This window comes from Ranitomeya imitator, chromosome 7, assembly GCF_032444005.1.
Source record: "Ranitomeya imitator isolate aRanImi1 chromosome 7, aRanImi1.pri, whole genome shotgun sequence".
NCBI lineage: Eukaryota > Metazoa > Chordata > Amphibia > Anura > Dendrobatidae > Ranitomeya > Ranitomeya imitator.
In genome coordinates, this window is record NC_091288.1 from 36,308,391 (window position 1) to 36,430,286 (window position 121,896).

Here is a 121,896-nt window from a genome sequence, read left to right on the forward strand (position 1 = left end):
TGCAACCATCATGTTAAACAGTTGGGATGATGTTTTCATGGTGATGTGCAGTGTAAGTTTTCCACCACACATGCTTTTTTCATTTAGCCAAAAATGTTCTACTTTGGTCTCATCTGACTAGAGCACCTTCTTCCACATACTAGCTGTGTCCCGTACAGATCATATGGAAAGGTGCTCTGGCCATATCAGAGTAAAGTAGAACTTTTTTTACTAAATGCAAAACATTATGTGTGGTGGAAAATTAACACTGCACATCACACTGAAGACACCATCGCCATAATTAAACATGTTAGTGGCAGTGTCATGCTGTGGGGATATTTTTCTTCAGCTGGGATAGGGAATATTGTCAGAGTTGATGGAAAGATGGACAAAGCTAAATATTATTATTATTTTTTATCATAGCGCTATTTGTTTCATGGCGCTTTACATGTAAAAAGGCATACATAATAATATACAAGTACAATAATGCTGAACTAAACAAGTCACGGATTGGTACAAGAGGAGAGAGTACCCTGGTCACGAGGGTTCCCAATCTACAAGGGATGAGTAAGGATACAGTAGGTGAGGGTAGAGCTGGTCGTGCAGCAGTATGGTGGAGTGAGAATTATTGCAAGTTGTAGGCTTGTTGGAAGAGGTAGGCCTTCAGGTTCCTTTTGAAAGTGTCCACAGTAGGCGGTCTGATATGTTAGGGTAGAGAGATGTATGGCAATCCTGGAGGAAAACCTGTTAGAAGCTGCAAATGCTGGAGACTGGTGAATAGGTTTACCCTGCAGTTCATACTGCCAGATATACAATGGAATGGTTTAGATTAAAGTATATTCATGTGTATGAATGGCCCAGTTACAGTCCAGACCTAATTCCCATTGAGAATTAGTGTCAAGACTTGAAAATTGCTGTTCTCAGACGCCTCCATCCAATCTACCTGAGCTACAGTGAGTTTGCAAAGAAGAATGGGCAAATATTTTATCCTCTAGATGTGCTAAGCTGGTAGAGACAGACCCCAAAGAAAGAACACTAAGACACTGCAGTTAAGGCTACACCAGATGAGCAGCCATTCATTGACTACAGTCAACATGTGACACAACAAGTCATGTCACGCTCCGGGAACAGAGCAGAAGATGAGTATATACTGTTTTGATTTTATATCGATTGATTAAATTGGGGTTCTCCAATAGCGGAAAACACTTTGAATTTTAAAAAGTTTGATTTGGAGTTACTATATTCCAAAAGTGAATATGAGCCAAAGTAGAATTGATTTATTTACCAGGCAGCTTATTAACAAAGATTTAGGAGCAGAACTTCTCTGCAGTCTGGCCTCCAACTCCAATGATAAATGAACTTGCCAAGTATAATATAAATGTAAAAATATAAGGCGTAGAGATTAACCCATCTTATCCAGCAGCAGATATTACCAGATGTGACAGTAATCTAAATTCCTAGCAGACACTTTTAGCACTACTTCTGCTTAACATGCTTGTGTTTTGATTTCGGATTAGCACAAACCTCTCACGATTAAATACATGTAGATGAAAAACACATTTCAAGAAGTCAAATATAATGAGAATAGGGAAGCTGGAAATGCTCTCTTAAGAATTTCCTTCCTTTCCTTTTTCCTTGTCAGCATGTACAAAACTGCTTTAAATCTGTTATGGAATAGTTTTGTTGTGGAACATAAAAGGAAGATCAAAATGACTGTTCGAACCATGCTTAGTGTACCGTTGGCGTGGTGGGACAGTTCAGTACGCCTTCCTATCTACTTGTTTTCTATCTATGTCCTCCTTTGCCTCTTATAAATCTAGACCTATCAAAAAGGAAGAGGAATGTGGAGATAGATGCAAAACATGTAGCAGGGAAGGTGGAGTGAGTGTCTGTGCTTTGCTTCAACAGTCGTTTTGTTCCAACAGACTCTTTGTAATGATGTTGTCCACTTTGGAGCTAATTTACCAAGCCTGGAGTTTTGTATGCAATTTGATGCCGAGTTCTTTCGAGGAAGATGCGACATGAATTAAGGGACCTGCAGCATAAATTTAGCCCATTTTTCTGTTGTCTTGTGGCAAAGACAGAAATGTTCTACACTCATGGACTCGAGTTTGAATGCATAATCTTTAATTAATTTATCAAGTTGTACTGGGTTACACCTTTCAACTAAGCTCTGTCCACTTTTCAAAAAGTTTGGGGAGCTGGAGTGAAAATGTCAAAAATTCTCAAAATACATGCGGCGCACTATTTTTGTGAAATTCCCAAGTTTTACACCAGTTTTCTGATGCAAACGGTTTGATGAATCAGATCCATTAACCACCGACTCATCAAGACCGTTGTTGTTCACACTCCTCCTAAAGAGAGAGCATGATGGAGTCAGAGGCGCTGGATTCTTATGTATGTCTCTTAATGAATCAGGCGGGTCCTAAAAATTATGTGTGTCTTTGTAAACTGTGCAACAACTTGTCAAGCGGGTGTTGCCATGCCCCATCTATTGCGCAACCTCCCATTGTGCAAAATTTTGAATATTTTGAAAAATTTTAACACCTTTATCTTTAATTTAACAAATGTGCTTGGGGCACAATTTTGTGGCACTGACTGATATATGTATTTGTATCACAGGTTTTCCCCCTAAAACTTTTTACTGTTGACTTCCTCCCAGAGCAGCATTACACAGTGTACAGATCAGTGCTGTTCCAGTGCCATTCACTAAATGCATCTGACTTCTGCCAGTAGTGCAAACAGCTAAAAGGTGAAGGTTCCGGGTGTTACCCCCACCAATCTTGTTTACTGAATCAAGATATTAGTGGAAGAAGGGGGGGTGGATTGAAGCAGTGTGAGTGACAGCTGCCCCACTGCACAGATTCTCTCACCTTCCTAAAACAGATTGTGATCAGTGGGCTGCATTGTGGTGAAAGAAGTTGTGTGGTGAGGCAGCCATCACTCACCCTGCTTCTATTACCGCACCCTGAAAACTATCCATTTCAGGGCTGAGACAGAAGCTGATCATCCCCCTGTAATGTTCTATTTGAGACTCCCCTTGAACGCAACGCCACTGGAGGTACAGTAAAAAAATAAAACAGATGTAGGGGATAGCTATAGGGAGAAGTAGTTAGGGCTTAAAAATAGATATTTATAAAGGGCATTAAATGTATCAGACAATCCCTTTAAGGAAATGAATCTCCACCCCAACTTCCAGCCCTTGGCTAATGTCAGCTAATTCCTTTAACTCTGAATGCCCTAATAGGGGATTTAAAATGGGTTGCCTAAACCAGACAATTTCTTTAATGCCAATTATGGATTGATGTATTAAAAAATGGGTAAAGCTGCATAAATCTAGAATGTGCCTACAGCATGTATATATATTACATTATATACCTTTATAAGATGTATGGTATGTAAAAGCAACCAGTCATTATATCAGTCATGATATAACAAAGAAGCGCTGAAGCATAACATCCTCCAAAATGTCAGCAATTTTCACCTTCATTTACATGATATGGCATTAATATCTTTCGACAGCGCACAATCCACGGAGGTTTCCTCATTAAGATTTTTGCTCAACAGAAAGATGTTAAAAAGTGTCTTGTCAAGTATGAAGATATTGCTGCATTTGTTCTAGCTAGGTGCACATATTATAGAAAGATCTATGATTCGCAGGAAAAAAAGACAAGGTGACAGGTGTAAGAATTAGAAGAGTACAGAATCATTAATATGTGAAAATGCAATTACAACCCAACATAAACATAGTGATGGCTGCCTGTAGCCCGAGCCGGGCCAATCTAATCAGCGACAATGAATGATGACACAAGACACTGATTAATTATTATTAATAGTCATTTATTACCAGTTGTTAATTGAGGAGAAGGATTTAGTTCACTTTAATTGTGTCCCTAACTAATATGAAATTACAGTAAAGTAGGTGACAAAAGGTTTGGGTAACCACTCAATGAGTTGGTGAAAATGGAATAAATGGTAACACACAAATGAAAATAGTGCAGATTGTATTCAAAATAATGTGTTTAGTGCAACAACTCACTAATTAGTGGATATATTTTTCCTAATGTAAACCATATTTATACATTAGTATATTGCATGGTTAAACCTACAAATAAATTTGCCACATGTTGCAAGTCTTCTTAGTCACCCTTCTTTTTCTAGACTCCTTTTGAAAGTGTAAGGCTAGGTTCACACTGCGTTGTGTGAACCCGTTTAATGGACTACGTTACACCACGGCATAACGTGGTGTAATGTAATCTGTTAATGCCGCCATTGCTTGTAATGGCGAACGCATCGCTAGCGCACGCCCACATTGGGCATGCGCTAGCGATGTGCCATCATTTGAGTGACTCGGTAGCGCAAATTGGGCATCTGCGCTAGCGGGATCGGCAAATGCGATCCCTTTTGGGACATTGCGTTAGCGCAGTCCATAGCACTATGCGCTAAACAGACTGCCCTAACGCAATGTGAACCTAGCCTTAACGTAGGTGTTTACCATCTCAGTTTACCACCCTACCCATACCCATGCCCTCCATTCTGCTAATGATCTAAGGTGAACATCCTTACAATCAGATCCTCCCACTCCTGTCACCAAAACTTTTCTCATGCTGCACCTGTTTCTTGGAATACACTACCCTAGACAATATGGAAAAGGGACTCTGTCACCCCAAAAATCGTATCTGAGCAAAGCCCCCCGGCATCAGGGGCTTATCTACAGCATTCTGTAATGGTGTAGATAATCCCCCAATATAACCTGAAAGATGAGAAATAAAGATTAGATTATACTCACCCAGGGGCGGTCCCAGTGCGGTACGGTCCGATGGGCATCACAATCCGGGTCCAGCGCCTCCCTTCTTCTTATGATGACGTCCTCTTCTTGTCTTCTTGCCGCGGCTCTGGTGCAGGCATACTTTGTCTGCCCTGTTGAGGGCAGAGCAAAGTACTGCAGTGCGCAGAAAGGTCAGAGAGGCCCGGCGCCTGCGCACTGCAGTACTTTGCTCTGCCCTCAACAGAGCAGACAAAGTATGCCTGCACCAGAGCCGCGGCAAGAAGACAAGAAGAGGACGTCATCGAATGAAGATAGGAGACGCTGGACCCGGATTGCGACGCCCATCGGACCGGACCGCAGCGGGACTGCCCTTGGGTGAGTGTAATATAACCTGTTTTTCTTATCTTTCAGGTTACATCGGGGGCTTATCTACAGCATTACAGAAAGCTGTAGATAAGCCCCTGATGCCGGTGGGCCTAGCTCAGATACGATTTTTGGGAGATACAGGTTCCCTTTAATTACCAGTCTCCACAGCTGTAATCCCTTTCTGAAGTCGGACAGGATAGTACGTCCGATGTCAGAAGCTCCGTTTTGAGGTGGGCTCCGGTGGTGAGCCCATCTCAAAGCAACAACATGCCAGTTGTTCTCAACAGCTGACATGTGCCCGCAATAGGCGCAGCTGGAATCACGATCAGCCCGCACCTATTAACTAGTTAAATGCCGCTGCCAAACTCTGACAGTGGCATTTAACGCGCACTTCCGGCCATTGGGCTCGAAATACGCACACCGCTGACCCCGTGATCGGGGGTCAGCAGTGGATCGGCATGACAACCAGAGGTCTCCTTAAGACCTCTATGGTTGCTAATGGCGAATTGCTTTGAGCGCCACCCTGTGGTCGGCGCTCACAGCAATGCAGTAATTCTACTACATAGAGGCAATCTGAGCATCGCCTCTATGTAGCAGAGCCAATCAAGTTGTGGCAAAAGTTAAAAAAAATGTTTTTAAAAACATGAAAAAAAATATAAAAGTTCAAATCACCCCCCTTTCGCCCCATTCAAAACAAAACAATTAAAAAAAAATCAAACCTACACACATATTTGGTATTGCCACGTTCAGAATCGCCCGGTCTATCAATAAAAAAAGGATTAACCTGATCGCTAAACGTCGTAGTGAGAAAAAAATCAAAATGCCAGAATTATGTTTTTTGGTCGCCGCGACGTTGCATTAAAATACAATAACCGGAGATCAAAAGGTCTTATCTGCATAAAAATGGTATCATTAAAAATGTGATCTCGGCACGCAAAAAATAAGCCCTCAGTCAACCTGAGATCACGAAAAATGGAGACGCTACGGGTATCGGAAAATGGCGCAATGTTTTTTTCAGCAAATTTTGGACTTTTTTTCACCACTTAGATAAAAAAGAACCTAGTCATGTTTGGTATCTATGAACTCATAATGACCTGGAGAATAATAATGGCAGGTCAGATTTAGCATACAGGGAACCTAGCAAAAAAAAACAAGAAAAAACCAGTGTGGGATTGCATTTTTTTGCAATTTCACCGCACTTGGAATTTTTTTCCCATTTTCGAGTACATGACATGCTAAAACCAATGGTATCATTCAAAAGTACAACTCGTCCTGCAAAAAATAAGCCCTCATATGGCCATATTGACGGAAAAATAAAAAAGTTATGGCTTTGGGAAGGAGGGGAGCGAAAAACGAAAAAGCAAAACCGAAAAAAGCTCTGTCATGAAGGGGTTAAACATGCTTTAAAAACACATGTTTGTAGGCAGGACTAGCACATCACTTCACTAATTCATGAAAAGACTACACTTCCCAATCTGATGCCTGTATCTCATACCATCAGAGTTACGTCAGGCGACTATAGCCTGAGTAACATTAGGGGTACCCTCTAAAATGTGTTATTTCACAAAAATGTTGTAGAAAATGGTAATTGCCAGTTTAATTTATAGAAACACTGATTAACATGTTCAGCAAAATGTTATCCACTCTTTTTGGACGGGCGCTTCCTGTTCATAAACAATCTATCGGCACACTAGGTATCAAAATAACCCTTTACAATGATTCCAGAAAGCATTACTTCTACCTATATTCAATCACTTGCCTATCCTGAAAGTAAAAACCTCCTTTCTGCTGTGCCTATATGCAGACAGAAGAGCAGGATCAAAGAATAAGATACCCACAACGGCTTCTCGTAATCTGCCTTGGTTTCTCTGCTGTTGAAGATGGATTGCGCTTGACAGCAGGCAGTGAACAGCAAGTTATATGGAAGGGTTACACCTAAATGCTGCCATTTCGCAGTTACTTTTCAGGGTTACGGCACCATCATTTTTAAACAAAATAATTTCAGATTGTCAATCGCCTTCTTTATAGAACGGAATCAAGTTGTCTGAAAGTAAAGAGACAATTTCAGTCCATGGATATAGATGACTCTGCCACTAAACAGATCTTATGCAGAAAGCACAGCTACTGTATATTTTACCATAGATTTTGGTCACCGACACAAAAAGAGGATTTAAAAATCCTCCAAAAAATTCAAAAAAGTCACAGAGAAAAAAGCAGAGATGTTTACCTGCAGAAGCTTCCAACCAAATGCACTAGCAGGGCGCAGCGGACCCGATAAATGATGGCAAACACACAGGTGCAAAAAATACCGATGAAACAACCACTTTCAATCCAGTGTTGGTTGTTTTGCATTAGTGCACAAAAAGATAAGAGATAATAGTCTGTATGTGGCAAAATTCACACAAGCAATGCAGAGCATCTGGTTTACAGCCTATTAGTAACGCACATACAGGCGGGCTGCCCAGTGCTACAAAATGCATGCTGTGCGAACAGAGGCCAATAGGTTACAGAGCCATCTTGGTCCGACTGCGCCCTGCAAGATAAAGTGCAAAAAGAAAACCACATATCAATGTATGTAAGGTATTAGTTTATATTGGGGCCTCAATATGTAAGCTGGCAACCCACGTCAAGGGTCCTTACAATTTGCCAGTCCTAACGCTAAACATTGAGTAAAAGCTCACCGACACAAAAAGAGGATTTGAAAATCCTCCAAAAAATTCAAAAAAGTCACAGAGAAAAAAGCAGAGATGGCGCAGTCGGACCAAGATGGCTCTGTAACCTATTGGCCTCTGTTCGCACAGCATGCATTTTGTAGCACTGGGCAGCCCGCCTGTATGTGCGTTACTAATAGGCTGTAAACCAGATGCTCTGCATTGCTTGTGTGAATTATGCCATATACAGACTAGTATCTTTTATCTTTTTGTGCACTAATGCCAAACAACCAACACTGGATTGAAAGTGGTTGTTTCATCGGTATTTTTTGCACCTGTGTGCTTGCCATCATTTATCGGGTCCGCTGCGCCCTGCTAGTGCATTTGGTTGGAGGCTTCAGCAGATAAACATCTCTGCTTTTTTCTCTGTGACAATAGATTTTGGGCATTGAAATTTGTAAAATTCTTTATCGAAATGGAGGTGCATTGATAAATAACAGGATCCATGACAATGAAATAATTAAATTGCAGGATATATTCTTTTTTTTTATCATGGATTTGATTGCTTTCTTTCAAAACTGCTAGTGATGACAAGCCGCACATTGATGCTCAATTATTCTAATTAATTGTCTCTTGTTTCCGACCAATTATGTCAGAGTGAAATTCAGATACAATTCCCAGTGCATAGATCATATATTTAGTCTCATACATAACAAGGGCTCTATTTCATTATTCATAAGATCCTATAACACCGTCATGCTCTTCATATAAGTGTCTCAGTCCATATATCAGAAATTCAAAAGAAATGAAAAAAAAAAAAATCACACGGTCCTAATTATATTCAAAAATAGAACATTTTTCTTATTGCTACATAGACTTGTTCCGTCGTTTTGAGATTTAATAGCTCTCTCGTGGTTTAATGGAGAATTACTTTCAGTAATTGATTATTAAAATTTAAAATTGCTAACCATCTTCATTATTAGTTGAGCGAACATGTTATGCTTGTAATTAAAGTAACTTGAGGCTCATGCCGTTGACAGAATACTCAGATGGTCTTGGCACTTGATAGCTTCAAGGTTTGTGTGCAAAATAAAAATAATAGCTATCGAGTCATTTGATATCAATCTCTAACATCCAGAGAGAAAGAACAGAAAGAGCCTAATGAGGACAGATAAAATAATACCTGGGCTACATACTAATCAGAGACGAATCATTATGGCATGATATTTAAGAATGATTTGTTAATCCTGTTTATTCTAATTAGGAATACATGTCAAACTGTGGTGGAGTCATGTCCTCCAGGCAAATCATCTTTCGTACAGAAATATCAGGCAATAAATAAGCAAAGAGGATATTTTGGCTGTCAGCGCTTCACCGCACGAATAGATCTATGTTGAGGTAGAAAATAAAAAGTTTAAGCCCTGGAGACACTTAGATTTTACAATAGAAGGTCCTGTCAATGTTCCTGTTTTTTCCAACCAGGGGGCCAATTTTTTTGTAAATTCATAAAAAGGAAATTTGTGATCTAAGAAATGGCCCCAAATTGAAGATTTCCAGTGGATGGTTGGGATTAGGCAATCCTGTGCTTGATACATATGCCTTAAACAAAGGGGTGATGAAGTATGAGTTAAAAGAGCAGTCTGTGCAAAATGTATACATTACATTATAACTGTAGTAGGAAATTAGAAGATGGTGGGCCATTTCCTCAGCTGGTGGTCTCAACAAAAAGACACGGTACACTCCTAGATCCATGATTAAAGGGAACCTGTCACCTGAATTTGGCGGGACCAGTTTTCAGTCATATGGGCGGAGTTTTCGGGGTTTGATTCACCCTTTCCTTACCCGCTGGCTGCATGCTGGCCGCAATATTGGATTGAAGTTCATTCTCTGTCATCCGTAGTACACGCCAGCACAAGGCCATCTTGCCTTGCGCACGCGCAGTATGCTTTGCCCAACTGCGGGAAAAGCCAAAAAGCATTAGTGCGCATGCGCCGGCGCACTATGTCCCAGAAGTATTTCGCTGTGTTCCGGGACATAGTGCACTAGTGCAAACAAATAATCTGCAGCAGTGTTAACACAGTATGCCTCCTGGATATACATCTAGAAAGTCTTCTCTTCCTTCTTACTACTCTTCATGGCAGCCAATCACAAAGCTAGAACTCATTCCCTTTCCTCCTCATTAATGCATGTTGGGGACAAAACATAAGTGAGTATCAGGGATGTCAGACAGCAGCAAAGACAGTAAGTAAGTATAGTTTCGTGGTGATATGATTGAGGAGGGGAGAAGTTATTTCCACCCTTACCATTTCTTGAATTTGGTCAAGTACTACAATTTCTTCAAACAAAACTTCAATGCAATATTGTAACATGCTAGCAAAACCCATTCTGCATACTATATTACAACTGCAGGACGCACACACATAAAACAGAAATCTCAAGAAAGTATCATTGAATCAAGGTTCTTCTTTTATGCCTTTCTAGTGCAGATTGTATCAGAAATAATAGAATGAATATGGCACGAACCGTAAGCGGACAATATTCTATTCCATAAAAGTGGTGTGACTGAATAGGTCAGTAATGTATAGGTAAAATGTGCACGTTTTTCCCAGATCTAACAAACCCACTTTAAATGACTAATGTATTTATTTTCCAATACATTATGTATAAATATATAATGTATGTAGATATCTGTGGAACGACTCTAGGCTTTTACTAATAGGCTATAATCCAGTTGTTGTGCATACTCTGCTGCAGATTATTTATTTGCACTGGTGTGCCAAGCGGCCAATCCCTGATTGTAGGCTGGCTGTCTCATTTGGTGTTACCGCAACTGTGTAGTCGCCATCTTTACTTGGGCCCGCTGCACCATGATAGTACATTTGATTTGAGGCCTAGACAGGTAAGAAGTACCTTTGCCTGTTTTTCTGTGGTGCTTTTTCTAGAATAGGGGAGGTTTTTTCCATCCTTTTTTTCCTCCTGTTTTGGTTTTAGCCATTAAATATAGTAGTATGTTTTAGGAGTGATGGAAGATGTGTACGGCCTCGGTCTCCTGCCCAATTGTGACCCACAGAAGCATGTAATGGACTTAAATACTTTTTGCATGCATGAAGCTTCTCAGTTGGATTCCAACCAAAGACCACAAGGCTGCATTCAAACTATGAGCATCAACAGGGTTAATAGCATAACTCAACGTATACAAAATTTCTCTCGCGCATCACCCCTACTCTGGAACCCTCTACCCCAACACATCAGACTCTCACCTACCATCGAAACCTTCAAAAAGAACCTGAAGACCCACCTCTTCTGACAAGCCTACAACCTGCAGTAACCACCAATCGACCAACCACTGCACAACCAGCTCTATCCTCACCTACTGTATCCTCACCCATCCCTTGTAGATTGTGAGCCCTCGCGGGCAGGGTCCTCTCTCCTTCTGTACCAGTTATGACTTGTATTGTTTAAGATTATTGTACTTGTTATTATTATGTATACCCCTCCTCACATGTAAAGCGCCATGGAATAAATGGCGCTATAACAGTAAATAATAATAATAATAATAACTCACAGAAAAGATTGTTGCACATTTTTAAATAAAGCCTGTTTCTGAGAAAATGTAATTACAAAACGGCTTCACCAAAAATCAAATGTGAGAAAAATGAAGACAAAATCCAATGTTTAGACCCATTCCATTGGGAGGATCCGTTCTGTAGAATTACAGAAGTGCTAATGAGTGTTGGACATGAAGTGTTAAAGGGTTTGTCCAGTACTTGAACATTGATGGCTTATGCTTAGGATAGGTCATCAATGTCTGATTGGTGAGGGTGCGACACTCGTCATCCTCACCAATCACTTAGGTATGGTGTCGGTAACACTCAGCACCCCCGCCGATCAGCTATTTCTGGTATCAGTGGTAGCTGGAATTGCTCAGTTACGGAATGGCACAGCATAGCTCCATCGATGGAATAGCGGCCGGGTACTGCACAGTCACCCCTATTGATTTGAATAGGGGGCAGATGTGCAGAACCAAGCCATGGACACTATATAGTTGACACAGCTGTGCTTCTTCATGACTTAATAGTTCCAGCCACCACTAACACCAGGATCAACTGATCAGCAGGGGGTGCTCACCCCACCGGCCAGACATTGATGAACTATCCTAAGGATGGCCCATCAATGTTAAAGCCCCAGAAAACCACTTTATTAGAAGTTGTATGTGCATTATTTGTTAATTTAGCATTTCAAAGAATACATAATATAAAATGTCATAATATTAAACACAATGCTCATATATGTATAGACTGGAAAACCCAGCAATCATGAAAAAGCAACTTCCCAAGAGTCAATATATCAACCCCCGGAGCAATATGCCACTACTGATTTCTAGAAGGTGAGTGTATTAGAATCAAATAAAGAATGAAGGAGAAGGGAAAGACTTTCTCAAAGAAATTGAAGGCTACAATGCGCAACTTAATTCAAAGTTACATTTCATGTAATGCTCTGAACTTAAGCTGATAATACCGGCTTCACATCTAAGAAAGTTTCTTAAAGTTAGAAATCTATTGGAAGGAAAGATTACTACATATTTAGGTCAGTGAAAATCCTGAGTTATTAGTGTAAGTTATTTCCAGATACCTAGAGACATGGTAGTAATTTATGAAAAATATCCAACTTTTCTATTTAGTGAAATGTAGTGTTACTAGTACATGGATTTGTTTTCTATAATTCTATCAACATTTTAACATTTCATCTAATTTATCATATATTATGTTATATTTAAAGCCTGCAGGATGTCCCTGTTGGAAATTTTCTCCAACGTAAAATGGACAGACTGAACACAGTATTTCACTTCATTTTTTAACGACATTTTTGCAATATTTGTGAGAAAACCAGTATAAAAGCTGAGGCAAGCAATGCAGCAGCTATTTTGTGGTGAATCTGGATAGTGAGAGGACGTCAAAAATCACAGCTCAGCAATAAAGATTGGGAGAGAAAACCATATAAACTGAACAAACTGTAAAGATCGTATGTAACAGCAAAGCAGCGAAGAATGATTACCAAATGTTTCATCATAACCATATATATTCAAGTCACTTTGACATTACTAAAGCTGTGCTTGCATTAAACAGCTTATAATAATGATAATTTTATTTATATAGTGCCAACATGTTCTGTAGCACTTTTCTATTGAGCTGGGACATGTACAGACAGTAAACACAATATAAATTAGCAGATAGTTCAACAGTTACAGGAGAAGTGAGGGCCCTGCTGGCAAGGTACAAATCTATAAGGAGATGGGGGGAACAACGTGCTTGTCTTGTATGGTCCAGCCATCATTTTAATAAATCAGAGTTATGCTATAAAGATGTATGAGCCTGCCATCAGACAGTATCTGTCCAAGTATAGTTACCAAGTGGTATTCTGTGCAAGGAGGATATGGAGACAGATGAATAAAAGGGGCCACATTGTGAGGAATAATAAGAAGGGGGAACAGGGTAGGCTTAGATTAGGAATGTGAGGTGATAGACCTGTCTAATCAGCTGAGGTTTTAAAGCTCGCCTAAAAAAATGTGAGGGCTAGGTATTAATCGGATTGCCTTGGGTAGAGCATTCCAGAAAACTGGCACCACATCTGAGAAGTCTTGAACATGGAAATGGGTGGTCCAGATTATGGAGGATGATAGTCTTAGATCAGTTGCAGAATGGTGAGCATGGGTAGTGTGATAGACAGAAGTGAGGAGGATATATGGTTGTGAAGAGCTTTGTGAATGAGAATGATAAGTTTACATTGTACTCTGTAGCGGATGGGTAAACAGTGCAATGACGGCGCAAGGTGGAGGAATCAGTGTAGTGGCTGGACAGAGATATGATCCTGGTTGCCCCATTCAGGATGGATTGGAGAGGATATACGTTCATAACAGGGAGACCAATAAGTAGAGAGTTGCAGTAGTCCAGACGAGAGTGAATAAGAGCAACAGTAAGGCCATGTTCACACTTTGCGGCGTCCCTCTGCGGGTTCTCCCGCAGCAGATTTGATAAATCTGCAGGGCAAAACCGCTGCGGTTCTCCCTGCAGATTTATCGCGGTTTGTTCCACGGTTTCCGCTGTGGGTTTCTGCCTATACTATTGATGCTGCACATGCAGCAATATGCAGCATCAATAGTAATGTTAAAAATAATAAAAATTGGTTATACTTGTGAAGGAACAAATTATGAAAGATTCTCCATTTTGTGCTTTGACTCCATTTTGTTGTTGGTTAAAGATAAATTCTGTTATTTACTTAGGTAGAAGGTTACTGCTGCTATGAAATAATTCTGTCCTGTTTCTCACGAAGATAATATTTTGTTATTCAGCTAGTCTATGGTTCATAATTGGTATAAAGACCTTGAGTGTTCTAATTGGAGCCGAGCCAGATAAGAGACTTGTGGGGGTATCGCTATACAAGACTGAGGCATCTGTTAATCTGTTTTTCTATGCCAAAAAGACATGACCATATCTGTAGTTCCCATTATTCCTGTATCCTCATGGGTTAAGTTTTTCCTGTATTCTTATAGGTTAAGAACTGTGAACGTGTTCTTATGCTGATTGGTTGAAGTATAATTTCTATGACTATGAAAAGTCAGACAATAAAACGGGGGCCCAGAGATCTGCTCGATCCCCCACACAGAGGCACGAGTCTCCGTCTGGTCATTTTCAGTTGCCGGCAACGCCCTGTAAATTAATCTGGAAATCACTGAGTCAACCGTGAAGGATCACTTTAGATCCTCCCTCAACATACTCACCCTCTGATGTCCGGATCTCCTCGGCGCTGCACCCGGCGGTCCGGTTCCAAAGATGCTATGCGAGAAGGACCCTTCGTGACGTCACGGTCATGTGACCGCGACGTCACCGCAGGTCCTGTTCGCACAGCAACTCTGACCAGACGGCCGCGTGCAGCGCTGAGAGGTGAGTATAACATGAATTTTTATTTTTATTCTTTTTTTTACCCCAAATATGGTTCCCAGGGCCTGGAGGAGAGTCTCCTCTCCTCCACCCCGGGTAGGAACCGCACATTAGCCGCTTACTTCCCGCAACGTGGGCACAGCCCCATGCGGGAAGTAAGCGGTTCAATGCATTCCTATGGGTGCAGAATCGCAGCGATTCTGCACAAAGAAGTGACATGCTGCGGGTTTTAAACTGCTGCATTTCTGCGCGTTTTTTCCCGCAGCATGTGCACAGCGGTTTGCGGTTTCTATATGGTTTACATGTAAATGGAAACGCTATGGAAACTGCTGCGGACCCGCAGCATCAAAATCGCGGCCGTTCCGCGGTAAAAACCGCAAAGTGTGAACCCAGCCTAAGAGTTTTTGCAGTGTGATAAGGGAATGGATACAGTCCTAGGAGACCTCCGAGTGTTATATATTTTTGCAGGGCAATTGAAGGCTTTGAAATACATTTGATTCATAGAAAATTGATTCATTTCTAATAATTTCCTAGCAAATTTCCACTAAGCTAACAAATTCACATGTCCAACGATTTGGTCATCTCTATAGGCAAAGATGGGATTGATACCCAGCACATGATACTATTTCTCTTTTTTAAGTTAGTTTGATAGTTTAAACTCCCAAGAAACCTGAATTGGCTTGGATGAGTCTTTCTTGAAGCATTTCCTATCCACTTACTCAAGTGAATGTCTGCTTCTGTTACATCACATCTATTTTGGAAAGTACCATAATGTCATTAACAAGGTAGCGAGCTTCTAACTACATTTCTTTCATTTTTCCAGACTGATCAATAGTAAGAATATTAGAAAATGTAACATCTTGCCTCACACGTAAAGATAATGCTACACAGATGGCTGCTATGATATGATATGGTTGCTACAAATGAAATTTAACATGAAATGTTTTATGTCTAATTCATTCTTTAGATTTTTATTGTGACCTTGTTTCAGTCACGTGAAGATATCGACTTTTCAAGTGAAGTTTTTAAAATATCTGTAATTATACACAGTAAAATGTTGTATCAACCATGGGTTGTTCATATGGATCGTAAAGAAATCTCATGCTTTAGATTTTATTTTATCGACTATATCACTAGTTATTATATTTCAGGTTTCATATCCAGGACTGTGCTAAATTTTCGGTAGGTATGGAAAATGCTGAAAAGTAAGAATGCTCTCAAAAATAAAAAAGTTAATTGTTTAATTTTTATCAATTAACAAAATGCAAAGTGAAGAAATATAAGAGAAATCTATGTCAAATCAATATTTGCTGACCACCCTATGCCTTCAAAACAGCATCAAATCTTCTAGATACACTTCTATGCAGTTTTTGAAGAAACTGGGCAACGAGGAAGTTCTTGGAGAGCTAAACATAGATTTTCTGTTGAACTCGCTGGCATGAATCCTTCTGTTTCATCATTGAATCTCAGACAGACTTGATGATGTTGAGATTAGGGCCCTGTGGGAGTCATATCATCACATCCAAGTTCTTTCTAATGCTAATGATGGTCATTAATGACATCAGCTGAATGTTTGGTGTCGACATCCTGCTGCAGAATAAGTTTTAAGCCAGTCAGATGCCTGATGAATAAGTATCTGCCTGTATTTCTAGGCATTGAGGACATAATCAATTGTGACCAAATCCTCAACCCCATTTACTGAAATGCAGCTACAAACTTGCAGGGAACCTCCACCATGGTTCACTGTTGCACGCCGTTAGGGCTGGTGGAACGCACCAAATAATATACAAGAAGCTATAAGGTGTGTTTGCAGCCCGGGGTCCGCTGTGGAGAAATGTTACCTGCTGGTCAGTAATGGTGGACAGTATATAGCGGTATAATAAGAAGACACAAGGGTTAGACGTCACCCGGTATGTATAGATACAGGCCATGTTGTGTCACAGAGCTGCAATACCGCAGAATGTACTGTAGTGTTCGGTCACAGGACTCTGTCCCAAGGACACATGGTTAGAGTCCCTCTAGACCCACTAGCGACGGTGCTGCACCTGTGGTGCCAAGAAAAAAGAAATAAAGATTTAGAGCACTGAGTGTGTGCAGCACCACTTTGGCGAATGCCACTAACCGCCCTAACTAGGGTAGGAAAGCGCACGGCATCGCACTGGTGAATGCTGCTTAATTGACGCTGTAGATTCATGTACGCTGCTGGATGGCACTCACTGGCGCTAGTCAGCTCCAATCACCCACACTCAGACAACAACGCTAGGGAAAGGGATCAATTAGGAGCTTTCACCAGAACAAACATGCATCCATACACACCACGAGTTAAGGTTATACTAGCGCATGGCCGAGCGGCCATGCGAACCTTTTATAGTTGCAGCCTTCCGGGACCTTGTCAGTTGTCCAATCAGAGCCGCTTGAGGTCCTGAGCGTGTGATCTCCAACCTCCAATGAGAGTTCGACCCATGGGCATGCTCAGTAGACAAAAAGCAGAACTTAGTCCCAGGAGGATCTGCTCACTGCTGATTAATGCTGGTAACAGTAGCTGGGCCTAGGACACCAGCAGTAACCAGACATACAGCATCAGCTTGAGCAAGATGCTGAGCAGGCTTCTCTACGGCTGGGGAAGAATGGGGGACCAGAGAGGACATGTTCTAGATTCCCCCTGTGCAGCGGTGGGAACTCGATACCCAGCACACACAGACACTCATTATTGTTAAGCTCTCCAGGCCCTTGGAGAACAGTTTCCTGTTACAGTCAAATAATTCACATTTTAACTCATCAGTCCACAACTACCATTTTGTTCACACGAGCTCTTATGTTTTCGTGCATAGTTGAGTCACCTGTCAAAACTGTGGTTTTTTTGGTGGCAATTCTTCAATGAAGACCTCTTCTGGGCAGACCTCCAAATAGTAGATGGGTATGCCTCGGTCACACTGTTTATTGCCAGTACTGAGCTGATGACAATGCTGAACATCTTCCAATTTCAAAGAGAAATAGCATATTGTGTATTTCATCTGTTGTTCTAAGTTTCCTTGGCCTTGGCTGACCATTTTGTCTACAGAGCTCAACATCAAACATTTTTTGATGCCTATTAAAAAAAAGATTGAACAACAATTTTTAAAACCCAAGTCTGCTGTAAAATCTTTACATAGGGAAGGCCTTGGAATTGCAGTATTACTACCTGATATCATGTTGCTTTGCTCAGTCTTGCCATTGTGTATGAACTGTGACCTGAAACTGTATTCCCCAATTTTTCGGCATGCAGAAATGGAAACCATGGATGTAGTTGCTGCACTGCTGGGTGAATGAAGAATCACAAACAAAATGAAGAGATGAATTTGTGCAGTTTATTATAAACATGTTTCTGAGTCAGACAGACTCCTTCCTCAGGACAAAACCATATTTGATAACTTTTTAGCAGGGTTTGGCTGCTACACAGCTGTTGCTGTTTCAGATAATAACTGTATTTCAACCACTCTTTGGAAAAGTGGCCTGAATATTGGTTACATGACCAAATCAAGGTGATGATGAGCTGTTACGAGTACCTGAAATGAAGTTTACAGGGGTAAGGCTGTCGTACATTTTTTATTATACTAAATCCAAGATTCCGAGCCACCAGAGAAAAAAGAGGATAAATCATAACCTTTATTCCATTATTCCTTTCATTAAAAATTACAACCATGGCTGTAATTTTTATTGTACTTCTGGCTTGAAAAAGATCGTTTTGGGTTGAAATGTTGCTTTACTCATCTACCTCAATTGTATTTCTCCATATCATTTTTAACCACTTAACCCCCTGAGGTATTTTCCTTTTTGCGGTTTCATTTTTTGCTCCCCTTCTTCCCAGAGCCATAACTTTTTAATTTTTTGGTCAATATGGCCATGTAAGGGCTTGTTTTTTGTGCATGACAGTGTGGCAAGCACTGCTTTTGATCAGCAATAAAATCATTACCACCAGTCAGACAGCCGCTGGTCCCATGCTGTCAAATGAAAGCATAAGCCCGCAGCTATGCTCGGAGGTAAAAAGTTTACCTACGGTCACTGACATCAGATGATGGGACTTCTTTTCCCATCAGCCTACACCTGCTGCCACCAATAACAGTGAGCACAGGTGATTGATGGGAGTATTCATCAGCTGGAATCTGCGGTCTAAATAGATAATTTAAAAAAAACAGGCATGGGTTCCCCTGTATTTTTTATAACCAGCAAGGCAAAACTGACAGCCGTCAGTGATAGCAAGGCTGGTTATCAAGAATAGAATGGTCCCAACTAGGGTTGAGCGAAACGGGTCGAAATTGTTCAAAAGTCGCCGACTTTTGGCAAGGTCGGGTTTCATGAAACCCGACCCGACCCCAGTGGGGGGTCGGCCATGAAGTCGGCGATCTTTTGAATCTGGAATCGGAATTCCGATCCCGATTCCCGATATGTTTAAGATATCGGGAATTGGTATCGGAATTCAGATTAAAGTGTAAAATATAGAATTAAAATAAAAAATATCGCAATACTTACCCTCTGACGCGCCCTGGTACTAACCGGCAGCCTTCCTCCTTCGAATCCGCGCTTCTAGGACCTTGCCGTGACGTCGCGGTGATAGGAATATACTCACCCTCGGAAGCGCCCTGCTTCTTTCCGACAGCCTTCCTTCCTAAGAATCAGCCCTTCCAGGACCTTCGGTGACGTCGCGGGTGACGTCGCGGCTTGTGATTGGCCGCGCGAGCGGTCACATGGGCGGCCGCGCGGCCAATCACAAGCCGCGACGTCACCCGCGACGTCACCGAAGGTCCTGGAAGGCTGATTCTAAGGAAGGAAGGTTCCCGGTTAGTACCAGGGCGCGTCAGAGGGTAAGTATAAGGATATTTTTTATTTTAATTCTATATTTTACACTTAAATATGGATCCCAGGGCCTGAAGGAGAGTTTCCGCTCCTTCAGACCCTGGGAACCATGGAAACCCAATGCACTGCATTGGGTTTTGAGTTTCGGCCGACCCCGACCCCGACTTTTTTATAGGATCGGCCGATTTCACTCGACCCGACTTTTCCAAAAGTCGGGTTTCGTGAAACCCGACCCGATCCTATAAAAGTGAAGGTCGCTCAACCCTAGTCCCAACCATGTTTTTTTTTTAATTAATTAAGTAAATAATTTTAAAAAATGGTGCGGCAGCCCCCCTCATTTTTGAGAACCAGCCTTGCTAAAGCTAAGGGTTGCAGCACCCCAGCTGTCAGTTTTGCCTGGCTGGTTATCAAAAATATAGGGGAACCCACGCCAATTTTTTTATTATTATTTATTTAGAACATAGGCGATGGCTGATGAATAATCCCATCAGCCTCCACCTGCTCTCGCTGTTATTAGTGGCAGCAGGCATAGGCTGATAGGAGCTGTAGTCCCATCAACTAATGCCAGTGACTGGAGGTACATTTTCACAGCTGCGGGCTCACACTGTTACACGCCAAGGGAACTGCGGCTATCTGATCGGCGGTAATGATTTAACTGTCGATCAGAGGTATTGTTTGCTTTGTTGTTATGACAGTGAGGCAAACACCCAGTGTTCAGGGGGCCAAACCAGAATAGTAACACTGACTTCCTGGTAGGTGTTCAGTATGGACCCCGAACTTTACTATTCAGGTTCGCCCATCTCTACTCATGACGTCATTTTGAACTCGGTCCTGACATTACTGACTAAGCCTCATGCAAAGTTATGATGTCAAGGCTACATGCCTTATCACATCACAGTGTGACATCATGACATTTTGAGGCACAGCCAGAGCAAAGGGGTTGGAGATGCCGGGACACTCCAGAAAAAGTTGCTTTCAGACCTGACTAGAAGGGCTGGGAAGTTGCATAGATGAGGGCTGGGTGAGTTGTGAAAAGCTTTATTATTTTAAAACCTTTTCTATTTCTTTAGAATTAAGGAAAATGCCAAACGTGGAAATTCATGCAAAGGGACTCATCTAAAATTCAGTTAAATTGTTAATGAGTTTGATTAGCTTGGAATCAATTTACCAATCTCTGTTTCAATTTTTTTTGTGGAACAAAAACATGTAGAAATAACATATCTAGTAGAGCTGAGTTAGATTTAAATTTCCTGAAATTTGAAAAAAATTTGAGATTTGATTTATAGTTCTTAAGAAAAGACCTGCGCCTTTTCTCATGCTGCTGAAGCAGTACAGAGCAGGCAAACATGATTTTGCATTGCCATTCAGTCACCCCATATTGCACTGCAGTTATAACATCTAGCGGATTATCATACTGTAAGGGGTGTACCGGGACTCTGTAATACTCCACTCCTTTCTCTTGTGTTGATACAGTTGTAATTATTGTAAAGTATGTGCTTGTTGCTTTTCCCTACTGTGAATATTCAATAATGCTGCTATATGTATAATATAATGTATATATTTGTTATAGTGTGTACTTGTGTACTTGCTAATAGGGAAAGCATAGTACTCGTTTCTGCCCACTAGATGGAGTACTTTAGAATAGTGTACATAGTACTAGATAGGAGTTTCACATAGTTAGGAACTAGTTAATGTAGGAGGGGTCAGCTGCAGCTAAGAGAGGAAGAAGTTCCTCATTTCAGTGAGAAGAGCCAGGGTGCCCAGACACTCCACACGGGCTTAAGTGCCCAGGATGATAGCAGTGACCACGCAAGGTTCATTAAGGGAGAAGCCCAGCCATCCACAGCATCAGGCCTAAATAGTAGAAGGCCTGTACAACAGCAAGCAAGGAGACTAAAGACAGAAACAGTGACAGGACGAGGACGCAGGTAGCTCCAGTATGTGGCAGCTTGTAGCATGGGCAGATGCCATCAGATCCGGGGTGAAGCGGCTGAGGGAGCTCTAATATGCAGTGAGCTTGGGCAAGGAGTATGCTGGGTCATCACAAAGTACAGTACAGATGTATGCTCACCAAGTGGCCACAGACTGGGGAGGCTGATAATCTCTTGTCTGGGGTCACAAGCTAACTATTTAGCTAGTGAATTTGAGAATTCATTTGATTTAAATTAGAAAATATTCTTCAATATTAAGAAGTCTATGTTTTTATTAAAAGTAATGCTTTTATATTTTAACATTTCTATCACCAATGAGAACTTTTCTATTTTTTGTCTTTTTTTACTGTAACTTGTTTTAAATAGTCAGTATACGGCGCATTGTACACTAAACTAATATAAAAAATTTGCATAAGGCATGATTATTATTAGCATTGAAGCATCCAGAATATTCAAGGCTACATTGTTTCCATTTTAATGATGCATCCTGTGTTGCAGCGCCTTACTTCTAAATTGCTATTCATTACCTTCGGCAAAGGTTCAAGCTGAAATGTTTTCTTTCCCCTTAAATTTTGACTGTTAATGTATGCTTGTTTCATTAGTGACCACATTTCTACAAAGAATGATTGTCTCTTTGTTTGTAATTATGTCACCTAGATAATCCTTTCCTAGGTTCCATTATCTTGTAGAATCTCTGCAAAATTATACATAAGTGAAAAAACGAAAGAAAGAAAGCCTAGATGGAGTTGTCTTTTTTGACCCACAAAATAATGGTAATAATGAAATGTTTTTAGCAAAATTAAAAGCATAAATTGTACCTTTGGCAGAGCACTTCAGTGACGCAATTTCACTTATTATTCCCTAAAGGTAAAGTCATTTTTTTCCTTTCATACAGTATTTTTTTTATATACATTTCTGGAACTGCTGATGCCAGATGTGTCTTAACTCTTTAGATCCGAGTAGGTCTAAGACTTTTGTTTGTTGAGTTTAATATTTGCATGTATTAAGTTGTTGCATTTCATCGTTTGCATGCAAAAACAGGTGCACATTCAGTAAGGACATCGATAAGATGCTCAAAAGAGGTAACCTAAGGCTATGTTCACAAGCAGCATTTTTTTTGCATTTTTTAATGTAATTAAAAGATGCCTTTTACAGTATCAAAGCATAAGTTGGTATAAGTGTAATGTGTCAGAACTAGTGATGAGCGAATATACTCGTTACTCGAGATTTCCCGAGCACGCTCGAGGGTCCTCCGAGAATTTTTTAGTGCTCGGAGATTTAGTTTTCATTGCCTCAGCTGAATGATTTACAGCTATTAGCCAGCATAAGTACATGTGGGGGTTGCCTGGTTGCTAGGGAATACCCACATGTAATCAAGCAGGCTAGTAGCTGTAAATCTGTTGTGAATTCTGTGGCTGAATTCACTCCTGTGGTCACAAGTGGTACTGCAGCTTCTGAGCTTCCTCCCTCAGGTGTTCTGGTGAGCTCGTTAACTGCTTCATTACTTAACTCCGCCTGATGCTGCTATCCTGGCTCCTTGTCAATGTTTCAGTGTTGGATCTGAGCTTCTCCTGATTGTTCCTGTGACCTGCTGCTCTGTATAGCTAAGTGCTTTTTGCTTTTTTGTTGCTTTTTTTCTGTCCAGCTTGTCTTTTGTTTTGCTGGAAGCTCTGAGACGCAAAGGGTGTACCGCCGTGCCGTTAGTTCGGCACGGTGGGTTTTTTTTGCCCCCTTTGCGTGGGTTTGCTTTAGGGTTTTTTGTAGACTGCAAAGTTCGCTTTACTGTCCTCGCTCTGTCCTAGAATATCGGGCTCCACTTTGCTGAATCTATTTCATCCCTACGTTTTGTCTTTTCATCTTACTCACAGTCATTATATGTGGGGGGCTGCCTTTTCCTTTGGGGAATTTCTCTGGGGCAAGTCAGGCCTATTTTTCTATCTTCAGGCTAGCTAGTTTCTTAGGCTGTGCCGAGTTGCCTAGGTAGTTGTTAGGCGCAATCCACAGCCGCTTTTAGTTGTGTTTAGGATAGGATCAGGTGTGCAGTCTACAGAGTTTCCACGTCTCAGAGCTCGTTCTTGTATTTTTGGGTATTTGTCAGATCACTGTGTGCGCTCTGATCGCTAAGCACACTGTGTTCTGGATTGCCTTCATAACACCTGTCATTAGCAAACATAACAGTACAAGGAGCCTAACTAATGATTCTCAATAGAGGGAAAGAAAAAGTTCTGACATCATTTTTTTTTTTTTTTCTGCTCTGTGTTCACTTTTTTTTTTTTTCCCCTAGACATTTGGGTGATTCTGGACACAGGTGTGGACATGGATATTCAGGGTCTGTGCTCTTCAATGGATAATCTCGTTATAAATGTACAAAAAATTCAAGATACTATTGATCAGAAATCTATGTTAGAACCAAGAATTCCTATTCCTGATTTGTTTTTTGGAGATAGAACTAAGTTTCTGAGTTTCAAAAATAATTGTAAGCTATTTCTGGCCTTGAAACCTCATTCTTCTGGTAAGCCTATTCAACAGGTTTTGATTATTATTTCTTTTTTGCGCGGTGACCCTCAAGACTGGGCATTTTCTCTTGCGCCAGGAGACCCTGCATTGAGTAGTGTCGATGCGTTTTTCCTGGCGCTCGGATTGCTGTACGATGAGCCTAATTCAGTGGATCAGGCTGAGAAAAATTTGCTGGCTTTGTGCCAGGGTCAGGATGATATAGAAGTATATTGTCAGAAATTTAGGAAACGGTCAGTACTCACTCAGTGGAATGAATCTGCGCTGGCAGCTTTGTTCAGAAAGGGTCTCTCTGAGGCTCTTAAGGATGTCATGGTGGGATTTCCTATGCCTGCTGGTTTGAATGAGTCTTTGTCTTTGGCCATTCAGATCGGTCGACGCTTGCGCGAGCGTAAATCTGTGCACCATTTGGCAGTACTGCCTGAGGTTAAACCTGAGCCTATGCAGTGCGATAGGACTATGACTAGAGTTGAACGGCAGGAATACAGACGTCTGAATGGTCTGTGTTTCTACTGTGGTGATTCCACTCATGCTATTTCTGATTGTCCTAAGCGCACTAAGCGGTCCGCTAGGTCTGCCGTCATTGGTACTGTACAGTCCAAATTCCTTCTGTCCATTACCTTGATATGCTCTTTGTCGTCGTTTTCTGTCATGGCGTTTGTGGATTCGGGCGCTGCCCTGAATCTGATGGATTTGGATTATGCTAAACGTTGTGGGTTTTTCTTGGAGCCTTTGCGGTGTCCTATTCCATTGAGAGGAATTGATGCTACACCTTTGGCCAAGCATAAACCTCAATACTGGGCCCAGCTGACCATGTGCATGGCTCCTGCACATCAGGAAGTTATTCGCTTTCTGGTGTTGCATAATCTGCATGATGTGGTCGTGTTGGGGTTGCCATGGCTACAAACCCATAATCCAGTATTGGATTGGAATTCCATGTCGGTATCCAGCTGGGGTTGTCAGGGGGTACATGGTGATGTTCCATTTTTGTCGATTTCGTCATCCACCCCTTCTGAGGTCCCAGAGTTCTTGTCTGATTATCAGGATGTATTTGAAGAGCCCAAGTCCGATGCTCTACCTCCGCATAGGGATTGTGATTGTGCTATCAATTTGATTCCTGGTAGTAAATTCCCTAAAGGTCGATTATTTAATTTATCCGTGCCCGAACACGCCGCTATGCGCAGTTATGTGAAGGAATCCCTGGAGAAGGGACATATTCGCCCATCGTCATCACCACTGGGAGCAGGGTTCTTCTTTGTAGCCAAGAAGGATGGTTCGCTGAGACCGTGTATTGATTACCGCCTTCTTAATAAGATCACTGTTAAATTTCAGTATCCCTTGCCATTGTTATCTGACTTGTTTGCTCGGATTAAGGGGGCTAGTTGGTTCACTAAGATAGATCTTCGTGGTGCGTATAATCTGGTGAGAATCAGGCAAGGAGATGAATGGAAAACTGCATTCAATACGCCCGAGGGTCATTTTGAGTATCTAGTGATGCCGTTCGGACTTGCCAATGCTCCATCTGTGTTTCAGTCTTTTATGCATGACATCTTCCGTGAGTATCTGGATAAATTCCTGATTGTTTACTTGGATGACATTTTGATCTTCTCAGATGATTGGGAGTCTCATGTGAAGCAGGTCAGAATGGTTTTTCAGGTCCTGCGTGCTAACTCTTTGTTTGTGAAGGGATCAAAGTGTCTCTTCGGTGTGCAGAAAGTTTCATTTTTGGGGTTCATCTTTTCTCCTTCTACTATCGAGATGGATCCAGTTAAGGTCCAAGCCATCCAGGATTGGATTCAGCCGACATCTCTGAAAAGTCTGCAAAAGTTCCTGGGCTTTGCTAATTTTTATCGTCGCTTCATCTGTAATTTTTCTAGCATTGCCAAACCATTGACCGATTTGACCAAGAAGGGTGCTGATTTGGTTAATTGGTCTTCTGCTTCTGTGGAAGCTTTTCAGGAGTTGAAGCGTCGTTTTTGTTCTGCCCCTGTGTTGTGTCAGCCAGATGTTTCTCTTTTGTTCCAGGTCGAGGTTGATGCTTCTGAGATTGGAGCAGGGGCGGTTTTGTCACAGAGAGGTTCTGATTGCTCAGTGATGAAACCATGTGCTTTCTTTTCCAGGAAGTTTTCGCCCGCTGAGCGTAATTATGATGTGGGCAATCGAGAGTTGCTGGCCATGAAGTGGGCATTCGAGGAGTGGCGTCATTGGCTTGAAGGAGCTAAGCATCGCGTGGTGGTATTGACTGATCATAAGAACTTGACTTATCTCGAGTCTGCCAAGCACTTGAATCCTAGACAGGCCCGTTGGTCGTTATTTTTTGCCCGCTTCGACTTTGTGATTTCGTACCTTCCGGGCTCTAAAAATGTGAAGGCGGATGCTCTGTCTAGGAGTTTTGTGCCCGACTCTCCGGGTTTATCTGAGCCAGCGGGTATCCTCAAGGAAGGAGTCATTGTGTCTGCCATCTCCCCTGATTTGCGGCGGGTGCTGCAAAAATTTCAGGCGAATAAACCTGATCGTTGTCCAGCAGAGAAACTGTTCGTCCCTGATAGGTGGACTAATAAACTTATCTCTGAACTTCATTGTTCGGTGTTGGCTGGTCATCCTGGAATCTTTGGTACCAGAGAGTTAGTGGCTAGATCCTTCTGGTGGCCATCTCTGTCACGGGATGTACGTACTTTTGTGCAGTCCTGTGGGATTTGTGCTAGGGCTAAGCCCTGCTGTTCTCGTGCCAGTGGGTTGCTTTTGCCCTTGCCGGTCCCAAAGAGGCCTTGGACACATATTTCGATGGATTTCATTTCTGACCTTCCCGTTTCTCAAAAGATGTCAGTCATTTGGGTGGTCTGTGATCACTTTTCTAAAATGGTCCATCTGGTGCCCTTGGCTAAATTGCCTTCCTCCTCTGATTTGGTACCTTTGTTCTTTCAGCATGTGGTTCGGTTGCATGGCATTCCTGAGAATATTGTTTCTGACAGAGGTTCCCAGTTTGTTTCAAGGTTTTGGCGAGCCTTTTGTGGTAGGATGGGCATTGACCTATCCTTTTCCTCGGCTTTCCATCCTCAGACTAATGGCCAGACCGAACGAACCAATCAGACCTTGGAAACATATCTGAGATGTTTTGTTTCTGCAGACCAGGATGATTGGGTGTCCTTTTTGCCGTTGGCTGAGTTCGCCCTTAATAATCGGGCCAGCTCGGCTACCTTGGTTTCTCCATTTTTTTGCAATTCTGGGTTCCATCCTCGTTTCTCTTCAGGACAGGTTGAGTCTTCGGACTGTCCTGGTGTGGATTCTGTGGTGGATAGGTTGCAGCAGATCTGGACTCAGGTAGTGGACAATTTGATCTTGTCCCAGGAGAAAGCTCAACTTTTCGCTAATCGCAGACGCCGTGTGGGTCCCCGACTTTGTGTTGGGGATCTGGTTTGGTTATCTTCTCGTCATATTCCTATGAAGGTTTCCTCTCCTAAATTTAAACCTCGTTTTATTGGTCCGTATAGGATTTCTGAGGTTCTCAATCCTGTGTCTTTTCGTTTGACCCTCCCAGACTCCTTTTCCATACATAATGTATTCCATAGGTCGTTGTTGCGGAGATACGTGGCACCTATGGTTCCATCTGTTGAGCCTCCTGCCCCGGTTTTGGTGGAGGGGGAATTGGAGTATATTGTGGAGAAGATTTTGGATTCTCGTGTTTCTAGACGGAAACTCCAGTATCTGGTTAAATGGAAGGGTTATGCTCAGGAAGATAATTCCTGGGTTTTTGCCTCTGATGTTCATGCTTCCGATCTTGTTCGTGCCTTTCATGCGGCTCATCCTGGTCGGCCTGGGGGCTCTGGTGAGGGTTCGGTGACCCCTCCTCAAGGGGGGGGTACTGTTGTGAATTCTGTGGCTGAATTCACTCCTGTGGTCACAAGTGGTACTGCAGCTTCTGAGCTTCCTCCCTCAGGTGTTCTGGTGAGCTCGTTAACTGCTTCATTACTTAACTCCGCCTGATGCTGCTATCCTGGCTCCTTGTCAATGTTTCAGTGTTGGATCTGAGCTTCTCCTGATTGTTCCTGTGACCTGCTGCTCTGTATAGCTAAGTGCTTTTTGCTTTTTTGTTGCTTTTTTTCTGTCCAGCTTGTCTTTTGTTTTGCTGTAAGCTCTGAGACGCAAAGGGTGTACCACCGTGCAGTTAGTTCGGCACGGTGGTTTTTTTTTGCCTCCTTTGCGTGGGTTTGCTTTAGGGTTTTTTGTAGACTGCAAAGTTCGCTTTACTGTCCTCGCTCTGTCCTAGAATATCGGGCCCCACTTTGCTGAATCTATTTCATCCCTACGTTTTGTCTTTTCATCTTACTCACAGTCATTATATGTGGGGGGCTGCCTTTTCCTTTGAGGAATTTCTCTGGGGCAAGTCAGGCCTATTTTTCTATCTTCAGGCTAGCTAGTTTCTTAGGCTGTGCCGAGTTACCTAGGTAGTTGTTAGGCGCAATCCACAGCCGCTTTTAGTTGTGTTTAGGATAGGATCAGGTGTGCAGTCTACAGAGTTTCCACGTCTCAGAGCTCGTTCTTGTATTTTTGGGTATTTGTCAGATCACTGTGTGCGCTCTGATCGCTAAGCACACTGTGTTCTGGATTGCCTTCATAACACCTGTCATTAGCAAACATAACAAAATCATCCAGCTGCGGCGAAGAAAACTAAATCTCCAAGCACTAAAAAATACTCGGAGGACCCTCGAGCGTGCTCGGGAAATCTCGAGTAACGAGTATATTTGCTCATCACTAGTCAGAACATGTTCACACTGTGGCCTTTTCACAGAGAAAACCCAAGAAAAAAAATAAAAAGAGCATATATCCTGAAATAAGAAAATAGTATTAGTACATGTCAATAACATAGGGGACTTAGTTAACGCTATTTTGATCAAAAAAGTATAAAAACCAACCCACCGCGATAAGGTGTACCCAATCGCAACGAGCCTATCTCTAATATTAAAATCTCACCTTGTGTCAGACCATCCCAATGTAGAAAATGGAAGAGGAGGGTCCAGGTCTGACTGTTCAGACACTTGTTCAGTCTGAATTTGAATTTTATTTTCACCCATAGAAAGCAATGACAAAGTGAAAAACAGCTGCAATAAACACTACAAACATTTTAGCTCCATTTTTACAGCACTTTTCTTTGCATTTTGTAAGCTTTTTTGGTGAATAAAACTGGCCTTGTTAAATATTTACTGCAGACAGAGCACCAATGTAATCCGCACACAAAAAAGCTGCAAAAACCCCATAACAAAAACATCACAAAAAATGCACCACAAATCTCGCAAAATTTACATTTTAAGCGCAGTATTTTTTACTGCCAAGAGAGCAGGATTTGGCTGCAGTAAAAAAATGCAGAAAAAACAATGTGTGCCATGGCATAAAGGGTTCACTGCTGCCTCTATACAGCAAGACAGCTGGCGCACTGCACCGAACTGCAATAATTTGCTCTGCCCTCAATAGGACATATAAGTATGCCTGCACAGCAGTGCGATTCAGGGGAGCCTGTATGGATGATGCAGGGATGTGTCATCCACAGAAAGTTTTGGTCTGATGAGTCCAAATTTGAGATCTTTGGTTCCAACCACCGTGTCTTTGTGCGATGCAGAAAAGGTGAACGGATGGACTCTACATGCCTGGTTCCCACCGTGAAGCATGGAGGAGGAGGTGTGATGGTGTGTGGGTGCTTTGCTGGTGACACTGTTGGGGATTTATTCAAAATCAAAGGCATACTGAACCAGCATGGCTACCACAGCATCTTGCAGCAGCATGCTATTCCATCTGGTTTGCGTTTAGTTGGACCATCATTTATTTTTCAACAGGACAATGACCCCAAACACACCTCCAGGCTGTGTAAGGGCTATTTGACCAAGAAGGAGAGTGATGGGGTGCTACGCCAGATGACCTGGCCTCCACAGTCACCAGACCTAAACCCAATCGAGATGTTTGGGGTGAGCTGGACCACAGAGTGAAGGCAAAAGGGCCAACAAGTGCTAAGCATCTCTGGGAACTCCTTCAAGATTGTTGGGAGACCATTCCCGATGACTACCTATTGAAGCTCATCAAGAGAATGCCAAGAGGGTGCAAAGCAGTCATTAAAGCAAAAGGTGGATACTTTGAAGAACCTAGAATATAAGACATATTTTCAGTTGTTTCACACTTTTTTGTTAAGTATATAGTGTGAATGTACAATTTTCATAGTCATGAAAATACAGAACAATCTTTAAATGAGAAGGTGTGTCCAAACTTTTGGTCTGTACTGTATTTATATATACATAATACACATAATGTAGGTGTATAAATATTCATAGATATTCTGATTTTATATATGACAATTTCCAAAGCCATATTTTAACGGTCAGCCCAGTGAAAGTAGAGGTTTCAGTGTTATCTTTCCTTTGGTTCAAGATGTTCCAATACTTTTTAACTACACTTGTAACTACTTTGGTTTTGTGATATATTGTGTCCATAATTTATTTTGCCCCTGTATTTTATTATAGTGTGACCAAGACCTCGCAAGACATCTTGTCTCGGATAAGATATATTTGAGCCTGCTATAAATAAATAACTTAATAAACATTTCCATAAGGTTACAAATGTCAAGCTATGTCAAGCAAAGTCAGGCATGTTTTCTCTACTTCTCATCAAACAACCGACTCGAAACTGCATAATACAAGAAAGACAATGGAAATGCTTTGTTTTCCGATTAACATTATTACAAGTTAACATTTCCCAATTTTAAAGTTACAAATAGCCAGCTGTACAAAAAGCTCATTTTTTCTCATTCTAATTTTTAGTAAAATACTTAGCCTCTAATTAAACTTCTATTTAACAAACTATTTTACTTTACACTTGATTTTATAGACCCCAAACTGTATTTTTCGTGGTCAAAATTTCAGACCATTATTTCTTTTGTGGGGAATGGCTAGATTCAAAATGTCTGATTTCCACCCAAAATAATTTATTATGTTATTCCCAATATTTTACATCATTTTATGAAAGAGTGAAAAATTGAACACATTAGGCTCTTTCATTTTATAGCTACTTTTATAGCTTCCGTCAAATAAAGTTGATGGAGTGTGATGTAAAATTTGTACTATAATCTGGCTAAAATGTTTTCACTGATTTGCCATGAATAGTTTTTCAGATCGAACAGTGTCCAATTTCCAAATGTACAAGTAGGTAAGAATAAGTGAATTGCTCGAAATTTAATTTAGACAGATTCACAGATTCGATCTGTATACATTCATTCCAGATCAAAACAGCCCCGATTGCAGGGATGAAGGGGTTAAAATTAAAGTATCTTAACAAAAAAAGTTATGCTCATCTTTCCTTACCTGTCCTTACACAGCCTGCTACATATCTCCCCAGGTCTTCTGTTCTTTTGGTCTTCAGGTCAATCTGGGTACCATGGTGCACAATTTTATTTCGGTTAAACTGTAAAAAAAACATACTCAGACAGGGAGGGAAAAATCACTTAATTTTAAAAAGGTCAATTTTCCCAGGTTGAAGACTTCAAAACATAAAATGGGAGCAGTTACTGTCAGATAGTGATAGTGACATAAATGATAAATGGAAGCACTTTAAGTCTATGCTGGTCAATCAGACTGCAAAATATATTCCTATAGGTAACAATTAAAAATGAAAAAATTACAATTATTACAATGTTGTGGTGACTGTTGAGGTGGATCCTCTAAGCCTCAGATATGGGTGGGCTTATGGACCCTGGAGGTTAATGCAGCCATCAGGAAGGCACATGAACAGTGAGGACTTGGCACACTCAGGAATCTTAGGAGCAGCGGGATGGAAGAAGGGGAAGAGCATTCACAACATCTGGAGAAAAAAATGTTCAATTTCCAAGTGAAACAATCCTTTCTTTACCATGAGGGCTATTAATCTGGGGACTAGGAGCTGGCCACAGTGGGAACCATCAAAGTATTTAAAAAAGGCTTAGATGCTTTTTTAAAAGAAACTAACATAACTAATTTCAGAATATGAATTTCTTGTTCTGAATGTTGATAAACAGTTCAGATTAGGAGGCAAAATAATCTCTTTAGGATAGCCTCAATCATGTACTATGGATGTGCCTGTACTAGACATGAGCAAATATATTCAAGTGAAATTGATCATTGTTACAAAAATCTGCATTCTCCAAAATGCACAAGGTCACATCTCACATTGAGATGACACCACCTTAAATGCACATGCCCATAAATACTCCAGGTCTTATCATAGCTTGAAGTCATGGCCTAGCGAGAAGAGTCTCAAGGATTCACAGTTCGGTGGCTGTGAGAAGAAGATTCGCCTAGGATGGAACAGGTGATGGTGAGGAGCAGTTGGCACAATCCAAAATTTTGGGAAAATTTGTAGTGACAATAATTAGTTTGAAAGTGATTTACTCCTCTCTAGTGGTAGGTCCTGCTAATGCTGGGCACTTTAGAACCACTGACAAGATTCAGAAGAACCACAGGAACCTTGGCTGTAGAAGTTTTTTGCTTTTCCTATTAAATAATTGTAGAGCACTTTTACAAGGTCCTCCTAGAAATTTCTGAATAAATTGACAACTTGGTGTTAACATTTCCTTGTCAAAGTTGTGTGTCTCTTCACACTTTGTCACTGGCTGCTGTGATTGGACAATTTCAGACTATGTGAGGAGGACACATCCACAATAAATAACCCAAGTTGCAACTATTGTCGTAAAATTCTAAAAGGAATTATAGAGGAAAAACACAATGCAAGTTTCTATCAAAATATGCTAGAAAATGTACTTAACAGAGCACTCTATGTTATTATGTTTTAATGATGATCCTAACACAAGAGTTGTTCCCATTCTTTCACTTGTGGGCGTCAGCTGTAATATACAGATAGCACCTTCTCTGAAGGCTCATACACACATATATCACATATCAGACGAGTGCTATCCATGGTTTTCACAGATAGATTCATACCCATGATATTTTATGGGCCTGTACACGCGTCCGACCGATATTTTTCCTTGAACCACTAAAAAATCAGGGACATGATCAAATCAGCAATGCAAGTCTATTGGTTTGTGAAAAACATTGGACAGCCCTCAGATGACATCCGAGCATGGTCTGATTTTCATTAATTGACAGAATGGAAAGGGTAGAGGAACTTTTTTTCTTTCCATCTCAGAGAAAAACAAACTATGATCAAATTCCAATCAGAATACTAGGATCGCTTTTCTCGAATGGAGAGAAAACAATCATGTGCATCTACAATATCCGATAGGATTGGTGATAGCTTAAATTCGAGTGAACACTTTGAACGTCATGGAATTTAAGCGGTTTTATAGAGGACAGTTTAGTGACAAAAGCCTTTTCCCTTTCTAATTTACCATATCAATGCAAAAAAATCCCACTCTTTCTCTCTCTTGATCTCTCAGTGACAGAGCAAAGAAGTGAATCAAGAAGTTCTTGGACGCACGAGAAAGTGGGCCAAAATTTCCGCCACAGGAGAAACAATAGGTAGCAGACAAAGATGTAATGTTCAACAAAACCATACATTATTTTTAATGGCTGTACGTTGCAAATAAACATCACATCCTACTCTCAAGGACATTTTGAAAAACACTTTTCATGGTACAACCCTTTAAAACTTTTTATTAAATGTTCTCAAACATGTCCAAAATGCAATACAGCTCCAACTGGGTTGTGTCTGTGTCACAAATGATCGTTACGTGATTTCAGCCACTTAACAAATTCTTTATGATTGCCAGTCTTTATTAAAACAAAATATATAGATAAACAAATAAATCTTCCAATGCAAAAAATGATCTTTAGAGAGGAATATATTTTAAGTCACTTTTAAAACATTAAAAAGTCACAAATATTGATGCACAAATTGCAACTTTGTGCTTTTTTACACATTTCTCATTGCTTTTCCAAAGTAAAGCAGGCGAGGTTTAGTTGGAAGGAGCAGAAGCTCTGTGTACTGGCATATTTACTGTAATTTGCAAGAGAAATTGGCGTAAATTAAAGTAGAAATGTACACCTACTCATAGCAGGCATAGTTTTCAATTTCAGACACAAAGGTAAAGAAGTACCAAGAGGATAACATCTTTATAAATTTGTCACAACTTACTCCTGCGCTTTCCAGTTTAACAAAGACATGTGAAGCACTAATCTTTTTTAATCCCCAGAATGTTTATGTTATCCAAACAATACATGTATAAAAATGAATCACCGTGCCCATCATTTAAGAGCAATCTAAGGTCACATCAATCGAGGATAATGTATTAATTATGAAGATTTTACTACGATAGGCTCAGAGCAACACGTTTCTTTATTTGGTTGGGAATGTTCAGTTGTTTTTATTACAATAAAAAACAATTTACTTGTCTATGTGTTAAAAACCATACCAGATTCAGACCTCAACATTTCAAATGCATCTTTCAAGCATTTCACCTACCTACAACATAATGTTAAAGTTTAAAAGGTAGATAATATTTGCAACAGCTTATTAATCTAATTGTTTAAAAAAAAATATATTTTTTTCATTTTATGCAACTATTCATACAAATAAATTACAGAAAACATTTTCACATTGGTCCCTAAAATATTCTGTAAATCTGGAATTTCCTTCCGGTTTCTTCAGTTTTTTATTTCAGCTTTGCTGTGTAGACTGGGACTGAGTCTGCAGTCAACGTATAATCATTATAATTATTGGGGATTGAATGACATTAGTAATGAGCAATTAGGCCATAATTTTAATTCCAAAGATTGCTCGAATTTGGCCAGGAAATTTATTTAAATCAAAGTTATTTTACAGTATGTGAGTTGAATGCTCCTTATTATGCTCTGGGATCTCCGCAGATGTCAAAGCATAATAAACACGGGGTAAAAAAAATACTTAGCTGCTCACCTGCCCCACCACCACAACCTTGCGTTCCATCTTCTACATATCTTCTTTGACTTGTTGACCAAGGAACACGTCACCCAAGACCAAGTTAGCGTCTTGGGCAACAAGTGATTTAATGTATAAAGACTACTAGGTATTGGAATCTACTGAGTGAAGATCATGGAGGAAATAAAGAGCATACTCATAGCACTGGAGAGCGAGCTTTGGAAGTGGGACAGTTGAGCAGCAAGGTGAGTTTTTTCTTTTCTTGCAGTCTTCTGTGATTTAGTAATTCACACAAAGCAAATTCCAAAAAAAATGCGCTCAAGAGAATCCAAATTGTTTGCAAAATGAAAAAAAACATTCATTTCACCTCAAACAGATTTGCTCATCTCTAAATACCAGTACAAATGGAGGCTTAATTATATTATCCACATCTTATATGGAAATACATATTAGATGACTGTCAGATGAAAGACGCTTTGGCCAACAGCCATCTCAGCCAACACTTCTATACACTGGTGCGCTCTCTAAGCTGAGCGCTCTTGTGTTCTCTATGAGAAAACCGCTGGTTGGCACATTGACCATCACCTTATCTCTGAGAGAACAATGTGATCGGAAGTCCGAAATCAGATATCTCTCCCAACAATGAATCATCTGGTGCCCCCATACACATTAGACCATTGGCCGAACCCGATGATATCGGCGGATTCTGACAACATTAATCTAATGTGAATGGGAGTCTATGCAAACAGATAAGATTTTTCAACTCATTCTTCTCTGCAGAGGGGGCTTAAAAGCGTTGTCTACCACCAGACAACCCCATTAATGCTAAAGTTCCTAAGCAAGAAAAAAACACATACCACTTGTACGTGAACTGTTCCAGCCATATCATTGCAATTGATATGGAACAGCAGATAGGCAAAATATGATAAACATAGTCTCTTGTGAAAAGGTGCCACAAAAGACACAAAGAAGGGAAGTACAGCAAAAGAAATTCTAATTTAAAATAATACTTTTTATTTATACAAGGTAAAAAAGTTCAATAATAAAACAGACAGGGGTATGGGACCTCCAAAAAAAGGGGGGAGGATAACCAGCATCATATATAACACTCAATAACTAAAGAACAGTCTATTATTAAAAGAGGTAATGAACCCAAACAAGGTGCACAAGTTATTGCCAGTCTATTAGAATTTCAATATCCTATTTTTCTTAACCATCATGGTTTTAAGTAAAAATTACTAACATATAGGGCAAAATCACCCGGGGCAATTATTTTGCTAACCGTGCTGAGTAGTGGGAATTGCACTATTTGCACAAGTTATAGCCATGAAAAGGGAAAGAAAAGGGGTTAGTAGAGATTCAAAATTAGACAAAAAAATAGAATGAAAGTACCTGTTTAGGTTGATGTTATGAAGGTACAAGCAAGTGCTAGGAGGCAGTGCACAGGAGTGGATGCTGGTGATGCTTCCCCTCGCCCGAAGAGCGCCGTTTCGCAATAAGCTTCTTCTGGGGGCGAGCAAAATAGTAAGAAATTTTGTAATAAAGCTAATTACAAAAGTGGTCAGTAGATATTTATAAACGGAATTATAGGTACTGGACATACCCCTTTAAGAATGGGTTGCCAAGTAGTGGACATCCTTTTTAATGAAATTAAAAGTATATATATGTGAAGTTCCTTTTACTATAATCTGGTCACAAATATTAGACAAATATTTGTAGCACTTTTACGTTCATCTAAAAAATATATTTACTATTCTTTATTATTAGTTTATTTTATCGACAAAGTCTTATGAAGTAAAGAGAATCAGTAAACTAACTAAAATAACATTGCGCCATGATTTTGTAAGATTTCAATAAGTCACAAATTGTGAGTTAGGATAAAACATCTGAGTAACCAAAACCACAGCCACATTGTTGAACAGAAGAAAAAACATGGATGAAATCAAGAAAAGTTTAAATTATATTATGAATAAGGTATAATCATAAAAGTCACTATCAGATTAGTTTTTCAATTAGCCGTCCAATATTAGAATGCATTTTTTTAATCGTTATTATTATTGTTGTATTATTTTAATACTGTTAGCACAATATAATAGTAGTATGAGGTGGAGGAGTAGTGCTATCTAAATGCAGTTCTTTAATAAATATAATATGCAGATTCAAGTTGAATCTTCTCTTTCTGCCTTGTTGAGATTCACCGTGAGAAAAAATGGATGAAAGCAGGAAATGTACGCTTTATTGCATTCTACACTCTATTTAGATGTAAAAAGTTCTTGCCATTATTTGTGCTGTACAGAAAACTGCAGCAGTAATTAAGACTGAAGTTTTATGAAAGCCATATTGCAGAGTATTAAACGCAATGACAGCTGTAATAAACTGATTGCATGTTCAATCTTAACAGTACTAAGTAATCAACACAGAGTCCGTTCTAATTGCAATTTTTCCTGTGGCTTTTTCTATTGCAAAGATTATGCTGAAAATGATTCTGGTGATATGAAAATGGTCTGTCTTCTTGGAGGAGGTTGTAATTTTCAAGCGGTAAGTAATTATATTATCTAGAGAAGCATGTGTGCATCTTGAATACCCATAGATGATAAGCAGAATACAATGTAAAGAGAATAATGAGATGAATGGGACAATTTGCAAAGATATATGATCAAATATTTGACATAATTCAAGCATACACATAGAAACCTTTAGAGCTTCATAGTGTCTAAATGGTACTTAAAGCGGAGGCTCACCTTCAGGGTGGAATCTGTGCTTCATATACAGTGGGGCAAAAAAGTATTTAGTCAGTCAGCAATAGTGCAAGTTCCACCACTTAAAAAGATGAGAGGCGTCTGTAATTTACATCATAGGTAGACCTCAACTATGGGAGACAAACTGAGAAAAAAAAATCCAGAAAATCACATTGTCTGTTTTTTTAACATTTTATTTGCATATTATGGTGGAAAATAAGTATTTGGTCAGAAACAAAATTTCATCTCAATACTTTGTAATTTATCCTTTGTTGGCAATGACAGAGGTCAAACGTTTTCTGTAAGTCTTCACAAGGTTGCCACACACTGTTGTTGGTATGTTGGCCCATTCCTCCATGCAGATCTCCTCTAGAGCAGTGATGTTTTTGGCTTTTCGCTTGGCAACACGGACTTTCAACTCCCTCCAAAGGTTTTCTATAGGGTTGAGATCTGGAAACTGGCTAGGCCACTCCAGGACCTTGAAATGCTTCTTAGGAAGCCACTCCTTCGTTGCCCTGGCGGTGTGCTTTGGATCATTGTCATGTTGAAAGACCCAGCCACTTTTCATCTTCAATGCCCTTGCTGATGGAAGGAGGTTTGCACTCAAAATCTCACGATACATGGCCCCATTCATTCTTTCATGTACCCGGATCAGTCGTCCTGGCCCCTTTGCAGAGAAACAGCCCCAAAGCATGATGTTTCCACCACCATGCTTTACAGTAGGTATGGTGTTTGATGGATGCAACTCAGTATTCTTTTTCCTCCAAACATGACAAGTTGTGTTTCTACCAAACAGTTCCAGTTTGGTTTCATCAGACCATAGGACATTCTCCCAAAACTTCTCTGGATCATCCAAATGCTCTCTAGCAAACTTCAGACGGGCCCGGACATGTACTGGCTTAAGCAGTGGGACACGTCTGGCACTGCAGGATCTGAGTCCATGGTGGCGTAGTGTGTTACTTATGGTAGGCCTTGTTACATTGGTCCCAGCTCTCTGCAGTTCATTCACTAGGTCTTCCCACGTGGTTCTGGGATTTTTGCTCACCGTTCTTGTGATCATTCTGACCCCACGGGGTGGGATTTTGCGTGGAGCCCCAGATCGAGGGAGATTATCAGTGGTCTTGTATGTCTTCCATTTTCTAATTATTGCTCCCACTGTTGATTTCTCCACTCCAAGCTGGTTGGCTATTGCAGATTCAGTCTTCCCAGCCTGGTGCAGGGCTACAATTTTGTTTCTGGTGTCCTTTGACAGCTCTTTGGTCTTCACCATAGTGGAGTTTGGAGTCAGACTGTTTGAGGGTGTGCACAGGTGTCTTTTTATACTGATAACAAGTTTAAACAGGTGCCATTACTACAGGTAATGAGTGGAGGAAAGAGGAGACTCTTAAAGAAGAAGTTAAAGGTCTGTGAGAGCCAGAAATCTTGATTGTTTGTTTCTGACCAAATACTTATTTTCCACCATAATATGCAAAAAAAAAAATGATAAAAAAACAGACAATGTGATTTTCTGCATTTTTTTTCTCAGTTTGTCTCCCATAGTTGAGGTCTACCTATGATGTAAATTACAGACGCCTCTCATCTTTTTAAGTGGTGGAACTTGCACTATTGCTGACTGACTAAATACTTTTTTGCCCCACTGTATACAGGGAGGAAACTATAGTGGTTGCATTGTGATTGTGGGATGAGTGCGATGTGCTTGTGTAATGTGTGTGATGTGTTGTGTGTTGTGCTTGTGCGACGTGTGCTACGCTTGTGCGACGTGCGCTGCGCATGTGCGACGTGTGCAATGTGTGCACTGTGGTTGTGTGAAGTGTGCACTGTGGTTGTGTGATATGTGCGCTATAATTTTCTGCATGTACTGTGTTGTTCATATGTGCGTACAACATATTTTGTTGTATGACGTGTTACATAAAGCGAACCTGTCACCTGAATTTGGCGGGACAGGTTTGCGGTCATATGGGTGGGGTTTTCGGGTGTTTGATTCACCCTTTCCTTACCCGCTGGCTGCATGCTGGCCGCAATATTGGGTTGAAGTTCATGCTGTGTCCTCCGAAGTACACGCCTGTGTAAGGCAATCTTGCACCTTGCGCAGGTGTGTACATCGGAGGACACAGCATGAACTTCAACCCAATATTGCAGCCAGCATGCAGCCAACGGGTAAGGAAAGGGTGAATCAAACACCCAAAAACCCCGCCCATATGACCGCAAACCTGTCCCGCCAAATTCAGGTGACAGGTTCCCTTTAAGGGAAGGGGACCTATACACAGTTCTTTCAAAGGAGCCCTTTGATCTCAGAGTCCTCCTGTATACAATATGCATACGCTGTGCGCAGAATTATTAGGCAGTTTTTATTTTTGATGATCAATTTTGTTACTGAACTATGGTGCTGTCCATCCAAAAGGTTAATAAAACTGAGATCTAAATATTTAAGAAAGTAAAAGTGAGGTTTTGTCTTTGTTAGGAGAATATCTATGTCTGGTGGTTTATTACGGAACTAAATGAAAAGCGAAAATTTTCCATCTCAATTGTTTATTTTCCTGTTAAAATGAGAATAATAACAAAACCACTCAAAGTGAACAAATACATTTTTGACTATTCAAAAAATATCAGTCACCAATATTGCCCCCTTTTTTCAGTAAGTCATAAACGATCAATTTTTTCGACAGCACCAACCACAGTCCGCTAGACGCTGATCAGAAAGGTAACTGTGTTCCTTCACCATTAATCTCCAGATTAGTAAGGGACTAGAAGTTCTCAGTAGGGGTTAGGCCCGGTGAGTAAGGGGCCATGTCATTATTCTTTTATATTTAAGACTTTTACTGGCATGAGAGCAGTGGAGACTTTGATACTGCAATGGAGCATTGTCCTGCATTTAAATCATGGCTTTCTTGAAAGATGCAGACTTTACCCTGTACCAATGCTTGAAGAAAGTGTCTTCTAAAAAACTGGCAGTAGGTTTTGGAGTTGACTTTGAGTTCATCTTCAACTCAAAAAGGTCTGACTAGCTCATGTTTAATAATTACAGCACATAGTTGTTCCCCGCCTCCACCTTGCTGGGATCTGTGTGGAAGTGGAGGTGTGTGCCCGTTACTGATCCAGCCACGGGTCCATCCATCTGGTCCATCAAGAGTCACTGTCCTCTCATCAATCCATAAAATCTTTGCGGCAGATATATCTTAGCCCAATCTTGATTTTTCCACTTCTGTGTCTTATTCAGTAATGGTTGGGTTTCAATCTTCCTTACTTCGGCCATGCACTGAACACCTTGTGCTTCTGGGCCCTCCAGGGAGGTTGCAGTTCTGGAATATGAGAGCACTGGAGGATAATGGTTTCCCCCGGTCACTCCACGTTTAAATTGTCTCAAATCTTTAGCAGTTACTGTGTATTTTTTTTCTCAACATATTTTTGTTGGGACCCTGTTGACTATTTGCAACAAAACATTTGATGGATATCAAATATCAATATATTAGAATTTCAAGAGTGCTGCATCCCTTTCTAAAACTTGCAACAATTTTTGACTTTTCAGAATCTGTTAAATCTCTTTTTTGGCCATTTTTCTGCATGAAAAAAGCTGCCCAGTAATTTTGCATACCTTGATGAAGGGTGCTGTATCCATAGGCCTCAACCTTCTCATTACACAGATACACATACAGTTATATAAAAAAGTTTGGGCACCCCTATTAATCTTAAGCTTAATGTTTTATAAAAATTGTTTTTTTTTTGCAACAGCTATTTCAGTTTCATATATCTAATAACTGTTGGACACAGCAATGTTTCTGCCTTGAAATGAGGTTTATTGTACTAACAGAAAATGTGCAATGTGCATTCAAACAAAATTTGACAGGTGCATAAGTATGGGCACCCTTATCATTTTCTTGTTTTAAATACTCCTACCTACTTTTTACTGACTTACTAAAGCACTTTTTTTGGTTTTCCAACCTCATTGAGCTTTGAACTTCATAGCCAGGTGTATGCAATCATGAAAAAAAAGCTATTTAAAGTGGCCACTTGCAAGTTGTTCTCCTGTTTGAATCTCATCTGAAGAGTGGCATCATGGGCTCCTCAAAACATCTGTCTAATGATCTGAAAACAAAGATTATTCAACATAGTTGCTCAGGGGAAGGATACAAAAAGCTGTCTCAGAGATTTAACCTGTCAATTTTCACTGTGAGGAACATAGTAAGGAAATGGAAGAACACAGGTACAGTTCTTGTTAAGGCCAGAAGTGGCAGGCCAAGAAAAACATCAGAAAGGCAGAGAAGAAAAATGGTGAGATCAGTCAAGGACAATCCTCAGACCACCTCCAGAGAGCTGCAGCATCAACTTGCTTCAGATGGTGTCAGTGTGCATCGGTCAACTATACAACGCACTTTGCACAAGGAGAAGCTGTATGGGAGAGTGATGCGAAAGAAGCCGTTTCTGCAAGCAAGCCACAAACAGAGTCGGCTGAGGTATGCAAAAGCACATATCGAGAAGCCAATTTCTTTTTGGAAGAAGGTCCTGTGGACTGATGAAACCAAGATTGAGTTGTTTGGTCATACAATATGGCGATATGCATGGCGGCCAAAAAACACCGCATTCCAAGAAAGACACTTGCTACCCACAGTAAAATTTGGTGGAGGTTCCATCATGCTTTGGGGCTGTGTGGCCAATGCCGCCACCGGGAATCTTGTTAAAGTTGAGGGACGCATGGATTCCTCTCAGTATCAGCAGATTCTTGACAATAATGTTCATGAATCAGTGACAAAGTTGAAGTTTGCAGGGGATGGATCTTTCAGCAAGACAATGATCCAAAACACCGCTCCAAATCTACTCAGGCATTCATGCAGAGGAACAATTACACTGTTCTGGAATGGCCATCCCAGTCCCCAGACCTGAATATCATTGAACATCTGTGGGATCATTTGAAGAGGGCTGTCCATGCTCTGCGACCATCAAACATAACTGAAATGGAATTGTATTGTTAAGAGGAATGGTCAAAAATACCTTCATCCAGGATCCAGGAACTCATTAAAAGCTACAGGAAGCGACTAGAGGCTGTTATTTTTGCAAAAGGAGGATCTACCGTATTTTTTGGACTGCAAGACGCACTTTTTCCCCCCCAAAAAAGGGGGGAAAATGGGGGGTGCATCTAATAGTCGCAATGCAGGCTTACCGTGGTGGCAGAGGTGCGGTGGCAGAGGTGCGGCGGCAGAGGTGTGGCGGCAGAGGAGGCGCAGTAAGCGGGGTCCCTTTCTCCGGTGAGGTGATGCAGCAGCCCAGTAAGCAGCAGAGCCGGGTGAATCCTGTTGTTATTGATGGTGGTGGCCATTTTCCTGAGGCCGCGCGTGCACAGATGGAGCGCTCTACTTCCCGGGGCTTCAGGAAAATGGCCGCCGCAATCTCCATCTGTGCACGCGCGGCCTCCCGCGGCCATTTTCCTGAAGCCCCGGGAAGCAGAGCGCTTCATCTGCACACGTGCGGTCTCAGGAAGATGACCGCCCCCACCGATAACAACAGGATTCACCCGACTCTGCTGCTTACCGGGCTGCTGCATCACCTCACCGGAGAAAGGGACCCCGCTTACTGCGCCTCCTCTGCCGCCACACCTCTGCCACCGTAGGATTCAACCGGCTCTGCTGCTTACCGGGCTGCTGCATCACCATACCAGGGAAAGGGACCCCTTTCACGCCATACCTCTTACTGCGCCTCCTCATCCCAGCACCTCCTCATCCCAGCACCTCCCCACCTCTACCGACACCATGCCTCCTGTGACCCTGCTCTGCCACCGCCAGCCCTCAGGTAAGATACTGTAAATTCGGACTATAAGACGGATCCCATCTTATAAAAAATCTTTTTTTTCTGCAATTTTCATCCCAAATTTGGGGTGCGCCTTATGGTCCGGTGCGTCTTATAGTCCGAAAAATACGGTACTAAATATTAATATCACTTTTCAGGTGAGGTGCTCATATTTATGCACCTGTCAAATTTTGTTTGAATGCAGATTGCATATTTTCTGTTAGTGCAATAAACCTCATTTCAAGGCAGAAACATTACTGTGTCCAACAGTTATTAGATATATGAAACTGAAATAGCTGTTGCAAAAAAAAAACAATTTTTATAAAACATTAAGCTTAAGATTAACTGTAACCTGATGTGCTTCATCCAATAAGCATTCAGGTTTATACAGCATGGAGTTGAAGATCTGTATAAAAATTATGATATGGTCAAAATACTTACTTAGCTAATTAGAATCACAAGACTAGATAAGGTATTATTTATGGTGATTTAACTATGTTTTTGCTTTGCCAAATATACTGCAGACAGATGTTTTGTTAATTTTTTTTTAGGTTTAAATGATTTTAAGAGATAAGCGAATTCATTCAAATGAACTTGAATTCTCAAATTTTACTAAAATTTCTATTCTGCAAAACGCAGAATACATTTTTTTTTCAATTCACATGAATTCAACAAAACGGTGGCCAGAAAAGGTCAGGAGAATAGTTAAAAAATAAATAATACTCATCTCACCTCTTAATTGTCCTGCCCTTCCAGCAGTCCACCATCCTGTATGTTTTTGGTGGGATTGGTCAACGTCTTAATTTATATAATAATCTAACAACTCTCCAGCTACAGATGACATTTGGTGGAGAGAAGGATCTAACCTGTTGGATTTCCAATGGTTGAACCTTTTCTACTCCAGGAGAAAAGTCCCCATCAGAGAAATCTACTTGGAGAAGTCTCACAGAAGCTCTTTCATATAGAACATAGGAGCACTTGGCTAAGCCAAGTGTTCCCTTGTGAAGTGGAGCAGGCAGAGATAGATATATCGGTATTTAATGTGTACGGTACATTACCTATTCATGATCGCTAATCCTAGTGATTGACAGCAGCAGTCACGTGTGCTGTAGTCATGACACAACTACTGCTGCCTGTCAACAAAGAAGGGAGCAGCATCCGAGAGGTGGAACAACCCGTTTAAGGGAGTGTTGATGGTCATTACCAAGTAAAGCAACATTCGCTGTACCTTGCATTATATGCTACTATTTGTACTTGATGGTTGGTTGAGGGAGTGTTAGAATATTTGGGCTGGTGTACTTTGTATGCCAGATATGCTTTTTTGTCTAAGTCTTGCCCTGATGGTGGTAAACGCCTTTAAATATCGTAAGTACTTGAATAAGACCAATGTTACTCTTGTATAGCTTCTACTTTCCTGTTCTCCTATAAATCCCATTGTTTCCCAGTCTATTTATTCTAGTGGAGTCATAGAGTCATGCTCGCTGACCTGAGCTAAGGCTAGAGGTCAGTAGTTCCATGATAATGGCTCTCACTGTTGTTCCACAGTCCTAGAAATTGCCTTGTACCCCTTTAAAGACTATTTTATTTCAGTTTTTGTCTCATCTCATTTGGACTTGAAATGAGAAGTCTGCAGATCATTGAGGTTAATTTACAGCAGATCTGGTAAACTTCTTCAACAGCTATAATAAAAAATTAGCTAAAAGCAACTTGTTTAAATCAGTTTAAAATGCTAAACCCTATAATTTATTAATGTCATCCCTGATGTCCAGAAATTGGTTGTGCTGCCATGAGGTTCCTGTCTGTCTTTGCATCGACATAAGACTTGTACTGTAAGATATATAAGGGGCTAGCTGCAAAGCAAATTTCAATAGCAAAGCCAGATTCCATCCCTGTGAGATTTCAATTTTATACTGTATATATATATATATTTTTTTTTTTTTACAAAATGCTTTATATTAATTAATAAAACAACCCAAATTGAAAAGGATTCTACAAGTGTTGATAACATACAATTTTTTAAATATTTTTTCAACAGCACTCATTAGTTTTTCTAGGGATTTTCTAGGAAAAACATTCAGTGGGTCTAAACTTCTAATGAACATAAGGGAATATTGAGCAAAAGGAATATACTTATCTTACCAATTACTCAATATTTCTGCTTCACCTGCCCCTGTTAAGTTTTCAATATGATGATGTGATATTAATATGGACGAATCATAATGACCCAAGCAATCAAAGAAGCACTCCTCTTCCCATCAAAGTTTTTATCCTCTTTATATATTGCAGTCATCATATTATATAGCAATGTGTACTTGTAAGCAGGTTGCGGGATGCAGTGATGGGCAGGAGGCAGAGCAAGGGTTAACAATTTTAATTAACACTGGATTACTCCTCGCAGGGAGATAAACGGTTAACGGGGGTAGACAGTTCAAAATGTGAATAGTATGCAGGGTTAAAGAACAGTAGAAAAGGTATTACAGTTCTTATTGGGTCAACTTATCCGGTCATTTGTTTCCTAGGATGTGGTGGACCATAGAGCAGGTGACGGCGCCCACAATGGCTGGAGCGGTGTTTGTCCGATGAAGTCTTGAAGACAACGATGATCTGTCTTCTGGTGGCAGCGGTTGGTCTCCGGTACCTTCCGCTGAGCCCCTAGTCCACATACTGCTGTGGCCAGTGAAGCGTGGGCCACTGCACTGTCTGAGTTCACCGTGGTCTGGCAGATGCACATTGAGGAATCGAGGCACAGATGACACTACTGCACCCGGTCTCTCTTAGGTGGCACGCCCACAGTATTCACGGGCCTGGAGTGTTTGACACCTAGCTTCATGGTGACCAAGGGGCACACTGTATGCCTCACCTCACAGTCTCTGTCAGAGGTGATGGCAATGCTCGGGCATGGGCCTGTGCTGTGCCGATACTCGCGGGCCGGAGCATTCACTTCTCCCTCCTGCGCGCTGTCTGTTCCCACCAAATCTGCCTGTTTCCATGCATGCTGAGGCTGTGTACCCTTAGCCACACTCCCTGCTTCAGCCTGCAAGGATTGGTCCGGTCCCTTAAGCTTTCCCTTGGCCAACAGAGGAGACAGCCCCGGCAGTTCCAGAACCGATAAAGAACTGGTATCCGCGGCACTGTCCCTTTTCTTACATAATTATATTTGCTAATTTTGCCTTTCTACCCAGTAAATTCTTCTCTTTTCTCTGCTCTATAAAAAAAACATGAAGTCTCTTTTCCCTGCATTTATCTTCCCCCTCTTCAACTCCTGACCCAGCTGGTCCTCCTTCCCCTCATGACTCGTGCAGGGAAAATTAACCTCCTGTTTCTACATAGAGCTTAGAAGGACTCAATGAGTCAGTTTTTAATCATGTGATGTTATAGACGTAATGGAAAAGAGAAGAATTTACTGGGTAGAAAAGCAAAATGAGCAATTGTAAGTACACAGTGCCATATTGTATGATGACTGCAATATATTGAGGATAGAATCTTTGATGGAAGTGCTAATTTAACTAATATAAGCAATAAAAATTAAATCAATACCATTTATAGCAAGCTGGACCATATCTTTACCATTTGGCCATGAATTCTATAACACTGATTCTCATATTCAGCGTTGATGGGAGTGCTAGTTTAACTAAACATTGTAGAGAGAGCAATCATTCCTATTTTCTAGCAGATAACACATTTGCCATGCAAAAAGACAACAATGGTGTCAGCCATACTGTAAACCTTTCCTATGTACCGCAGTGGAGTGTCGAAGAGGGGCAAAGACATAGAATACTTTCTCTACCTTTTTTTTTTTTCAATTGTCTAGGGTAAGGGCCAGTATGTCAGAGGTGGCCTTCTGAGTTCTTTAGGCTTCATAGTAATTGCAATGACCTCTCCCCTCGTAGCCCACACAATTACAATGCTAAATCGAGTGATAATATTTCTTCAACAATGTTGTGGAAGGCCTAACCTTGTATCTGCATTTGCATTCAGTGCTTCACCTATAAAAGAATAATTAATGTATACTACACTGTATTCTTAAGTGTAGAGGATAATATAAGTAATGGAAGCAATTCGTAAAAGCAGTAGGGTTGCTTATGAGAATTTGCATCTTCTACTGGTTCCTTGCAAATCATAAGCACCAGGCTTACTACAATATGTTATTTACGTCTTATATATAAACTATGCAATGATGTAAAGAGCTGTCTAGAATCTTCTGATAACCCAAACAAAGACAAAAACCTCAAGGCTAGCTCAAGCACATCAGTCATAAAAATATATAATAAAATTACTATTTAAATATAAATGTACATAAAGCAGATGTACATGCGGATCCACCTTCTTTTACAACAAATCACCCACATTGGGACTGTTCCCACTCAACCTTAGATTGATGTCTACTTCTCCATTTGTTAATACGTTGCCTATGAAGTGGGTGGGTCACATACACATGTAGATGGGGTCAATGTGATCTGGGACTATTCCCATTCAGATTGGTGTCTACTTCTTCATTTGCTAAATCAGTGTCTGTGAAGTGATTGGGTAAGGTACAGGTGTAGATGGGGTCAACTTGATCTGGAACCCTTAATGTCCAAGGAAATTACATAACTTCAAATTGTGGTGAAACTTAAAGCTGGGGAGAGGGGAAATACAAAAGGAGAGTATAATAATCTGTCAGCTTAAAGAGTACTTCAAAAGTCAGGCTTTGTGCTGGCTACTCTGCTTCACAAAGTCTAAGGGGCTGCTTGGTTTTCATTAGTTAACCTTTCTACAGGAATCTGGTCTTTGCAGGAGTGGACCTGTGGACAGAGAAAAAGAAAAACCCTACTCGATGGGGACAAAATCAGACAATCAAAGGGCCAAGTCAAAGCAAAAAAAAAAATTTGATTAAGAATAGCCAGGTCAGATTTCAGGAGACCATGCAGAAAAAAACAAACAGAGAGGGTAGTGAGAAAGTTCGATGTGAAACCAGAATGGAAAATGGAGTGATAAATTCAGAAGAATTGTCAGGAGTAAAACTTGTTTAGAAAAATAGAATCAAGGACAATAATAAATCAAAGGTCCCCAATCTGTGGTTCGGGAACCACATGTGGTTTGCGAGTCCAAGATGTGTGGATTTCGGTTGTCTGCCAGCTTGGTGGATTAACACCAGGTCAAACAACCAGTTTAAAGAGAAGATCTTCAGATGTTGACTTTTGTGAGTAGCCCCATACAGAAGAAGGGATCTAGATGTGCTTATACTGGCTTTTTGGATGGAGAGATAAATATGGTAAGCTGGAGAAAGGCTGATACTGCTTGTCAAGCCAGATACTAGAATCTTGATGAAATAGTGAGGTGAGTGTGTATGATCCAGGAATATCAATTGGGCATAAAATGGAAACTCTTGGATGTAAGTATACTGCCTACATGGGATGAGGGCAAAAGGTCTCAGTTTGTTATCTATGGGTAAGTCTTGACTATCGTCACACAGGTCATTGTGGGTTCTGAGTGTCACTACTGTAAGGGTAATGGGGTGCTGGATGTGGCTCGCGACCATCTCTTAGAGTTGAATATGGCTCTTGAGGTAAAAAATGTTGGGAACAGATGGTATATATTATACAACAGCTGTCACAGGGATGGTCAATGGAAAAAATGAAATAAGGTGCCAGGAATCTCCTGATGTGCTATTGAACCCACCGTTCGATTGGCCCATAGGTTCTTTGATTGGTCAATCAACATGTAAGAAGTATATTTGGTAAACAGCAGTCATGCTCGCCGGGTGACCAGGTGCATTTTGCATGCGCTACATAACTCAACATCTATTCATGACAAAGAGACTGAAGCAGCAGTACTTGGCAGAGAGAATTGGCCCTGGAATATGGACTGGTAAGTTTGTGACAACATCATTATTTCCACCTTATGATATGAAAAAATGATGTCTTTGATATACTTTAATTTAGGAGAGCAGAAAATAGTAGATGTAATAATAATAACAATAATAAACCATATTATTAATAGCACAAGAAAATAGATCATAAAATAATTGTCTCACAATAATAGGGCAGATGAATATCATAAAAGATATCTACTGCTTGTGGCTACTCGACCAGAAAGGGAGAGGTACAGTGGGAGAGCAGTTCCCGCCCATGAGGACCTAGTTCACCTATTCATTATATAGTAGACCATTTATGGTTTATTTCTATACTATCTGGAAATAGAAGCACACATATTCCTATACAGTGTCCCTTTAAAACTCCATCATCTCAGTGATATTCAAACATTTTACCAAGGACATGAGTGTAAATACTTAAATGGAACATGACCCGGAGATAGACAGAGAGGCAACCTGGATACTAATTAAACTATTATCTTCGTCACCCCATCCCTGATTAGAAAAAATACTTACAAATTAAAGCATTGGTCTGATTAATACCTGGATGGTCCCCTTCTCATGGTTTGGGAATTAAGTTCCCAGGTGGATTCGGCGTCAGGTCTCCAGTACACTTCAGTGTCGTCTCATTAAGTCGAGTGAACACATTACACCGTTCCATATTAAAGATCGAAAATTACAACTGGAAGAAAACTGAGGCCAGTAGAAATGTCACAAGTCCGGCAGGATAAAGTATGTTAGGGAGGAGAGGGTGGTCAGCTGTGTCGACTTTAATTTAAATGGGGTTTCTCTGCAATAACTTAGCTGCCTTATTTGCATCTCGCCCCTTTTGAAAATTCTCATTACGCTTTCGAAAGTCTTTTCAAGCTCCTTTATATTAATTATAGAAATCATTAGAATAAAAAGTTAACATAATGGTTTTAAGAACAAGCTTCACAAGCGGAATATGTGCATATTTAATCCTCTGAGCTGATGAATTTTTAATCATTGTTCAAGTCCAGGTTTTTTTTATCTTAAAGCCTAACTTGATAACAAACCTAGCAATTGGTAGAACTAATTGGTACAGAATAAGTAAATAATTTATACAATTAGAAAAAAGCATGGCTGCTTAAAAGGTGTGCATAGAGTGTGCGTTTAATGATGGCATTACGAGCCTAGACCGGTGTACGGACGCCGCTTTATGGTACGCTGCTGACATCCAGAGGCCAGTGCTGAACATGCTCCTCTCATATTATTTACAGAAGGAAACAAGCCAGAAGAAATTCTGAAAATCACTTCCCTTAAATTAGCATTAATTGTAATCCTTTTGCATTCGCTCTATGCATCTGTAATAAGGGACAAAGGCTCCGGAACATGCTAATATTTCCTAGTTTGCATGGTAGTACAATGGGGATTAAACGGCATGACAGCAGTACAGTAATGACACCACTAGTCAGACCTTATTATGGGAATGATAGCAAATGCATGCAAAAGGCATAGGACTGCACTGTAAAAATTCCTTTAATCTGGTCATTTTTGATAATCTGTCTCTTTTTCACAAGAATTTTAAAATAATCTAAAATCCCCGAAGCACAAAATGAAGACATTTTATTTAACATACGTTTCTGGAAGATATGATTATGAATCTATTTTCTATTTTTCTATGGTTGTCCTATATAATTAAAGCACCACTCCAGAGTTTTTTTTCTTCTTGCTACACTAGAGCGGTGCCACTAATGTACGTTCCTTACCCCTAGTCTTATATTTACAAGCCGCCATCTTCATCTTTTATCGGCACCGCTCCACATGGTCATCAGAAGTTTGTGACCTACCAGATCGTTCCGGAGTTTGCTCAAAAAAAAATCACAACTCAGTAGAAGGCCACATTCACACGTTCAGTATTTGGTCAGTATTTTACATTAGTATTTGTAAGCCAAAATCAGGAGTGGAACAATCAGAGGAAAAGTATAATAGAAACATATGCACCACTTCTGTATTTATCACCCACTCCTGGTTTTGGCTTACAAATACTGATGTAAAACACTGACCAAATACTGATAGTGTGAATGTGGCTTAAGTCTATGAGAACCAGAAAAAGGACAGAACAAGGCTCTCATAGACTTACATTGAGACAGGGGCGGACATATCGTTGGTGCAACCATGGGCCCAAGGGGTAAGGAGGCCCGCTACAACCTTGAAATCAGTAAGCAGCTTCTGTCACAGACACAAACAGGGGTCCAATCATTGTTCTTGCACAGGGGCCCTCTTCCATCTGTGTCCGACCATTGCATTGACAGCTTGTAACCCCGTTACTGCTGACTTACAGACGCTCAGGAGTTGTGGTCAAAAGATGACTGCTCAGGACCGGAGCGGCCATCAGAAGAGCTGAAGATGGCGGATGGTAAGTATCAGACCAAGGTCAGGGAACTCAGATTAGTAGCATTACTCCAGCACTGACATTAAAAAAATGTAATGGTGCTTAAAGAATATTTAATACTCAGTAACAGGCACGTACTATTCATACTATAGAGACGGATCATGTGTCTGATAATTAAAACGGGATCAAATGAATTTTACTGTTCTGCAGAAAATGACGTTGCCCCTATTTCTGACAAGATGAAACTGCTTTTGCTGCCCTTACCCGATTTTCATGCCTTGTAACTGGCTGTCCACTCTTTATGAATGGCTGTGACTGTTGATGAAAACCAAATAAATAAAATACAAGTATATACATGGTGAAAACAATAAGCTTACAAGATTACGAGAAACAGAATGATTCAAAGCATAGTTGCAGTCATGTATAGATCTGGAAAAGTCACAGATAGGTCTGGAATAAACCATAGAAGCCATCAAATAACATCCCAAGGCCAAAAATGGCAATCCTTTAGAGGAAAAAGTGGGTACAGGAGACAATATCAGGATAAATATGACTGGATATGTTTGAATATAGGGGAATTAGCTCCAATTGACAGTGCCAAAAATAAATGGTAGGGTGTATACCCTTATGCTAAGATGTACCCATTAAATATGAAGTTGATGCTGAGTATGAAAAGATATAGCCCATACCTGTTGGCAAAATTCACTTAACGGTGTAAAGGATATCTCGCTTGCAAAAGGACACCTGTTGTAGGAAAGGGGATTTAGTACTAATGGGGAAAATAAACAGAGTAATAAGTGTCAAGAGTTATGGTGTAATGTGCTGCTGCAGTGCAGTATAGAGCAACCTCCACCAGGGGGTGCTGGTTAAGGAAAGGAGGTTGTACACACAGCGCAGCAACACTGAACAACAACACAGGTGTCGCAGGTAAAGAAAGAGACGTGAGACAAGCCAAGGTCATACACAGAGATAGCAGCGCGGTACAGAAGGGACGAGCAGAGAGTAGTCGGGGACAAGCAAGACGTCAGAGCCTACCGGGAACGTGGTAACCAAAACATGAGACGTAAGACAGAGTCAGGGTACAGGCCAAAGGTCGGAACAAGTCATAAACAGGTGCAGGCAGTCAGAGGCAAAGAGGAACACTAGTACAGGGATCCAAGTCAGGTGCTCAAACCATGCAGCATGAACTATAGCTGACACTGGCCCACAGGCTGCAGAGGACTTAAATAGCTCAGCCAGCTTCAAAGTGAGGCAGAGGGGATTAACTCCCACAAGACCAGTCCAGAGATAAAACAGCTGAACATAAACTCTGAACTGGATCATGACACATGGGGCCGTGGATTACCTGGGTCCTGGGTAGGTCCGGAGCACCTGCGCCTTGGATTGTAGGCTGCAATGTGAAGTATGGAGGCATTGGTGGCTATAAATAGTGTGCTGAAGCGGCCACCTGACAAGCAGGTGAGTACACACCCCTGGAAATTTTGTCGCTGCTGGGCGGTTTATTGACCAAAATGAGGCTTGGAACACAATGACAAGAATGAGGCTTGGAGCACATTGCTTGTCAGGTGGCCACTTCAGCACACTATTTTGTTTCTCGTAATCTTGTAAGCTTACTGTTTTTACCATGTACCATATTTTTCGGACTATAAAAGGCACTTTTTCCCCAAAAAAATTGAGAGGAAAATGGTGGGTGCGCCTTATAGTTCGAATGCAGGCTTACCGGTTGGTTGCGGCAGTGGTGTGGCGGTGGCTGAAGTGCGGGGATGCTGAGGCGCAGTGGGCGGTAGGGCATGCACCTGAGCAGGGTCCCTTCCACAGGTGAGGTGACACCGTGGCCCGGTATCCAAGGCGAGCAGCAGAGTTGGGTGAATCACAGCTTTCTCAGAGGCGGCAGCCATCTTCCTGAGGCCACACGTGCGCAGATTGAGTTCTCTGCTTCCCGGGGCTTCAGGAAAATGGCTGCGTGAGGCTGCGCATGTGCAGATTGAGATTGTGGTGGCCATTTTCTTCAAGCCGAGTTCGCAGATTGAGATCTTGGCTTTAGGAAAATGGCAGCCGCGATCTCCATCTGCGCATGCACTGCTTCCAGCGGCCATTTTCCTGAAGCCCCAGGAAGCAGCATACTCAATCTGCTCACGCGCAGCCTCAGGAAGATGGCTGCCGCCACCGAGAAACCAGTGATTAACCTGGCTCTGCTGCTCGCCTTGGATAGCGGGCTGCGGCGTCACCTCACCTGAGGAGGTGACCGCACCTCTGCCGCCGCCACACCACTGCCACAACCCTCCCGGGCACACAAGACTGCAGCATCGCCCACCTAAGCAAGAAGGGACCCTGCTCAGGTGCACGCCGTACCGCCCACGGCGCCTAAGCATCACTACACCTCTGCCGCGACCATGTCTCCTGTGACCCTGCTCTGCCACCACCAGCCCTCAGGTAAGATACCTAAAAATTCGGACAATAAGACGGACCCCCATTTTATAAAAAATCTTTTTTTCTGCTATTTTCAACCTAAATTTGGGGTGCATCTTATAGTCTGAAAAATACGGTATATATTTTATTTATTTGTTTTTTTGTTTGTAATTGTATTATGGAATTGATCTCTCATACCTTGTCTTTTCTTCTACAGCGACTATATGAAAAAGACCCTACAAGGGTTGAAACGTTATGTTCTTGTCGCCTCACCATCTTCTCTATCCCTGCACCAACTCCTTATTCATGAATTGTGTTATCGCTGCATCAACAACTGTATAATAAAGTCTTCACAAGCATCTATTAAGAGTGTGCAGTGATTGAACATTACAGTCTTTATGAATGAGCAGTTCTTACAGAGTAAACACATTTTAAATGTTTATTTCATAATTCAATAGTACATAAGAAAATAAGCAACTTTGTAATATATCTTAGCAGAGAAATTTGCTTCTTTCTCCTCCATGATTTATTTTTCATTCTTAGTTCCTTGATAAAATCTCTGTATTGAGTGAAGACAGATTTTCCCATTACTGAGATTGGTGATGACAGTTGGTGCATTTAAAATTCTATGGAGGGGAGGAGCTAGCGGAACACAGACATTCTACAGCGAGTTCTCCTGATACAACAGTTACAGTTCTCCATTATTCTTATTTTGCTTATATAGCGCCATCACATTCCGCAGTGCTTTACATCCGTTATCATCACTGTCCCCGATGGGGTTCACAATCTAGAATCCCTATCACTATGTCTTTGGAGTGTGGGAGGAAACCAAGGAACCTGGAGGAAACCCACAGAGACGGAGAACATACAAACTCCTTGCAGATGTTGTCCTTGGTGGGAATCGCGCAAACCAAATGAAAAATTGATTGAATTAGTTGGGCTCAGCAAATTCTTAAAAATTCAACACAAATTTGATTCGCATCAAATCAATTTGCTCATATGTAATAGTAGCCATAAGGAGACATAACTAATTTTACTAACCTAGCAAGTCAGTTTATCAGTCCATGTGCAGAATTTTAATCCATTTTGCGCATTAACTGGTGAGTGCTTACATTTGATAGAATTATTCACAAACATCCCATAATGTTTTTTTTTTCAAAATATCTACATCTAAAATTAAAGGGAATCTGTCATCAAGATTTCATCCCCCAAATCTATTTGTAGGCAAATGCAGCTTTCCGCCCAACCCTACCTCTCCCTGCTCGACTGATAGTCCCTATGTTGTGTGACCTCAGACAAAGGCGCCGTCAGTCAAGCAGCAGGAATAGGAAGCGCGCCAGTGGATGGGAACAGAGCTGGAGTGACAGAGGCTTCAGAGATACAAAAAGTCCTTCAGCCTCATTTGCATCAACTCAAATGCTGATTTCTCAGTAATGGAGGAACAGACTGACCATGTAAGCTTGTCCTTGAAAGAGCTACATCTGCATATATATATATATATATATATATATATACAGTGGGGCAAAAAAGTATTTAGTCAGTCAGCAATAGTGCAAGTTCCACCACTTAAAAAGATGAGAGGCGTCTGTAATTTACATCATAGGTAGACCTCAACTATGGGAGACAAACTGAGAAAAAAAAATCCAGAAAATCACATTGTCTGTTTTTTTTAACATTTTATTTGCATATTATGGTGGAAAATAAGTATTTGGTCAGAAACAAAATTTCATCTCAATACTTTGTAATATATCCTTTGTTGGCAATGACAGAGGTCAAACGTTTTCTGTAAGTCTTCACAAGGTTGCCACACACTGTTGTTGGTATGTTGGCCCATTCCTCCATGCAGATCTCCTCTAGAGCAGTGATGTTTTTGGCTTTTCGCTTGGCAACACGGACTTTCAACTCCCTCCAAAGGTTTTCTATAGGGTTGAGATCTGGAGACTGGCTAGGCCACTCCAGGACCTTGAAATGCTTCTTACGAAGCCACTCCTTCATTGCCCTGGCGGTGTGCTTTGGATCATTGTCATGTTGAAAGACCCAGCCACGTTTCATCTTCAATGCCCTTGCTGATGGAAGGAGGTTTGCACTCAAAATCTCACGATACATGGCCCCATTCATTCTTTCATGTACCCGGATCAGTCGTCCTGGCCCCTTTGCAGAGAAACAGCCCCAAAGCATGATGTTTCCACCACCATGCTTTACAGTAGGTATGGTGTTTGATGGATGCAACTCAGTATTCTTTTTCCTCCAAACACGACAAGTTGTGTTTCTACCAAACAGTTCCAGTTTGGTTTCATCAGACCATAGGACATTCTCCCAAAACTCCTCTGGATCATCCAAATGCTCTCTAGCAAACTTCAGACGGGCCCGGACATGTACTGGCTTAAGCAGTGGGACACGTCTGGCACTGCAGGATCTGAGTCCATGGTGGCGTAGTGTGTTACTTATGGTAGGCCTTGTTACATTGGTCCCAGCTCTCTGCAGTTCATTCACTAGGTCCCCCCGCGTGGTTCTGGGATTTTTGCTCACCGTTCTTGTGATCATTCTGACCCCACGGGGTGGGATTTTGCGTGGAGCCCCAGATCGAGGGAGATTATCAGTGGTCTTGTATGTCTTCCATTTTCTAATTATTGCTCCCACTGTTGATTTCTTCACTCCAAGCTGGTTGGCTATTGCAGATTCAGTCTTCCCAGCCTGGTGCAGGGCTACAATTTTGTTTCTGGTGTCCTTTGACAGCTCTTTGGTCTTCACCATAGTGGAGTTTGGAGTCAGACTGTTTGAGGGTGTGCACAGGTGTCTTTTTATACTGATAACAAGTTTAAACAGGTGCCATTACTACAGGTAATGAGTGGAGGAAAGAGGAGACTCTTAAAGAAGAAGTTACAGGTCTGTGAGAGCCAGAAATCTTGATTGTTTGTTTCTGACCAAATACTTATTTTCCACCATAATATGCAAATAAAATGTTAAAAAAACAGACAATGTAATTTTCAGGATTTTTTTTTCTCAGTTTGTCTCCCATAGTTGAGGTCTACCTATGATGTAAATTACAGACGCCTCTCATCTTTTTAAGTGGTGGAACTTGCACTATTGCTGACTGACTAAATACTTTTTTGCCCCACTGTATATATATATCTAAATAGTTTGTGGGGATAAATCCTGCTGAAGATTAATTTTAATCATTCAATTATGGAGAAGAATCCATGTAACAAATTACACATGGTAGAGGTCATTATCACTATATCATATTTTAATTAGACAATTTGTACATAAATTTTTTAGCATTATCGTTTTGACACATACCCCAGAGTGTAATCACAGGTGCTCATAGACTTTTACATGGGGCATGATTGGGATTTTTTTTTCTAATATTTCTTTTTTCATCAGTGACCATCACTATTTTTAATATCAACTTTTTTTTCGGCAGAGCGTATATACAATAGCGATAATGTCTTAATACAGTGATGATTATTTACAGTATCCGAGGAGCACAGTTACAGAGTGACCCGGGTACAGTAGTGCTTCAGGGTGCACGGCAGGAGTCCTCTGTTCAGCTGATGGAACTCAACAAGTTGGGTGAGATCTGTAAACCTCGTGTGTCCCTCATCTAAAGTGTAGAAAAGCTCTCCTTCATCTTCAATCTGTTGGATAGAAAGTGGGGAGGGGAGAATAGCAAAATTAAGAAAGTGATCTAAAGTGATCTAAAAATTAAAGTGATCTAAAAATTATTCTACGTTGCTACAATTTATTTAATAGAAATCTTCTACCGTTTTGTGTTTCCAGCTCCTATGCTAATCAATGGCTCCCTATGGTTACAAGCCCTATATTTACAGGTGTATCTCACTAAATTAGAATATCATCAAAAAGTTAATTTATTTCAGTTCTTCAATACAAAAAGTGAAACTCATATATTATATAGAGTCATTACAAACAGAGTGATCTATTTCAAGTATTTATTTCTGTTAATGTTGATGATTATGGCTTACAGCCAATGAAAACCTAAAAAGGCATTATCTCAGTAAATTAGAATACTTTATAACACCAGCTTGACAAAATGATTTTAACATCCGAAATGTTGCCCCACTGAAATGTATGTTCAGTAAATGCACTCAACACTTGGTTGGGCTCCTTTTGCATCAGTTACTGCATCAATGCGGCGTAGCATGGAGGCGATCAGCCTGTGGCACTGCTGAGGGGTTATGGAAGCCCAGGTTGCTTTGATAGCAGCCTTCAGCTCATCTGCATTGTTGGGTCTGGTGTCTCTCATCTTCCTCTTGACAATACCCTATAGATTCTCTATGGGATTAAAGCCAGACAAGTTTGCTGCCAATCAAGCACAGTGATGCTGTTGATTTTAAATCAGGTATTGGCACTTTTGGCAGTGAGGACAGGTGCCAAGTCCTGGTGGAGAATTAAATTTCTCCAAAAAACTTGTCGGCAGAGGGAACCATGAAGTTCTCTATAATTTCCTGGTAGTCGGCTGTGCTTTCTTTGGTTTTGATAAAACACTGTGGACCTACACCAGCAGATGACATGGCTCCCCAAACCATCACTGATTGTGGAAAGCCTAGATTGTGGAAAGCCTGGATTAGCCCCTACTTTTCCACACCATCAGATGACAGTAGCACATAAAGTGATTTTAATCTTCAATACTTGAATGAGAGCCTCCATTTGTTGCCTTTAATGATCTATGGATGACTGTATTACCCTCCTTATCATTTTTTCCTGACTTTGCACTTTGTGCAAGGCCTTTATGAGTATAGGAGTACCATTACATGACAATTTGAATAAAATGTGTATGAGGTCCTCCTTTATGTCTAATACAGGGTGTAGCTGAGTCCCTCTTCCATCTAATTTTTGGCAGTTCTTGTTTCCTTCATAAATTACGCTGAAATTTCCAATTTAAAAAAAAAAAAATAATAATAATAATAAAAAGTTAATAAAAATGAATACAAATTAAAATTTTGGTTTACTTAAATTACTATTTTTTAAATCCTTTTTATACTTTTTCTTATATTCAAGTCATTATACAGGAAATAATATTTTTTAACTTTTTTTTTCCTGTAGACTCCAATTTCTCTTCAATTTTGAATGTTTTATTGTCAGTCTTTGAAGTGGAATAAAAGTGTGATATGATCATTCTCAGCAGCGATCTGGGAGTTAGAGATGCTTCCAGGAATCTTCCCCATGCTGTTCTTCTATTCAGCACTTTTTACACCCATTTCAACATTTTCACTGCCCCAAGACCTCCTTGGAGGGTCTGCTGGAAAAATGCTGAGATTTTTTATTGCCTCCCATTATACTCGTTGCTCGAAATGAGCACCTGAGCATTAGGAATTGCTCAGTTCCAGTAACGAGCATCCGAGCATTTTAATACTTACTCATCCTTAAAAACCAACTATGATCACTTTGTGTTACCTTGATTTACCCCAAAATTGCATTTATTATTACAATGTACACCGGTTAATAAGAAAAAGTACAAAAAAAAAGCTGAATTGTATCATTTGTGAATATACAGGACACGGGAAACATGCAACTTACTGGTAGAATTTGGAAGTGCTTGATCTTCTGCCCATAGCACAAAGAAAGGACAAATGATTTTGGAGTACTTTGACTGTCCCGGACCAAAAAAACTCTAAAAGAAATGTCATGTGATTAATACACAGTAATAAAAAGTATTCGCCAAATGGCTCTAATTGGTCTCCATACTAATGTATTTTTTTAATGAAACTACATGAGCTTAAGGGAACCTGTCATTATAAACCTTCTAGAAGTTGTAAAGCCCGGTGGGGTAGAGTACAGAGGCAGTTACCCTAAGCAAAAAATGATTCAGTGTGGAAAATTTTAATATAAAAAAACAAAAGTACAAGAGATATGACTAGCAGTGAAGACTTGTGAAACTGCACATGCACATGATGATGCACGTCATGAGCACCACTTTCAACGTGTAGACTGGCATCATAATTGTCAATATTTCTTGGAGTGTTAAAGTCCTGCACCCAAACCCATTCCTCCTGAAAAAGCCTCCAACCCTTTAAAAAATGCAGCAGAACTCTCATTTTTGATTAGGAATTATATAAATATATCTCCTTTTAGTCCAGTTGTCCAGTAAATCTGGGACATTTGGCAGGTACATGATGAAGTTGGATCTTGTGGTAGAGCATGGAGCCACAGGCTCGATGCCTCGCCACTCTCCATCAAAGGTCGCAGGCTGCTGTAGACCCATGGTCTATAAGACATCATTGTCCTGGTGCAGGTGGTGCAATGGCATCCCTGATTCCTAACGCTTGTGACGCCCCACTTTGAAGAAATATATGGTTCATCAGAATGATATTAACCACTTGTTACCACAGTCAGTTAATTCCAGGAGAAAGAAAACAGAAACATACAGCCCAGTTTTATGATTCTCCCGAGTTGTAATTTTATTGTTAAATGATTCCTCAAATATGTAAGAAAAGCCAATATTTTTTAAAGCAATCGTGATGGTTGGGATCTGCAAATGGTGCTGCCTTATTTGAGAGAACAGTTGCTTTTAAAGAGCAGCACGCCACAAATCGAGAGTTTTTATTCAGGTCATTGAACTCAAAGGTTAGATCAAATAACATAGACACTACTAAAGAGTGGTGCTCAAGTAGGTGCCCAAGCCATAATAAATTTTGAGATAAACTTGGCACGCACACATTTGTTAATGCGGTGAAAAAATTTAATGAAGTAGAGTACATACAGTAGATGTTTCGGTCTTGTATAAAGACCTTCATCAATGTACCTCACTTAAATATTTCATGGTACCAGGGTCATATGGAGGACAAAGAGTCCATGTTATGAACAAAATGGCTCGTGATGCAAAAAGGCAGGTCACAAGATGGGGAAATGTGCAGGAGTCACGGACACAGTATCCACCGCTTGTCCAGTGTACTGGACAGTGTACAGTGTACTGGACAAGTGGTGGATACTGTGTCTGTGACTCCTGCACATTTCCCTATCTTGTGACCTGCCTTTTTGCATCACAAGCCATTTTGTTCATAACATGGACTCTTTGTCCTCCATATGACCCTGGTACCCTGAAATATTTAAGTGAGGTACATTGATGAAGGTCTTTATACAAGACCGAAACGTCTACTGTATGTACTCTACCATATTAAATTTTTTCACCGCATTTACAAATTTGTGTGTGCCAAGTTTATCTCAAAATTGAACTCAAAGGTGACCGATTTCCAATTTATGGTTTTTCCATATAAAAAAAATCTCAAAAACGTAAATAATAAAAAAATAACATCACTTTCAATCAATAAAATAAGAATTGCTTCATATACCATATGTTTTGTAAATCAGAATCTGCAGTATTTAAAATGCAGAATTTGCATGCCATGCTTCTAAGGATGTTATTAAAGCCTTATTCGACACAGAAGAGCGGATTTCAATAGTCCTACACGGCATTTGGAAAGTTTTAAAAGAATCAGATGAGGTTTATAAATAGAACTTCTTTTGCTTAGAAGTGGAAGGAGATAATACTGAAGAGTATGATTATGCTTTCAGAGAAACTTCAATGACTTGAGTATTGATTCATCTCTATAGGTCCAGGCTGTCAAGTTTGTGTAGTACACCAGCTGGCTTCCACTGCATAAGAGCTGAACTTCAAAACGCCTCTCTGATCCAGAAATGAAAACATTAACTCAGACACTTTCCTTACAAATTTTACAGTATATTATCCAGCAGCCAGGCTTAACAAAAGAATGTCTATTTCTGGGAGAAATAACTTGAAAAGTATGTTTGCCAAATGCCCAGTAAACGATATAATACGAAAATTGCTTAAAACAATAGATAAAGAAAAATACCTGCAGGTCTCCACACCATCCATTCATCACGTCTATTAATACAAATTGCACATCTCCGCATGCAATTGTGCTGTTTAAAGGGAACCTGTCAGATCCAATAACGCTATTAACCTGCAGATATAGATATATTAATCTGAAGGTTAATAACATTGTGAGGGTGCACGGCTTTTGTTTGAAAGTGCATCACCTGGGTGAAGTGCACTTTATTTCTCCCGGGAGCTGCAAGCTTTCAGTCATGCAGATATGTTTCTAGAAATTACAGTCTCCTCTCACAGCACTGACAGTGGCGGCTGCAACCACACCCCCGGCACGGACTGACTGCCATCTGGGCTAGCATAATTGTAGAGCTGGCTGTCAGTCAATGCTGGTGGCTTCCGGGAGAAATAATGTTCATTTTTCCTGTGTGGCGCACTTTCAGTACAGTGGCCGGGCATTTTCATAATATTATTAACCTGCAGATTAATCCTATACTTGCAGGTTAATAGCATTATTGAACATGACAATCTCCCTTAAAAAGACTTCTCCCTTGGTTGATTACCCCTTGGGCCAACACTTTTTCAAAATCATCCTTTTAGATAAAATCATTACTGAGCGTACTTTAGCACTTTAGAAAAATACGATTTAGGTGGCGCTTGGGTGGTTAGTAAAACATGGTGATTGGGTTTGTTGACTTCACATAGGAGGAGGGGGATGGCACCAAGAGAAAACGCACTTCGGGAATGAGCGGGTTAACAATTGATTAATGAACTGGCAAGGTGATGGTGCGCTGCCCAATAAAAGTATAAAGCAATTGATAATACCTTTATTGAAGACCAACAATAAGACAATAGACAAACTGATGTTTTTGGGTCCAGATAGAAGCCTTTGTCAGGTCATCTCTTGACGAAGGCTTCTATCAAGAGCCAAAAACCGGTTTGTGATTTGTCTTATTGTTGGACTTCAATAAATGTAATATCAATTGCACTTTATACTTTTAATGGACACCGCCACCTTGCCGATTCATCCTACTTTAGTACTGGAGAAAAACATGGAAGCTTGATGCACACAAAAGACGGCATAACAGTGATGCGAGAAAAGGAAACATACGCATTTCAGTTTCAAACAAGTCCACTTTAAAAGCATTTTCCCAAAATTAAAAGTAATCCTCTATCCATAGGAAAGGGGATAACTTACTGATTACTGGGGGTCCAAATGATGGGGCCTCCATTGATCCTAAGAATTGCACTCATATGTAGTCCCATATGAAAGGAGTACAGTTCATGCATGCACAACTCCACGTCATTCCTTGTCTATGGGAAAACTAGAGCTCTGTACCCAACTATTTATGGAGCTTCTTGCCTGTGTCAGAACACACTTGGACCATGAAGGAAGATCCGAAATCGGGCTATCATTGAACTTTAAAAAATTAAAGCACAATAGTACTCAGATGATTCTCGAAATTGTGGGTCTTTATTTGATAGAGTCTTATTACAGTATCTTTTCTCATAAAATTCTAACTTCGGCATGTAGTGTGCTCCATCTGATGCTTATTGCTTGCAGAATATGATGCCATATAAAAGCACCAAAACTGTAGCTTATAGGGAACAGAAATTCCTTCCTTTGTGTATTGTACATTTTATCCAAAAATCCACCTATGTCACTTACCCATTTACAAGCCCTTGCTGATGTATCAGTTTCTGTGCCTCATCTCTTGAGATTTTATGGTGGAACCAGGGCTGTGACATATGAACTGCTGTATATAATAATACAAAACTACATTAGTAATCATCGAGCAGGTAAACAGATGATATCTGCCCTGTTGCATCATTTTCTAAATATAGCAGACATGCAAAATCCAAAATTAGGACTTAGAGGGTCCAACCCTTTAAATCCCTAATGAACTTGCAGAGTGCATATAAAAAGATAAAAAAAAACAATTGTGTGGATGATCAATCATCATGTACGGAGGGACAACAGATGAGATGGAGGACAGATGAGACTTGTGTCGACTGGTAGAGTAAGTATTATGCTCTTGCCGATTTCTGTGATTTTGAATTTTTACCCTAATTAAAGATTTTTTTCAGTTCTGGAAAACCCCTTTTAAAAAATGACTAAATATTATTTTTTTATTTAATTATCCTCCATGGATTGCAAAGTTGCAAATTTTTGCAATTTGTTTTTTTTTCTACTATTTGGCTTCCTTCACGTCCAAAACATAATATTGCAGCGTAATTTCATTGACTAGTTTGCGCTCCTTTAAAAGCTCCTTTTAACTGTTGCTCATCAATACCTGTACACAATATTCAAGCTGTCTATGCACGTAAATTCCCCTGTTTGAGTATCGCTTCTGTCCACCCTGTACAGACTGGAGAATTTCCATATACAGATGTACTAATATATTAGACAGATATTGTCAATTAGCAGTGAAAAGCAATCTCTAAAGGAGCATAAACTGGGCATTGAAACAGCACTACAGAGAAAAAGGGAAGTAGGAAAAAAGCAGAAACAGTTAGTGTCTTTAAAGAAGAATGATTCAAGCATATTTAAAAATAGTTTCAATTGTGGTATTAAATAAATAGGGATTTAGGATGAAAATTAATTTGTATTTTGCATCACCCCTTTAAATAAAAACAAATCTTAGTTACTCTTTAAGTACTTTAAATACTTAGTAAAGTGAAAGGCAATGAAGTACTCTCAGTAAAACATATATCAAAAGCAGGTATTAGCATACCTATATTTAACTTTGAACTTTGAGAAGTTGTTGGGATACCATGGGCGCTGATCCGTCCACAGCTTTTTCTCTGTATGAAATATAACAAACACTGTAATAAATAGTATAAAAATATACGTATTTTGAAAGTTATGAACATTGCAAATTGATCATGTGTGAAAAAGGGCCAAATTCATCATTTGCAGGTTTTTTAAGCCACTTTTCTTTCTTTCTTGCGATATTCATTGATGTTTTTTGCAGCAAATTCTTTAAACTGGTGCACGTAATTCATAAATATTGCTCAAGAGAAGAAAATGCTTTTTATTTTTTACTTTTACCTTTTTGGATGTTTTTAGAACAAAATGTTGCAGTTCAGCTAAAATGATTCCAAATCTGAGCAAAAAGTTTGGGCGTTCAGATCATCTCTCCAGTGGGAGCAATAAAATTTGTGTGACTTTTTAAAAAGTCGCAATTGATGAGTAGGCAAAAACAACTGGAAACCCCAAACCCAGACCGCAATAGTAGAGAAAAAAACAGGTTAACATATATAAAAAAAAACTTAAGAAAATGGTGCAAACTGAAAGAAAAATTTGACACAAATCAAAAACAGGTAAAAAAAACAAAATACTAAAGCAAATTAAGGGTTCAAATGCAACAATGAATCAGGCCCTAAATATTTTTTTTCCAGTTTTCACCATTTTTTCCAGGGTTAACCGATACCCAGCACCCACGTAGGTATTATACTCACCCTCCATAATAGTCCTTCTTGCAGAGCAATAGACATTGCTTCTGTGGGGTTTTCGATGACTCTGGTTTTATGGCCCGAGAAGTCCATTGCCACAAGTGAGTTTTCTGATATGCTTCTCTACAAGTGCGGAAAAATATTCAGTAAAATCCTATTGAGGTCAGGTTATAGATGTTAAAATGTACATGATGTTATAGAATTGTATCTCTAGGTTGTATCATAACATTATGATGATCAGTTTTGGAAAGTATTAGACAATTATGCATTCTATCACAATACATACCGTCGTCGATAGGTTGGGTCCATTCGGATCATTTTTTTGGTGGGGTCGGAGGTAATTTTGGTAAATGTGTTTACCATTCTGCAAATAAAGATAGATACATTAGTAAAAGGAATTAATTTTCTATTACTTATACTATATAAATCTTCTAAATGTGTCTTAGGCCAGGTTCATACTGTGTTTAAGCAGCCTGTTCAAAGCATAGCGTTGACGGGCTGCGTTAACGCTATAGCATACATGCCACCGCGTTATGCTATACCACTAGCACAGCAGCCAGCATCCGAGGCTCCGTCAGTGAATGACGGCACATCGCTAGTGCATGCCGATTATGGCATGCGTTGGCGATGCGCCTGATAGTAGGGGTTAATGGCAGCGTTAATGGACTGCGTTACACCGCGTCATGCCACGGTGTAATGCAGTCCGTCTAACGGACTACCATAACGCACTGTGACCCCAGCCTTAGAAATGTTTCCACATCCAAACCACACAATCTTTTGTCTGTCTGTAAGACAGGTGGTTGCAGCAGGATCCTCCCCCCACTTCCTTGTCTGCAGTATAAGACAAATATTGTTAACTCCAGTCCCAACATTTTGTCCCTTTCAACAGTTCACCAGCCAGAAAATGGAAGATATTAGCAGTAGATTAAATCCTGGGTCTTCAGCAGAAAATCTTATAGAGTGCCAAATAATAGTGACACAGGGGAAACGTGGTCAAGTCAGTCAGCTCCTTCTGATAGGTTGTTCAGGCAGCTAAGGAGTCTACTAAAGGACCCCAATGTCCACCATATCTGTGATCCAGATAAACTCTTCATAGGGGGTCAGTAAAATTGCAATACAACACAATACAGAAGTATTGTAATGTACAAGCAATCAAGTTACCGCATGTTCAAGTCACTTGGGGGTCCAAAAATAGTGAAAAATGTCAAAAATTGTTAAAAACATGTAAAAATAAATTCAAAGTAGCCACATTTTTCCACTCTGTTAATGAAAAATGTAAAAAAATATATTTTGCATCCATAATAGTCCAACATTCTTTACGTATCACACCAGTTATCCTGCATGATGAACAACGTTCAAGAAAAAAAAGGGACAAATTTGCCATTTTTGGCCACCTCCTCTATTAAATAAAATGGAATGAAAAGCGATCAAAAAAGTCATATGCGCCCTGATGAATTGTACCTTGTCCATCAAGAAACAAGACCTCACTTTACTCAGTCAGCAGAAAAGTAAGAAATTATGGTTCTCAGAAAATGGTAAGAAGACAATTAAAAAAGTTTTCCTTCAATTTTTTTTTACTATTGAAAAACAGTAAAATGAAGAAATCTTTATAAATTGAGATTTTCTTTAATACCAATAAAGTTAACATGTCCATTTTTCTGCACAGGGAATGCCATAAAAAGGAAAACCACAGAACATGGGTTGAATTGATTTTTTTTACTTATTCCCAATTTTTCCCAATTTTCGATTCTTTAAATGGCAAATGAAATGGGACCAACTGAAGTTACAACTCATCAAAAAACAAGCCCAAATATGTCAACTGGAAGATAAAAAATAGCTATGGGTTCTTAGATGAAGATAATAAAAATTATCAGAAGTGGAAACGGGTTAGAGGAGACCTGTGTCTGAGTCTTACAAAGGTTGGCGAACCAGAATAGCAGAGAAATATTATTCTAATCATTACTGATTGACCATCAATCCCGCGCACACTTTGGGAAACTCTTTGAACCATTTAGGACACTATACTCCCTTCTGTATACAGTTTATATACACACATTATACAATTTATATTCTGTGCTCTTCAGTTAAAAATTAAAGGAATGTCGTTCAGCTGACTGTGGGGTCCGACAAATGGAATTCCAGAGGAGGCAGCACTGTGCCAAGTACAACTATGTCAGGAGTTAAAAAACTATTTAAATGACCATCAATTGGACAGATCAGGTCAAGGTAATAAAGAGTTTGATCTGAAATTCCAGAGTTAGAAGACAACAGGTTCTGGATCGTTAGTCAGATCTGAATGTCTTAGTATAAACTCAAACTGAAAAACTGACCAGCATATCCAAATTAGTGTGTATGGGTGAATTTACGGGCAGATTCTCTGTTAACTCATTTTGCAGCCAACACTAGACAGTACAATACAGAGGCTACATAAGGCAAACAGTGTAACATTTCTAAAAATCCGAAATGCAGAAATGATTTTTAACCCCGAATACATCCACTTAAGAAAAAAAACTATTTTCTCCAGAGATGGACAACTCTTTAAGTCTATATAAATAATGGATGTTCATTTGCAAAAATGTTTAGCAAAAAATATATGCATTTGAGAAGTAAAAAAAAAAGTTTCCAAAGGTGGACAACCACACATACTCTGAAGCAGACTGAACCAATGGACAGTTTGGTGGTACCAGGGAAAGCCATTAGCAGGTAGTTAGGAAGGAACCAGTGCCATAGCTTTCGATGCTTCACCTATGGCACCAATTACGTTGGATGCCCTTAAATGAATGTCATTCCGCTGACTGTGGTGTCTAACAAATAGAATTACAAAGCAGAGAGCACTGTGCCAAGCACAACCATGTTAGAGCTATTTACAATACCAAGTCTTAAGCATGAAGCTTTTTGAGCCCCCCTACCCACCTTCTGAAACATATCTGCCAGATTCTTATGGCTGGTACTACCAAACTACCAGAGATGCATACAGTCCTGGATTTTCCCTAACTGTCCGATTTTTCGAAGACAAACCAAGCTAAATATGAGTTGTCCATGGATGAAAGTTGGTGGGTTTACACAAACACCATTCCAATCGGGTGGTTCTATCCATTTTTGGCTGTTTCTGGGTAGGATTGGGCATTTCAGTTGCATGACCTAACCATCCCTATATATTCCCATGAGCAGGTGGGTATCGAATTAGGAAATTTTCAACTCTTCCTTCTGTACTTTGAAGATGACAGATCAGCCAACAGTTGCCAACTGGACTTTTTATTTTTTTTCTGGATAGCTTATCAAAAAATAACAGACAGACAATATTTTTTACAGACACATTGGAAAAATCGATAACATTGTAAGTGATCCATGTCTACAATCCATATTGTGGCTTGCAAAAGTATTCACCCTGCTTGGCATTTTTTATGTTTTGCTACCTCATAACCTGGAATTTCAATTTTTGTTTAGGGATTGCATCAGTTCATATAAAGATCATGCCTATAACTGTGAGCATTTTGTTTTCTTTTTATTATGAAGCAAGCAACAAATAGGACAACATTACTTAAAACTCCAGTGTGCATCACTATTCAGCCCCCTAAAGTCAGTACTTTGTAGAGACTCCTTTTACAGCAATTACAGCTGCAAGTTGCTTTGGATAAAACGTTATATGATTTCTTCTGGTGAAAAGCAGTCTTCAAGTCTGACCACAGATTCTCAATTGGATTAATGTCTGGACTTTGACTATGCCACTCCTAAGCATTTACACATTTCCCCTTAAACCACTCAGGTGTTGCTTTAGCAGTTTGCTTTGGGTCATTGTCTGTTTGGAAGGTGAACCTCTGTCCCAGTCTCAAATTACTGACAGATCAAAACAGTTTTTGCTCAAGAATATCCCTGTATTTTGCACCATCCATATTGCCCTTGACTTGGACCATTTTTTCCTGTCTCTGCTGCCGAAAAACATCCCCACAGCATAATAAGGCTACCACCATGTTTCCCTGTGGGATGGTGTTCTTGGGGTGAGGAGCTGTGTTGTTGATTTGCTTTCCAGATACAGTGTTTATTTTGGTTGCCGAAAATTTCAATTTTTGGCTCATCTGACCACAACACCTTCTTCCATACATTTTGGGAGTCTTCCACATGCCTTTTGGCAAACTCAAAATGAGCCTTACGATTTTTGTGTGTAAGTAAAGGCTTTTTTTCTGCCCACTCTTCCATAAAGGCCCCCTCTATGAAGTGTACGGGTTACTTTAGTTGTATAAACAGATGTTCCAGACTGAGAGTTTTGGTGGGCGGCCCTCTCTTGGCAGATTTGTTGTGGTACTATGTGCTTTCCATTTGATGATAATGGATTTGATGGTGCTCTGGGGGATTATAAGAGATTGGGATATTTTTTATAGCCCAACCCTGACTTGTTCTCAGCAACTTTGTCCCTGACTTGCTTGGATATCTCCTTGGTCTTCATAGTGTTTGGTCAGTGGTGCCTCTTAATGATATAGCAGCCTCTGTGGACTTTCAGAAAAGGTGTGTTGCCCACAGGTGGACTTCCCTTCACTAATCATGTGACTTATGAAAGTAATTGTTTGCATCAGAAATTTTTAAGGGATTAATATCAAAAGTGGTTAATACATACAGTATGCACATGCCAAATTTCAGTTATTTGATCCCATAAACTTAATGTATGCCTATATTTTTCTCACTTCACCAACTTAGACTATTTAGTGCTGCTGATGCATCACATACAAATCGGATTACAAAAATATTTAAACACAGGTCACAGGTTGAAATGTAACAAAATAAGTTAAAAGCCAAGGGGGTGAATACTTTTGCAGGCTACTATAATTCTAGTATGAATCAGCTGCATGGAATGTAAATTGTAAAATGATGATAATAACAGTCATAATAATCTATATAAGTTTCTTCAGCCTGAAAAAAACACCAACTCCTTAATTATTTTTTTTACGGACAGGGCAAAAAAGTGCCCTATTTTTAGGAACCGTCCTTGAATTTTTGCACAGTTGGCAACCCTGGGTCTGTGGCTACAGGGCCTATGGATCTCTGCCATATCTGTGCAACTGGCTTGCATGCTCGAAACACGTTACCTTGTACAATCGTATTGCTGTCACCCAGCAGCTTTTAGCCTCTTCGCACTCCGCGCACAACATCTTCATCTCCTTGGCTCCTCCTGTCGTGTGAGGCTAGAAAGCCACAGCACATTTTGATTAATGCATGTCTTGCAGGCAAAACCTGTTGAAATAAAAGTCACTAAAATCCTCCTATGTAAACAGCCAAGACACAAATACACTTTCGTTCTAGAACAGAGCTTTGCATTCGAGTAAGCCTTTTAATTTCAAACCTATATTCCTATCATAGCCATCTATAGCATAGCCACAGGATATAACCTAAATATCTTGTAAGCGGAAGTCCCCAATCTGCACCTATTGGGAGAATCGGGGTCTCCCAAATTGTTTGACTCTTTCTATTACTAAACTTACTGAAGAGTCTGTAACCGGATGTGCCAACTGCTTGCAGAACAAGGGTTTTATGTCTGCATGGGCTGGATAAGGTCCCACCTATCAGGCATTTAGAGCATATACTTTCAGATATGGAATGACTGTCTCATGATATGAAATACGTAGATGTCTGAGATCGCAAAAGCCCTTTAATACCTTCTTGCAACGGAAAACTCCCAAACGTGGACCGCCACAAATGTTTGTCACAGCACAGGCTCAGAAACTGAGCCTCTGCCATCACTGGTAGGCGTCAGTTGTAATATACTGCCAACACCCTGCCACTGGGATCGGAGACAACTATGTTTAACCTCATAGATGCCATATGCAAGAGCTCCTGTGACATTTCAGCAGTTAGACAGCAGAGGAGGGGTTTCCTTTGTCACCTGATAAGTAGTACCCCTTCTCGATCTGCTATCGTTGCACTGCCCATAGTTTTCGCCATTTCCATCTGTAGAATAGATACATTTAAGTCCTGCCCAAATCAGGGGGGATGCCCAATTTGGCATGTGATTTATTTGACCCCTGCCCCTTTTCAGTGTATGACATGCACAAATTTGGTGAGATTGGCTGCAAAAATCTAGGATAGTCCAGGCATATTTGGGATTGTTAGCAACTATGCTTGCCAGAGACTAGTCTCTATAGGATACATGGAAAGTACATATGGACATTTGCTAGAATTTTTTTTTCTTGTAATGCATCTAAAATTAAATAGATAAAGCAAAATTCCAGATGATCTCCATTATAAATGTCCTTCCACACATGTTGTATGCAGCAACTATGTGTCATTGCTGGATTCAGCTGATGAGCCATGGTTACAGGACTACAAGCAAACCCTGTGTGTAGTCCAGTGCGGCGGTAATGTCTTATTCCCCTTCCATTACTTCTTTCTAACCTAATCCTGAGCACTGTTGTAATATTTGTAATCTGCTGGTTACTTTTATTCATACACAGGCACTGAAGGAAGCGAGGGGGAACACCCACTAAGCTCTGAACTTTAAGCTTCACCTTCAGACATGCCAGAGAGTTCAGGTCTTAAAAATAAAATATGCAATAGAGGATTTTAGCTTTTATAAGTACATAGACATATTTTTAATATATTTTTTTTCCTTCTTATTTTTATTTTTTTTAACAGAACTAACCAAAACAGATATGATAAATGTCACCAGGGGGAGAAAATAGAATAGTTAGGGGTGGGTGGTATTACTTTTTCATTCTGCTATTATTATTAATAATAATAATAATAATATTTATTGTTATAGCGCCATTTATTCCATGGTGTTTTACATGTGAGGAGGGGTATACATAATAAAAACAAGTACAATAATCTTGAACAATACAAGTCACAACTGGTACAGGAGGAGAGAGGACCCTGCCCGCGAAGGCTCACAATCTACAAGGGATGGGTGAGGATACAGTAGGTGAGGATAGAGCTGGTCAAGCAGCGGTTTGGTCGATCGGTGGTTACTGCAAGTTATAGGCTTGTCGGAAGAGGTGGGTCTTCAGGTTCTTTTTGAATGTTTTGATGGTAGGCGAGAGTCTGATGTGTTGTGGTAGAGGGTTCCAGAGTAGGGGTGATGCGCGAGAGAAATCTTGTATACGATTGTGGGAAGAGGAGATAAGAGGGGAGTAGAGAAGGAGATCTTGTGAGGATCGGAGGTTGCATGTAGGTAAGTACTGGGAGACGAGGTCACAGATGTATGGAGGAGACAGGTTGTGGATGGCTTTGTACGTCATGGTTACGGTTTTGTAGTGGAGTCTCTGGGCAATGGGGAGCCAGTGAAGGGATTGACAGATGGAAGTGGCCGGGGAATAGCGGGGGGACAGGAGGATTAGTCGGGCAGCAGAGTTTAGAATAGATTGGAGGGGTGCGAGAGTGTTCGAGGGGAGGCCACAGAGCAGGAGGTTGCAGTAGTCAAGGCGAGAGATGATGAGGGCATGGACTAGGGTTTTTGCAGATTCTTGGTTGAGGAATGTACGGATTTGTGAAATATTTTTGAGTTGAAGTCGGCAAAGGGCTTGGATATGTGGTTTGAAGGAGAGATCAGCGTCAAGGATTACCCCGAGGCAGCGAGCTTGTGGGACTGGGGAGAGTGGGCAGCCATTTACTGTAATGGATAGGTTCATTGGGGGGGGGTCACGTGAGGTGGGGCTATAAATAATTGTAAATAATTGAGCTATTATGTTAGTAGTACAAACATGATGCTGTACCTTTAAGCAGAATCCATAGTCTGTGGGAGCTCCATACATTTTTCTTGTGCACAGTAGCATATATATGTTACTCTGGCTCAAGTCACTGAAGAATTGAAGGTGTCTGGGGTCCTAGACAGAAGAAAAATGTAACGTATCAGGATAAAAATTTTGTAATATACTATGAGTTTTACTTTTTGATTTCTAGGATGGACTTTAGCAAAAAACAGTGATTAATTAAATGTGTGGGGGGATTGTGGGGTATAATGCTCAACTGACTTAGGTATAAAAGTCTTGAGAATATTCCCTGAAGACAACCTTATTATAGACTGTCCTATTTCTAGGACTTCGAGGGATTAACTAAAATCTGTGGTGCAACAATTTAAAAAGTGCTCCAATTCCCTGCAGCGCCTCTACAGGGGAAATGAATCATTGATTAGTATCATATGAAATCAATGGTCTGACTGTGTAGTGATGCATCCATTTTCTGGTCTAGATGTGGGCCTTTTTTACTGAATATTACAGTACTATGATAAAGATTAAAATTTGCCAGATATGAAGAGTTATATAAGGGACAGATTCTAATAGATAAAATAAGTTACTGTACTGGTTTAGAAAGATACTGTCCATAACATTTCATAAAAATGCTCACACTGTGTATTATTTATTTATCATTTAACATTGTTTGTGTTGATTTTTGGAAACAATATAAGTTTAGAACCAGAGTTTATTTAGGTTCCCGTGCTCTTAAATTTCCTAAATAGATTTTAAATTAAACTATAAAATTTCGATTGCATTCAGTCACCACTAGAGGGAGCTAAGGAGCCTTATGCATACAGTAATAAAATATTTGATGTGTAAATGTATGCGGTGAGATCCCCCTTGTGGGGGCCACATGCAAATAGAATTTTATCTAATTGTGTGTATACAAGGAATCTGGAGCTCTGTATAAGAAAATAGGAGATCCAATTGCCATAAAGATATATGATGACATTACTCAGCAGAAAATTTTTGATTAAAAAAATAAAAATAAAATAGATGAATAAAGAAAATTCTGTTAAAGTTGAACATTCACTTTCAAATCATTTAGTTTGAAAAAAAAAAAATGACAAATTACAGAATTTCCAGATATTCTGTCCATTCTCTTGTGTATTTTTATACATACAACCCTAGGCAGACATGTCACCGATATGTTGAACATATATAATTTATAAAGTACTTATGAATATCTATGTGTAAGTAAATAAATGGATTATTATTTGAAATAACTGAGTTTTCCTGTATTCATGATTGTGAATTTCCATCATTCGTGGAAGAAGCAATGCTGGCGGACGCCTGCGTAACCCTGACTCCATGGATTATTAAACAGGCAATAAGCATTGTTTTCTGCCAAGTTTGGATGGTAATAGGGCAAAACATCCCTTGCAGTATTACGTATTCATGTTAAAGTTTTACTAATAAAGTTTGTGGTCATGTTTTACTCAACTTTTACCCACGTCGGCAAAGACAGGAAACAAAAGATCAGTAGGTATCTTCTGCATAGCGTCTTGAAGTTGCCAGTATGTGCATGGTTATATGTATTAGAATATACATTTGGTAGATATTTATTTGACTTCTATATTCAGGCATAAAATATTTTGTAGCATAAAAGATAGTTGTGATTTAGAGAAAAGTAATATTTCAGTTCATTCTATTTAATGCCCACCCGGTAGAGATACGGTGCCAGGACATGAACAGAGAAATTCATGCAACAAAACCAACCAATATGTCTAAGTTGATGAATATGGAGCACGCCTGCTTATATTCCCCAATAAGGCATTTGGGCACCATAGGGTAGTGCCTAACTTTCTACTACCTTGGATCCAGCAGGACATTCCCAGAACCAGGCAGTTGTCCTATAGTCAAGGGAGTGCAGAAATATGTCCCTATTTCGGCTCTATCTGCATCCTCAGAGCTGGAGCAGGAAGCCATTAGTCTATCCTATGCAGTAAAGAATAGTAATAACGGTCCTAGGAGCGCTGGAAATGAGACCAAAACAAGGATTTTAGTGTTGAACCACAACGCGTTTCAACGGTTAAATCGTCTTCATCAGGTGGTAACTTCCACCTGATGAAGACGGTTTAACCGTTGAAACGCGTTGTGGTTCAACACTAAAATCCTTGTTTTGGTCTCATTTCCAGCGCTCCTAGGACTGTTATTACTATTCTTTACTGCATTTTGTATCCTCCTAGAAGGTTAACGGCTGGAGTGGCGGTGGACCTTTTGCTTTCAATTTTAACTGTGACCCTCACAGCGCTCCCTAGTGACCGCTTTCTTTTCCCTTGAATTTCATTAGTCCAAACTATTTCTGTCCCATAACACATCAGAACAAAAAAAGAAAGCCCTATCTAAAACATGACAAACCATACAGCTAAAACCTATCTGTACTTAAACTTAGTGAACCAGGGTTGTAAAGTATGCTTACATTTCCTGGACAATATAGTAATATGAAAAAAGAAATACAGAGATGCCATGGTCAAAATTTTTTTTTAATTAAAGAGAACCACTCATCAGGTCAAAAGTGTCCACTTTTTGCTTTGATTTTATTTCCACTACACCAATGAGTATTTAATTTTGTTGCTGTTGTTGTTTTTTTTAAATTTGCCATATGGTTCCAAAGATATGGACCCTTTTTATTTAGTAAAAAAAAGAAAGGAAAGGGATCCTCCAGTGATGTAACCAGTGAAGCCGATATAAAAATGAAAAAACTTTATTGGAACTATACAAGGACATAAAAATTGTACATCACCCGACACCTGGATGGACAAACCGACGCGTTTCAGCAAACAGCCTTAATCGTGGTAAGATGGTACCATGATTAAGGCTGTTTGCGGAAACACATCAGTTTGCCTATCCAGGTGTTGGGTAATGTCCAGTTTGTATGTCCTTGTATAGTTCCAATAAAGTTTTTTTACTTTTATATCATCTCCACTGGCTTCATCACTGGAGGATCCATTTCCATTTTTTTTCCTTCACACATGGCTGACGTCTGAGACGACTCCGTGCGAGTTGCCTGCTGAACAAGGTGCATCTACTACGGGTGAGCTGACAATCTCCTTCCCCTTTTTCCCTCTTTTGCTTTTTATTTAGTAGCTATTTTAATGGTCCTTACAAAGGGGTGTTGGTTAGAGAGTAATACAGTAGAGCAGTCTATAGACACGCCCCAGAGGATCCTGTAACACCCTTAATAATGACCAACAAAACAAACACCAATTAAAATGGTGCCTATTTCTAGAACTGTAAAGCGGATTTAATAAATAAATAAATAATGTCAAGCAGTGGCAATAAAATAAGAGCAAACGCTGACTAATATTGACCAGGTGACCAGTCCTCTTTAATGGGATAGTCCAGTAATTTTATAGTGATAACCTACTCTTGGGATAGGTCATGAATATCAGATTGTTGGGGGGCTGACACTTGGCATCCCTAAAAATCAACTGTTATCAACTCTGATGATGGAAAGTTGTAAATGTTGTACGGCGAGATACACCACAGCTCTGAACATTGTTTAGTAGTCTCTGCCAGGTATCGAAGACCGGCACCTTTTTTTCTTCAGTAAGTGTTCAACTATTTATACAGATTACATCCAACAGCTGATTGTTTGGGGTTGCCACCAGTGTCCGGGCCCCCACCAGTCTGATATTGATGACTAATCCTTAGGATAAGTCATTAATAAAAAAGTAGGGGTTTTGTAAAACATGTAAAAATGTTGCAAAACGTGCCTGCTATTCCCAAAAACAGCATAACTCATGTCCACAGGTTGTGCAATATATTGCATCTTTGTACCATTCTCCATTTTTTCTCACCATGGACACTTCCTTTAGACATTCAGTATGATTGAAAAACAAAATTTGTTTAGGTTTTTGTTGTCAGGATTTGCTTTACCTTAGATGTTCCTTTTGTGGAAAAGTATAGTCCAGAGCGTCGTAGCACAAAATACAGTTTCTTCCATGACTTCTTCCCTTTCTCTGACATGTACAAGTAACTGTGCACTTCAGGGCATGTGGTTGTACTAAGAAACATCTATGTAAAGAACAAACATAAGCAATAGAGCTTGTATTATCAAGTTTACACATCCACCCGCAGCCATGCCTACCACCCTCCCCCCCCAATACATATGATTGCTCAGATTGATAGAGAGTACATATGGTCTGTCAGACACCTTTGGTGACAGCTAGAGATGAGCAAATACATTTGCAAGACCTTGGTCCAGCGGCCACGTCAGTATTCCGTGGCCTCCGGACAGGAGCTCCGCAAACCAAATGGCATCCCTGGCTTTTCTATTGATTAGATGTCCTGGTACAACGTCATTGTTACAACATGAGAACCACATGATGCCATGCCAGGCTAGGTAGTCAAAACAGGAGGTGGGGATGCCTGTAGGACGGAGGTGATTATCAGGGCTTCCATGGCTGGTGGACAAGGATCCCGCAAATCAGTTCAGTCATCTCTAGTGGTGACTTATCTCACGTAAGAACCAAAGGATCTGGCACCGGAATTTAATGGGCCCCATCTTTTTTTTTCCAATACGATGAGACGTCATAAAGTTGGAAGCCCTAAAATACACTATATGGACGGCTAGTCCTTCCAGAAATAGGGTCACACCACACCGTTTTTCAGAAGCAGCTCCATTAAGGGAACTTTCAGGGTAGGATCAGAAATCAGATCACATACTATGAAATAGAAAGAATCAGTTGTATTTATTGAGTTCATGGACCCGATGCAAGTGATGTTTTATTCACAGAAAGTGATCCTAGCATTGTGTGACCCATGGTAAAAAAATAATTTTTGGAAGAGAAAGTTTAGAAAAATTTTTTGGGACACTCTCTTAAAGAAACCACAGGGCATCCAGAATTGAGAAGAAACTGTCCAACAGTCAAAGTCATTGTCCATTTTCACGGATTCATTGACTTGTACGGCTGAGTGCGATCCGAATATTGAATCAAACTCAGGCGTGCAGGAAAAAATTGGACTTGTGCACATCCTCATATACTAACATTGGTCCCGGTGAGATCCGATGTTGTGTCAGATTGCACTTGGAGTGATAATGGGGTGGTCTGCACCTGCCCTTACAGGTTCGCCTCGTCACATCCTACACAGCACTCCTGTCCAAAAATGACTGCTAGTGGGGGGATCATGTTACCACACCTGCCCCTCAGCCTCCCCCAATTAAAAACCACTTTGTTATTATTTTAGTAATTGGAGGAGGCAGATGGACAGGTCTGACCCATAAGCCGCCATTGGGAGAACAGCAGAGCTGTGCGTTCTGTGAAGAAAGAGGAAAGCCTGTAATGCTTATTAATTGATTCATGTAGTTATAACTGGAGGTGGATAAAATGAATGACAATGTGCGCGTAGCCTATGTGATCACTACTAACCTTTAATGTATCCAAGGGCTTTACTGTACCATTAACTTCATTAGAACGAGACAGCATTAAATCTGGAAAATAGTCCTATTAAGGTGAAATGATTAAGAACGTATACAGAAATGACACTTTCACACATAGACAGACTCTGTATATGCCTATAGTACAATATCGGCACTAGAACTGTAGTGGAGGCGAAACCTCAAGAGTGAGTTACCAAAATTCAAACCAAATAATGGGTTGAATACAGAAGAGATCCATGATAAAAAATATATATTTTTATTTAAACAATTAAAATATCAATTTTGAATAAGCAGAGATGTGACAATAGGGGACGCACAAAGGTGGCACTCAAAGTAAGCAGGATGGAATATACATGATTTGATAAATCTGGTATTATATTAAATTCCAATTCCTTTGGGAAGCAGCAAATTATTTGAATCAAACGGACAAAATAATATAAATAATCAGACAAACTGAACATTTTGCAGTAGTCCCTTAATTTTTGCCAGAGCTGTATATATATTGTGATTATTTTTAATTGGGTATTATTTTATAACTATGGTATGTCTGTAATTGCACTGACTTCAAGCTGAAGAATAAAGTTCCCTGATCAATTTTACCACACACGTAATGGCAAAATAAAAACCCCAAAATAAAAATTCCAGAATTGCTGGCTTTTGTTCATTGATTTGCACAGGTTCTTTGCAAAGTTGGGGTCCTGAGTTCAAATATGTTCCATGGTCAACATCTGCAATGAGTCAGTATGCATGCCTGACGTGTCCATGTATTTCCTCCCATAAGTCATGATAGGGCGTTTAGATGACTATGCTCTGGATTACCGGTAATTGCATTTGCGCTGAGTTTTTTTGTCTAGTTTTCACATGCTTTTCACTTTATTCTTTTTTTTAAATTTTAGTTAGTTTTGCGCCTTTTTTAAAGTCTACATTCTATGTGTTCACCTGTTTTGTTTTGGGTTCTTTTATGTTCGTCATTGTGAAAAAGGATTCGAACTTCTAGATCTTTTAGGGCGCATTCAGACGTCCATTGAAATTAGTCCGAGATCGGATCACAATGCATGGTCTGCCTGTGGGTCTCCCGACCTGAAAATTACAACGTCAAGGAAAAATATAGTAGGCCATGATGCTTGGGTCAGGAGACCCGTGGCCTGTCCGTGCATTGAGGTTCAATTTTAGACCAATTTGTAAAGACAAAAACCGACAAAGGAAGGGGACCCTCCAACAAGGAGAAAATAATTAATTTTTATTGATAAACCAAAAGGATATAAAAAACAATTAAAATACAGAGATGACCAGTACACCATAGAGGAAAAGAAAACACTGAGCAAAATGTGTCCAAATTGAGGTGTATGTTATCCGTACCATGCGCTGTCACACATAAAAAAGATGTCTATAGTACGAGCTGACCAAAAATGTCCTGCACATATATGTGTTTACCCCATCGTTGCAGTCTACATCTATCATGTGTAGATATGAAAAATCTAAGTGATACAATAGATTGTCCATTACAATAATATAGCAAAAATTGCACCAATCATTTGGAGCACAATAAACTGTGTTGTTGTTGAGAATCCCCTTCTTTTGTTGGTTTTTCTCTATAGTCACGGGCCTCCGTGTCACCGCTTAATTGTACAGACGTCTGAATGCGCTCTTAGACTCATTTATCAATTGTAAAAATTTTAAAAAGTTGTTAAATTTTTATGCCAATGAACTTTCATCTTCCCATTCCAAATCCCACAACCCACCCGGACTGATTTTTTGTATATCTAAAATTTTGGTGCAAATTTTGCTACTTTTTAGCGAAATGGGAATTTTTGCTCTAAAAAGGTACAAAAAATAAAAGAAATGAAAATTATTTTGAGCAAAACTCTTGAACCTCGTGTGTCATTTTAAAGAATTTGGAGCAAAATACTTTAACAAATACCAGTAAAACAAAAAAAAAGCAATGTACGGTAACTAAAAATAATGCAAATATGCAAATAACAATTTCAGCTCAATTTCTGTAAATGGTATGGAATATGATGAAACTATATACTCCACATAAAAAACTGTATAAGCCAAAAGCTCTTATAATGTCCGGATTTCACTTAAAATATCTTATCCTATAAAAGATTAGCGCTTTCTTGCAGTGTTGGTGCTCTCCATGGGATGATTCAGTGCATCTATGGGAATAATAGCTTCTGTAGGTTATATGAGGACACGTTCCTGTCTGTCTATTTACTCTAAGATAACATATAAAATGGCATCTATTGTAACAATCTCTGTCGCTGACCAACCATTATTTTCATAGAGGGCATTGTTGGCCGGTATGTTTGCTTGTTTCCTAATATGCCAGACATACAGCTGTTCAGAGCTGGATTTATAGTTTAACTACTTGCTCTTTTTTGCCATCAAAGCTGCAGGGTTTTCTTTAAGAAACTGATATTATGCATCATGAAATAAAGTGATGAAGCTGTATCCTGAAATGTCTTATATTTGTACACGTTGGAATATGACGAGTCATATAGACTTGATCATTGGTGAAAATTAACAATGACTTGGCCTACCACCAGTGGCTATCACTAGGATTAAAGGGACATGTCTCACATCTCATAAGTATATAGGAGTATGCAAATTGCTTCTTCAGAGAGGAAGAAGACTTCAACGCCGTTGTGCGTCTCCACTCAGGCTTTCTCCCATTTGTACATTGAGTAACCTGTCTAACAAGTCAGATGAAGTCAGAGAGGAGACAACCAACATACTCAACAAGCACGTTTCCCCATAACTTCGGCTTGCCTATTTGTTAGACAATCCCTCCATTTGTTGCGGTTGTCGAACAGCCGCGAGACATGCAGCCGCGGGAACTTGAACATATTATTCGAGTATGCCGAAGACACTCGGTTAGCACCCAAGCATGCTCCGATAACACCTTATCCGAGCACGTTCGCGCATCACTAGCCACGTTAGATAAATCTGCCCAATGGATCTTTGTAAGGAGGCAACCTGTTAGTATTTCATCAAAGTTCGAATAACATGACACTGCTAACAGTTTCCCTTTAATATCATGAAGTCATTGATGGTGAGCATCCTACCTCCGGACTTTTGAAAAATTCGTATTTCGCGTAATATTTCCTGAAGCAAAATCTGCAGTCTTCCTCCATGTCCCACTTTGACTGCACATCGATCACCAGCTCTTGATCTTCTATAATTCTTTCTGGAAATAAATAAATATTGTATTATACTATGGTCCAGGGTGACCAAATCCATTTACAATGGGGATTATACATGATCTTCTCAAAAAGAAAAAAAAACTACAAAAACGATTTCAGGCAAGTTGCAGGAGTCCTATAACTAAGGGGCAGTAAGGACGCCCACCGCTCCTTATTATGTCTTTATTTACTATGTGTTGAACTGATCTCGTATTTAATTTGTCAAATTAGTTAGTTCAGGTCTTGAAAATAAGCATCGCTGATACGCATTAATGCAGGAACATCCAGATAGTCTAATGTACAGCATTCATCGGTGATCCATAAGATATCAACACAGTGAATGAGAGGTCCCAGAACAGAAATTTGTGGCCCATCCACCAGTTCAACATGGCAAAGCAGTTGCCTTTGAGGGACTTAGTTAATTGGTAAGTGTGCGTTATTGGTAACATAAGGGGTAAATAACATCAGGGGTAAATAACAACAGGGATAAATATCATTTTTTCTAGAAAATAATAGAGGCAACCCTATGAACAAATCCTTGAAGGCTCTTTCATTTAGGGCTCATGCAGATGAGTGCATAAGTCCGATGTGCTATATTGGATTGGACCCAACACTGACCCATGTTTATCGATAGGGCTATTCAGAATTATTTTTCTCTCGGTCCGACCATCTATTAGAAAAAAATCATACTATGCACAACTTTATTACGCATATCAGATGAGACTTACCCAATTCAAGTCTATGGGTGCATAAAAAACAATCGGATCCCACACGGAACATCCACGTGGCAAACGAGGTTTACGAATATATTTCTATATATTTCTATTACTAGCCTTGCCTGATTGACAGCTTCTGAGTGCCTCTTCTCTGTCCGGCCTCTGAGATCTCACCCTGCTCAGTGAAAGCTGCAGCTGTCAGTCAGGCTGAATGGGAGGAGACTCAATGAATAAAAGCTGACTCATGAGCTCTTTCACGCTTTTACTGGACTTGTTATATATGTTCATCTTAATTTCAGTAGTATTCTACCATTCTGGCACGGGTGTTTAAGGTAAGTACAACCGCCTCATCAGGACTAAGAAATATACGAATGCAGTTTGTATTTTGAATTCTGGTGAAAGATCTGGTGAAAAGCTAAGCTCTAACCAGGACAATGGAAATAAAGTGCTAAAAAAGATTAGTTGTGTTAACTCACATTTCCATATTCGTAATGACATAGGAACACAACCACTAACCTAGACACAATGTAGGCAGCTGCTCAAACAGTGTCCAGTTCTGGTCATCTATATAATGGTTCTTTTGAATCAAAAGTTGGCACACAATCACAGCCGTGGTATCATTTGGCACCTCCAGGGCTCTGCTGGTCCCATCTTCACTGTAGACTTTAATTACCTGGAACGGTTATCAAACACATTTCTGTATTAAATTTGTAAATACCGTATATACTCGAGTATAAGCCGAGATTTTCAGCCCATTTTTTTTAGGCTGAAAGTGCCCCTCTCAGCTTATACTCGAGTCACCCCCACCGGTCTGTCTCCCTTCTCCCCCGGTCTGTCTCTCTTCCCCGAGGGTGTTCCTTACCCCTCCTTCACAGCAGCAGTGGCAGCGGAGCACAATCATGGATCTATTGCATCCCGGAGGTAGCGACGTGCCGGTAACATATAGAGCAAGCAGTAGCCGTACGGCAGGTGGAGGTTTTGGGCGGCCTGTATTTTTAGTGCCGCATGCTTAACTTCTGGTGACGTCACGAATACTCATAAGCCATAATGAAAGGGACCGAAAGTGATGTGTGCGCAGTGAAAATATAGGCCGCCCGCAACCTCCACCTGCCATACGGATACTGCTTGCCTCCACGACTGCTACTGCTGCTCCATACATTACCGTCATGCCTCCACCTCTGAGACTCCATACATGACAGGATAGCGCTGCTCCGCCACCACCGCTGCTATAAAGAAGTGGGTAAGTGGCTTAGAAGTGGGAGGCTCGTGGAGCAATGGTGAGATGGGAGACTCGCAGGAGACTCACCGGGAGAGGGCAGACTTGTCAACCCAGTAGCTGCTGCATCTCCCCCCTCGGTGTATACTTGAGTCAATAAGTTTTCCCGGGTTTTGAGATAAAATTACCTCGGCTTATAACTTGGTTCGGCTTATACTCGAGTATATACGGTACTTTATATCCGACTGGTGGGGTGCAACACCCTGCACCCCCACGATCAGCTGTTCTCAATGTTGGCGGTGGCCGGAACTGCGTATTTATGGAGCTACATAGCACAGCTCCGTCTACTGTATAGTGGCCGCGGCTGGGTACTGCACATCCACCCTTATTCAAATCAATAGCAGGTGGATGTGCAGTACCCTGTCATGGCCACTACTCTGTCAATGAAGCTGCGCTGGGCAGTTCAGGCTCCTGCCGACACAGAGAACAGCTGATCGGGTGACGCACCCACACAGGTCAGACATTGATGATCTATCTTGAGGATAGGTTGTCAATGTTAATGTAGTGGACAACCTCTTTGATTCTTTATGCTTTTTTTTTCACAAATAGAGTGCATTTAGAGAGTGCAAAAAAACAGTAAGCAAGCTTTGCTTGGCTTTTGCAGTGTTTTTGATGCATTTTTAGTGAATAAAACTCATTTAATTAAACAAGTATTGTAGACAAATCGCACATGTTATCCACACCATAATGCTGCAAAACACAGCAAATAGCTGCATAATATACACATTGATATTTCTGCCAAGAGGGAAGGTTTTGGTTGTAGAAAAAAAATGCTGCAAAAAATGCTGCATGTGACCAAAGCCTTAAAGTGAATAGGTGCTGAGTTCTGTACACGTTGTACAGAACTGTGGGGTTAGGGCTCTGTACGTCTGACCACCATCATTGCTGCAAATGACACTTTTAGTCTTGGAATGAGTGTGAGGTCTCATCTGTCAGACCCCAACTAATCCTATTCTAGATGTAAACCTCTTTTTCTATTTTTTGCTTGTTATATTAGTGTATTACAGATGCCCAGTAATTCAGATAACTCCGACCCTTAATATGAATTTGAATTAGTATGATTAATTCCTCAAAGCTGACTTTTATTGAGATCCAGTCCTACATATGCAGACCATTTACTTCTCAATAAATGTGTACAGTTGTCATTAACGTCTTCTATTCTCTGACCTTCACATTCTCATTTCTCAACCCCTGTCATTGCCATGGATTTTCTTGAAAACATCACAATGCAGCCCTTGTTTCATCCTAGTTCCGGGTGACATGTATCAAGCAGGGGACGGTATAATTAGTCATGCTCAACACACACTATAAGCTTTTTATTGCTAAAGGTCTTTTTTAACTTCTCGTTCTATTTTCTTCTTTTGTTTTGTTTAACTTTGATGATTAGAAATTTCTGAACAAAACTTCTGTGTTTTCCTTTTGTTTGTTTTTCCACAATTAGATGGTGAAGTAAAGTAAGCCATATTATTACAATATTTGAGGAAGATAATACACAAACACTGGAAATATGTAGCACTGAAATAGAAACACCCATGTATATAATCTCCCATATATCAGCTATGTCTTCTATGGCCATGTATCTAAAAGGGAATTAAAGCAACTATACAATTTTCCATCATGGAAAAATAGTATTATTCTGTCCCAAATAGACAATGAATTCTGACCAAATATATAAATTTACATACATACACACAGTGGCGTAATGAGCCCCAAGTGCAAAATTTTGATCTGCATACTTCTGATGCTGAATTTTATGGTGAAGACACAGGAGAGGTTTTCTTCTGAAGACTCTTCCATGAAGGCCATATTTGTGAAGGTGTCTCTGAACAGTAGATCAATGTACCACAACTCCAGAGTCTAATAAATCTTTCTGAAGGTCTTTTGCAATCAAGCAGGGGTTCTGAATTGCCTCTCAAGCAACCCTACAAGCAGCTCTCACTGAAATTTAGCTTGGTCTTCCAGACCTTATCTTGACCTCCACTGTTACTGGTAACTGCAATTTCTTAATTATATTTCGAGCTGAGGAAAGGCCAACTTGAAAATGTTTTGCTATCTTCTTATAAACTTTTCCTACTTTATGGACCACCATCATTTTCATTTTCTGAGTGCTAGGCAGCTGCTTAGAAGAACAGATGGCTGCTGTTTTTTGGCACAAGGTTAGAGAAGGCTAGGTTTTTATAAAGCTGGTAAATTTGCATCCTCCGGCCTTTCTTAAAGGGACACTGTCACCTGAATTTGGAGGGAACAATCTTCAGCCTTGGAGGCGGGGTTTTGGGGTTTTTGATTAACCCTTTCCTTACCCGCTGGCTGCATGCTGGCTGCAATATTGGATTGAAGTTCATTCTCTGTCCTCCATAGGACACGCCTGCGCAAAGCAAGATTGCCTTGTGCAGGCATGTACTACGGAGGACAGAGAATGAACTTCAATCCAATATTGCAGCCAGCATGCAGCCAGCGGGTAAGGAAAGGGTGAATCAAAAACCCAAAAACCCCACCTCCATGGCTGAAGATTGTTCCCTCCAAATTCAGGTGACAGAGTCCCTTTAAATATGATAGTGAACAAGCCATAACCCTAACAGGCAAATTATTATTATTATTATTTATTTATATAGCACCATTGATTCCATGGTGCTGTACATGAGAAGGGGTTACATACAAGTTACAGATATCACACACAGTAAACAAACTAACAATGACAGACTGATACAGAGGGGCGAGGACCCTGCCCTTGCGGGCTTACATTCTACAGGATTATGGGGGAGGAGACAGTAGGTTGAGGGTTGCAGGAGCTCCGGTGTTGGTGAGGCCGTAGCTTCGACAGTGATGAGGCGGCAGCGGTGTCAGTGCAGGCTGTAGGCTTTCCTGAAGAGATGAGTTTTCAGGTTCCGTCTGAAGGATCCGACTGTGGTTGATAGTCGGACGTGTTGGGGCAGAGAGTTCCAGAGGGGGACCACATTTTTGCATTAGACCATTTTCTTTTTAGTAATTTTTAAAATAAAATAAAATTACACTTTTTTTTACCTAAAATGCAAAGGAAATGTGTCATATTTAACTTTTAGGCTTTTTAGAGATCATTTCCTTTTCAACTTGCTTAACTGTTCACAATAGCAGTAATTTTGTCCTTGGGTGCCCAAACTTTTACATGCCACTCTATGTTCCACACCCTGATGCCATCCTGATATATGTTTCCTATCCTGGTATATATGATCCACATCCTGGTATATATGTCCCTAATCCTGGGCCCATCCTGGAAAATATGTCCCAAATCCTGGTAGATACGTACCCCATCCTGGTATATAGGATACGATACACTTTATTGATCCATAGTGAAATTATAGTATTACAGCAGCGTTACAAACAGCATTTCAAACACTACAACATTACAAACAGCATTACAAACAGCATTTCAAACACTACAACATTACAACATTACAAACAGCATTACATAAAGTAATTACTAGACATAGATCTTGCACATGACTAACCACATTATGTAACAAACAAATTTGGGTAAATGCTGGTACTTAAATATTTGATCATTGTCATTAGTGCACCAGCCATAGGTCATTGTCGTCTTCCACCCTTAAGGTACCGTCACATTTAGAGACGCTGCAGCGATCTAGACAATGATCCCGATCGCTGCAGCGTCGCTGTGTGGTCACTGGAGAGCTGTCACACAGACAGCTCTCCAGCGACCAACTATGCGAAGTCCCCTGGTAACTAGGGTAAACATTGGGTTACTAAGCGCAGGGCCGCGCTTAGTAACCCGATGTTTACCCTGGTTACCAGCGTAAACGTAAAAAAAAAAAACACTACATACTTACATTTCAGTGTCTGTCCCCCGGCGCTGTGCTTCTCTGCACTGACTGTGAGCGCCAGCTGGAAAGCAGAGCGGTGACGTCACCGCTGTGCTCTGCTTTCCGGCCGGCGCTTACACAGTGCAGAGAAGCACAGCGCCGGGGGACAGACACCGGAATGTAAGTATGTAGTGTTTTTTTTTTTACGTTTACGCTAGTAACCAGGGTAAACATCGGGTTACTAAGCGCGGCCCTGCGCTTAGTAACCTGATGTTTACCCTGGTTACCAGTGAAGACATCGCTGAATCGGCGTCACACACGCTGATTCAGCGATGTCTGCGGGAGATCCAGCGACGAAATAAAGTTCTGGACTTTCTGCTCCGACCAACGATGGCACAGCAGGATCCTGATCGCTGCTGCGTGTCAAACACAACGATATCGCTAGCCAGGACGCTGCAACGTCACGGATAGCTAGCGATATCGTTCAATGCGAAGGTACCTTTAGGAAATTGTGATATATCCCCTTAGTAGTAGGCACAAATGATTTCCTGAATTTCTCCATCTTGCACCTTAGTAGGATTAGACGACTGCTGAATGTGCTCTTCTGCTTCAAGAACTGGGTGTGTATTATTGTTCATTATAGCCCTACACTTCTTCTGAATTCTACCTTCCACTACCTCTTCAAGGGAATCAAGATGGAGGCCAACAGCCGCACTTGCCATCTTGATAAGTTTGTTGAGCTTATTAGCGTCAGCTACTCACACACTACTGCCCCAGCATATGATAGCAAAAAAAGATTGCGCTTGCCACAACGGACTGGTAAAACATTTTGAGCATTTTACTGCACACACTGAACGACCTGAGCTTCCATAGAAAGTACAGTCTGCTCATTCCCTTCTTATAAACCTTCTCCGTATGATACCTCCAATCAAGTTTGCCATCAAGGTGAACCCCCAAATATTTTTAGCTTTCAACCATCTCGACCTCCATGCTGTGTGCCTTATGTCTCCTGCTTGCTCTGTGCATGCTTCCTGGCTGTGTGTTTAGGGTGGCGGCCCCGGCATTTCCTGGTTCTTATAGAGTCAGTGGGCACCTTCCTAAGGTGTCCCCGGCCAATTGCCTAGAGGCCTCTGATACTTAAGGCATTCTCACCCCTAGGGGAATGCCTGAGCAACTTACTTCCTCAGTCAGTGTCTTGCTGCTGAGGTGCCAGATCCCATCTCTATCTCGTGTTAGCCACCCAGTGGCTCCCCATTCCCACCCCTAGGGGAATGCTTTAGCAACTTACTTCCTCAGTCAGTGTCTTGCTGCTGAGGTACCAGGTCTTGTCTCTATCTCTTGTGTTAGCCACCCAGTGGGGACATCGAACCCTGGCCTGTACCTGTGTTCTGTTACTCCCGTGTCTGCCACCCAGTGGGGCCTTGTATCCTGGCCTGTGTCCTTGTTTCTGTGCCTTATCCTGACCCTGTCTCAACCTAGTACTATTCCTGTGTCTGTTGATATCCCAGTTTTGGGCCTTCCCTATCTCTGTGCATTTCCTTGTGTTCACTCCTTCTGCTCTCAGCCCCGCCTCCTGTGGTTCTACTCCTCCTCCCGTGACTTTGCTCTGCACTCAGCTCTGCATCCTGTGAGTTTGCTCTGCTTCTGGCTCCGCACTCTGCGGCTTGCTCTGCTCTCAGCTCTGCACTGTGTGGCTTTGCTCTTTTCTCAGCTCTAAACTCTGCGGCTTTGCTCTGCTTTCAGCTTTGCTCGGCTCTTGGCTCTGCACTCTGCAACTTTGCTCTGCTTCCAGCATTGCACTCTGTGGCTTTACTGTGCTCTGCTCCGCACTCTGTGACTTTGCTCTGCTCTCGGCTCTGCACTCTGTGGATTTGCTCTGCTCTCGGCTCTGCACTCTGTGGATTTGCTCCGCTCTCGGCTCTGCACTCTGTAGCTTTGCTCTGCTCTTCGCTCTGTTGCTCTGCTCTCGATCTGCGGCTCCGCTCCCTGCGGTTCTGCCTTGGTCCCCTCCTTGTGGTTCTGCTCCACTCTCATTCCGCACCTGTTCCCATATATCTCATACCTGTCTGTGCTCTTGTCCTCCCTAAATCAGTCCCTGCTCCTCCAGTCTGAAGAGGCCCCAACCTGTTCCCAAATATCACTCACACCTGCCCGTGTTCCTGTGCCTTCCAAGTCAGTGCCTGTCCCTTCTGTCTCCGCCGTGCCTGCCTGCCTGCCAGTGTCTCCACCATGCCCGCCTGCCTGTGTCTCCACCGTGCCTGCCTGCTTGTGTCTCCGCCGTGCCCGCCTGCCTGTGTCTCCGCCGTCCCTACCTGCCTGCCAGTGTCTTTGCCGTGCCTGCCTGCCTGTGTCTCCGCCGTACCCACCTGCCTGTGTCTCCGCCGTACCCACCTACCTGTGTCTCCACCATGCCCGCCTGTGTTCCATGTGTCTCCGCCGTGCCCGCCTGCCTGTCAGTGTCTCTGCCATGCCCGCCTGCCTGCCAGAGTCTCCGCCATGCCCGCCTGCCTGTGTCAGCTGTGCCCACCTGCCTTTGTCTCAGCTGTGCCCGCCTGCCTGTGTCTCAGCCGTGCCTGCCTGGCAGTATTCCGTCCCCCAGTGGGATCAGCAGCCACAGCCAGACACCACCCTGGAGTGGTACCTGGCAGCTGCCTGCCGCACAAGTCTGACCTCACCAACAGAGGCTCCAGTGAGCATCAAGGTAGCTACAGAGTCACGCCCCTTCCAGGGTAGTCTGGTTTGTGGCACAGTGGGGCCACACCCCCTCGCTCGCACCCACCAGTCTGGGCGCGAGTCTGACAATAACTCACCACCATCTCCTTGGTTTTCTTCACATTTAGTTCTAGACAGTTAGTCTTGCTCCAGTGCACAAAGTCAGAAACCACAAACCACCCTTCTATATCCCTCCTAACCCCCCTCCCCCACAATGTCCCCTTCAATCACTGAGTCATCTGAGAATTTTTGGAGGTGGCAGAGATCTGATTTATACTGAAAGTCAGCTGTATACAATGTGAAGAGGAAGGACGACAGCACTGTACCCTGAGGGGCTCCAACACTGCTCCATACACTGCCAGATATAACCTCCCCCATCCTTACAAAATGCGGCCTGTCCGTTAGGTAGTCATTTATCCAGTTCACCATCCCCTCATCTACCGCCATATCAGTCAACTTATTTCGTAGTAAGGGCGGCTGTAAGGTATTGAAAGCACTTGAGAAGTCAAAGAACACGGCGCGCACTGCAGTTCCATCATTGTCCAAAAATGAATGTACTGTATGTAGCAGAGACACTACCGCATCGCCCACCCCCAATCTCTGCTGGTATGCAAACTGTAGGGAGTCATTGTAGACCCTCACCCTCGGGCACAAGTAGGCAAGTACTATTCTCTCCAATGACTTCATAGCATGCAATGTTAAGGCCACTGGATGATAGTCGTGTAAGGAAGTCAGAAAAGTGATCTTGGGAACCGGCGCCAGGCAGGTGGCCTTTCACAGCTTTGTTACTCTCTGTAATTGTAGACTCCAGTTAAACAGGAGCTGGAAGACAGTACACAGTAGATTTGCGCAACACACCTCAATCCTGAGCCCCTTTCTGGTATATATGTTCATTGTTCTGCCTCTGCAAATAAAAAAAAGCATTCTGCTCACATTCTTCTAGTCTCTCAACATGAGATATCCTTTTCTCTATCCAGCATGGAGGTCGGCAGCTGACATCGGCGTGCCTGCTACGGCGACACATGATGTCACTGTTATGTGACATTAACACTTGGCATACCAACGTCAGCTGTCTGCCTCTATTCGGCCAGCGGCTTGCATTGCAGTGCAGGGAACTTCCTGTGCCCAAGGATGCACATCTAGCTGAAGTATGAGCTGATGTCAGCTGGCCCCCTCTGTGACCGCGATAGTTACGCCCATGTGTACAAATACAGTGGGTACGGAAAGTATTCGACCCCTTTAAATTTTTCACTCTTTGCTTCATTGCAGCCATTTGGTAAAAACGAAAAAGTTCATTTTTTCTCATTAATGTACACTCTGCACTCCATCTTGACTGAAAAAAAGCAGAAATGTAGACATTTTTGCAAATTTATTAAAAAAGAAAAACTGAAATATCACATGGTCATAAGTATTCAGACCCTTTGCTCAGTATTGGGTAGAAGCACCTTTTGAGCTAGTACAGCCATGAGTCTTCTTGGGAAAGATGCAACAAGTTTTTCACCCCTGGATTTGGGGATCTTCTGCCATTCTTCCTTGCAGATCCTCTCCAGTTCCGTCAGGTTGTATGGTGAATAGTGATGAGCGAGTATACTCGTTGCTCAAGTTTTCCATAGCAGCTCAGGTGATCTAGTTTTCATCGCGGCAGCTGAATGATTTACAGCTACTAGCCTGCTTGATTACATGTGGGGATTCCCTAGCAACCAGGCAACCCCCACATGTACTCAGCCTGGTTAATAGCTTTAAATCATTTAGCTGCGGCAATGAAAACAAAACCTCTGAACACTAACAAATACTCGGAGATCACCCGAGCTGCTATGGAAAACCCAACCAACGAGTATATTCGCTAATGGTGAACGATAGTGGACAGCCATTTTCAGGTCTCTCCAGAGATGCTCAATTGGGTTTAGGTCAGGGCTCTGGCTGGGGCCAGTCAAGAATGGTCACAGAGTTATTCTGAAGCCACTCCTTTGTTATTATAGCTGTGTGCTTAGGGTTATTGTCTTGTTGGAAGTTGAACCTTTGGCCAGGTTTGAGGTCCAGAGCACTCTGGAAGAGGTGTTCATTCAGGATATCTCTGTACTTGACCGCATTCATGTTTCCTTCAATGACAATCAGTCATCCTGTCCTGCAGCTGAAAAACACCCCCATACCATGATGCTGCCACCACCATGTTTCACTGTTGGGATTGTATTGGGCAGGTGATGAGCAGTGCCTGGTTTTCTCCACACATACTGCTTAGAATTATCACCAAAAAGGTCTATTTTCATCTCATCAGACCAGAGAATCTTATTTCTCATAGTCTGGGAGTCCTTCATGTGTTTTTTTAGAAAACTCTATACGGGCTTTCATATGTCTTGCACTGAGGAGAGGTTTCTGTTGGGCCAATCTGCCATAAAGGCCTGACTGGTGGAGGCTGCAGTGATAGTTGACTTTGTGGAACTTTCTCCCATCACCCTAGTGCATCTCTGGAGCTCAGGCACAGTTATCTTGGGGTTCCTCTTAACCTCTCTCACCAAGGCTCTCAAGGTCAGTTTAGGACGTCTTCTAGTGGTCCCAAACTTCTTCCATTTCAGGATTATGGAGGCCACTGTGCTCTTAAGAACTGAGTACTGCAGAAATTCTGTTGCAACCTTGGCCAGATCTGTGCCTTGCAACAATTTCTGTCTCTGAGCTCCTTGGCCAGTTCCTTTGACCTCATGATTCTCATTTGGTCTGACATGCACTGTGAGCTGTGAGATCTTAGGGTATGTGGACACATTGCGGATTTCTGTGCAGATTTTTCTGCTCAGTTTTTGTCTTGAATCTGCAGGTAAAACGCACTGCGTTTTACCTGCGGATTACCAGCGGATTACCAGCGGATTTCCTACGGATTTCCAGTGTTTTTTGTGCGGATTTCACCTGTGTTTTACCACCTGCGGATTCCTATAAAGGAACAGGAGTAAAACGCTGCAAAATCCACACAAAGAATTGATATGCTGCAGAAAATGCAACACAGCGTTTCAGCACGGTATTTTCCGCAGCATGTGCACTGTGGATTTTGTTTTCCATAGGTTTACATGGTACTGTAAACCGGATGGAAAACTGCTGCGAATCTGCAGCGTCCAATCCGCTACGGATCCGCAGGCAAATCCGCAATGTGTGCACATACCCTTATATAGACAGGTGTGCCTTTCCAAATTAAGTACGGTGCGGTACGTGTTTTACACGAACCCATTGACTTTAATGGGTCCGTGTGATCTGTGCGCTCCCACGAACACTGACATGTCTCCGTGTTTTCCAAATGGACACACGGTCCGTGAAAACACGCTGACATGTGCAGAGACATATTGATTTTAATGTGTCTACGTGAGTCAGTGTCTCCGGGACGTGAGGAAACTGTCACCTCGCGTACCGGACCCACTGACGTGTGAAACCGGCCTTAGATCCTGGCACAGCCTCCAAGTTTACCCAGGAGAGCCCATGTCAAAAAATGCCAGCAAGGGGTTCTCCTAAAGTGGCTTCAACAGCAATTTTACTGTCACTCTTGCATCGGTTCTGCCATCAGCATCTTGTATTTTGTGCTGTGAATTATAGAGATTGGATGGTTTCCTAGGAGAAATTGCTTTGAAGAGTTGCAATATTTTTTCACTAATTATAGTTCTTCCCTGCTCTGCCAAAACGGGCAGGATGAGGGCACCTCATCTAATTCATGACAAGGAAATGATGGGATTTATTCCCACTATTTAGTGTTTACTTTGTATCATTGCATATACAGTATATGTAGCATCCAGTACCCAGTATTGTATGTATCATGTTGCACATATGATGTTTGATCTCCAGCTTTTATTATAGATTCCTACTGTTTGTTTTTTAAATAAAAACTATATTTAAGAAAAGTTTTTTATTGATTACATTGATGCCTTGCACTTGTTCAGTTTAGGTTCTTTCTGATTCTTTTGTGCTAGTTGACATTTCTATTTTGTGCCCTTGATATTTATATACCGTAGGTTTATGATAAAACTAGATGGTGGCCCGATTCTAACGCATCGGGTATTCTAGAATATGCATGTCCACGTAGTATATTGCCCAGCCACGTAGAATATTGCCCAACCACGTAGTATATTGCCCAGCCCACGTAGTATATTGCCCAGTCACGTAGTATATTGCCCAGCCACGTACTATATTGCCCAGCTACGTAGTATATTGCCCAGCCACATAGTATATTGCCCAGCCACGTAGTATATTGCCCAGCCACGTAGTATATTGCCCAGTCACGTAGTATATTGCCCAGTCATGTAGTATATTGCCCAACCACGTACTATATTGCCCAGCTACGTAGTATATTGCCCAGCCACATAGTATATTGCCCAGCCACATAGTATATTGCCCAGCCACGTAGTATATTGCCCAGCCACGTAGTATATTGCCCAGTCACGTAGTATATTGCCCAGTCACGTAGTATATTGCCCAGCCATGTAGTATATTGCCCAGTCACGTAGTATATTGCACAGCGACGTAGTATACAGCACAGAGCCACGTAGTATAAAGCACAGACACGTAGTATATTGGCCAGTCAGGTAGAATATTGCCCAGCCATGTAGTATATTGCCCAGCCACGAATGGAACAGGTTAAAAAAGACTTAAAATAAAAAATAAACATATACTCACCTTCTGAAGGGCTCTTGTAGTCCTGGCGCCTGTGTGCGGTGCACGCGGCAGCTTCTGGTCCTAGGGTTGGTATGAGCGCAGGACCTGTGATGACGTCGTGGTCACATGACCATGACGTCATGGCAGGTCCTTCTCGCATAGCATCCTTAGCACCGGAACCTGCCGTTTGCACTGCCGAGGACAGCGCCACATCGGAGGGTGAGAATAACTTTTTTTTTTGTAACATTAAATCTTTTCACTATTGATGCTGCACATGCAGCATCAATAGTAAAAACTTGGTCACACAGGGTTAATAGCAGCGGTTACGGAGTGCGGTACCCGCAGCCCGTTACCGCTGGCATTAACCCTGTGTGAGCGGTGAGTGGAGTGGAGTATGCAGGCGCCGGGCACTGACTGCAGGGGAGTAGGGAGGGACTAATTTAACTGTGCCCTTCGCTGATTGGTCGCGACAGCCATGACAGGCAGCTGGCAAGACCAATCAGCGACGCGTGCTTTCCGGGACAGAAAGATGGAAGTACCCCTTAGACAATTATATATATAGATACTGTGCGGATTATATGTGTTTTCATTGCATTTCCGCTGTGAATATGCATTTTTGTACCTTTGGTTTTTCCTTATCTCATTCAAATCTAAGGGGAAAATGTTTAGACACTTAAACTATGGTGCGTGAATAAAGCCCAGACCAAAGAAGCATATTGAGCCCAAAATAATTTTATTACAATATAAAATGATGACAAAACAAAACAATATAAAAGGCAGGTGCTGCTATGTATACAATGACTGATAACTCCTCTATGTACAGTAGATAGCACAGGATCCACCATTCACAATAGGTGATGTCACAGCTCACCTCCTCCTCCTGTACAATGACTGATACATCTCTATATACAGTAGATAACAAAGGATTCACCATACACAATAGGTGATGTCACAGCTCACCTCCTCCTCCTGTACAATGACTGATAACCCCTCTATATACAGTAGATAACACAGGATTCACCATACACAATAGGTGATGTCACAGCTCACCTCCTCCTCCTGTGCAATGACTGATAACACCTCTATATACAGTAGATAACACAGAATCCACCATTCACAATAGGTGATATCACAGCTCACCTCCTCCTCCTGTACAATGACTGGTAACACCTCTATATACAGTAGATAACACAGGATCCACCATTCACAATAGGTGATGTCACAGCTCACCTCCTCCTCCTGTACAATGAATAATAGCACATCTATATGCAGTAGATAACACAGGATCCACCATTCACAATAGGTGATGTCACAGCTCACATCCCCCTCCTGTACAATAACTGATAACACCTCTATATACAGTAGATAACACAGAATCCTCCATTCACAATAGGTGATGTCACAGCTCACCTCCTCCTTCTGTATAATGACTGATAACACCTCTATGTACAGTAGATAACACAGAATCCTCCATTCACAATTGGTGATGTCACAGCTCACCTCCTCCTTCTGTATAATGACTGATAACACCTCTATATACAGTAGATAACACAGAATCCACCATTCACAATAGGTGATGTCACAGCTCACCTCCTCCTCCTGTACAATGACTGATAACACCTCTATATACAGCAGATAACACAGGATCCACCATTCACAATAGGTGATGTCACAGCTCACCTCCTCCTCCTGTACAATGACTAATAACACCTCTATATACAGAAGATAACACAGGATCCACCATTCACAATAGGTGATGTCACAGCTCACCTCCTCCTGTACAATGACTGATAACAACTCTATATACAGTAGATAACACAGGATCCACCATTCACAATAGGTGATATCACAGCTCACCTCCTCCTCCTGTACTATGAATAATAGCACCTCTATATACAGTAGGTAACACAGGATCCACCATTCACAATAGGTGATGTCACAGCTTACCTCCTCCTCCTGTACAATAACTGATATCACCTTTATATACAGTAGATAACACAGGCTCCACCATTCACAATAGGAGATGTCACAGCTCACCTCCTCCTCCTGTATAATGACTGATAACACCTTTATATACAGAAGATAACACAGAATCCACCATTCACAATAGGTGATGTCATAGCTCACCTCCTCTTGTACAATGACTGATAACACCTCTATATACAGCAGATAACACAGGATCCACCATTCACAATAGGTGATGTCACAGCTCACCTCCTCCTCCTGTACAATGACTGATAACACCTCTATATACATCAGATAACACAGGATCCACCATTCACAATAGGTGATGTCACAGCTCACCTCCTCGTCCTGTACAATGACTGATAACACCTCTATATACAGTAGATAACACAGGATCCACCATTCACAATAGGTGATGTCACAGCTCACCTCCTCCTCCTGTACAATGACTGATAACACCTCTATATACAGTAGATAACACAGGATCCACCATTCACAATAGGTGATGTCACAGCTCACCTCCTCATCCTGTACAATGACCGATAACACCTCTGTATACAGCAGATAACACAGGATCCACCATTCACAATAGGTGATGTCACACCTTACTCCCCCCTCTTCCTTCACAGAGACCTTAGGCCAGCCTAGGGCATGCTCAGATAACTCAGCTATACAAACAAAATAGGGTCTAAATCAGTCTATTGCTGCTAATGTCCATTTGAGGAACAAAAGTAGGAGTCTTAAATTAATGTGAAAATTGCAAGGGTTTTTTTGTATGTTTTTTAAATAGAAATGAAAAATAGTATTTTACATGAAAATGCAGCGCCCCAGAGATCTGGTCGTTGCAGTATGACACTCTGCCACTAAGGGGAGTGATGGTACGTCTGATGGCACTGAAGGAATTCTACTGACCAGGTATCACCAGCACACATTACACTTCACACTCCGGCCACTAGGGGGAGAAAAAGGCTTTATTTATTGGGCCACTCCTCACACTGGTAAAACTAGGGGTTGGATAGGAAGTTAGTCAGAAGCTGACTGGGTTGGATTCAGGCAACATCCCATGGCAGGGGGTGTTGCAGGGAGAAGACACAGGGGGGTCCCTGTCAGGCATGGGAACCTGGCAGGTGCCTAGCGAACAGAGCAGAACGTTAAGGAACCGCACCTGCACACCCCGCGGCGGTATCCTAAGAAAGTGACACGAAGGGAAGGATATTGTGGAACAGTGAGAAACGAGATCAAGCACAAAGGAGAACCAGTAGGAGTCGTGCCGTAAGACCGAGGCAACATCCTACTGAGGCGCGTAGCCAGTGGCCGGAACACCGCGGGAGTAACTGACTCTAGGCCTTACTTCGAACTCCGCAGGACAGTTAATTATAGGTTGGCTGTCTACCTTAAATTTCCTACGAAGACATAGGGGGCAACGCGTGGAGAGGGGTGTCTCTAGGGTCCCGGAAGAGCTCCGAGCCTTCCCGTCATACGGGTGCGTCCTAGCCATAACATACCTGGGGGACGAGAAACTAGTAACATCTGGAACAAGCGTGAGAGAATTAGAAAGAACGAACGAACGAGAACAGCAGTTGTGAGGACTATTCTGAATGCTCAGCAGGGTAGCACTACAACACACAGGCGCTAGTGGTATGCACTGATTTCCACCTGCATAGGGAACTCTGGAAGTGCCCATCGGACCTGCCGGTCTCAGAAAGCCTTGTTAAGCGTGCTCTGGATTGAGGATCCTGAAGTCTTCAGTAAAGAGGTAAAGAGACTGCAACCTTGTGTCCTCGTTATTGACTGCACCTCACACCATCACCATCCACCTTACTGGGAAGCCCTTGGGACGTACTTCACCTGTGGGAAGGTATACCATCCAGCTGCCATTCCATCACCCCAGCGGACCCCACAGCAGCGTTGGTCACCCTGACCGAACACCACAGGTGGCGTCACGAATCCTTGATAGACTGTACCACCTTTATTGGACGCCCCTTAGCAGGGTCGCGGACCGGGTCTAGCCACCGTGACAGCCTCAGAACCGTACCAGAGAGGCCCGGTACCGAGAACTCGTGGCCCTGTGTCTGGGTGCGCTCCAACTTGGCGTCACGAACAGGATCGTACTTAAGCCTTAGAAGCAGGTCATGTGTGCCTTGGAACTGTGATTGAAACGTGTTCGGACTGTGATTTATTGCAAAGACTGTGTATCTGCCGCGAGATTCCCGCCAAAACTGCCGCCATTGCCGCGCCACGAGGAGCGCAGGGGAAGAAGGAGGGCATGCCATGGGAGGAGACTACCAAAGTGGCGCCAGAAGTGCTGACCGCCCCCTCCGATTACTATTGCGGGAGGACGATCTGCCCCAAAGCAGAGGAGAACCGCCCCCTGATTTGCAACGGCGGGAACCAAGACAAGGAGCTCCACCCCCAGGAAATGGAGGAGCAGCGTGTGAGTGCCATTGCAGATCCCGGAGTGGGGATGACGACCAGCGGGTGCCTGAATGACGAAGGAGTGATCCTGGCCTGTCCCCGTCAGCCGGAGGAGGATCTGGACTCGAATCTGCCGTGGCTGGAGGACTCGGACTTCTTGGGGCTGCGGGCGGAGGAGCCGAGTCGGCCTATCCCGAGTGTGGAGCCAGCCGATGTGAAGCAATGGAGGTCGGAGCCGTCACCGAGGGCCGCATAGAGAGAACCGCGGTCCGAGCCGCAGCCGACTCTAGTGTCCTCATCAATGAAACCGATCGACATCGGTGGAACCACATCAGACAGAGGTATGGAAAACGCCCCTGCCCTCCTGACCGATCCGGCTCCCGTGACCGCTCCCCGTCCTGACAGTGACCGAGTCCTTGCTCCTGAAGTGGTGGTTATAGCCTCCGGCACCATGGAGAAGCTGGTGCCTCCGCTACCGACGACTATGGGGGTACCACTGGATGTAAGCTCAGATGAGGTGATCTTCCAGTGGGACACCCCAAGGACTGGGCCAGACGGAACCAGGCAGGAGGGCCTCAGCATCGCTGCGCTCACTTGGGAACAATATAAACAATGCCTAATTTTACACTGGAAAGACCGAAAAGAGACAGAACAAAGTGACCCACCGAAAGTACAGGGACCAAAGACAGAACACAGTAAAGGAAGTCCGGTAAAGCGGGGGACTGTGCTGGCCTTCCACCCGAAGCGGGGTTGGGGCTATATACAGGAACCGGGGCTACCGACAGAAATCTTCTTTACTAGCTACAATGTGAAGACCCCGCGCCGCGATAGATGTGATAATCGGCTGCTATATAGAGGAGACCAGGTGACGTACACCCGCCATCGGAGTGCGCAAGGGTGGTGCACTCGAAACGTCTACCGATGCGAGCCGGTAATGGCTCCACCTGCTGTCCTGACTACGACTAACCCTGATTTGACGAATTCCACCCCTGTCACCACAGTGTGCATTATCGCCGCTACTGAACTTGCAACCAAAGCTGACATCCGGATCCAGACACCAGGTGACCTGGCCGCACCTGAGAGACGAACCCATCATACACCGCATCAGGCGAGAACACGGAACCTAGAGCTTCCACGGCCAGGAAGTGTTCGCTACCGATTGATGCCTTGCAACCTACTATAGAAATAAACCTCGAAGAACCGAGTATGTACATAGTTAACTGTTTTCTGTTTTCGCTGCTTTAAACCCATCCAGGGTTATTTCTTAAAGGGATCCCTTTGTTGACCCGGGATCCCTACTGTTCTACATTTCTTTTTCTATTTCCTTTTGCACAAGTTTATCGTTGTTTTCAAAGACCGCCGGATCATGAACAGTGAATGATTCCAAAACTATTTTGTACATAGTTTGCACATTCTTAAAGGTGCTCCCTACTGGTTTTACAAAAGAAAGAAGACTTTGCGAAGATAATGCTTTTGGACATGACGCAGAAGGTCTTGCTTTCATTGGACTTGCAGACAGAGAGAATCTGCACTACCTCCTAGAGACTCGGCTCCCTCTTAAAGGGAATGTTTACATGTTGCCTTAGGAAAGGTTGAAATGTTGATAATGTTGAAATTTAGAAAAGTTTGATAATGTTAATAGAGATTGAGGATGGGAAAGATTGAAAGTGAACCCGTAGGGGTTAGAGAGAGAGTCCTCTTGAGAACCGTAGAACGACAGTTGGTTGTTGGAAGAGAAACAATGACAGTAGGCCCAGCCCGGGAGCTAGGCAGTCCTGCATTGGTGAAGCTAGAAAGTAAAGTTGAGTCATTTTATAGTATTTTATAGTAGGCCTTTAGTGGGTTCAGCTAAAACGCCCTTAAAGGAAAAGTTAAATTATTGTTCAGAATTTGCACTTAGTAGAATACCCGGCTGGGTGATAAGAGTTATTTATAGTCATAAATGTTATTTAAAAATATTTAATCTTGTTTTTGTTTGTAACGTTCAAGTGTCCTCACCTCCCATAAAGGGAAGCATTGTTCTATTTACTTGTTTTAAGCATTTCAAAAATTTTGTATGTCTTTTGCTGAAATGTATTGTTGTTTTTCTTCCCAGTCCAGGAGTACTGGATTTAACCGGGGGGGAGTGCAGCGCCCCAGAGAGCTGGTCGTTGCAGTATGACACTCTGCCACTAAGGGGAGTGATGGTACGTCTGATGGCACTGAAGGAATTCTACTGACCAGGTATCACCAGCACACATTACACTTCACACTCCGGCCACTAGGGGAAGAAAAAGGCTTTATTTATTGGGCCACTCCTCACACTGGTAAAACTAGGGGTTGGATAGGAAGTTAGTCAGAAGCTAACTGGGTTGGATTCAGGCAACATCCCGTGGCAGGGGGTGTTGCAGGGAGAAGACACAGGGGGGTCCCTGTCAGGCGTGGGAACCTGGCAGGTGCCTAGCGAACAGAGCAGAATGTTACGGAACCACGCCTGCACACCCCGCGGCAGTATCCTAAGAAAGTGACACGAAGGGAAGGATATTGTGGAACAGTGAGAAACGAGATCAAGCACAAAGGAGAACCAGTAGGAGTCGTGCCGTGAGACCAAGGCAACATCCTACTGAGGCGCGTAGCCGGTGGCCGGAACGCCGTGGGAGTAACTGACTCTAAGCTTTCGAACTCCGCAGGACAGTTAATTATAGGTTGGCTGTCTATCTTAAATTTCCTACGAAGACATAGGGGGCAACGCAAGGAGAGGGGTGTCTCTAGGGTCCCGGAAGAGCTCCGAGCCTTCCCGTCATACGGGTGCGTCCTAGCCATAACATACCTGGGGGACGAGAAACTAGTAACATCTGGAACAAGCAAGAGAGAATTAGAAAGAACGAACGAACGAGAACAGCAGTTGTGAGGACTATTCCGAATGCTCAGCAGGGTAGCACTACAACACACAGGCGCTAGTGGTAGGCACTGATTTCCACCTGCAAAGGGAACTCTGGAAGTGCCCATCGGACCGGCCGGTCTCAGAAAGCCCTGTTAAGCGTGCTCTGGATTGAGGATCCTGAAGTCTTCAGTAAAGAGGTAAAGAGACTGCAACCTTGTGTCCTCGTTATTGTCTGCACCTCACACCATCACCATCCACCTTACTGGGAAGCCCTGGGGACATACTTCACCTGTGGGAAGGTATACCATCCAGCTGCCATTCCATCACCCCAGCGAACCCCACAGCAGCGTCGGTCACCCTGACCGAACACCACAGGTGGCGTCACGAATCCCTGATAGACTGTACCACCTTTATTGGACGCCCCTTAGCAGGGTCGCGGACCGGGTCTAGCCACCGTGACAGCCTCAGAACCGAACCAGAGAGGCCCGGTACCGAGAACTCGTGGCCCTGTGTCTGGGGGCGATCCAACTACCTAATTTTAAAAATAGCTAATTTTCTGATGACACATGGATTTTATAGATACAGTACATGCAGTAGAGGCTGCTTTGTATGCTTAGATAAGAATACAATAAAATTATGTTTTATTACAGTACAGACTGCAGACAGCTCACGAACTATGGGACTGCATCCTAGCCATGTCCACAATACCCGCAGCGCCTACTGAAATGGACCAGTATCATCTTTCTACTATCTTGCTATTGATCTAAGCTCATATCAGCAGAACCATGGAATGATATGGGTATTCTGGGTAAAAGGGCAGCATGGTGGCTCAGTGGTTAGCACAATGGCTTAGTGGTTAGCACGTTAGCTCAGTGGTTAGCACAGTGGTTAACATGGCAGTTCAGTGGTTAGCACAGTGGCTCAGAGGATAGTATGGTGGCTTAGTGGTTAGCACTGCAGCCTTGTAGCGCTGGGGTCCTGGGTTCAAATCCCACCAAGGACAACATTGGGTCCGCAGCGGTTTGCCATGCATTTACAGTACAATGTAAACCTATGGGAAACGCAATCCGCAGTGCACATGCTGCGGAAACACAGCGGTTTAAATTCCGCAGCATGTCAATTCTTTGTGCGGAATCCGCAGCGGTTTTACACCTGCTCCATAATAGAAAACCGCAGGGGTAAAACTGCTGTGGAATCCGCAATAAATCCGCAGGAAAAATGCACAGTTTTTGCCCTATCAAATACGCTGCGGAAAAATCCACAGAGGATCTTTCTACGTGTGCACATACCCTATAAATGAGCATAATAAATACTGTTACTAAGTCCCAATTCATTGTGTCAGTCTTCATGAAGTGTGCGCTGGAGCCTAAATTAGAAACTTGCACCTTTCAATAAATTTAGCGTATCCTTTAACAGCCGTTCGCCGTCACTTGCAATGCTACTCTGGTTTGGGCCGGGTGGACGTTTCAGTTGTGATTTACACTACTTTTGTGGGGTGATTTATGAGGAATTTGTTGGTCACGATCGTCCTCGCCCCTCCGCTGCCGGCAGAGTTCTTCCCACTTTTTCAAAGAGTTGGTGGATCTGGTTGAGTCTGAATCTCCAAAAGTCTCCAAATGTTTGAAACATTTCAGGCAGTTTTATGCCAGGAAACTAGTGAAAACGGCTTAATAAATCAGCCCCTAAATATGAAGGTGGACTATCTCTATGGCCAGATATTCATCAATTGTAGCGCAGATCTCTATCACATCCAATGCACTAAATGATTTGTAACCGTCAATCAAAATCTTCACATCTCCAAGGAATTTTTATTGAATGTCGATTACTTTTGTGTAAATATTGTGTAATTAGGAATGGATACTTCGAAACATGCAAAACACAGAGAATAAGGCGATGTTCACACGTTCAGTATTTGGTCAGTATTTTACATCAGTATTTGTAAGTCAAAATAATAAGGAAAAGTATAATAGAAACACGTCATCACTTCTGTATTTATCACCCACTCCTGGTTTGGGCCTATGAATACTGATGTAAAATACTGACCAAATACTGATAGTGTGAACGTGACCTAACAGGGCAAAATTTTAGGATATGTCCATACAGCACTAATTCACACCAAGCCCTGCAGACTATTAAATGCTGCAGTGAAAGGTATGTGCACACGTTAAGTATTTTGGGGAGAAATCTGGGCACCGATTCGGCTTCTCTTGGCAGGACAAACAGTGCTTAAAATAAGTGAATTTTTGCTGCATTTTTTCCTTACATTTTTGATGCAGATTTTTCCCACACTAGCATGGGTAAAATTTGCAGCTGATAGAATTGACTATAGATTTAAATCTGCAAGTCAAAAATAAGCAACGTATGCATGAGACTTCAAGAATTTCATCCATTTTTCTGGCATCAGGAAAACCTTCAGATTTTGTGACAAATCTGCGCAGAAAAAAAAATGCAATAAGGCTGGTTTCACACTTGCGTTTTAAAACGCATGCGTTTAAAAAAAAAACCGCATGGTGAAAAAACGCATGTAAACGCGTGCAAAGGCAGTGTTTTTTTGACGCATGCGTTTTTGCATGTGGTGAAAAAAACGTGGTGTTTTAACGCGTTTACATGCGTTTTTTCTTGCGTTTGCATTTTTTAAACGCATGCAGATAAATGTGTGACAGCTGCCAATCATCAAAATAAAGTAAAAAACCCACTATAAACAGAAAGAGCTAGGGTTAGGGGTAGGGATCCTAATCCTAAAGGGATCATAACCCTAACCCTAACCCTACCCCTAAAGGGATCCTAACCCTAACGGGATCCTAACCCTAACCCTACCCCTACTCTTAAAGGGATTATGGTTAGGGGTAGGGGTAGGGTTAGGGGTAGGGGTAGGATCCCTTTATCAATTTTATGGTGTGAGGTGGTTTATCAGTGTGTTTTTTTGTTTTTATAAAAACGCATGCGTTTTTAATGCATGCAAACGCATGTGGTTAAAAACGCATGCGTTTACATAGACAGCAATGCATTTTTTTGCGGCAAAAAAAACGCCGCTAAAATTACTACATGTTGCATTTCTGCAACACAACACATGCATAAAAAAGACGCATGTGGTGGAAAAACGCGGCAAAACGCATGCAAAAAAACGCATGCATTTTTAATGTTAAGTATAGGGGAAAAAAACGCATGCTTTTTTTTGCGTTTTTTACCGCAAAAACGCAAAAAAAAAACGCAAGTCTGCAGCGCTGGTCCTTTTCTGCTGCAGATTTTCTCTGCAGTGTGTGGATTACAGACCATAAAGTCTCCTCTGGAATCCTGGTTCTATAGAGCGCAGAAGATTTTCCAGATGGAAAGCACACTTTGCATCCGCCCCGTATGTGCAAACACTTAATTGCAAATCGCTGCCCTTTTTTGTCCAGTTTTTGGTGTAAACTTCTACAAGACTTTTTAGCAGTAAAGTACATTGAACACACCAGCCAGTAAATGATTATACTTTAATGATAAACGCTAGACAGAATCATTCATAATGTTACAAATTAGTAATGAACACATGCAGCCAACAAATAAGAAAGAGGAGACAAAATAAAACTAAACCAAAAAATCTGCACCCTTGCAAATCTCATATATAGCAATAACTGGGTCATAATAATATGGCATGGACAAGTATCAGCTTCCATGTGCACGGAGAATTTTAAGGCTAGTGTCAGTGGCTTACACCTGAAGTCCTGGAAACGGTATTCAGACTTTGACTGTAATGACACAGACGGTGATACTGTGCTCTTTTGGACATCATTTTCAGTAGGATATGAAAATTGTAAGCATTTATCAAAGTGCAGCCGACCGCGCTTTGGTGCCCACTTCAAAAAGGACGACACAGCCAAAAATAAAGTTCGACAAAGCGCACACTGTCTCCGTTTTTTCATTACAGTCAATGGTTCCATCAGCAGAAACCTTCGAATCCCAATTTCAAAAGTTTCAGACGTTACCCCGATGGTGCCACTGAGAGCAATGGGTGCACAAAAAAAAACTGGATGACACGAGGAGCCGCAGTACAGCATCCGATTTTTATGGATACATTGCACTTCTGTAACATAGGAAACTGTAAATGTTTATAGCTCATGCAGTAAGATATGAATTGTATATGGATGACAAGTGAGGGAAAAATCTTATCACTTTTTTGGATGAAACTTGGAATGATTTTTTTTTTTAATACGCTGATGTGAACCTGCCCATCAAATAAGATAAATTCCTTTAAACCGGAAGTCTGATAATCTAGACCTATATGAGTTCCAAGCTGCGGTAGAACAATGTGGAATATCACGTGAGCAGAAGAAGAATATTGACCAGAGTCCACATTTATGTTTTGAGGAACGAAAACTGATAACTGATGCAAACAGAAGGAAAGTTTTCTAAAACTAAAAAAAAAAGTGTTGCAAGAAGCCGTTGTTGTTTTTTTTTTATTCCTCCTTTAAAAAAACAGATATGTTGGAACCCAAGACAGACTCCATAATAATTAACAGGATCCATCAGTTTACAATAAATCCATTTTGGACATTAATTCTGTTTTCTAACATAGAACAAACAGAAGTGTGATCACAACTAGATAAAAGGCTTCATTAATTTAATAAAATAAATAAAAGAATGTTAAGATACGTTTGTGGCGGAGTTACGTTTGTTGCTTTACCCAACACTAGCCGTGAGTTACTGCACTCGGTTAATTTGCAGTCCCACGTAAATATACAACACTCTCATCTCTGCTACATCTACCAAGTAGTTTGCACTCTGATCGAATGAGTCAGTGAGTTTGCTGGCAATCCCGTGGAAGACCGCACATAACACACATCGTATCAGTACGACAAACTCAGCTCTGCTGCACCTGTACAGTACGAAGTAGTTCGGGAAGAATTATACAATAGTAATAAATATAAGAATAATTAATAACGGTTATAATTAATCGTTAGAAAACTAAAACGTAAAGTTAAATAAAGACTTTACTGTACGTCCTTCCTGTAAAATCATTAACGGGACTTTAAAGCAAGGCAAATATTGCGATGTCCTACCCTTTTCTGGAGCACCAGGGGGGTGATTGCTGGCAGTGTCACTCTCCTTGCATACAGACTCATGTTTGCGCTTCATAAAGTCGTTTACACTGGGAGTAATAGTCCAGGATGTGCAGTCACGTCAGATATGGCACTAACACTACACAACTAAACGACTCTACTCCAAGCCAATTAACACAAACTGTGGGAGAGCTCCCGCGCTCGGCCAATCCCCGGCCGGCCCAGCGTTCCTCTTTTGTCCTTGGAAGCACATTCTGATACATTCTGATACTTTGTTTAATAATACTTAAGAAAAGCCAACACAATCACGGCCATTCTGTAATATCAAAGCATCTATTGTCAGGGGAGACATCCATCGGCAAAAATGCGGTACTGTTAACCCTTACATCGCGTGAAGAGTAAAGGTCTATGCACACGTTGCGGTTTCATCACGATTTTGTCGCATTTCTTCTGCGCAGATTTTTCACAAAACCTGAAGGATTTTCTAGTACCAGCAAAGCGAATGAGTTTCTTGAACTTACTTATTTTTTCTTTGCATTTTTGCAGCAGATCTAAATCCGCAGTCTGTCGATTCTTATAGCGTTTTTGTGGCAGATTTCACCCAAAGTAATGAATAGGAAAAACGCCTGCAAAAATCGAGTCAAAAACAAGTGCATATTTAATCTGAAAGCACTCTGGATGGAGGAAAGGTGATTCCGGCAGCTAATTGGGAAAGGGTTCTTTACAGTTAGAGCAGTCAGACTGTGGAATGTCACAAGAGGTAGTAATGGCAGATACTGTAACAGCTTTAAAAAAAGCAGCTGGATGCTTTTCTCTCAGCAAATGGCAATGTGGGATATAGATAGTCTAGCGATAGAGAATGTCTGACTGGTGGAGAAAGGTTGAGCTTGATGGACCAAAGGTTTTTTTTTCATTCTATGCAACTATGTGTATTTGAGCATGCTCTGTAGTGTAAGTGTGTTATATATTCACCTATCGCCACCTACTCCGATAGGTGATTATATTAATACACGTATACTACACAACATAAACATATCCACATGTTAAAGGGAACCTGTCACCTGAATTTGGCGGGACTGGTTTTGGGTCATATGGGTGGAGTTTTCGGGTGTTTGATTCACCTTTTCCTTACCTGCTGGCTGCATGCTGGCCGCAATATTGGATTGAAGTTCATTCTATGTCCTCCATAGTACACGCCTGCACAAGGCAAGATTGCTTTGTGCAGGTATGTACTATGGAGGACAGAGAATGAACTTCAATCCAATATTGCAGCCAGCATGCAGCCAGCGGGTAAGGAAAGGGTGAATCAAACACCCAAAAACCCCGCCTCCATGGCTGAAGATTGTTCCCTCCAAATTCAGGTGACAGTGTCCCTTTAACCTCTGTATTACTGAACTTTCGTTCGTCCCTAACCTACTCTGCCATCCTCCCAGTTCTGCCCCATTCCTTACCTTCACCCTTTAACCCCCTACTCCCTGCAAGGATTATTGTTCTATGTTAAATAAATACCTTAACTCTTGATCTGCCTCCTGTCCTTGACGACATTCCATGTACCTGCTAGCATCTTACAATTGGCATAGTCAGCAGGATGCTGAACAAAGGCACGGGGGAGGCAGATCAAGTAGTTGGAGGGGGCCCTAGAACTAGCATGTCCCTGGGGGCTATGTTAGCTAACTTACCGAAGTTTAATAGGAACTGAATGTATTAGGGGAATGATGAAAATGCACCCTATGGTACCCGCATTGCAGGCGGAGGTTGCCATAATGGCACTAGAGGGAGAGGCCAAAGATTCAGTGATGTTGAGACCCTCCTGAGAGCATGACACATTTGACAAGGTCCTGCATATACTAGAGGAGACACATGGGGACCCCACATATGTAGGAGTAGAGGTCATGTCTGTTTAGTCATATGCAAAGGGAGGGAGAAACAGTGAATCTATACATCAATGTGTTGCAGGAAATCTACACAGCCATGACCAAAAAAGGCGGGTTGGGAATAGACCCGATTGATGTAGTACTCCGGGATCAGTTACTGACCGGACTGAGAGATGCCCTGCTAAAACAGGCCCTTTGAGAGCGCTTGAGAGTGAATCCAAACATGACTTTTGCAGACACTGGGGCAGAGGCGCACATAGGCAAGCAGGAGCAGGAGGTTGCAGCCTTGATGGGAATGGTCCGGTGTTGCAGAGTACCCACCCCCAACAAGGAAGAGCCGAAGTGGTCCCGCAAACTGCATCAAGGAATACAAGAAATGAGGGAAGAAGTTGACAGCCTGAGGAGAGCCTTTGCTGCTATCTTGAGGCCCAACTTCATACCTCGAGGTACTTTACGGTGGAGGAAGGAAGAAATTGGAGGGGAGGTGCGGAGCATCAGAGATACCCCAGCGGTTGCTCCAAAATTTGCTTCCAGGTTGAGGAGTAAAGAGCGTTCGAATATAGGATATGCTTCCCACAGAGGTCGAAGATCTGGAAGAAAGCGTCTACCAGACGCAGATGTGAGTGCTGGGCATGCGGAAGAGTGGAACACCTGCCCAGAAATTGCCCTACCCGAGAGAAACGATGGCAAAGATTCGCTCAGCCCTCCAAAGGTCCTGCTAATTAGAGGGAATGTTGCCCCTGGAGAGAATGATACGGAGGGAGGAGAAGAGCCCCACTCAGAGCAAGACAGTGCCACGATGTAGGACACCGAGAAGAGATTGTGAGGGTGTAGTCTGCCTATGGTAAAATGTTTGTGCAGTCCAGATGCATGGAGGCAAGTCTGGCAGTACTCAAACCTGGGTCTTGAGGTCCTGATGGTGAGATTCGACCCGAAGAGGAAGAAGGGACGACTGCCCGAGCGGTTCATTGGAGTAAATCGCCATCATGCTTGCCACAAGCTCCCGACAAAGGGGAGAAGGTGACAAGTGTTCCAGAGACGCCCGCTCCTACGGTTCTCGTCGATGAGACAGAAGAGCAGCTAGTATCGTCCCCTGAGCAGGAAAGTTTGCCAGCCATCAGCTCACAAGATCCTGCCGACTACAACGCGGATGACGATTCCAGTCCTGTCGGGAATGCACCTGTCAAACAGAGGGTGAGCTGTGGAGAATTACGGGACTAGGTCTCAAAGCTGAGTAGCTCGAGCAACAAGTCCCTGTGGTTTCTGCTGATGATGGAGGGAAGTGCAAACTGTCGGCTCAAATGTCTGCTAGCGACAAAGGTAAGAAGAAGAAAAAGAAGAAGAAAGTAGATGACGTTGGAAAATTTAATGTGACAATACAAAATTCATCTGAGGAATTTTCTTCTATTGGTGCCAATGAAGAAGAGGAAGAATTTCCTGACCTGGCCGACAGGCAACTTCTTGGCAGTATGTGAAAGAAGAAAGGCAGAAGATGCAAAAATAGCAGGTATCTGTCTCCCCTCAAAAGAGCAAAGAGGAGTACAAAGAGTTCTCGCCCGTGGAATGGCGAGCTAAAAGAGAGGGTGAATGTAAGGAGATAGACTGAACCATGGGTACCTGCATGCCAGGTCCAGACCTGAAAGGGCTGCATTCTCTGTTCCCAGGGGAAGCTTTAGAGAGGTGAACCTTGCCCTGTAGCATGGGGAAGCCTAGTGAGACAGAGCTTCCTGCTGTTCCAGGGGGTGGGGAGAACCTGAAAAGGGTGCACAGCGTCAGGAGGATAAGAGAAGGAAGTGTGTGAAGCAGAGTAGTCTGGCACCGACGGAGTGTAATGCGGAGGGTAGCATAGAGAGCAGCATGCAGAGCGGTGAGCGGTGCACCCTGCCTCCCCCACTAGAGGGTACCGGTGTAGCATCTGGACATATAGGAGTCCGGTCACCAACAGAGAGAGCCATGCAGTGCAGAGCCGTGCAGAGCCAAGCCATGCAGAGCTGAGCCATACAGAGCCATGCCAGCAGAGTGAAGCCATGCTGGTGTGATAGTGCGTACCGCACATGCTCTGCCCAAGGGTGACTGCATACTTGACAGACACCTGCATATAGGTCCACCGTTTGCGGACAGGCAACTGTCAGCTCCCTTCTACCCTCAATGTTAAGAGGTGAAACTAGTTGAAGGCAGAGACTGCACTGAGTGTGCGATGCAGAGAGAGAGAGAGATGGACGGCTAAGCCAGAGCCCCTCTACTAAAGTCTTGTGTACACCACGGAGCGAGGCTTTCTTCAGGTGGTTCCCCCCAGTGGACTTAAACCTGTGCTAGCCACCTTTAAGCATGGGGCTACTACCCGCTACACAGAGACTACATCGAGACATGCGCCGCTGTTGTAGGTGCCACCTTTGGAACCTTGTACTTCCTCATATCAGAAGATTACAGTCCGATAAATTTTAACCTCTGAATTACTGAACTTTCGCTCGTTGCTAACCTACCCTGCCATCCTCCCAATTCTGCCTCATTCCTGACCTTCACCCTTCAACTTCCTACTCTCTGCGAGGAGTATTGTTCTGGGTTAAATAAATACCTTAACTCTTGATCTGCATCCTGTCTGTGATGACATCCCGTGAACCTGCTAGCATCTTACATAGCCGGACACTCTGGTCCTGAGTGCCGGCGACAGTGCCGGGTATTGATGCGTGTTTCTCGCATTGCACACGCAAGCGTGACCCCAACCTTTAACCTGTTTCTGACATCAGACGTAATAGTATACTGATGTCGGACTCCCTCCCTCCTGCGCTGAGCCTACATCTTCTGGCACATGTCAGCTGTTTTGAACAGCTGACATGTGCCTCTAACAGCGGGCGGAATCGCGATCCACCCGTGGCTGTTAACCCTTTAAATGCCACCGTCAAACTCTGACAGCGGCAATTAACTCACACTTCTGGCAAGTGCGCAAGAAATCTCGCCCATTGATGACCCCATCACGTAATCGGGGTCACCAATATGTTGGCATGACAACCAGAGGTCTCCAGCAGACCTCTATGGTTGTCACTGCCAGATTGCTATGTAGCACGTGAGCAATTCTGCCACATACAGGCGATCTGATCATCGCCTGTGTGTAGCAGAGGCAATCGGGTTATGGCAGCTTCTAGTCTAGTCATGCCAAAAGTAAAAAAAAAAATGTTTTTAAAAATATAAAAAAAAATAAAAAAATATAAAAGTTCACATCACTCCCCTTTTGTCCCATTCAAATTAAAACAATAAAAAAACAAACATACACATATTTGGTATCGCCGCATTCAGAATCGCCTGATCTATCAATATAAAAAAAGAATTAACCTGATAGTAACGTGAAAAAAAGTCAAAACGCCAGAATTACGTTTTTTTTTGGTTGCTGCATTATTGCATTAAAATGCAATAATGGGCGATCAAATGAATGTTTCTGCACACAATGGTATCATTAAAAATGTCAGCTCAGCGCACAAAAAATAAGCCCTCACCTAACCCGAGATCACGAAAAAATGGAGACACTACAGGTATCAAAATACGGCACAATTTTTTTTTTACTTTTTAACAAACTTTGGATTTTTTTTTCACCACTTAAATAAAAAAGAACCTAGATATCTTTGGTGTCTACGAACTCATAATGACCTGGAGAATCATAATGGCAGGTCAGTTTTAGCATTTAGTGAACATTGTAAAAAAGATAAAAAACGACTGTGGGATGGCATTTCCAATTTCATAGCACTTGGAATTTTTTTCCCATTTTTCGAATACACGACATGGTAAAACCAATGTTGTCGTTCAAAAGTACAATTCGTCCAGCAAAAAAACAAGCCCTCACATGGCCATTTTGACCAAAAAATATAAAAGTTATGGCTCTGGGAAGAAGGGGAGCAAAAAATGAAAATACAAAACCAAAAATACCTCTGGTCGTTAAGGGGTTAAGAACATACTCCTTCTTTCTGGACCATTATCCTGTGGCACAGATAAACTAGGGAAAAACTTCTGAACCCCAACCGCCACCTGTATAAAACATGTACATGTCCATATTTAGTTGCATTACAGTCTTTCTTGCTACCCATAAGATTATGAGTAATTAGTGAATGATCTAATGAGAAATAGACCACAGTGGCAAGTGATTTGGGACCCTACTGTAGTGTGGGTCCATTTTTGGTGCTTGCAGGAGACGGACTCTCGCTATTGCTTTATGTAAATTTAGAAAAACACCAGAACCCAGACTAGACAGTCAGTCCGGGCCTACTATAGCATGGAATAAATACAGGTGTATCTCACAAAATTAGAATATCATCAAAAAGTAAAATTTTTTCAGGTCTTCAATGCAAAAAGTAAAACTCATATATTATATAGAGTCGTTACAAACAGAGTGATCTATTTCAAGTGTTTATTTCTGTTAATGTTGATGATTATGGCTTACAGCCAATGAAAACCCAAAAGTCATTGTCTCAGTAAATTAGAATAATTAACAAAAACACCTGCAAAGGCTTAAGTGTTTAAAAAGGTTCCTTAGTCTGTTTCAGTAGGCTCCACAATCATGGGGAAGCAATGTATAACTTAGTTTATTGGGGGCTACAGTTATGATAGAATCTATCAAAGCTCGGAATGCTGAACCCTGTACATCCCCACCCACACCACTGATTGGCTGCCTCCTGTGTGCACTGTGGATAAGCAAAAATCTCCGGTTGGACTAGGAGGCACGTGGTCAGTTGTCCTGCAGTGATAATCTACTGATGATAAAACACTGACTATATTAAAACACAGCCCAATAAGTGACACATCAGTGGAATCAGGTTCTTTTCCACTACATCATAGTGTGCTCAGATTACATAGCAAAAACCTGCTGACAGGTTCCCTTTAAATGGGTTTACTATGGAATTAGATTCCAGGTGTCTTGTATTGCCATATGTAGGGAACCCGCATGGTGGCACACAGAGTCCACAGCATGTGCTGCCATACGGTGACTTTGTAACTTACTGTTCCACTGTTTCTAGGGGGAAACCCTCCATAATATTCCAAGAGGTAGGGGCAGAATATATTACTGTTTTAATACAAGCATAAACAAAGTTGTACAGTACGGGTCCATAAGCAAATTATAAATAATAGATTATGCCATAAATATCATAAAAATTGTAGTCAATAAATAACTGTAGTTGTGGCTTTGCATAACAAAATTTCCCATGAAAAGTCTACTTAAGAATTTCCTCTAAAAAGAGCAAATAAAAAGAATGTCAACACATTTACTCCATAGCAGGAGATTAGCTGCAAGAGAAGGAGCCTGGACCTGTTCTTATCCATTTTAAGAGGTCAGATTTTTAAAGTGTTAAGATGTATTATGCACTTAACATTTACATCATGGTGGATGCGTCTCTATCACTTTAATAATTAATGTCCAGATAGCAGAAAAATCACCAACAAATTCTCATATCTGCAAGGTGTTTAATATAATCTCCAAACTGTGTGCAGAACTACTATAGATGACAATTTGTGCTGGGAGTTGTAGTTTTGTCAAAGCTAGAGAACAACATGCTGGAGACCTGTGCTGAAGACCATGCAGACCTGCTTTGTAGAGGTTCCAAGTGTACCCGAAGCAAGTAGGCCTCCAAAAGATTTATACTGTGTTTAGTGTAATGATTGATACTTATTATATTAGGAAACCAAAAAGAAAAAGTGTTCAAAACTAAATAAAAAAAATAAAAGATGATCCAAAATCTTTATTCAGCAATTGTTAAATAAAAGGGGAATAAATATCCATCATAACCAATATAGTAACATAGTAACATAGTTAGTAAGGCCAAAAAAGACATTTGTCCATCCAGTTCAGCCTATATTCCATCATAATAAATCCCCAGATCTACGTCCTTCTACAGAACCTAATTGTATGATACAATATTGTTCTGCTCCAGGAAGACATCCAGGCCTCTCTTGAACCCCTCGACTGAGTTCGCCATCACCACCTCCTCAGGCAAGCAATTCCAGATTCTCACTGCCCTAACAGTAAAGAATCCTCTTCTATGTTGGTGGAAAAACCTTCTCTCCTCCAGACGCAAAGAATGCCCCCTTGTGCCCGTCACCTTCCTTGGTATAAACAGATCCTCAGCGAGATATTTGTATTGTCCCCTTATATACTTATACATGGTTATTAGATCGCCCCTCAGTCGTCTTTTTTCTAGACTAAATAATCCTAATTTCGCTAATCTATCTGGGTATTGTAGTTCTCCCATCCCCTTTATTAATTTTGTTGCCCTCCTTTGTACTCTCTCTAGTTCCATTATATCCTTCCTGAGCACCGCTGCCCAAAACTGGACACAGTACTCCATGTGCGGTCTAACTAGGGATTTGTACAGAGGCAGTATAATGCTCTCATCATGTGTATCCAGACCTCTTTTAATGCACCCCATGATCCTGTTTGCCTTGGCAGCTGCTGCCTGGCACTGGCTGCTCCAGGTAAGTTTATCATTAACTAGGATCCCCAAGTCCTTCTCCCTGTCAGATTTACCCAGTGGTTTCCCGTTCAGTGTGTAATGGTGATATTGATTCCTTCTTCCCATGTGTATAACCTTACATTTATCATTGTTAAACCTCATCTGCCACCTTTCAGCCCAAGTTTCCAACTTATCCAGATCCATCTGCAGCAGAATACTATCTTCTCTTGTATTAACTGCTTTACATAGTTTTGTATCATCTGCAAATATCGATATTTTACTGTGTAAACCTTCTACCAGATCATTAATGAATATGTTGAAGAGAACAGGTCCCAATACTGACCCCTGCGGTACCCCACTGGTCACAGCGACCCAGTTAGAGACTATACCATTTATAACCACCCTCTGCTTTCTATCACTAAGCCAGTTACTAACCCATTTACACACAATTTCCCCCAGACCAAGCATTCTCATTTTGTGTACCAACCTCTTGTGCGGCACGGTATCAATATAACCAATATAGCCAAAAAAGTGGATTTAAATTAACAAATTTAAATATTAGACAAAGATAACAGAAGTAAACATCAAATGCAGTTTTTAAATTAAGGTCTTTATTATTAAGGGAAAAGAAATCCAATCCTTCAGAGCCCTGTGTAAAATAGTATATGTTGCCCCCACCCTTTAAAACATAAATTAACTGTGATTTATCACATCTTTGGAAAGCTGAGTTCAAATTCCCTAGCCACACCCATGCCTTATTACAGCCACACCTGTTCTCAATAAGGAAATCACTTAAATAGGACCTGCCTGACAAAGTGAAGTAGACCAAAAGATACTCAAAAGCTACACATCATGCCGCAATTCAAAGAAATCAGATCAATAACAAAGTAACTGAGATCGATCAGTCTGAAAAAAGGTTATAAAGCCATTTCTAAAACTTGGAAATCCAGCATGCAAAGAACTGCAGGCCTCACTTGCCTCAATTAAAGCCAGTGTTCATGACTCCACCATAAGAAAGAGACTGGGTAAAAATGGAACGTATGGCAGAGTTCCAAGTTGTAAACCATTGCTGAGCAATAAGAACATAAAGGCATGTCTCAGTTTTACCAGAAAAGATCCCCAAGACCTTTGAGAGAATACTCTTTCGGCTAACGAGACAAAAGTTGAACTTTTTGAACGGTATATGTATAAAAACATCTGGCGTAGAAGTAACACAGCATTTCAGAAAAGGAATATCATACCAACAGTAAAATATGGTGGTGGTAATGTGATGGTCTGTGGCTGTTTCGATGCTTCAGGACCTGGAAGACTTCCTGTGGTAAATGGAACCATGAATTCTGCTGTCAACCAAAAAATCCTGAAGGAAAATGTCCGGCCATCTGCTCGTGACCTCAACCTGAAGCACACTTGGGTTCTGCAGCAGGACAGTAATCCAAAACACATCAGCAAGTCTACCTCTGAATGGCTTAATAAAAACAAATTTAAGACCTTAATCCGATGGAGATGCTGTGGCATGACCTTAAAAGCAGTTCACGCTTGGAAACCCTCCAATGTGGCTGAATTGCAACAATTCTGCAAAGATGAGTGGGTCAAAATTCCTCCAGAGTGTCGTAAAAGACTCATTGCCAGTTATCACAAACGCTTAATCGCAGATGTTGCCGCTAAGGGTGGCCCAACCAGTTATTAGGTTTAAGAAGCAATCACTTTTTCACTCCAGGGTCCTGAAGGTTTGGATTTTTTTCCTTAATATTAAAGACCTTCATTTAAAAACTGCATTTTGTGTTTACGTGTGTTATTTTTTGTCTAACAGTTAAAGTTGTTTGTTGATCTGGAACATTTGTGACACATGCAAAAGAATAGGAAATCAGGAAGGGGGCAAACACTTTTTTCACACAACTGTAAGTGACTAAAGGTACCGTCACACTAGACGATATCGCTAGCGATCCGTGACGTTGCAGCATCCTCGCTAGCAATATCGTCCAGTGTGACACGCAGCAGCGATCAGGCCCCTGCTGTGATGTCGCTGGTCGGGGAAGAAAGGCCAGAACTTTATTTCGTCGCTGGCTCTCCCGCTGACATCGCTGAATCGGTGTGTGTGACGCCGATTCAGCGATGTCTTCGCTGGTAACCAGGGTAAACATCGGGTTACTAAGCGCAGGGCCGCGCTTAGTAACCCGATGTTTACCCTGGTTACCATCGTTAAAGTAAAAAAAAACAACCACTACATACTTACCTACCGCTGTCTGTCCGCGCTGGGCTTCTCTGCTCTGGCTATGAGCGCCGGGCAGCTGGAAAGCACAGCGGTGACGTCACCGCTCTGCTTTCCGGCCGCTGTGCTCACAGCCAGACCAGAGAAGCAGAGCGCCGAGGACAGACAGCGGTAGGTAAGTATGTAGTGTTTGTTTTTTTACTTTAACGATGGTAACCAGGGTAAACATTGGGTTACTAAGTGCGGCCCTGCGCTTAGTAACCCGATGTTTACCCTGGTTACCGGCATCGTTAGTCGCTGGAGAGCGGTCTGTGTGACAGCTCTCCAGCGACCAAACAGCGACGCTGCAGCGATCTGGATCGTTGTCGGTATCGCTGCAGCGTCGCTTAGTATGACGGTACCTTTACTCTTGCCTCGGGGCCCATCGGAGGATTCTCCTGTTCTAGCCTAGCTCAGGGCACACCGGAAGTGCTCCTTGATTTTGATATCCTAATCCATTTATAATGGGTCAGTTAACACTGTTGGTAGGTTTTTTGATGTTCCTTCTGGTTTCACTTAGAAGCAGTTGTACAGTAGGCACCAGATGTTTATAGACTAACATTTTTGGCTAGTTTAATATCTTCTGACTTGATCGCCAAGGCTGATATACTATAAACAATCCTACAAGTATCTGCGTCACAAGGGACGGAATAGCCATTTTTCTCATTATAAACCTAGTAAAGTAATATATTTTATGGACTCTGATTACTATTTGCTGTGTTTAATATCTACAAGTTACTGGCGCCTCCGAAACGTAGAGGTCTATTAATTAGATAAACAAGTGCAGCGCTGACTACGCTCACATGAGGATTTACAAATTAATCATCATTTCATGTTCTCGGCTGATGCTAAAGCCAAACATATCTGAAAGATAAACAGCGCACAGCAAACATCTATTCATTTGTCAGTAAACTTGGAAATATTTTGTGTCATTTATTTATCTACAACGAACATATCTAGGGCCTAAGATCTGATTTCTTTCCTCCAGCCCAGCTATCTAGAAAACGCTTTTAAATAATATTTGACAGCCGTTCAAAAACTACAAATGCTACAAAATAAATGCACATTTAGCAAATTGCTAATCTGTTTTCATCCTTGAAATGCTAAAAGTAAACTTGGCAGGAAAAAATCAGCTTCATGCCAGTTAACAGTGCACATTAATGATACTTATTTCTTTTCCATTTTCCGGGAACTGAAAAAGAAATGAATTGTAAAAATTACAAAAAGTTCCAAAAAGTCATTATATCAGCACATTATGATATAGGTACTGTATATGGGCTTATTGTACGTATTAGTACACACCTCTTAATCATTAAATAATTTTTTTTTTATCCTATTTAATGGCCGCAGGCATGTAAAATCCAGCCACCTCGCCATACAGTCTGTCTTTATATACTATTTGTGATTAGAGATAGGCGAACCCGAAGAGTAAAGTTCAGTGTCCGTACCAAAAACCTCCTGTTCGGGCATGGACACCGAACAGTCTTCACCAGGAAGTCTTTGTTACTGTTCAGGATCGGCTGCCCGAACACCGGCTGTTTGTCACTCTGTCATGTGCACGGCAGCACAACAAACACTGCTTCTGATTGGCGGTGAATTTATCCCCGCCGGTCAGAGAGCCGCAGTTCCCACGCTGTCAAAAGATAGCGTGAGCGCTCAGCTGTGATCCGAAGTGTAAAGTTTACATCCGGTTACTGGTGTCAGCTGATGGGACTACAGCTCCCATCATCTGACACCTGCTGCCGCTAATAACAGAGAGAGCAGGAGCGGCTGACGGGTGTATTCATTAGCCGCCTCCTGCGCTGTAAATAATTTAAAAAAAAAGCATGGGTTCTCCTTTATTTTTAATAACCAGCCAGGCAAAACTCACAGCTGGGAGCTGCAACCCTCAGCTATCAGCTTCAACAAGGCTGGTTATCAAAAATAGAGGGGTCCCCACGCTGTTTTTTTTAAATTATTTAAATAATTTTTAAAAATGATGTGGGGTCCCCCCCATTTTTGACAACCAGCCTTGCTAAAGCAGACAGCTGCTAAGGGGCCATGGATATTTCCCTCCCTCGCCTAAAACTAGCAGCCCGCAGCTGCCCAGAAAAGGCACACCTATTAGATGTGCTAATTCTGGCACTTTGCCCGGTTCTTCCCACTTGCCCTGTAGCGGTGGCAAGTGAGGTTAATATTTGTGGGGTTGATGTCACCTTTGTATTGTCAGGTGATATCAAGCCCATGGATAACTAATGGAGAGGCGTCTATGAGACACCCCTCCATTACTAATCATATAGTTACATGGTAAATAAACACACAGCAAGAATAAAGTCCTTTATTAGAAATAAGACTAAACACGGTTTTACTTTTTTATTTAAAAATAATAAAGACAGTTATACTCACCAAACGCCTATTCCACCAAAGCCCTCGTTCTCCTGTGATAAAACAAAAATAAAAAAACAATATCCTTCACCTCTCCATCGTTCTTTCAAATGCCATAATCCATGCCTTGGGCATAATTCGTTTTCAACCTGGATGGTGCCAAGACGCGACCATCCAGGCTGAGAACCACTGGTGACTGAAGTGTTGCGAGTGCAGCCTCAGTGACCGGCGGTGTCATCATTGAGGTTACCTCCGGTCACTGAGGCGGTGTTCCCTGCTGTACTGAACTGTCGTGACCTCGGTGAGATCACCGCTAGCATCATGAGAAAAACTCAGTTAACAGTTTCCAACTCTTTTCACCAGCCAGCAGCTACTCTGTGGACGCAACCCAGTCACCTTTGAAATGAAGGTCAGGTCACTATATAGGGATGAAGGGGCGAAAAAGCAGAGCATTCCCTGGGATTTTCTAAGCAAAGTGACTTGTGTAAAGTTTATTTGCCTGATAACTCAGATCTTTCTCTTTGTAGTACGTCCTTCTCAAAATTATATCAACGTGCCTCCACAGAGCCATCATACATTGATTCATATAGTACAGGTATAACATTAGGACAGGCAAGGACATGACATACTCCCTGGGGTGCAATGGCCAAAAGTTGAGAACCTGGACCCTAAATGATGTTGCACTATTTTCCTTCAATATTTATCACCTGTAGGTGCTGCCATGTCATGGAAAAGTCTTTGCTTTGTTTCAAAGTTGCATTGTTGCTTTTTTTACATTTCTGTGTTACAGCAGAGTAAACTAATATAGGATTCTCACTATTTGCTTTACTTCTCAACTATGAAACTATGTAAATATGGTAGAACATATCGTACAAACATAACAGTGTTTAATGTACAGGGATAATCTACTGGACAAGGAAATACCTTGTAAAGATTCTTGGAGGTATTTTCTATTTATCTCTTTCTTGCAGACTTGGATAAGTCACAAAAAATATGAATATATCTAATAATGCATGGATATTTATCTAAGCTGCCTAAATTTAAGCTTAATAGACTCCTATGAGGAATATTAGAGGAACACTCCAGGCAAAATGAACACAACCTAGTGAAGGGCCTAACATGGGTGCATGATACAAAAATTCCTTAAATAGGCTGTATTAGTTTTGACTGGAGTGGAAATCTGTTACCAGGTTTTTGCTATGTAATCTGAAAGTATCATGATGTGTGGGGGCATAGACCCGATTCCAGTGATGTGTTACTTACTAGGCTGTGTTTTGCTGTTTCAATCAGTGTTTTATCGGCAGGCGATTATCACTAGAGAACTAGCTGCCTCGTGCAAGGTAGTCCAACCACACTAACAGCACTGATTAGCAGCTTTCTGATACTATACAATGTGCAAACAAAGCAGAGGTTTACCACGACAGAGAGGAGCCAGAAAACTGCAGTGCCTGATACCTCCTACTCCTGCACTGGTTAGAAGCACTTCACCTTGATATTAAGCCGTGTTAGTTTCATTAAGCAGTGCAGGGGTTAATCTGCTCAGTTGAGAGCTCCTGGAAGCTTTCCTGCATTAAGGCTCTCAGCTGGGCACTATTAGACACGCCCATCTCCTATATAATCTGGGCCCTGGCTAGCTCTCATTGTCAAAGCTAGCTTATGCTGCCTGGCTGGAGGTTGTTGTTGGTGGTTGTTATTGGAGGAGTTTGGTGGATTTATCTGTGTGTTGCTAGGTTTTGGGTATGAAATAATTTCCCTTCTTCTCCTGCTTTGGTTTAACTCCATCGTCCAATCCCCGATGCATTCCTCTGTTGTATGTGTGAGCATATGTGCATGATTGGTATTTTTCATTACCGCTGTTTGAATTACCTTCTTAGTCTGGTTGGTGTATTACAATACACTACTACTCCCCTGTTCCCTGGGTGGGAGAAGGGTACAGACCGAGGGCAGATTCAGGAGTTATGGCAAGGTACGTTGTATTTTCACCATCACAAGTAATTCGTGGAACAGGGCGAGCTAGGGCATCCC

At 41.7% G+C, this 121,896-nt stretch overlaps 1 protein-coding gene across 1 annotated transcript; it reads right to left on the minus strand.

Moving 5' to 3' along the window:
- Positions 1-57,361: 57,361 nt before the first annotated feature.
- Positions 57,362-107,124, minus strand: GRB14 (growth factor receptor bound protein 14). Its single transcript, XM_069735347.1, has 13 exons — positions 106,952-107,124; positions 82,775-82,931; positions 81,426-81,547; positions 78,347-78,421; positions 76,854-76,991; positions 72,951-73,061; positions 70,332-70,427; positions 65,537-65,614; positions 65,257-65,373; positions 64,530-64,599; positions 63,464-63,551; positions 59,526-59,619; positions 57,362-57,625 (listed from the first exon to the last, which is right to left on the minus strand). Exons 1-13 carry the CDS (start codon positions 107,012-107,014, stop codon positions 57,479-57,481), a joined length of 1,356 nt encoding a protein of 451 aa, XP_069591448.1. The 5' UTR covers positions 107,015-107,124; the 3' UTR covers positions 57,362-57,478.
- Between the last annotated feature and the right edge of the window lie 14,772 nt (positions 107,125-121,896).

Excerpts from the sequence above, each read along its gene's own strand:
- GRB14 (XM_069735347.1), bottom strand. The coding sequence starts at position 107,014 with ATGAGTCTGTATGCAAGGAGAGTGACACTGCCAGCAATCACCCCCCTG. Across the intron at positions 81,548-82,774 it reads GCTGCCTACATTGTGTCTAG|AAAGAATTATAGAAGATCAA; the intron begins GTTAGTGGTTGT and ends ATTTATTTCCAG. Across the intron at positions 78,422-81,425 it reads AATTTTTCAAAAGTCCGGAG|GACTATTTTCCAGATTTAAT; the intron begins GTAGGATGCTCA and ends TCACCTTAATAG.